The sequence below is a fragment of the Magnolia sinica genome, chromosome 10, assembly GCF_029962835.1.
Source record: "Magnolia sinica isolate HGM2019 chromosome 10, MsV1, whole genome shotgun sequence".
In the NCBI taxonomy this organism is placed as follows: domain Eukaryota; kingdom Viridiplantae; phylum Streptophyta; class Magnoliopsida; order Magnoliales; family Magnoliaceae; genus Magnolia; species Magnolia sinica.
The window spans coordinates 50,469,067-50,613,245 of record NC_080582.1 but is presented as its reverse complement, the minus strand read 5'-3'; the positions used below and the strand labels follow the sequence as shown (position 1 = coordinate 50,613,245).

At 40.1% G+C, this 144,179-nt stretch overlaps 1 protein-coding gene across 2 annotated transcripts; it reads right to left on the bottom strand.

Annotated features, from left to right (window-relative positions):
- Positions 1-29,739: 29,739 nt before the first annotated feature.
- Positions 29,740-115,980, bottom strand: LOC131258377 (synaptotagmin-5). 2 transcript variants are annotated; one of them, XM_058259661.1, is made up of 13 exons: positions 115,435-115,979; positions 91,239-91,341; positions 91,095-91,147; positions 90,799-90,919; positions 75,731-75,852; positions 44,351-44,452; positions 44,164-44,238; positions 37,455-37,534; positions 36,572-36,722; positions 36,255-36,485; positions 31,582-31,881; positions 31,249-31,362; positions 29,740-30,104 (listed from the first exon to the last, which is right to left on the bottom strand). In XM_058259661.1, exons 1-13 carry the CDS (start codon positions 115,537-115,539, stop codon positions 29,958-29,960), a joined length of 1,704 nt encoding a protein of 567 aa, XP_058115644.1. In that variant the 5' UTR covers positions 115,540-115,979; the 3' UTR covers positions 29,740-29,957. The 2 variants fall into 2 exon arrangements, with proteins under 2 accessions (XP_058115644.1, XP_058115645.1); XM_058259662.1 differs by lacking the exon at positions 36,255-36,485 and having other exon boundaries at positions 115,435-115,980.
- Positions 115,981-144,179: the final 28,199 nt, after the last annotated feature.

Genomic DNA, 144,179 nt, shown 5'->3' with positions numbered 1-144,179 from the left:
TACACTTGGGGTTGTGAACAAGTTTTTGGCACCGTTGCCGGGGACTACGGCTATGTTTTTCTAGAATTAATTGGTATTAGAATTAAGTTAAGATTAGGATATATTTTTCTGCTATGTTTTTAGGTTAGGATTTTTTCTGAAATTATTTGTAAAAACTAACATTGTTTTCTGTTTTGTAGGATTCCTAACATAGCAACTCTTATTCGATAATTTTGTGCCAACCCTCTCTCTTATTTGTTTATTTTTAAATCTCTTATTCGTTTTAGTTTTTCTAGTTTTCTTTTTAGGTTTAATTGTTTAGTTACTTAAGGGTTGTGCGTGTTTCATGCCCAAGTGGGTTCGTGAGAATACTCAACATCTCTTGAGTGAAGGAGGATTAGTCGAAGGGTTGCCTGTCCATCAAAGGATTAGACACCACTTGAGATCCACTCAGTTAATTGAAGTGATGGCTACAAATCAACCTCAACCTCAACCTCAACCACTAGTTGAGGAAGTTCAACATGAAAACGAGGTGCGTAATGCACCCCCGCCTCGTACTCTACACGATTATTTACAACCGGCGAGGGTGAGTACACCTTCTTGCGTGGTCTTTCCACTTAATGCTGAAAATATGGATATCAAACCTGGAGTGATACAACTCCTTCCTAAGTTTCATGGACTAGATTCAGAAAGTCTATATTTGCACATCAAGGAGTTTGATGAGATATTTGTTACATTACACTTTCAAAACGTGTCTAAGAACACGGTGCGACTTAAATTGTTTCCTTTTTCATTGAAAGAGAAGGTTAAGACGTGGATGCACTCCTTAAAGCCAAGATTTATCGGCACATGGGCCGAGATGACCCGAGAATTTCTCAAAAAGTTTTTTCCATTTCATAAAACTAACACTTTAAGGAAGGCAATTATGAACTTTGCCCAAAAAGAGGAAGAGACCTTCTTCTAATGCTGGGAAAGGTTCAAAGATATCACGAATTCCTGTCCACATCATGGCTATGAAGTATGGCGAACAATAAGCTTTTTCTATAACGGATTAACTTCACCAATGCGTCAGTTCGTAGAGATGATGTGTAATGGTGAATTCATGAACAAAGAGGCCAATGATGCATAGGATTACCTTGATCAATTGGCAGAAAGTGCACAATCATGGGATACCTCTCCAAGACTCACCACTTCTAAGCCCACTCAATTAAAGGAAATGGGAGGAATTTATGTTCTAAAATAGGAAGATGATATGAGTGCAAGATTGCCCGATCTCACAAGAAAAGTCGAGGCCATGAAACTTAAGAAGGCAAAACCTATCAAATCTGATAAAGATGGGGAAGTTATTTGTGGTATTTGTGCTTATAACATACATACAACTGAGACTTGTCTAACAATTCCTACTTTTTAAGAGATATTGAATGAGTAATTGAATGCCGTGAACAACTACTAAAGACCTTTTAGAGGACCCACCTCAAATACATACAATTCTAACTAGAGAAACCATCCAAATTTCAGTTGGAGGAATGAACAAACGGCTAACCCACAAGAGGCCCTTACTCAATTTTTAAATTAGAAGAAACCTCAAGAAGATACAGTTCAAAAATTCATGCAAAACCAAGAGCTATTTAACCAGAATACGGTACAAGCTTCTAGGATGTTAAAACAACAATGGGGATTTTGCATCATCCATTCAAAGGATTAAGTCACACTTAGCAGTGGGGAGAAAGGGATGCTTCCAGCCTAAGCTCTCCCCAATCCAAAGCCACAATGTGATATTAGTGACCCAAGCTCTTCAAATCAAATAGAGTAAGCCAAGTCTATCCCCATTCATAGGAGTGGAAAGACAATTGACAAATCTATTCCGGTAAGGGCTAAAAAGCCTAAGGACCCTGAAGAAGATAAGAATGATAGACCTAGTATTACTCCACGTGTGTTAGAATCAGAACCTCAAAATAAGCCGATTGTGTCATTCCCTCAACGGTTGATTGCACCAAAACCTCTATCCAATTCTCAGGATGTTCTAGAGGTGCTTAAACAAGTGAATGTCAACATCCCTCTACTAGATGTCGTTAAACAAATCCCTTCATATGCTAAAATTTTGAAAGATCTATGCACTACCAAAAGACAACAAAACATACAAAAGAAAATCTTTTTGACAGAAAAAATGAGTCTCATCCTCAAGCAAGATGTGCCACAAAAATACAAAGATCCCGGTAGCCCAACCATCACTTGTGTAATTGGGAACTATCGGATTGAGCACGCACTTCTTGAATTGGGGGCGAGTGTGAACTTGATCCGTTACTCGATTTATAAACAATTGAGTATGGGTGAATTAAAACTCACCCGGACCACATTACAACTTGTTGATCGCTCAGTTCATGTACCGAGAGGGATGATTGAGGATGTGTTAGTCCAAGTTGATAAATTTTACTATCCGATAGATTTTATTGTCCTATATACTCAAGCCATTATAGATGTGAGCACTCAAATTCCTGTCATTCTTAGTCATCCATTCCTTGTACATCAAAATGCAAACAGTCAGAGGATGTTGATGATATCCACGACATTAACTTAATAGATTCTTTCGTGGAAGATAGAGCAATTTTGAATCTATACTCTGACACTCTAGAGATATGTTTGGCTCACTCCCCTTATTTGGATGATGACATGATTGGAGAGATGGATGCCATGCTTGATGTTACACTGGTACTTGAAGTTAATCGGTGGAGGCCACAATTTGAAGAATTACCCCAAACTAATGTAGTGCCTTTACTATCTAGACTCAAAGTGCTGAAGCTTGACCTAAAACATTTGCCCTCTAATCTTAAATATGTCTATTTAGGTCAAGATGAGACATACTCGGTGGTGATTTCTTCCTACGTTGAACAAGAACAGGAGAGTATGCTTATCTCTACTCTCATTGAGTATAAAGGGGCCCTTGGATGGTCAATTGCGGACATCAAGGGAATTGACCTTTTAATTTGTACTCACCGCATTCATCTTGAGGATAATGCGAAGACCTCCCGACAACTACAACGCCGATTAAATCCAAACATGAAGGAAGTGTTTATGGCTGAGGTACTTAAGTTGTTGGATGTGGGTATCATATACCTCATATTCGATGGTGAGTCCAACTCATGTGGTTCCTAAGAAGTTTGGAATCACCATTGTAGCCAATGCTGACAATGAACTCGTGCCAACTAGAGTTACTACTGGTTGGAGAATGTGCATTGACTACAAAAAGTTGAATACCTTCATGAGGAAGGACCACTTTCCTTTGCCCTTCATTAATCAAATCTTAGAAAGGCTAGCTGGTCACTCTTACTATTGCTTCCTTGACGGAGATTCGGGTTACAATTAGATAGAGATAGTCCTTAAAGATTAAGAAAAGACCACATTCACATAACCATCTGGTACCTTTGCTTACCGAAGGATGCCATTCGGACTGTGTAATGCCCCCACCACTTTTCAGCGATGCATGTTGAGTATATTTTTTAACATGGTGGGGGCAATATTTAGAGGTCTTCATGGATGACTTCTCTGTCTTTAGTCCATCCTTCAGCGAGTGTTTGGGAAATCTGAAAAATTTGCTGAAGCGATGTGAGGAAAAGAATTTGGTACTAAATTGAGAGAAGTGTTATTTCATGGTTCGTAAGGGAATTGTTCTTGGACATATCATCTCGTCCAAGGGAATTGAGGTAGATAAGGCTAAAATTGATCTTATCTCTAACTTACCTCCACCCAAGAGCATACGAGACATGTGATCCTTCTTAGGACATGCCGAATTTTATAGATAATTTATAAAGGAATTTAGTCACCTCTCTCGTCCTTTATGCAATCTACTTCAAAAGTATGTACCATACGAGTGGACTGAGCAATGCCAGGAAGCTTTCACTAAGCTCAAGGGCATATTGACTACTGCACCTATCATGCAGCCACCTTGAAATTACGATAATGACCACTCTAGTAGAAGTAGGAATAGGTTAAAGTGTCCTAGAGAGGGGTGAATAGGACTTTATAAAATTTTATGACTATTTAAAATCCTATTACCAGTATCTTGATCTAATATAATAATTTATCAAGATATCTTCAACTTAACTCTAATAGCTTCCAAGCCAAATAGAGGATCCAATCACAAGACTATTCAATATCTAAATAGTATATAAATTTAGTCTATGATGGATGCACTGAGTGACTGTGTGTGAGATGTGATACTTATCAGTTCTAAACAATCATGCATCATGTGATCATTCAAACATAATAAGAGAATATGTAAATAACAATCTCAAGCACAGTCATTTTATAGTGGTTCGGTTAATATACCTACTCCACTCCCTGCGGACGCACTCAACCCTTGAGTGTACCGGATTTCACTAACGAAGGTTTCAAATCAGGTTTACTTCAAACCAATACAACCTATACAAGGCTGACTCTAGGACCTACATAAGGTACCTAACATGTCTCCACGAGACACAAGTTTATGCCCCACACAGGAGCAAGGGTCAACACACAACACCCAGGTTTTATGCCCTATACAAGAGCAAAGGATCCACACAAGGAACCTAGGGTTTTAGGCCACACAAGCCAAGGATCCACACAAGGACACTAGAGTTTATGCCCTATACAAGAGCAAAGGTCAAACACAATACCTAAGTTTTGTGCCCTACACAAGAGCAAAGGATCCACACAATGAACCTAGGGTTTTAGGCCACACATGTCAAGCCCCGAACTCGGAAACCGGGCTCACAAAATTCCCGATCGCCGAATCCGGCGCCGACAGCCTCCGTAGAACCCCATTTTCGGATCCCGGCACCCATTCACCAGGTTCCGATCCTGGAATACTACAAGGAGGATTTCAAGTCATCAGTCTGATTCATAATGAGCATAACAAAAGCATAACCCACAAACAATAACCACAAGAACACCACCACAAAATCCACTATGATCAAAAACTTTTGAGTACAATGCGGCAGAAAGGGGAAAATACAAGATAATGCAAAAGATAGAAACTCCAAAGCTCGTCTGCACGCTCCTGCTGCCGACTATGGCTGCGACTGCGTCCTGGCGTCACCTGCACGCATCAATCGTGCATAAGCTTATAGAAAGCTTAGAGGGTGGTGTAAGTGTGTGCGCAATATAAACGTGCTCAAAATGCAAGGTCAGAGTGATGCGGAATCATGGTGATGAGCACATGAATGCAATCAGCCGTACCAAGGCTATGCGGTGCAAGATATGAATGCTATCGGCCATACACAGCCATGCGATGCGAGATGCAACTCAAGCATGCCAATTCTCAACATGTATCAGTACAGTTTTCATTCTGGATAATCACCGGGGTTCAATACACTCCAAATGGCACTGTCGCTCTCCTAGCCGCACAGTCCAAATGAGCGTAAGAAACCTCACTATCCGCCTGACCAATAGTCTGCCAATACCTATCCGGCACGTCGATAGCGGACCCATTCACGAGCTGGTCAAACTCAGCCTAGTATTGCCCCCTACCCTCGGGCAAGTAAGGCCACACTCCTTTCCAACCGACCACGACACAGTGGGAGACGCGGCCTCCTGGTATTCGGCCCTCATGCGTTCGTATATCCACTCGGTCTCGACGTTGGAGTCATCCTCCTGGTACCATCGGGTTTAGGGATTTTCACCCAGGGACGTCTATGGCGCCCGTATGCTGAAACCAAATATTTTCGGTTTCAATCCTGCCATCCACGATGTATCTGGGAAGCTATGGCCCCGATGTCGCTAGGGCATACAAGAACTACAATCACACAAATGCAAGTGCATGAATCATACTATCACCATGCAATAGTCCTGCGTAACCCATGCGCTCATACTGGGCAACTCCGCCTATGTAAACAATCTGCCTCAAGGCATATGCTATGATCAATCACTCCTCATACACCATACATATGATGCGTATGATGATAAATCATGGATCTATACTAAACATGCATATAGGGATGGGCTCTGCGTATCACGGAAATGGGCCTAGACGGCCTGCAGAGTATAAGTATGAACCTATCAGTGGCCTTAAGGAGTGTGACAATGCGGACATTTAACCAACATCGTCCTTACAATGTGGACGTCAAACCAACATTGTTCCCAAGGCTTAGCCCGCCATAAAGCACCATTACACAAACCATAGGAAATCACACATTGCAATGGACTAATATACATCTCATTGGGCCTCGACCCATAGTGCTCAGATACATCAAATGGGCCATCTCATATGGGCCTTATATAAGTCAAGTGGGCCGCATTAGTGGGCCTTATGTACATTGCAATGGGCCATAACCCATGGGCCTTTAAATACGTTAAATGGGTCGAATCACATGGGCCTTATGTATATACCAAGGTGGGCCTCAATAATGGCCACAAATACACATCCAGGTGGGCCTCAACAACGGCCATATGGTTGAACAACTTGGATGCAACACATGCATTATGGTGGGGCCCATATAGGCCCACCATCATATATATATATATATATATTATATAATATTTATATATGTAAATATATACAATATTATATATAATAATAATAATATTATATATATATACACATATATATGTATATATATATATATAGATATGTATGCATGTATATCCACACACACACTCACACACGTGCACACACACCCACATGCATACACACATGCACACACACCCACATGCATACACACATGCACACACACCCACATGCATACACACGTGCACACACGTGCACATTCACGTGCAGCAGGGAAGGGTCCCACCGTCCAGGACTGTGCGGACGAACACATACATCAAGTAGGCCCCACCGTCCGTCTGGACGGTGGGCATGCAACACATGCACCACTGTGGGTCCCATGCGGAGCCCACCATAGTGTTTATCTTCCATCCGATCCGTTCATAAGGTCACACGGGCCAGGGAGGAGGGGAACAACAATTTTCAGCTTGATCTGGAACTTCTGTGGACCCAGAAAGGGTTTCAATGGTAGAGTTCAATTCACACTGTTTCTTGTGATGTGGGCCGCCCGAGCGCTGGATTGGCGATTTTTGAAGGGGGTCCATGTCAAATAGTGGCCCACCAAATGGGCGGTGTGGATACAAAATATACATCATGGTGGGGCCCACGGATGGAGCCGTGGGTCCCTGCCTCTTGGCCGCCCGCCCGTCAGTAAAACAATTTTTTATTTTTTTATTTTTTATTTTTTGTTTTGGGGCCCACCGAGATGTGATTCACAATCCAGCCCGTCCATTATGTGTATCCCACTGTTCTACCCGTCCAGAACTAGTTTCACCTGTATCCAAACTTCAGGTGAGTCCCACCGATTACCTTTTTATGATCTGACATATCTTCACATAGTTTTAGATGGTATGGCCCGTCTGAGTTCCGTTTTCAGCTAAGCTTCTGGATGGACGGCTAGTCCGTAGGGACCCATCAAATACACGGTTTGGATGGTCGAAAGGCATCAACGTGGGGCCCACAATTGGGCCGTGAGGGCCTGCTCGGTCCGTCCGCCCGTCCTCTGACAGCGGCAGCACAGCTGCTGCCTCTGATTGCATTTTTATTTTTATTTTTGAAAATCGAGATTTGGTGGTTTTTGATAAATGGGGCCCACTACAGACGAATCCATCCCCATTGGTCCCTGTAGCTCGATACAAACCCATAGAGTCCAATATTGGGTTATTTTTATATACAAGAGCATTAGGGAGTAAATCAAAGGTAGGAAACTCATTTCTATGCTATGGCCCACCATAAATTCGGATTGATTCATTTTTCTACTCAACGCCTAAAATGATCCGAGAAATAGGGTGGTCTGCTTGGATTGCATGAAAGTATCAAGGTGGGGCTTGCATGAGTGGCCCACCTCTCCCTACCTTTTTTTTTTTTTTTTTTTTGAGACACAAAGGGGTCGCCCGACCAGCGGCCCGTGACGCTGGACGGTGCGGATGGGTCCCACATGGACGTGGCCCACCGATATATATATATATATATATATATATATATATATATATATATATATATATATATATATATATATATATATATATACATACATATAATATATATATCATATTATATATATAATACATATTAAGTTATATATACTATATATACTATATAAAATATAACATATATATATATATAAGTATATATATACTATATATACTATATAAAATATAACATATATATATAAGTATATATATACAAAAAAAAGTGCATTGGGCCCATCCAAACAGTGGATGGTGTGGATCATCACCTATAATAGAATGGGCCACACCATCTGATGTAGATGGACGGGAGAGATGTAACACATATTGGTGGGATCCACACCCTTGCAAAGAAAGAAAGAGAGAGAGATAGAGAGAGATACACGATGAGATAGAGGAACCCCACCACTATGGGCCCTCTTGATTAAATCACATACATCCAAATGGGTCCCACCAACAAGTGGGCCCTAAAATTTAAAATAATGGATAATCACCCACCTTATCTTTCTTCTCCTTGCTCCCTAGGACTCCTTAGCTGCTTACCTTCACTTTTAATGGAGGTTGATGAAAGATGAATGGTTGAGATTGGAGATGAGAGGGTGGGCCACACTTGAAGTTGAGAGAGTGTGTGTTGGATGTGTGAAACTTCTCATGGGATTTGGAAAAGTTGTTAGAGAATGAGAGGGAGAGATAGAAATAATGGGTGGAGGGATGGGTGGAGTGATGGTTGTAAGAAAGAAGTGATGAGGGGTATGGTTTAGTTTGAAATTGGTGGAGAAGAGGGATGGTTGAGGTTGAAAATGAGAAAAAGAGGAATGGTGAGGTGGAAAGATGGTGGACTTTTGGAAAAAGAGGGAATGGGTGAAGTACTTTGAGGTATGGTTGCATTTATGGTTAATTAGTGGGACTAATTGTGTAGAGATTCCCTCGAAATCCGCAACGCGCGGTGTTTCTTCGGAATAAACGCTGATCGGCATCTTCTTACCTGGGTATCGGTTCGGTGCGCAAGTCACGGCGTTGGAACCGCGGCGACGACGCGATCGCCAAGACATAAGTTTCGGATCGAGCCGACGTCGGTGCCCGGGACCTGGCTTAGGATCGTGCGCAAATACCGAATACGATGCAAAGGTTGCCGGAATTTGACCGGAAGGACCGCGGAAGCTAACGGAACAGTACGGATTAGGACACGGGTCTTACAACACAGGCCAGGATCCACATAAGGACCCTAGAGTTTATGCCCTACACAAGAGTAAAGGTCATCACATAACACCTTAGTTTTATACCCTACACAAGAGTAAAGGATCCGCACAAGGAACCTAACTTTTAGGCCACACAGGCCAAGGACCTACAGTAAGGACTTAAGTTTATGCCCTACACAAGAGCAAGGGTCAACACAACACCCACACGTACTCTCCCGTCAGAGGCCTCCTATGAGGACTTGAAAGGGGTGAGAAGCACTTTTGACCCAAACCTACAAAAGGAATGATCAAAAGGGTCTCTGGACTTTAATGACTTACAGATAAGTAGGTGAGCCCTATTAGGCACGTTGATGAAGATCTCCTCCTTGATGATGAAGATTCTTCAACTCCCTTAATCCGCAACACTTGATGATGTACCAATAAAGGTCACAGGTTGGGTCAAGGTTATCTAGGAATTACTCCAATAAATATTACCTATTAAAGCAATGGAGAGATTCAAGGTCTTAGGCATTCAAGGGATCCCAGCTCAAAGATTTGCCATTAAGGTGGTAGCTAGATGATCCTTGAATGCGAAAGTTCATTTCCCAATCCACTCTATTGAGTATCAATGATAAGGGTGAATTGAAGGATGAACTCCCATGAGAAAAAGGGCTTAGGGGAGATGATATATAGTTACTCTCTTAAAGCTCTCTCTCTTTTTCTCAATACTGCAACCAAGAACAAGCTCTCATTAAATAGATAAAAAGTTCCAATGGTAATAAAGATGTCAGATTCTGACTGAGTTCGATATCATCGGGCCTGCTTTGATGTCATCAAACGTATACTTTCGATGTCATTGAAGCAAGGTTCGATGATACAAACTCCACTAAAGTATATACCTGAAACTTTGTGCCTGAGGGTCGATGCCATCGAGCATGCGTCGATGTCATCAGAGTTTGAATTACGATTTCATCAATAATCTGTTCGATACATCGATCATTTCCATATGATATTCAAAAGAGCTTGCTGGACAATCTTTAATCAATTTCGATGATATCGACCATATATCGATTTCATTGATATTTGAATTATGATCATAACGAGACATCATCGATTCCTCGGTCATTTCCAGAGGATTTTCCTATTGAGTTCGCTGGACTAGTTTGGTCCGAATTCGATAACATTGAAGATCCCTCGATATCATCGAAATTTGAGTTCCGATGGAATCGAGGCATGCTTCGAGTCATCAATAAATATGAGATTTGCCTTACAGCACACTGGACATAAACTAGATAGAATTCAATTATATCGAGTTGTCTCGATGTTATCAAAATTTAAATTCCGATGATATCGAATCTTTCATCGATTCATCAAGAATTTTGTCCAAAGATCAAGTTGGTTGCTGGACACAAGAGGTCCTCAATTCGATGATATCGAGTACTTTCTGAGGACATCGATACCAGGTGTTCGATCACATCGATGTGATATTGATATATCAAGAAAGGCTGAAAACTTAGAAATTTTCCTGTTTTGCAAAATAAGTTTTCATACTAAAACACCTATGTTGTTCTTTTCATTTCAAGGATTTATATCCCTGGTTGTTTTGGGACATGGGATGTGAGGCTATGTTTACCTTTGATGAGTTCGGAGCACACATCTAGTTGAGACAGATGCTTGATGATCTTCATATGGGGCCCACTTGTCTTACCGACTCATCTCTCACACTAATTGACAAACTAGGGCACTTTCACACCTGATTGGAGCATTCCTTTTAAGATTATGTGTGATGCATCTGACTATGCTATTGGGGCAGTGTTAGGCTAAAGAAAAGAAAAGAAGCTCTACATTATTCACTATGCAAGTAAAACTTTAAATCCTACCCAAGTGAACTACTCTACTACGGAGAAGGAACTCTTAGCTGTAGTATTTGCTTTAGACAAATTTAGGTCCTACTTGATTGGATTTAAGATCATCATCTACACTGATCATGCAGCGTTGAAGTACCTTCTCTTTAAGAATGATGCTAAGCCCCACTTGATAAGATGGATCCTTCCATGAATTTGATTCGGAAATGCAGGACAAAAAGGGAGTAGAGAACGTAGTGGCTGACCATCTTTCGAGACTTGATCTCCCTAATTCCCTTGAAACACCACCTATTAACGATATGTTCCTAACAAAAAATTATTTAAATTGTCCCAATTACCTTAGTTTGCTAACATTGTTAATTATCTTGCCACAGGTTTCACGACGACTCATTAGAATGTGCAAGATAAGAAAAAATTCTTCGTCGAGGTTCGTAAGTTCTTTTGGGATGACCCGTATTTATTTAAACATTTCCTAGACCAAATTCTAAGGAGATGTGTGCCAAACAATGAACACCAAAGTGTCATCTCCTTCTGTCATTCGCAGGCCTGTGGTGGTCACTTTTTTGCTAAAAAAGGCCATTGCCAAAATTCTGCAGCGTGGGTTTTATTGGCCCACTATGTTCAAGGACACTCATGAGTTTTGCAATGCTTATGAGCGCTCGTAGAAATTGGGTGCATTGTCCTATTAAAATATGATACTTCTGAACCCCATTCTTATCATTGAAGCATTTAATTATTGGGGCATCGATTTCATGGAGCCATTCCCCCAATCCTTTGGGAATTTATACATTTTACGAGTAGCAGACTATGTCACTAAGTGGGGTTAAAGCGATCCCATGCCAGAACAATGACTATCGTACAATCATTTGATTTTTAAAAGAAAATATCCTTTACCAGTTCGGAACACCTTGGGCCATCATTAGTGATGGAGGTTCACACTTCTGTAATAGGCCATTTAAAAACTTAATGAAGAAATATGGCATCTCTCGTAAGGTGAGCACTCCATACCACCCGTAGATAAGTGGGCAAGATGAGATTTTTAACAGGGAAATTAAACACATTCTAGAGAAAACAGTTAACCCTGACCATAAAGATTGGTCAATCCGTTTGACCGATGCTTTATGGGCATACCATACAACTTTTAAGACCCCCATTGGAATGTCTCCCTTTAGACTCATCTATGGGAAAGCTTGCCACTTGCCTGTAGAGTTGGAACATAGAACCTACTGGGCTATTAAAAATCTGAACTTCAATTTGGACAACGATGGTTCACTGCACAAACTACAGTTGAATGAACATGAGAAAATTCGAAATGACGCATACGAAAACTCGAGAATTTACAAGGACAGGATGAAGGTGTTTCATGACAGGAACATCTTTCGAAAATCATTCATAACCGGTCAAAAAGTCCTATACAATTCTCGATTACACCTTTTTCCGGGTAAACTACGATCTCGATGGACTGGCCCTTTCACTATTACTAATGTTTATCCACATAGAGCCATTGAGATAAAGAATCCAACGAATGGCCATGTTTTTAAAGTGAATGAACATCGTTTAAAGTCATTTGTTGAGAAATTTGACTCAGAGGACATATCCATGCCTCTGACTGATCCTGTGTACCAGGATTGATTTCCTAGTCTGATGGAGGTGTAGTTAGCTTTACTGCTTTCGTAGAATTAAGGATTCTGATAGTTTGCTTTCAGTTTGTTTGAGTCTTTATATTAACCCATCTTCACATTGAGAATCTTGGAAAAGCTTCAATCTCCTTTCTTCAGGTACTACCTTTCCATCACTTCTCATTTCTTTTCATTGTCTCATATGCATTGCATGCTTATATATATTTTTTTACATTAAGGATAATGTAGATTTTAGGTTGGGGGGTGTGGATTAGGTAAACTAATCAATGTTTTCTTAGTTCCGAGCAAAATTTTTTTGAAATTTTCAATGTTTCAAGTTGAAATCTATTTGGAAAATGATAAATTGTGTATGTAAAGAATGTTTTGAGTATGATGATAAGACTGTGATTGAATTTTGAATTGTTAGAGTTTGATCAACTAAATAGTTTATCACCTATAGTTCTTGCACTCAATTGATTTAAGAGGAAGTTTGAATATCATGTTAATCTAAGTCACAAGACATGTTCAAGTTGCTTTCTGTGAATTATGCTAGAATTTCTGATTGTTAGTATGTGAAGCATTGATAGATGATTGTGAATTAAGTTTGAAGAATTTTATCCACCTTAAAAGATGAAAAGAACCAGTTAAAAAAATAGTGAGATCGACAAAAAGGCCATATATGATGAAAAGACTAGAAAAGAATGAAAAGACTATAAAAGAATAAAAAAGAATGAAAAGTCTAAAATGAATAAATAAAAAGAGACCATCGATATAAAATCAAAAACTAAAAAAAGAAGAAAAAGGGGATAAGTTAGGAATTAGTACTTAATTATTCAATTAATCTTTAGGTGATGATCATGGCTAATTGCAAGACCCGACCCGAGTTCCTGTGTGTGCATGTGTGTGTAGGTATGCATTTCGTTTCTCTTGGTCTTGCAGTCTTACCGGTCGAATCCCGACGACTGGCGACCCTCGGATTGTGTTTGCGGTCATCCTTAAGTCTGGTCATGTTGAGCCGACTCGGATCTGCCCGAAACCTATGCCATCTTGTTCGCATCGTCGTTGCGGTTCCGGTGACATGTCTTGTGCATCCATCCAATGTATGGATCATAATTATGTACGTTTCATTGTATGACCCTTGATCAAGTGGCCCACTTAGGTGTAGTGCATGTGGACCACCACTCCTTTTACACAAGTTCCAACACACACTACAGCTAAATTTTCATAGCTTACACTACCCACCTCACACACACCACCCAAACCTATCCTACCCTACAACTTTGGTTTCTCCTCTCTAAGGTAATCATTTCTTTTTCTTACAAACAAATCATTGCTCTCTCTCTCTCTCTCTCCTTCTCATTCTCTCCATGCTAGCAACTCCTCTCCCCAATGTCCCATATTCCTCCATTTCTCCAGCCCCTTGAAGCTCCAAAATCCTTCAATCTCACCCTCAGAATCTCATTCTAGCCATTAAACCTTCTTCCTTGGTCCAAGTTCTACCTCGTGTGCCTATAACTTGTTGATTTCTTTTCTATCTCTTGATCCTCTTATTTCTTCATGAATGGAACATGTGGGACCCACCAATCCATGGTGGGGATCCCATTTGATCCCTTGGATGTGGCCCTTGGCCCATCCTACATGCATGCATTGTTCCATGATGGGGCCATTCTCTATGGACCCCATCATGATGTATCTCATGATCTAAACCATTCTAAGGTCATCTAGACCTTAACATCATGTTGGGATGGCATCCCAATCATCCATTGTGATTATAGGTCATACATGTGTTAGATTTATGTTGTAATGACAAACCAATGAAGATGTATGGGTGTGATTGTTCTTGGGAGGGCACCAATGATTGTTCTTGGAAGGGCTCATCAGTGGTGGAGCCCTTTCCCTATAGCCGGATTGATCTCCTACCTTCCCTTTTCTCTTATTTTCTCTGATGGTATGTGTGGCCCACTTAGTGGGCCTAGGACGTTCAGAAAATCTAGCAATGGTGGGATGCCCCTACCACCCATTTCATGATTTTGGGTGTCCCATTTACTACCTTATTTGATGCATTTAAGTGTTTTAGCTTGAGGCCTTGATCTGCACATTTGTAGGGCCCACTAAGGAAGGCCACACCACTCTTTATTTGCTGTATTTATCTAGTTATGGGCTGGTATGTCCAGCCATATGTGGCTGTCCAAAATTTCTAGATTATTTGTATGGACCATTGTAGTTGATGTTTGGCATGGGATTAGTCCATGATTTTCACTCTTTTTCTTCTTGTCGTGGGATGCCTTTTGAGGGAGTGGACCCCACCTTGAAGTGTGATGGACCACATCTCTATCTATCCATCCAAAACCACCCAAAAGGGCAGGCCCATAGGGGGTGGACGGTCCACCTTGCTGGACCATCCAGCCCTATAAAATGAAGGGAAAACACAAATTTCAAATTGATTTTCTGAGGGGTGGGCCACTTTTTGTGGACCCCACTTTGCTGTATTTTATGGAAAAAATATCAACCATTCATCCCTCCCCTCCTAGGCAAAGTTTGGGCCCACCTTGTTGGGTTAACACTATTTGGACAGCAACATTTTATGCAGCAGATTTTTAATTTCCTACCTTGTTATTTATGAAATTCATTCATGTTTTGCTTGGGTTTGTGGCTTCCCTAATAGCCCATCATGTTGGGACCCATCTTGGGGGTGTGGGCCACCACTTTCATCTTAAAAAAAGGAGGTATGGCTACTAGAATGGCAACCCATAGCTGGACATTCCAGCAGGGCCGGCCGTCCACCCTCCTAAGGCCCACTATGATGAATGTTTTATCCATGTCATCCTCCACATTGTAGACCCCATGTGTGTGGCCCATCTCCCATGTGGAATGTCCACATGTGGGACCCACTTTGATGTGTTTAAGGGGGAGCCATCCCAGCCCCTTGGACTGTCCACCAAGGATGCCCAGTCTATGGGCTACTGCTGGACGTCCAGTCCAGCAGCTGACCCACCTGATTTATGTGTTTTATCCACTCCTTTCATCTAGTGGGACCCTCTGTGACATGTGTGAGTCACCAGGGATTAAAATGATTGTATAAATTAATCATTATTGAATTGCCAGTAAGCCCAGATAGTGGGTGGGCTGGAATTTTAGTAATAGGCCCAAAGTTGCTGCCCATAAATGCATGTTTTGGGCAGCATGGCCCACCAGATTTTGGGGATATTATTATGCATATCTTGCCCTATTTCCAATCAGGTTTTGGACTTAATTAGTGCACATTTGAGGCCCATCCCAGTTGGATTTTATTGGGTCCATATTTCTAGTTAATTGTTGGACTATTTAGCCCTTTTTGGGCTGGAACTTTTTAGATAGGCCCATTGGACCTTTGGACCTATATTTAATATGCTATAGTAATAGGTTTTATGGGGTAAAATACTCAAGTAATTGGGCCCTTGGTTGTCCATTAAATTAACTTCATACTTGGGCCAAGATGTGAGGCCCAATTCATTTGTTTCAAATATAAGAATTGCCCATATGGTTGGAATATCGGGCTGCCCATTAAGCCCACCACAATGTATGGGTTGTAATCTTTATGGTTGGGCCCGACCCTTGCTTAGGGGCCCACTATGTTGCCTACTAAATTGGTCCATGTGTATTGCCCTTAGGCCCATAGATTGCTTAGACCTTGGGCCTTGTTTCATATTTGTATAGTGGCGGGCTACCTTTTGGGACCCATTTGAGGTTGGATGTCCTCCTTGGTGGCCCTAAGGTAGGCCCATAGGGTTGTTATAGGTGGTTGAAGGCCCACCTTAGACCCTTGTTAGGACCGCTTCTTCCTTGGGCTTTATGACCATTTTAGCTTGTGGGCTACCCCAAAGTATTGGGGCCCCACTAGAGGATTTCTCCTTAGAGTACTTGTCTATGTATCTAGACCTTGTCCATCCTTAAGAAGGAGGAGTATGTTCCATGTCATCATCGCCAAGTAGCGTACTTACACACTTATAACTCATATGCATCATTTACGTGAATGAATTGCATTGTGTGGTCATTAAGTTGATATGATAGAGGGATGGAGTTTCTTCCCTTGTGCACATCGAGTGCTTAGAGCTAGTGCATGATCTAATATATGACTCATGCATTGGCATCGTATTTCATGACAATACCGCCCTTTCTTCATCAGGGTCTTGCCTCCACAGGGACATTCGTGGATGGCCATATGTGTGGACACCGGAAATGTTACTTGAGCATATAGGGTGCATAGGATGCCCATAGGAGAAATTTTCAAAACTTCCATGGTACCAAGGATCTGCCCCAATGCCGTGACCGAGTGAAAACTATGAGCGCACGAGGGCCTTATACCATTAGGCCGCGACTCCCACTGTCGTTTAATCGGTTGAGTAGGGGTGTGGCCTTGCCCGCCTGATGTAAGAAGGTATTGCTAGGCTGAGTCTGACCAGCTCGTAAATGGATCTGTTGTTATCGAGCCTTGTTAGTGATTGACTGTCCATAGGCGGGTAGTGAGGTCTCTTACGCTCGTTTGACTGTGCAGGTCTAGAGAGCGGCAGTCATCCAGCAGTATAATTGACCCCGGTGATTTTCTTATGATGGAAATGTATTTGATATGTGGATTAGATATGAGGACTGACATCACTTCACATTGCATTCGCATCAGCTCTATAAGCCCCTTTATGCATCGCCTTGGTAGGGCGCCCAGTACTCATTTGTATTCATGACAAGCCTCGGTAAGGCTAGTGATATTGTCATTAATCATGTTTCCTTTCTTGTACCTCATATTATTCTTCTGTGCACCATTGTCACACACTTCCACCATCCTCTAAGCTTCTATAAGCTTATGCACGATTGGTGTGTGCAGGAGATCCTACGTCGGTATCGTAGCAGCTGATCTTGGATAGGTGTTGAGCCGAGGACCCCCATTGTTGCTGATCTTCTTCCTTCTCATTTTATTATCAGATGTATTTCCTTTCAGCTATGTACTTCTAAAGTTTAAATTTATATTGGATTTTGTAATGTGTCCCTTTGTTATTTTTGAGATTTACTTGTTGTGATCTTGGGTATGCTCGCATTGGAAATGAATATACAGTTATGAAAATCCTCCTTGTAGGATCCTAGGACCGGAACCTGCCTTAGGAGCCGAGAATGGGGTACTATGGAAGCTGTTGCGGCCAAAACCGGCTATCGGGTTCCATGTGAATCTAGTTACCGAGTTTGGGACATGACACTAATATTATGTAATGATAGTATATTTTTATGAAAAGTAAGTTGGAATTCACTAAGCGCATTAGAAAAACTTGATATATGAACTTATGCTCTAATTTAATCGATAAAGAACCTATTTTATGGATTTCTTATATGATTTGGCTCTAGGTTTTTAAAATCTCACTTTCTTGTCTTAATTCTACTCATCCATACTTGATTGCACAAAGAATTGATTTCTTAAAAAGGGTTTGAACATTGAAAATTGAGAATTACTTCATGCATGCTTTGCTTGGTACTAGAAAAATGTTGGTTGGGGGTGTGTTAAGTGTAAAATATTGCATATTTCTCCCTATTTATACCTTGATTTTATAAACATGATTGTACTTAATCAATTTAATAATGCATGTTTTCATATGTGAGGTGATCTCGAGAGCTTAAGGTGAAATTGACGCCAAAGGAAGATTTACACTCAAAAGATTACTAAATGAAGATTTATTGATTTAAAAGTCATTAATGAAGAAATCACATGCCAAAGATCCAAGAAAACCATGTAAGGAATGAAGAGAATCAAAATTTTAAAGTTAAGAAAATGAATCCTGAAATTGTCCCAAAAACAAACATGTTCCTGAAATTATCCTAAAAAGCATATTCTGAAACTCCGAGTATATTTTGGAAAACTGCGCAGAGTGCTAAATTTGAGGTGGTTTAAACACCAAGTCTATTTTGAAAAACTGCACAGACTGCATAAATTTGAGGCGGTTTCTAGATTTTTCCAACTCGGTGCGAAAGTTGGAGTTCCATAACTATAAATAGGACTCCCTAGGATGCTCTAAAGCATCTTCTAGGGTTTGAAAAGGTCTCAAGGAGCATAGCACAAGGGTGGAGCAACCACTAAAGAGTTTTTCTTCTTCCTTAGTTTATTTTTCATGCTTTATTTAAGAGATTTGGTTTCAATCATGTTTATGGTTGGCTAAACCTCTTAGCTAAGGCTTAGAGGTGAAGTTTGTAGCGTGTTTGGATGTGTATTTTTCTTTGATTCTTGTTCTTATTGAACTTCATTAATTTCTAGTTTGATATTAAAGGAATATTTTCGGTTTTCTATGATTTATTGCGACTCAAATTACAATAGATGATGTGATAGCTTTGGATATCTTCTTTTTCTGTTTTGAGATAGTGAGATTGGTAAATCTCCTTGTTCACCATTGTCTCCTGGGCATGGTAGGGTGATGGAATCCCTTCTAATTTTCACAATTCTCCTCCATTGAGAATAAGGTCAATAAAAAGTTCAGATTTGATTTAAATTGTTTTATCTTCCAATTGGATAGGATAGGACTCCAATTTTAATTGTGTTTATTGAATCAAGCAAGGTAGCATCTTAATAGCTACAAGTGGATCCTTGGCACTCTAGTTTCCACCTTTAATTGATAGTTTAAACATTATTCATAATTACTTTCTTTTATTCCAGAATTCAAATTTAGATCTTCTTCTAGTTCTCGTTGTTGTTCTTTTCAGAATACATACAAGTTTAGTCCTTGTGGATTCGACCTCATTCTCACAAGTTATTACTACATCGCGACCCTGCACTTGGGGTTTTGAACTGAAAACTTAGAGGAGAGGTCAATACAGTTTGATCCATACAAAATATCATCTACATATATTTGTATAATCAATATATCTTCATTATATTTTTTAATAAATAAAGTTTTATCAACACTCCCCATTTTAAACTTTTGACTAAGTAGAAATTTAGTCAGTTTTTCATACCATGATCTTGGGACTTGTTTTAAATCATATAGAGCCTTTTTAATATGGTAAACATTATTAGGAAGTTTGGGATATTCAAAGCCCTTAGGTTGTTCAACATATACTTCCTCGTTTAAGTCACCATTTGAGAAGGCACTTTTAACACCATTTGATATATTTTGAAATTTTTATGGCATGTAATGGAAATAAATAATCTGATAGATTTAAGATGAGCAATTGGTGCAAAGGTCTCATTATAGTCAATCCCTTCAATTTGAGTGTAACCTTGTACAACCAATCGTGCCTTATTTCTTATAATATTACCTAATTCATCAGATTTATTTTTGAAAATCCATTTAGTTCCAATCACATGTTTGTCAGAAGGTCTAGGAACCAGATACTAGATATCATTTCTAACAAACTGATTTAATTCTTCTTGCATAGGCAAAACCCAACTTTCATAAGATAGGGCTTCATTTACATTAGTCGGTTCTATCTGGGAAGTGAAGAAAACATGATTACATCAGTTTTCTAACTGTCTTCTGGTTTGAACACCAGTGTAAGGGTTACCAAGTATTTGATTAATCAAATGATCCTTGACTAATCTTATCTCAGTTAAATCTGATTTTGAAGATGGTTTAGATTGATTGACTATAGTAATTAATTTCATCATCTTGATCAAGTTTGAGTGTGATAGTTTGATCATCGATAACAACATTTATAGATTCTTGTATCACCCCAGTGCTTTTGTTTAGGATACGAAATGCTCTACTGTTTAAAGTGTATCCTAAAAATATACCCTCATCGCTTTTAGCTTTAAACTTTCCTAAATGTTCCCGGTCTTATAAAATGAAGCACTTACTTCCGAATGTACGAAAATATTTCACAGAGGATTTTTTTATTAAACCAAAGTTCATAAGTTGTTTTAGTTTTACCTATTCTTATATACACATGATTAATAATGTAGCAGGCGGTATTAATAGCTTCAGCCCATAAATATTTAGCTAATTTTAAGCAATTTAGCATAACACTGGTCATTTCTTGTAGAACTCTGTTTTTTTTCTCAGCAACCCCATTTTGTTGAAGGGTTTTAGGAGCATAAAATTCATGTAATATTCCATAGTCATTACAGTACTTCTCAAAATTACTACTTTCAAATTCAGTACTATGGCCACTTCTTATTCTGATTACAGACAGTTTTTTTTTTCAATCAAGATGCGTTTAATTAACTTTTTGACTTCGTCAAAAGCATCCGACTTTTCTTAAGAAGTCTACCCATGAGTATCTAGTGTAGTCATCTACTACAACTAGAAAATATTTCTTTCCGCTTCTGTTCTCCATTCAAGTTAGTCCAACTAAGTTCATGTGAATTAGTTCAAGAGGTCTTGTAGTGGCTAAGGAGTTCATCTTTTTATGACTACTCCTGATTTGTTTGCCAATTTGACAATCACCACATACTTTATTTTCTACCTTTTTTAGTTTGGGTAGACCACGAAGATGCTCTCTTTTACTCAATTTATATAAGTCTTTGTAGTTTATGTGTTTAAGACGTTAATGCCAAAGTTCGGTTTTATCTGTTTGGACCATGTAACATGAATGATTTGTCGAGCAAGAGTCATCAATGATATAGCAATTTTCAGAGGTCATGCAACCATTTAATATTATATGACCTTGATTGTTAATTATCTCATATCCATGATCTAAAAATTTTACATTATGATCATTATCACATATTTGAAATATGCTTAGCAGATTATGTTTTAATCCTTCAACATATAACACATTTTAAAAAAAAAGTAGATTAGGAAGTTTTACATTACCTCTTCTGATGATCTTGCAGTTGGTACCATCTCCGAATGTAACTGAGCCGCCATCGATTTGATTAATGTCTGATAAAATCTCCTTATCACCTGTCATGTGTCTAAAGCATCCACTATCCAGGTACCATCTTAAATGACTACTAGCTTTGAAAGCTATGTGGATGACAAGACACTTAACCTTTGGAACTCATTTCATTATGGTTCTAGGTTTAGGAAGATCTCTTACCATTCATTGTGTTTAGGAGTAAAAGTTTTTCTTGTTTCTACTTACTCCGTTATTTCTATAATTGGATTTCAAGAGCTCTTTAAGCAAATCCACTATCTTATCTTCTAGAGGAGGATAATTATTTCTCCTTTGGTATTTGTGGTAGTTGGCATCAGTTTTTATGTTATAAGTTTTTTTTTAAAAAAAAAAAAATTTACATTTTGTTTACTTCTTTTGGAGCTTCTCCTTTAGACTTTGAAGATTCTCCTTTTACAAATATAGGAGCGGACTTTTTAGATTTTTCTGTTCAACTTTTGATATAACCCAAGCTAGATTTGTCACCACTTCGGTGAGATGTAATTAATAACTTTTCAAGTTTCTGGTTTCTTTGGGTATATATCCAAGTATCTTTTGAAGTCTTAAGGGAAGAAACTTCTATTTTTAGATTCTCATTTTCAGATTTGAGATTTCGTATTTCAGAAATTTTTAAGTTTAAATCTAATTTTGTTTTCTCAAAGTAATCAAAAAAAATGAGATTTTTCCAAAATGGCTTTTTCAAGTTCTAATTGAAGCTTAGCACATTTTTCTTTTTAAATTTTTAGTTTAGCCGCAATCTTACAACTTTCTTTATACATGACATCATATGCTACTTGAAGATCATCTTCATTTTTTTGAATCACTTTCAGGAGTTTCATAATCAAAAGTTTCGCATTCATCTGGTAAAACGATTTTGGGGATAGTCATAAAACTTTTTGATCTTTCACAGTTTCTTGGTCTAATTCATCAATTTCTGAATTAGATTCTGATGATTCATCCCAAGTAGCAATCTTGCCTCTTCTTCTAGATTTATCCTTCTTATGACATTTTGAAGATAGACGCCCAATTCTAGAACAGTTGAAACATTGGGTGTCTTTATATTTAGATTCCCAAAATTTTGAATTTTCTTTTCTTTTGTCAAAAGGTTTTTGAAAATCTGCTCTATTTTTATTTTTGAAAATTCTATAAAATGTTTTAGCCAATATTGTTATATCATCATCATTATTAGAATTTACATTTGTATATTTAGAATTAGATTTAGAGGATTTAAGAGCTATGGATTTATTTTTAGGAGCTTTGAAATTCAGTTCGCAGGTTTGTAGAGATCCAACTAATTCCTCAACCTTCATAACATATGTATCTTTCAATTCCTATGTATCAGTGACTTTGGAATTGAACCTGTTAGGAAGTGATCGCAGTATCTTTGCGCAAACTTTGTTTTCAGGGACTTTTTCTCCAAGACCCTACATAGAATTAATAATGTCGTTTAGTTTCGTATAGAAGTCCATGAATGACTCACTTTCTTCCATACAAATTTTCTCAAATTTAATTGTGGGGATTTGAATTTTAGACTTTTTTACAATGTTAGTTCATTCATGTGTTATTTTGAGAATATCCCATGCTTGTTTTGATGTATCACAGGAAATGATTCTTTTGAATTCATCTGGTGATAGAACACATGTTATTGCATTTACACTACTATCACTTTTTTGAATAGTTGTTCAAAAAATATAAGCGGCTTCTTTCATGGACGTGGTTCCATCCTCAGCCAATACTTCTAACATTGTAGGGGTCCATTTAGTTAAAGTGGCTTGCCACACACTTTCATCAATAGACTTAAGGAAAATTCTCATTATGGCTTTCCAATAAGAGTAATTTGAGCCATCAAAGGGAGGTGGCCTGGTAATGGACAAACTATCAAAATTTGACATTCTAACAGCTCTGGATCTTGCTCTAGGAGGCTAATCCCAAAAGGAGCAACCTCTCTCTGATACTACTTGAAAGGACAAGTTATAGATGTCCTAGAGGGGTGGTGAATAGGACAATACAAAATATTCTGATATAATGTGGAATAATAATACTTTTAATTGCTTAGAGTATCGAAATCTTAATTCCAAATAGTTCGTAGGACAACCTTCACCTAAAAGATTTAGGCAAGACAACCTTATTTCACGACGTCTTTGAGATTAAAATACCAAACTTATCAAGAGATAGTCAATCATGAGGAAAGTAATAAATAAATAAACATTCACCACCACTACTCAAGAAGTTATAGTGGTTCGATGCTTAACCCCACACTTATTCTACTTCCAAAATTACTACCCTTGTAATTTTGGCTTTCACTATTTCAAGGCTTTCACAGGTTCACATTAACAACTTAATACAGTTCTGGTAATTTTCACGGGCTATCACAACAAAACCCACTTTGTAATTTTCACGGGCTCACCACAAAACAACTTACTGAGATTTTCAGGTTATCTCAGAAAAATTCAAAAGACAATAAATGAAAGTACAATACTTATCTTCTGATGTCGAGTCGAAGATATAATTGTAGTGTGATTTTAGCGATCTTCTTTCTTGGAATATTGATAAAGTCGTATATATGTTTAACCCAAGAAGAATATAGAGATATAATGTATTTTCAATAAACAAAACCCTAATGTTACAAATTCAATTCTCTGATTCTCAAGTAGAGTATAGATTACTCTATTAAAAATGATTAAAACTAACTTGAGAAAAGAGAATACAATAAGCTAAATTAATATAAGATTTACCGCACAAATAGCTTAAGATGGCCCTGACTTTCTCTCCTTGCTTGAGTATATTGCTCACAAATTTTCGTTGCTGAAATGAATGAGAGAATTCCTCTATTTATAGTCAAAGGTCTTGGAAATTCGGCTGGCCTAATTTTCAGTTCGGCTAGCCGAAATTTAACGATATCATTCCAATGACACTCAAATTTTGCGGGATAAGATTTTTTGAAAATTCGGCTAGCCAAACCTCCAGTTTGGTTGGCCAAATATAGGATTCGGCTGGCCGAATCTCCCTGAAATCTGAAAATCAAATGTTGATAGAAACTTGACCAAACACTACAAGTTGGCCGAACTGACAGGTTGGGCTGGCCAACCTTGATGCAGAAAATCCTTATCTTGTCGTATACTTGCCTGAAATGTGTTGGGTTACCCGAAGGTAGTTAGGTTGGCCGATCCAGAAGTCGGGTTGGCCTAACTTCAGTATATTTTACTTAAAATTATGTTCATTATGATACCATGTGAAATACACCTAACCTAGGGTCATTCTAAGGTTATACCACCTGATGGTTGACACATACAGATGCTTCAAACTTCGAACCAAGAAAATTTAAAGCTTGTGATGATGAGTCTTCCTTAAGATGTTGATCTAGTTTTTATGTAGTCTTCATGAGTAGTCGAAGAACATCTTCATGAGTGCTTGTGATCCATTCAGGACTACGAAATTTAACAATCATAACTGTGCTTTAAGTATAAGCACTTACATCTACAATGGTTCGATTTACGTAGTCCACCGAGGATTTCCTTTAAAAAATGAGAAAAAACTATCCTCTTACAAATCGTCTGACCCTTAAAAGAAGGGGGGGGGGGGGGACAGGGTGAAGCTCACCAGAGAAGAAAGCTTCTAGAGTCGTCGGAAATCACCTCAGTCAGAGAGAAGTAGCGAAGTAAATAACCCTTGCCTAATTAAGGTTCCCCTCTTTTTATAGAAGACCAAGGCAGCCAAAACGACTCTTCGATGCCTGCGCTCAGACACATGGAGCCCTCCCATTCGCTGGATAGCCCAACTCTTCAGAAGATGACATGTGTCAACACACTATAAGCCCAAAGCCGAGTAGGCGTGCTACTAGCGCACGTGATCTCGAGCGGCGCGATTGTCTCTAACACGTTGTACCATGATTACAGATACGCCCCGATCCTCACACCGCTCTTGTCCAGCATTAACGACAAGTAAACCCGACACCCTAAGCGCGAGATAGTTCGGCCTGACCTAGATCAACTTACTTCTCGAGCCCGTTATGCAAGTTTGGAAGTAAGGAGCTTACTGTTATGGGAAAAATGGATCGACTAATAAGATAAGGTCAGGTCGGAACTCTGTGCACTTCGCCAAGTCGATCAATGATGAATACGATTAAAAGACTCAACATCTGGCTCCAGACCAAGTAGGAAATGAAGTCGAACTCGGTCTCTCGTCACTTCTCGAGAGCAGGTCGGAGGACCCATTGATTTGTCCGATGACAAAAGGAACTTGACTACTACTCAAAGGAATTAGATCGGCATAAACCCAAGTCGGCATAAACCCAGGTCGGCACGACCTCTCTTCTACTAATTCCAACCTAGCCGCGACAATATCTGCTCGAAATCCCAACCAAGGATCTAGGAAGGTGATCACTACATGGATCTGCTCGAGATCTCAGCCGAGGATCTTGGAAGATCCTCACGATATGAATAGGATCTGAATCCCTATACAATACGTCCTTGCTAAACAGGGAGACTACCTCCTACGCCACCCCCTCTCCTCACCTATAAATAGGAGCATCCCTAATGACGAAAGGGACGCACAATCTTAACCCCAAAAACTTTGTTTATGACCAGACCCAAAATTCCTATCTAACTTAGGCATCGGAGGGTCCCCTATTGCAGCGAGGGTCTCCTTTGTTCGTTCTTTATGCAGGTATTCAAAGGTCCAGGGAAGGCTAACCAAATTTCTGCATCAACAGGCCATATCAGCATGTGTCTGGTGATATGTGGATATGATGACACAAATTAATAAGCAATTCAGTTATTGTTATTATTATTTTATTTTTTAAAGTTGATTTAAAGGCCAAAGGAAGGCTTTCAATGAATCACACATTCCGTTCATTCGGGATATTTCTTAGTATGAGGTTTCTAGTCCAACAAATCATTAAAGAGACATAACTCCTTCCATTTCAATTGGTTGGATGTAGTTATGCAATACATCATGTTGAGCAATTGTCCTATGTGACTTGAGTCGCCTACCCTTTTTGGAGGTGTTGTAGGAACCTCCCCTCCCCTCCCTCCACGCTCAGGAAGCACTTCTCTTTTGGAATGCTTCTTAACATAACTCTCGACACAAGGATGAGATCTATTCAATGACATTTTCTAATCCTAAACTCCTACTCCCAACCTATAACAAAGATGAAAGAAGAAAATGTTATACGTACCGTACATATCAATGGCATAGATTGGGAGATTTATCTCTTAAATTCAAGAATACAGAAGAGAAAGGAGGAAGATAAAACTAAGTTCATCTGAAGGGGTAATGACCTTGTAAGGGACTAAAATATTTATTTCTCATGAAAATAGAATCTACATCAATTTATACATCTCCACACCACCTCTGATCTCCAATCAAAGATTTCCATATTAACAATAACCAATGAAATCAAAGAATATCAATAATAACCAATTAAGAGAAAGACCTAACCTATGACTCCAAGGCACCTCATCATTTACTATGGAGGCACCTCATCATTTACCATGGACGAGGTCTACCCAATGTGCTATCACTATCCATTGGGCCATATCATCCCCTCCCTCATCACAAGATCCATTGGGAAACAGTTTCTGTAAGGGTGCCTTACCATTTGATATTGATGTAGAGCGGGTTGCGGGCAATTTCACAGCCAAGATGGACTAAAAAGGACCCGGTCAGCGCCAAAAGTGATCCGGACTGTCAGAACCTTAAAAAGTACGCATTTCACAAATCAGAATGAGTTATCCGATGTGCCATATATGATTTTGGGGTAGGACGAGCTACTTTAGCCACCCAACCCAACGCACGCCGAATTTGCAAGATTACATCAGATTGACGGTTGAATTTTCATTTTATTTTCATTTTTACTATTTATAATTAGCTTTAGTTTGATTATAACTCTTCATTCGTTAGGCTTTCGGAGTTGTGTCCGACATGAAACGTGCTTAGAAAAATTAGGAGAATAACATGGTTAAGCAAAATAAAACACTTACTATAAATAGTAAATTTACTATGTATAGTAAGTTACAAATTTTAGGGAGTTTTGAGTGGGAGTTTGATGTTGAACTTTCTTCCAGGGTTTGGTATCACTGTTTAAAGGGTTGTAAATTCATTTTTATTATCTACTAATGGATTTTCAAATTTTTTTGAATTTATTTCTATTTTCCTCATGGATTCGAGGCATCTCTGTGAGGAGTCCAAAGAAGCTCCGTGGATTTGTAGTTATCCCCTTGAGGAAGACGATGATCGACCTCATCATGCCCATCCCTATACTTATTTTGCCTTAGAATGCATATCTCGGATCAATCCCACTTTGCTCGCAAACTGCAACTTAGAATCAGCACCGTTAGCTCGCTTGCCATTCTTATACATGCATCCAAGCACGGTTGAAGCCCAACACTAGCTCATATTGTCTAAGGTGTCAATGTGTTGGGTCTGAGCTTGGCTTTGACCCAGCTTTTGAATGGTCTGAGCCAGGCCAGTCGGTATTCAAATTTTTTAGTTTCCCCGGCCGAGGCCCTACCTACTTGACAATCCTAACAGCGCCTGATGGGTAAATGGTAAATGCAAATATGACTCCAGATGCAGGTAGATCAATGCAGACTACAAGTACTCCCCCTCAAAACATGGACCAGGCAATAATGAGTTTCCTGTAGCATGGGGGAGCAGCTGATGTTAATGTACCAGTATCGAACAGAACATGTTCCAAATGCCCCCAACATATCACGGTCCCATTCTTAAACATGGGATCAGCTTACTGTTTAACCGTTTGATAGATGGTTGTGATGGTTTTCAATGTTTTTTTTTTTTTTTGGTTACCCGCTGATACACAACAGGGCAATGATTAGATTGAAGCACAAACATGCCTCATGCTGCTGAATGCTTTATTACTGCTCCCTTAGTTGTGGCCCTAGTTAGCAAAACTCCCTTACTTTTTAAGGGGGGGAAAAAAAAAAAAAAAAACAAAACAAAACAAAACATAATTTATCGTACTGCTAAAACTCCTTATGCTAGAGAAGATAATACCTTCTTCTTTTTTTTTGGGTTGGGGGGGGGGAGCCAAATTAAGCACATTTTCTTTTTTCAATAAAACACATTTTATTAAAATAAAAATAAAAATCAGAGCAATCTAAAAACCAGAGATTGGTGGTCACCACCCATTGATGAGATTTGAGTGGAAGGTGAAAATTTTTAATCGAGACAATTAATTTATATAAGGATTACTTGCAAAAGATTTGAGAGGCAAAGAACACCATTCGGCTATGCATATGCATTATTTTTCATACTTGTAGACATTCTAATTTTTTTTAATTAAGGTTTTCTATGTTATCCTTTTATATATAATACACACACGTGCACATTTGTAGCCATTGTTCATTGTTTTTTTTAGTTCAAACTGTATTAAACCCGAACACTTGGTTCTCCGAATTTTTGGCGTTTCTGGTTTTTACCTTTTTTTTTTTTAATGGTAATCAGGAACAGTTTATGCACCTTTTTTTGCCGTTCGTCATTATGCTAAGTATGGTTGTGGCAAACACCTCAGTAAAGTGAGATATCAGGTAACGAGGACAAGCAAAAACCAAAAGAAGGGCAATGGTGTCAGATGATTAGATTACCAAATGATATCGGACGAGCAATGGTAAAGCAGGATATCAGGCAACGGTATCAGATGATCAGTTGCCTTCTGGAGATGATATAGCAGTTTCTGTCAAGCCTGGCAAACTCACACCATATCTGATATAATCTCAATTAATCAGCCCCTATGTCTTCTAATCCTCTTCTCCAATCCATCCACTCATTCTACAACATCAAATGGGTTTTGCCCATGCTTACATGTCCTCAAATTCAGCTAATCCAAGCACCATAAAGCTAGTTAGGTCCACAACACATTTCATGTGCTAATATGAAAAATTCACACCAATCAGATGATTCTAACTATTAGATCAATTGCCCACAAAATGGATGGTTGGTATCATTTATTGAAAACAGATCCCATCAACAATTCGATTCATGAATTTGTAGGGGAGTATAATGGATCACTTGCAGTTCTAAAGAATCAGTTTTATCAAACCTACCAAAAACGGACCAGATGGATTGCATCATCTAATTACTGTTGAATCTTCAATGGTAGCCAATGAAACATGTGCTGGACATGACGGACAGTCCCAACTGATAGATCGGACCATCCATGAAATGTATGCAAGTACTCTACCTTGGTCTCTTTGAGATTTTACCTACTCAGTTTCAGGCTTTTGACTTTCAAAAAGAGGAGAAAAACACACTAGAGTTACAACATAGAGAATAAGCAGTGACCTGAAAGATTTATTTATTTTTTCCAGATCTTTGAAAGGTGGGTGATGGGGTGCATGCACCCAAGTTGGCTATGCAAAAAAACTAGAATACATGAGTAAAATTCACTAGCATACCTGCTTCTTTATAATAGGTAAGGTATGCCAGGAAACCATACTATCCTCTACTGCCATGAGAGAGGTTGGCTTTGGTCCGTTTGTTAATCAGGAGTCCCTGTATATTGGCTGTGGGTTCCACTTGAGGTGCAAATTCAGCCGTCCAGATTTGCAACCATCCAGTGGGATACTGTCCTTGTACTCGCCTTCCAATAAAACCCTCGTGAGCGTCAAGATGCATCTACCCATGTAATCCTGAAGAGATGAATAAGACCATTACTATGAGCTTAAAAAGTGGATGATACAGCAAGTATCTGACTTGGCTGACTCAACGATTTGGCAAGAGAGTTGCTGAATCCGACAGTTTATTTCATATGGCCACCAGTCCAATCATCAAAGGCCCACCCCAGATGCAATGTGCATACTAACAGCGACAATTTTTTATTGGAAATATTGCATATCGTTCGGGGTGGAAGTTCTTACAGTGCCCTTCACGGTTACAGTTTGTACAAATTTATGCCATGACTAAGTGATCCGAACTGTCAATATTATGTGGCCCACTGTGAATGATTCGCACACCAAAATCCCCCAGATTAAAAAAAAATCCTAGCCGTTCAACAAATAGATGGTGTGATCGTTGTCATAATTATCATAGCCTTGTCTGAGGCGGGAAAAAAAAAAGACAGCTAAGCAATAAAATACAAAATTGATTCATGTTCAACCACCAAAAAAGGTCAAATATTCTATGCTAGGATCTTCCAGTCTGGGGGAATTTTGGTGCACAGGGCATCCACAGGGATGCCCATCGTATCAACAGTTTGAAACACTAATCATTGGACCCATTTGAACAGAATGAAAACCGCTAACACACTGTACAAACTCTGCAATCCAGAATTGTATAATAGTTCTTTAAATTATGAACGGAAAGCTGCTACTATGAGTGCACATCGTGGAAGTGTATGAAATGAAATGTGACCAAGGCCATTGGTTTGGTGGACCATCATGTGCGTAGGTTCTAGCTAAAAAATCAAGGAGATCAACAATGTTAACCATCAGATCTGTGACTTGTCAGCACAATATTGAGCAAAGAATTGCGTGCTCCATATTTAATTGACAAATAGTGCAACAATTGGAAGTCTGTGACCATCCAATGGAAGTACTGTTTTTGGCCATGGCCCATCCACATGGTGACCCACCAGATCAACTCCATGTGTACGATGGGGACCATGCTTTATGCAACTGGGGAGACAGCATCACAATAGTATTTGGCCTTATGATTAATGCTTGATAGAGGTTACATAAAAAGAAAATATATACAAATTAAACAGGTTCCGCAACATGTTAACCTATCATTAATATCAAAGACAACTGCAGTTGGAGGAGACTGTTAGCCTGTTACCTTCCCAAATGTGTCATGATCCCAAACTTCCAATATTAGCATGTCATGTAACCCATCCTCCACAACAAAGTCAAAAGTCTGATTCCATGCTGGATTTAGACTGTCATTCACAACCTGAAAGGACCATCACATAAAGTTATAATTTGGCAAGAAAATAATCAAGATAGCCACCATTTATATCCCACCCATTTTTTTATCTTTACTCTCCCATTTTCTCTGCACTAGTTCAATTCCCAAAATGAAAATCAAATGATTGAAAATCAAATGGAAAGGGTGTAAATATCATCTATGTACAGAAAAAAGATTTGGAGCTTTTTGAGACACTAAACTTACTCTTGTTTTGTTTTTGGTTTCTGTTTTCTTCATGCGGAGCACCACAAATGGGTCAGCCTTTCCCATCAGATCCATGGCAGGCAGGTCTTCTGCAGACAACACTGTCACTGATAGAACTCCTCTCACAATTACATCCCGTTTCCTGTGTGTAGATGTTCTCTCAAGCTCAGAAACCTCTGCTCCGTCCGTCCCGCTTTTTAGGGCCTTCTCCAAGGAGGTCATCGAGAACTTTGGATTGGCAAAAGGGTTAGAAAATCCATTCTCCATTCCATAAGGACAGTACAGAAGCTCCAGGTGCACCTGAGCCAGAAAAGTGTAAGGCAAGGTGTAGAACTATAAATATATATATATATATATATATATATATATATATATATATTTGGAGAGTTCACATTCATGTATGAATAGAAAGAAGTTCTGAGAAAAGTGTAGAAAAAGAGCAATTAGAATTGGTTCAGAATAAAAGATTTCGAAATAAGTTTTGGATGAGTCAATAAGTTTAGGACAAGTCAACAAATTATCATGTAATTCTTTGAGAACCTGATATTGTATGTGAGATGTACTTTGGGTGATTAAATAATGGTGATGATGATTAGCAGCAGTACTCGCAATAGTAATAATAAAGAGATCACTTTGCAGATGCCACGGGGGATTGGGGTTGCTCTTTTAACTTTTCTTATTTTATTTTGGGATTCTGTTACAGAGAGAAACATATATGGAATCACAGCACCAACACCATTGAAAAAAAAAAAAAAACAGTCATCATAACTGAATTTGCTAAAAGGGGATCTCTAAATTCAATGCGTTGGAACCATGTTTGGTCATAGCATGTTGCTTTATATGCCTAAATGAAGAGCAATATGGTTTTTGCATTCTAGATTGGGTATGGTCTTAATTCAAAGAAGTTCCATTCTAGATTGGGCTGTTGTTTCAAAGAGCTTCAAGGATCAGAGCCCAGTGGAAATCTGGAAAGATTTGGAGTCAATGGTATTGGACGTGCATATTCCTGGAGCTCCGGTTGTTTGGATGGCTCCCCTGATCGGATCATGGAAACTCAATTTTCATGGTTGTCTTTTCCTTTTCTTTTTTCAATTTCGGGCCCAACCTCCTGCTATCATCCTTTCAAGCTGAGGCCAAAGTGCTGCAACAAGCGCTTCATCTCATTGATGAAAGTCAGGCTTCCTGCATTTATCATGGAAGAGCAATCTGCATTGTTCCAGCGATAGGTTATGTCAGGGAATGAACCATTGGGCCTCCAGCCCATTTTCAACGACACTAGGACTCTGCTATCTAGATTAAACCATTCATTTAATCTATAGTATTGAAGGGGAATGTTGATGCCCAGTCTTTAGCAGTTGAGGACGCTGCCTGTTCTCCTTTTGTATCAGGAATTCTTTCCCCTCTTTGTAATTTAATTTGCGTTTTTTGTTGCTCAAGAAAAGTATGGTCTCTGCATTTCTTCCAGTATGAATACATCTTGATGTAATCCCACTCTATTTGAAGTGACTGAAGCTAGATTCTCTATTCTCCATATTTTGTCGGTATAAATTTACATGTAAAACAGAAGAATCACAAGAGCAATATGGTTTTTTCATCTTACTTCCAGCATGAATGCATCTTGATGTAATCTCACTCTTTTCAAATTAACTGAAACTAGGTTCCAGCATGAATGCATCTTGATGTAATCTCACTCTTTTCAAATTAACTGAAACTAGGTTCCAGCATGAATGCATCTTGATGTAATCTCACTCTTTTCAAATTAACTGAAACTAGGTTCTTTCATATATATATATATATATATATATATATATATATATATATATATATATATATATATATATATATATATATATATAGATATATATATATACACACACACACGCACATCTTGATGTAATCCCACTCTATTTGAAGTGACTGAAGCTAGATTCTCTATTCTCCATATTTTGTCAGTATAAATTTACATGTAAAACAGAAGAATCACAAGAGCAATATGGTTTTTTCATCTTACTTCCAGCATGAATGCATCTTGATGTAATCTCACTCTTTTCAAATTAACTGCAACTAGGTTCTTTCTCCATATATATATATATATATATATATATATATATATATATATATATATATATGGAGAGAGAGAGAGAGAGAGAGTAACAGTCTCTTGTGCACCAGACTAACGTGCTTGGACAGGTAGGCTGGGGGTGGGTCCTATGGTGATGCATTTGTGAAATCCACTCTGACCATTAGGTTCGTGACTGCAATTCAGCAATAGGGCTAAGGACCAAGAGGATTCACGATTGAGGTGGGCCACACCAATGGAAACAGTGGGAGAGGGGGGATGCCTACCATTGAATATTTATAGGGCCCACCATGATGTTTATATGAAATCCACTCCAACCATTAGCTGCCTCATAACAATACATGAATGGGGACCAAAACTTTAGGCCTATACATGATTTATGTGGACCATATCAAGTAAAATAGTGATGGTGGGCATCCCCTGCACTATTTCCTCTCATATGGCCCACTTGGATTATGGATGCAAGTGATTTTTTAGCCGTGTGGATTTATTCTTGTCACTCACCTTATGACTGGAGTGGATTTCACATACACATCAAGGTGGGCCCACCCTCAGCCCACCCCTATTGGCACGTTGGGGCAGAACTGGCAAGACGTGTATTGCATGCTAACGCTGCCAGTAGCGAGCTTGCAAATGGTCGATAGCCATGGGTCAGACCATGATGTATGCATTTTGTCCAAGCTGTCCATCCATTTTATGGCATGATTTAAAAAATGAGGCAGATCCAAATCTAAGGTGGGCCGCACCACAAAAAACATTGGTGATTGAACACCCACCATAAAAGCTTCCTAGTGTCTATTGTACTGTTTATTTGCCATCCAATCTGTTGATTAGGTCATATAGATCTTGATGAAGGGAAAACACAAATATCAGCTTGATCCAAAACTTTTGTGGCCCCCAAGAAATTTTTAATGGTGGGCATTCAATCACCACTTTTTCTTGTGGTGAGGTCAGCTTGAGACTTGGATCTACCTCATTTTTGGGCTCATGCCATAAAATGATCTAGCAAAATGGATGGACAACATAAGTAAAACACGCATCATGGTGAGGCCCATAGAGCACTTCTAGCACAGACCAACACCGAGGTCGTTGCTGGTAGGCTCAGCATGCATAACGTCCAGCAGATGGGCCAGCAAACCGAGGGAGGGTTGGGCTGGGATGGGCTCCACCGTGACGTGTATGTGAAATCCACTCTGACCATAGGGTGTGTAATGAAACTTTAGCCACAGGGCTAAAAAATCAACCCGCATCCAAAATCCAAGTGGGCCATATGAGCGGAAACAATGCAGGGGACACCCACCATCCAAACTGTTTCACTTGGTATGGCCCATATAAATCACTTATGGACCTAAAGTTTGGTCCTCATGCATGTATTGTTATGAGGCAGTTAATGGTTGGAGTGGATTATACAAACATCATGGTGGGTTCTATAAAAATTTCTTGGTATGGCCCACCTGAATCACGACTCCTCATGGTCCTCTACTCCTACGACTGAATTACCATCACGGACCTAATGGTCGGAGTAGATTCCATGAGCGCATTACCGTAGGACCCACCCCCAACCCACCCATCCAAGCATGCTAGTCTGGTGCGATAGAGAGAGAGAGAGAGAGAGAGAGAGAGAGAGAGAGAGAGAAATGCTGACCTGCGCACTAGTTCTCATGAGTTCTCATTAGAACTTTTTGAGAACTCATCTCCCATGATATGAGCCCAAAATTTAAAAGGTCCACGTGATGCAGCACCCCATGAAACCCCCAGGGCCCAACTTTTACCTAATCCAAAACTTTGGTGAGCCATGGCAAAAGAGAGGCAAATCAAGGGAGGAAACTATTTCCTTTTACCGTGGCCCACCAAAGTTTTGGATCAGGGTAAAAGTTAGGCCCTAGGGGTTCAATGGGGTGTTGCAGCACGTGGACCATTCAAACTTTGGGCTCATATCACCTGAGATGAGTTCTCAAAAAGTTTTCACAAGGTGCCAGGTGAGCATTTCACTATATATAAATCTCTCTCTCTCTCTCTCTCTCTCTCTCTCTCTCTCTCTCTCTCTCTCATCGTGATGTGTGACAAACATCCATCCCATTAATCAAATGCACCCTTCCACAGTGGGTAATGGGCCTAAAAATCAGGCCAATCCATGACTTAGGTGGGCCACACCACAAACAATAGTTGAGAGTAGATACCTGTCCATTGAAACATTCCCGATTTTATATAGGGCCCAGTGAGATGTGGTTTTGACATCCAGCCCATCCATTGTGCATACCACTTGGATGAGGGATCACACCAAATTTTAGATCATTCCAAATTTTAGGCGGACCTCACCAAGTGCTTTTAGATGTTTTAGGTATGGTTTCCCATGGTTTAGATGGTGTGGCCTACTTGAGTTCCGGATATGGCTGATTTTTAGCATATCCCATAACCTAGAGGGAACCTACCAAATGCATGGCGTGGATGTCCATCACACATCATGGTGGGGCCTATAGAGCTCGACCTCATGGGAAGCTCCCATGAGGTCAACCTCATAATACCATTTCCACACACACACATAAAGGGGAGTCGCAGAAAATCGGCATAATTCTGCACATGATATTCTCACCTGACCCCTGTTTTTCTTATCTCTTTGGATTTCCAAATCCTTGACCAGTTTCAACCATACATCCTTCACTTTCCCTGGCTCAAGATCTTTCAATGGCACCTGAGCACAGCCAATGAGTTCAGAAGCCTGAAGCCCTTCATCATCATATATCTTCACTACCAAATGTTGGGTAGATTCATCTTCAACCACAAATTCAAAGTGTTCATTCCAGACAGGATTTAATTGGTTGTTCTGAAAAAAAACAGACATGATCATCTTCAAATTGACGAGAAACAGAACCTAAAAAGAAGAAGAAGAAGAAGAGCACAGGCACTTACAATTGTTTTGCTGGTCTTCATTCTATCTCGTAGCGGGCGTATGTACAAAATAGCATAGGGATCGGATTTCCCTATCACATCCTTATTTGTCAGCTCCTTTGCTTGCACAAGCTTCACTTCCAATGTTCCGACAGCTTTCAACTCTAGGTTGCTAAGAAACAGCAAAGGACAGTCAATAGAAATGCATATCTTAGCATTTAACTGTTCATTGAACATTCAAGCATTGGAATTCTCAAGGCTAACCCTGGATGCTAACAGGACATGACAAAAATTGGTGGCCATGCTCAACAATCTGAACCAGCCAATCAATAAGTCATCTCTTCAGTTGGCCACCCCAAATCAGATCAAGCATATGATCTTAAATGTCCAACTAATCACCTATCATCATCATCATAGCCCTGACACAACTTATCTCCTATAAAGACCAATTGAACTGTCAATCCACAGTGCATTGAATGGACAGTTCAGAACATCTGATTGATGCAATTTTTAGTATATCCTATCCAAGTGGTGGCCCATCTATTTGGGGGTCCTCATCAATGAGAAATGTGTTGACTGTAGGATGATATCACGGTCCATTTCACCACTAAAGTGTAAGGTGCATGCAAGAGTATGAGACTTGCCTGGACCTTTAAGATACTTCTTTTCTTTTTTTTTTTCCTTTTTCCTTTTTTTTTTTTCCATCAGTGAACCTTTAAGATAATTTTGATCAATGACTTCTAGAATATGGTGTATCCAGGAAAGATTCATTGCTTGGATGGCTTAGATTGATGATCACATTCACATCATTGTATCAATTTTGTGTTAAAAATAAGCCCGTCAACATACATTGTTAACTTTAAGAAATCCCTTCAAAGTTTGATGGTTGCTAACACAAGGGTACCTATAATCCCCAGGCAAAATAGGAATAACTTTCCGTACTGGCCATGTCATTGAATCTTCAATAGCATCTCGAATTGTTTCCTGTATAATCAAGTGACTGAAATTTAATTAAATTGAAGAGACCTATATAAATTTAGTAAGCTCCAAACACTGTCAGCAAATACAACATTGAAAACAAAATAGAGAAATGCTCCAGTGCTCTCAGAGCACTATAAGTTACAGTGCTCCTAGTTGTGTCGGTTCCCTTGGACAGTCCGTTCAATCAATCTAAACTGTCCCATTAAGTCCAGAAAACATTTTTATAGGCTATCATCAAAAAGTCATACTGATTAGATGAACCAACCCATCTTTGACTTGGCCTTATTTTCAAAGCCATGGACAAAATGGTTACACTTACCTAACAAAAGTGATTCTTTAAAATCATAAGGAATCCATGATAGGCCCTAACAAATAGACAGATCACCTTGTTGATTGGACCTATTTTTGTTATCATGACAGTCAACATTAAAGACCATTGGTTGAATGTTTTATATTTGTCAGATCTGCATGATGCATGCATGGTAGCCCATGAAATGTGCCCTGAACCTAATGAACAGTCTCGATCAATGGATTGGACTGGCTAATTGTCCCAATTCAACTAGGAGCACTATAATTTATAGTGCTCTGAGATCACTGGAGCATCTCTCAACAAAATATATGCCACAACTGATACTAGAGCAATATAAAAAATTCTTACATAAGAAAGAGGAAGCACATGATATGCAAGATTCATAAAAATGTATCACATCACAGACAACAATAACAAAATATTACATGAAGTTGCTCATGTTTATAGTAATTGGTAACTTACCAACTACTGTTACGACAAAGAATCAAGTACCTCCAAGACATCCAAATAATCACTTATACGATTTTTTTGCCAATATTCCAGCTCACTTATTTACTCAAGTTACTTTGAACTGGCCATTTCTGAATAATATGCAAGCATGTCATATCTTGAAACAAATCCCATAGGAGTGTTGTAACTAGTAAATATGTAAAAAGAAACCTATCATCCTAATTCATGGATGAAAAATCTTTGGAGCCGAGAAAAATACTGCACTTCTTATCATTAAAAGGTACAGGATTTCTGGCCTGCAGATGCATATCAACCTAAAACAAACTGTCATCGATTTGTTCCCTATGATTCTCCATACTGCATATTGTTGAGGAGAAAAATCCACCATAGAAAGTTTAAATTACTATACATGATAAATAAACTGGAAAGAAAATCCAAATATGTGCCTAGGTTTGCTGAGCAAAGAGGTGATGTAAACCATGGCATTTATAGTTTAAGGCCTCATTTCTGCAGGCTTCTTCAGGCACATGATACCCACATATGGACAATGATATGGTCATAGATATGGGAATGAGGATATGCCTCTCCATTTCTCAGAAGTTCAGCATACAGAAACAAGCATCCATCATAACATGCTCTTCGTGTTTAGTTTTGTTAACACGAGAATATTGTGCTAAGACATATCTTGCGTATTTCAGTGAGAATGACCGGAATATATAGAAGTGGGAGATCGATAGAGATTTGTAGAAGATATTAATGGATACACATAAATCCATGCATATAGCTATCCATAATATGTACCGTTGTACATGTACACAAGTACGGGTGTATAAATGCATCATATAATACTTCCTCCTCAAGCCAGAGCTTGGATATCAATCATGCCTAGCTTGGAACATACACAAAGAAGATGATGACAATCAACATATGCCACCACTCCCCCCCACACAGTGTTTCGACAAGATCTTCAAGTGCTGCTTGTCAGTAGACTAAGCTTCATTGTCTGTTGAATCTTCTATTCAAATAGTATGCCATCCAGACTCAAGAACCATCTAGCCACCAAATGACCATTCACATGCAAAAAATCCTCTCAATATATATATATATATATATATAGCACTGCACAACAAGTGAGTGAACTACACCCACAATGGTTGAGAAGGGGATTATACAATGGCATGTAAAGGCAAATGTGCAACATTGCACAAAATGTGAATAAACTACACCTGCAACTAATAGCAATTGCCGAATAAGAAAGAACTGATCAACAGAAAAGGAAAGCTCAAGTGCTATCTCGGAACACTAAAATGAAGGTGATACTGTAGAGATGGTGCTAGATGACAGATAGAAGATAGCAAACATTTACAAAACGAACGTTCACCCATAGTTCAGTGCACTCACAAAAGATGCAATTGAAAAGGTTGGAGATGAGGGACAAAAGAACGATAGTTCAGATGCAGCCCAACAAGAGTAACATTGGGTAACAATCCACTTTAGTGCATTCTCAAAGCACCATAACAAGGGAAAGGAAAAAATAAAAAGGGATACGGTCAGATGCCCCTTCTCTTCAATGAGTTACCAGATCTGGAATGAGATTGGGGTTTCAAAATGGGCCCAAAAGATGTGTTCTAAATGGCTAGCGCAGCGATAGTGGAAGTGGAGGTGAGCGGGCATATGGGTAACAGTGCAAGGATGACCAGCAAGGTAGCGATTTCAATTGGCTACCTAAATCAATGCCGGGTGGAGATCTAGCTTCAGATGGGCTCGAGAATCAATGGATTCAGTCAAATTCGGTGATGGATGAAGAGTTCGGGAAACGGGTTGATATGTGGACAGATGCAATCGAAGAGCAGCAAAGGGCTCTGGAGGAGAGGCAACGAGTGGCAATTAATAGTACTGTTATGGACAGAGGCAACGGAAGAGAAGCACCGAAAGAGAAAATATGCAGACTAGCAGGTCTACTGCTAGCAACAAGGCGGAATAGTGTTGGAGACCTGGTGGAGGTGCAATTGTAGCGTTCGAGATGAAGATGGTATGGGGCATTAGTTTTGCACTGGTTTAAGTTGGTGGTGCTGCGCACATAGCCGACAGAAATGAAGATGGGGTTGGGAGGTTGTTTCAAGATTCCTGGTTTGTGAGGCAGATCTGAGTAGCAATAGCAGAGGTTGTCACCGGATATGAGGAAGATTGGTTCTGGCAAGGCTGCATGATCAAGGTCGCCAAAGAAAATGAGGGTTGAAGACGGTTTTCCGGTGATGCATGCAGCAATGAGGTGGTGCAGTCAAGGTATTCCTGTAACGGCCATTATGCCTCTTTCTTTTTCTTTTCTTTTACTGAAAAAAAAAACAACAACTATTTACAGGTCATTTTTTCCATAATAGACGTTATGACCCTGTAACGCTAATGGTTACCACCGTTGACATAAAGTTACGATCGTTACATAATTGTTTTGGGATACCTTGGGTGGAGGTTCGGCAAACAATGGTAATTAGTGATGCAAGGGAGCAATAGCAGGTGACAGTTGAAGACGAGCGGGAGCAACAACTCAAGCTACATGTGGGGATGACGGGTTACGGACTTAGAGCAACAGGTGATGGTGGTGACAGCCAAGCTATTGCGGATTTGATCGGGATTGGACAGGCTGATGTGCAGATCCAGCAATGGTAGAAAATAAGGATAGTGGTGTTTTGATGGTGGGCTGCAGTAGATTTGGAGGGTGAGGAGAACATATAGCAAACTCCGACAATGACTACCGGCAGGGATGAATGAAGACACCCAGATCCAACAACCTGAATTCATCCAACAACGGAAATACAAAGGTCACAATGAAATTGCAGAGAATGTGGAGATAGAGGAAGATGGACCGACCAGATCAGTGTTAGATCATGGCTCTGATACCATGTTAACACAACAGACTACATTGCATGCACGTATTCTAGTTTGGTCAATGGCTCGCCCAAAAGGTTTCAATGGATGAGGGGTCTTCGACAAAGTGACCTCTTATCCCCATTTTTGTGTGTGGTTATGGATAAGGTGTTCAGTAGGATGGTGGAGAAAGTGAGCTTGGTTAACGGGTTTAAGGTTAGAAACACAGGCCCCATAATTCTCACATTCAGTTTGTAGATAAGCGATTTTATTCTGTGATGTTGAGGATGTCCAAGTTGATAATCTAAGGAAAGTTATCAGGTGCTTCGAAGTTGTCTCAGACCTAAAAGTGAAAATTTGGTTATCAAGTTGGCTTCCATGGAAGTCAAAAGATCTAGCTGGGGTGTTTGGTTGCAAGGGTGGTAGTCTTCCATCGTGTATAGGGAAGCTGACTAAACATTTACAAGATAAGGTGTTGCAACTTGCAAAGAATTAAGAGGAAACTCTCAAGTTGAAAGGACAAGCATCTATCGCTAGGAGGAATAATCACACTTATTATACTAGTCGTGTCCAAATATGCCTTTGTATTTCATGTACCTTTTCCAATTTCCATCCAATGTGCTAGTCCCCTGGAAAACATTTGAAGGAGATTCCGTTAAAGGTTTGGAAGATACCACAAAATCATCTCGTGAAATGTGCAAGTCTGCCAATGAGGATGGTGCCAAAGTTAGGGACTTGAAAATAAAATGGACCTTGCTTTACTAGGGATATAGTGTGAAGATTTGGGGGCAAAGAAAGACAATCAATGGAAATGGGTAATTGCTAGAAAATATAGGGTGGAAGAAGGGGGCCAGTTCATAAATATTCTTCTTGATATAGACCATCGAGAACTTGGAAGGCTATCTTTAAAATCATCAATCGCTTCAAGAAGTAAATTGTGTTTATGGTGGGTAATAGCTATCAAGTTCACCTTTGGGAGCATCCTTGGTTTGGTGATTCTCCATTTTGTTGGGTTTGGTGTTTTAAGTATCGACCATATCGGCCGATATATCCCACGATATATCTTAAATCCCACCTGTGCGATACAAAACACACGAGTAGTGGGATATATCCCACATGTTCGATCCAGTAGCATTTTCTATTTCAATCATTTTTTTTTTATTTTTTTTTGTAAATCATGTTAAATTAGTGTCAAATCGTTACAAATCCATGAAAAAACATGGATTGGGAGCTTCAATTTTGAGATTTGGAGATGGGCCGAGTTACGGAAAATTGAAAAAAAAAAAAAATTCCAAATTTCTTGCAAATCGGTTGCAATCTTTGTGTCCAAACATAAAATCAAACGTGTGTAACCTGATCTAGTGATTCTTCTTTTGCTTTTGAATGTATTGCTTGTGTTTCCATATGGCTTCTTACATTTATAAATTATATGAATAGACTTTAAATGTACATGCATCAATTCAGTTTAGACAACACATATATTAGGACCCCGTACAAAGAAAATATGTTATGTGCACTTATTTTTTGTAATGTTTTGATTTATAAGTGTGTATTGATGTCTTTTTTAACAATCACTAAAGTTTCATTGAAAAATTCGACCAATTCCCAATATTACCCCATGTTTCCAACAACAACGATACAATACGCGATACAACCAATATATCCCATGCGACAACCGATACGTATCCGTATCCCATGGGTGCGATACGTAATGCAATACCGATATTTCAAACACTGGTTGGGCTTTTCCTAGAACGGCATGGTTTCTGCTGAGAAGGAGATGACCATCCCCACACTATTTCTTGATCTTGGAAAGCTGAGTGGTTTGGGATAAAGGTAAACGGACCTGATACAGGTCATTTTTTTTTTCTATAATGGCAGTTACGGCCGTTTCAGCCCCTGTAATGCGTAATGGTTACCGCCATTACCATTATGTAACCATTTTGGCATACCATGTTTGGGATCCTCGACACAGAAACTTACTTGAGGATGAAATGGAAGACATGGTGAGACTTCTTGATCTGTTGTAGAACAAGGCCCCATCTATGGCTAATGGAGATGTTTTGACATGGAAGTCAGAGAGGTCAGGGATCTTTTCGATTACGTTCTACACATGATTGTGCTCTTCATTGCCCCCAGGTCTCTCACGATCCAATGAAGCTTGGATCATATTTTGTCGTATAGGTGCCCACAAAGTCATTCATGTGGTCAGTATGCAAAAATAAAGTTCTTACAAATTTACAGTTGATAACCTGCGAAATAGACAAATGGTTCTTCCTCATCCATGGATCACATGCCTATGGGATGTCAAGTCAATGAAGCACTTATTTTGCATTGTAGCTTTGCGAGAGCAGTGTGGAAAAGAATATTTGATCTTTTCCATTGCTTTGGTTTGATTGACTCAATTCTTCTTTGGGTTCAGCAACAAAAGGAACATCCTGTGGAGGCTCTTTCTTGTGTGTCTATGGTCTATCACAATGGGAGCATAACAATAGGCTCTTCCAAATTTGCTCCAGTAGCCCCAATGAAGTGTTCAAAGGGGTCAAAGTAGTTCTGTTCTCCTGTGTTTGAATCCTTACACAGCTTGTTAACTGTCCTCTTGAGAGATATACAACTTTTTTACCAATAGAAACAAAGAACTCCAAAATTCATCTTCGATGAGAATCAGGTATCCCTAGCATGAAGCTAAAATCCTGAACATAAAAAATTGTATCAAGGATGAAATAACAACTAAAACCCATTGCAAGATACTTTACATCAATCCGGGCCACAGGCTAATGTGCAACCCGCTTGATGAGTGGATTGGCCTGAGGTTTACACTTGTGACCAGGTTGACCTTATGCGGGCCAGATATCCTACATAGACATGTTAACATGTGAGCTGGGTTGCAGGTAAAGTCACTTGATGAGCTTGAAGGTGATCATTTCTCTCTATTCAGATAAGCAGTTACTAGTGCACGTCTGATAAAAAAAACAACCCAAACAAGATAAAGAGAAGTTGCTTCAACCTCAATAGCAGTGGAAAGCCCTGGGATCGATGATATATCACCGCCAACAACTTTAAGCGTGAAATCCATCTTTTTCTGCAGTTAAACATCAAAGTTGTTATACAACAACAACAACAAAAATAATAATAATTGTCCTATCAACTAATACATTTGCCTGCTACTGGGACCTGGTAAAGAAATTCCACACCTTTTCTCTCAAAGAGTAACAGACTGCTCCAAAACATGGAAATGCATCCACTAGAGGCCTAAACATCAACCTGAAAACCCCAGTGAAAGCAATATTCTTGACCTAGATAAGAAAATTACAAACCAAGAAGCATTTAGAGAATTCATCAGACATTAGCATCATAGAAATGTTCTATTGGTTCATGAACTAAATACTACTTTTCAAACTTCAACAGCATGTGGCAATGCATTAAAAAGATGAGGGAATCATTTCCTAGTATGCAGGTATCTGTGGAAGGAAACATAACATTTTTTTACTGATCATAATGATAATGATAAATAAAGAAAATTACAAACCAAAAGAACAAAAAAAAGAAAAAAGAAAAAAGAAGAAGAAGAAGAAGAAGAAGAAAACAATCAGAGACATCATCAGACACGCTGGCATCATAGAAACGTACCGCGGTGCATGAAGAAAATACTAGTTTTGAACTTCAGCCCCAAGTGGCAAAGCATAAAAATAAAAAGTAAACAAGGAAATCCTTTTCTAATAAATGGGTAGTCATAGAAGGAAACGTTAATCATGTTCACATGATAAATGATGCCGCTGATAGACAGATTTCTCACAAGCAATTATCTAGCACATGAAACAAACAGAACAAAAATTTCACTTTTGAGCCTCCTATAGTTTACATTAGTATAAAGCTACTAAGCAATCACATAGATGGCGGTTAAAGCTCAATAGTTGTGATCATAATAGGAGACAGGCATGCAGGCATCATGATTGCCCAAAACATAAACTGATGACAGCCTGATATGCTTCAGCGCGACTCCAATCATTTTCTACTTGCAGTCTAGGGCTGCCCTAGATTTAAGAAATAATATGAGAGCTATCCATTTGTTCCTTTTGTACGACATGGTGTTGCTCGATGAGACTAGGGAGGGGGGAAATGTTACATTAGAGGTTTGGAGGAAAGCTCTAGAGTCTAGAAGATTAAATACAAAACCAAGACAGTATTTGGAATGCAACTTTATTATGAATAGTTACAAATTCAGGGGGTTTAGTCAAGATCAATATTCAAGAGATTTCTCAAAGTGATTTGTTACAATACCTTGGTTCTATTATTCAAAAGGATGGAGAGGACTTCATAGTTTATGGGCCAGAGTGTTGGGCAATTAGAAGAAGCAGACTTGCAACAAGACTGAGTGAGAATATGAGAGAGCACAAGAGAACATCAAGAGAGTGAAAGGGGAAGCTTGTAACTGCACTAGATAAAAGATTACAACTCTTTGAGGAATGACGACCAAGTGAGGAGCTCTCCTCTAGAAGCTCACATCAATGGGCATCCAATAGTTAGGGATTCTCTAGAAAGCTTCTAAATAATTCCACAAGCATCTGCAAGAGAATTCTAGTATGTACTAAGATTCTCTACATGACTCAAGACCACTCTAGTTGTCTCTAAACAAGACGTACGAGCAAGCCTCATATGTACAAAGTGAGCCCAAAATGATAACAAAGAAAGAATGGGAGAATAATCATCATCACATGTTTTATTGATTTAAGGTTCACTTACATCCTCATATGTCCCTTGATTCCGATACAAAGCATATCAGGTGGACAAAATAACATTGAATATAGAAATAATCATAATGATAATTTCGGCAGCATTCTGGCTTGCGATATGTTCTTCTTGATAGAAGAAGTGTTGTGCGGATTTAAGAATCCTTCGAAGATCATTCCTTTCTCTCTTGACTTGTCTGACATGACAGTCTTGAAGGAGATGATGAATCGCTTTTAACAGAAGACCATGTATATATGCATAATCTTCGTATGTATGAAACATCAGAAATCAGTCTTGCGCACATTCAAAGTGTTGCGCGGTGTGCAATGTTTCTCATTGCACGCCACTCGCGCAATAGGGGATTGCCCTGTTGTTCTTCATCTTCCCCTTCTTCTTCTACTTCTCCTTCGGGATACCTAAGGTCCTTTAGGTGGAATCCCAGATTTTCTTCAGAATCCTCTGGAGTTCTGAACTTGTGAATGCCTCAAATGAGGGGGGTGGAGGGGTATTTATAGGCATTCGCACATGTGAAGCCTCAATTACTGTGCTGCATGGCCCACTACACACAACAAACTGGTTGTTGCGTGCCGCAAAATGGGTCACGTGTCGACCTCTGTTGCGCGCGCGCAACACCTCTCTTCTGCTGAAAAATCACTCTCTTTCCTACTTGGATCTCTATACTTTCATGACTTTTTCTTTACTGATTTTTGTGCTCCAACAGTCAACAAAATCATGTGGCACTTATTAACGTGAAGTTTGTGGCTCTGATACCAAGTTGATTTGTGAGGTTTTGAAGGAGAAGGAGAAATGAGAAGAAAGTGATGGAAGGAAGGAGAGAGAAGATAGTTTGGAAAGAGGCAATGTGTGGTTTAGAGTTACAAACCCTAACACACCCTTTGATATATTACTAAAGAGCATTGTTACATACTCCTAAGGAACATAAAATGACAGGTACACAACACGCCCACACACTAACATTATAAAGTACATTGCATTACATCATCTTTCCTATAGTTTCTTGGGGTTCTTTTCATCCCAATTTACAATGATTCTTTTAAGGCCAGCAATAAGGTATTTGAGATTTGTTTCTCTTTTTTTAAAATTATCAAAATTTGTTGATATCTAATGAATTTAGCCGTACAATCCCCTTCTCCTCTTTGGTGGTTTGATTTGGAGGTACGAATATTGGAGCCTTTCTTTTGTTTTTTCTTTTCTTTTTTTTTTTTTGGGTCTTTTTTTAGACTACCGCAAGCTATAGTTGGTTATAACAGTTTTTGGGTATTAATTGGTGTGAAGTCTTAATATTTAGTACCCTTTTAATTGTTTGAGATTAAATATGGTTTCATTATCGACATCCGATACAATTGATCCCATTGCGTCCGAGCTAGAGACGTTGATTGTTCATTCTGAGAATCCTATAACCCATAAGCTTAAGTCCAGCAATTATCTTCAATGGTCAAAAGCTATTGAAATGTTTGTTGGAGGAAAACAAAAGTTGGGATATATAGATGGCAATATATAGGAACTTTTTATCCTCTGACTGATCCTTCTTATGGAAAGTGAAAAACAAATAATTTGTAATTTATGTCCTGACTTTTAAATTCTATAGAACCAGATGTTGGTGAAGGACTTTTTTAATTGTCCACTGCGCATGAGATTTGGTTGACCGATTATGAATTATATGTTGATTATAATAACATGGCTCAAATTTATAATATTTACCATGCTCAGTGTTTTCAACATTGATGATATCGGTCGATATATCCCACGATATATCATGTATCCCACTTGGGCGATACGAAACCCCAAGGTAGTATCTGAACTTATTCATATTTTAGAAGATATCACAAAATATCATGAGATATCACGACCAATCCCTTTTATAAAATTCATGATATCGACAATATCAGTTGACATTGACCAATATTGAACATAAATGTAGGAAGTCCATGACTTTCTTCAGAAAAATTTTCAAAAATATATTCTAAATCTCTTTTTCTTGATTCTTCTCCACTTCTAACTACATCTATTGTGGATTTCGACCCTTCTTCTTGAATCCCTTCGAAGAAAAACACAAATTTTGAGTCAAAATCAAGATCCAAGCCAAATTTGGGCTGTTTTTTATCAAGCCCATTTTAGAGTTTTTTTTTTTTCAAAATTCCACTCTTAATGTATGTGCAACTCTGTGAGTCTAAGCCACAGCCATACACATCATTCATAGGAATATTTTTTGTTTTCTACTTCTTTTGCTTTTGAGTGTATTGCTTCAGTTTCCATACATCTTCTTACATTAGTAAATTCAGTGTTTTAAGTATCGACGATATCAGCCAATGTATCCCGCAATATATCTTGTATCCCACTTGTGCGATACGAAATGCACAAGTAGTGGGATATATCCCACACGTTCGATCCAGTGAGCATTTTTTTTTTTCGATCCTTTTTTCTATAAATCATATTAAATCAATGTCAAATTGTTACAAATCCATGATTTTTTATGTTTTGCATGAAAAATCATGGATTGGGAGCTTCGATTTTGAGATTTGGAGGAGATGGGCCAAGTTGAAAAAAATTGAAAAAAAAATAATCAAAATCTCTTAATTTCTTATAAATCGGTTGCAATCTTTGTGTTCAAATATAAAATCAAACATGTATGTAATCTGATCTATTGATTCTTTTGCTTTTGAATGTCTTGCTAGTATTTCTGCACGTCTTCTTACATTTATTAATTACATGAACAGAGTTTGAATATTCTTACATCAATTCAATTAAACAACACATAGATTAGGACCCCATAAACCTATTATGTGCATGTGTTTTTTGTCATGTTTTGATTTATGAGTGTGCATTGATGTCTTTTTTAAACATCACTGAAGTTTCATTGAAAAATTCAACCAATTTCCTAATGTTTCTAACAACAGTGATACATTATGTGATACAACTGATGGATCCCGTGCAATAATTGATACGTATCCTTATCTTAAGGGTGCAATATGTAACGCGACGATACCAATATTTCGAATGCTGAGTAAATTATATGAATAGACTTTGAATATACTTGCATCAGTTCAGTCAAACAGCTCATAGATTAGGACCCAATACAAAGAAAACCAATTGTGTGCATTTATTTTTTGTGATATTTGATTTCTAAGGGTATAAATGTCTTTTTTAATAATCATGAAGTTTCATTGAAAAATTCGACCAATTTCCCAATGTTTCCCCATGTCTCCCAACAACAACGATGAATTACATGACACAACCGATATATCCCATGTGATAATCGATATATATATATATATATATATATATATATATATATATATATATATATATATATATATATATATATATATATATATATATATATCTGTATCCCAAGGGTGTGATACATTATGCGATAACAATACGGAAAACTTTGAATAGGATATTGGTCATTTGAGACGAGCAGAAATCAATGTATGACTATTATGCTAAGATGCATGGTTTGTGGCAAAAATTAACTTTCTTGGATGATCTTCAATTTGTTTGTTCCACAAATGCAGACGCATATAAAAGAACTATTGAAAAGAAAATGGCATTGGAATTGTTAGTAGGTCTTAATTCTGAGTTTGAGCATATTCAAGCTCAGATTCTTGGTTCTCCTACTTTAATTTCACTTAACAATGTATATGCTTTGTTTTACAAGATGATAAGTGTCGAACAGCTATAAAATTAATTGTGGTTGAAAAATCTGCCCTAGTGATAGAATTTAGGAATTGTAATAATGTTCTTGCCAACCAGGGTAGAGGTACAAGAAGAGGTCATGATGGTAGCCAAGGTCGTGGTTGCGGCATAGATCGCATGTACATTCATTTTGGTAGATATGGGCATATTGTTGATTATTGTTGGGTCCTTCATGGGCGACCTCAAGGCCGAGCTGCTAATTCTGCACTTACAAATGGTAAGGATTTTCAAGATACTGTTGGATACATTGTACACTTGGCAAATTTACTTGTCGTTCCATAAGTTGGTGATGTGGTGCATCTCTCAAAAAGTGAGTATGATGCCTTATGAAAGGATGACACTCAGAATAAGGTCTCTTCATTTATATCTTTGGCTCAGGCAGGTAATACTTTCACCGCCTTTCACACTACTTCTGTGTCAAATTCTTCGGTAATTGATTTGCGGGCTATACTGGTCATATGAAAGGTACATCCATTTCTTTTTCTTCATTTACCGCCCTAATTTAGATCATGTGAAATTAATAAATAGTACCCTAACACCAATTGATGAAAGGGTACTATTTCCATTTCACCATTATTTTCCTTGACCTCTATTTTATTACTTTTTAATATTGCTTCTAATTTGTTATCTATTAGTAGTGTGCCATTTTTTCTTGATCATTGTGTCTTTTAGAATCTGAAAACAAAGAAGCTGCTTGGTGGTGGACTTGAGAATGATGAATTATTCTTCGCTGGAATTCTTCAAGTCGATTTAACGAGTGTAATAGTGTCAAAAATGACTTTACATTTGGCATTATCAGTTTAGTCATCTTTCTAGTTAATTTTTACAGTCTTTGTTGCCTTGATCAGTTGAGTCTAGTGATCTCAATAATTTACAATGTGATACTTGCGTTTTACCCAAACATCATAGACCTATTTATACTCCTGTGGCAATTTTTATTTTTTTTCCTTTGGTTCATTTTAACATATGGGATCCAATTCCCATTACTTCCAATGGATTTAAGTAATTTATCTCTTTTATCGATGATGATCCTCACATGATTTGAGATTTATTTGATGAAAAATATATATAAGGTTGGCTCCATCTTTAAAGTGTTTCATAGTTTTATATATATATATATATATATATATATATATATATAAATCAATTTAATACGAATACTGGCACTCTTCGTACAGATAACATAAAGGAATATCTTTCTCATTCCATGATTTCTTATATTCAAGAGCATGGCATTATTAATTGGCAAGCCACTTGTGTATACCCTGCATCAGAATAGAATTGTTGAAAGAAAGAATATACGTCTCCTAAAAATTGCTCGTGCTCTTCTCATCAGCATGTTTGTTCCTAAATCCTTTTGGTCAAATGTTGTCCTTACTACATGTTATTTGATTAATTGTTTGCCTACTAAAGTTCTTTATAATCAGTCTCCTATTCAATATTTTTTGGTGTTCTATCCTATCCCTGAAATCCCATTGTAGGTATTTGGGTGTGTTTGTTATGTCCAAAATTTTTAGTATCTTGTGATATCACCAATATATCCCACAATATATCTTACGATATGTCTTTTATCTCAGCTAGGCGATACAAATCTGATGCAGACTGATCTGGGCCACGATCCATGGGCCAAACCCAGGCCCATTAAATCCAAGTCCAATAGTTGGCCCGTCAGTGAGGAGGCCCAAGCCTCCTATTTAGGTAGCTACCCTACTTAGGTAGTTAGCTAGCGAAATCACTCAGCTAACTAAGAATAATCCAGTAGTCAAACGTTTTTAATGCATTCTTATCTCTTTAATTTCTTTTCCATATTTGTAATAAGTCATTAGATGTCAATGACATTATGTCTTTACTTGTATATACTTCTTAAAAGCCTATATAAGGGCCTAAGACGAGTAGAATGGAAGCATCTTGAAATTGAAACAAATCTCTTCAGTTGATTTCTTATATTTGTTTGTATTCTTGTGCTTAAGATTGAAGGTACGTTTGGGCGGATCCTTCCCATTAGCCGGTTGCGCCAGTTTGGTATCAGAACAGGTTCCAACGGCTGGGTTGAAGTCCTAGAGCAACAAAAATCTCACTATTATTATTTCCAGGTTCTTTGATCATAAAATTCTGCCTAATCTCCTTTATTTACTTCATTGCATCCATTTCTCCTACCCCCATTCACCTTTTTTTCTTTCTTTTACAAAACCCAAAAGTCCAATTTACAAGGGGAGACTGCTAAATTATTTTTTTCAGCCATCAACCCCCAAAATCACCACCATTCCAACCCAGTAAAACCCCAAAACCAGCCCTAGCCCAACCCATTAAAACCCCAAAAATCAGCCCTAGTTCACCCATAAAAAAAAAAAAAAAAAAAAAAAAAAAAAAAAAAAAAAAAAAAAATCCTAAAAATCAGCCATATTCAAGCCCATTAAAACCCCCCAAAATCAGCCCATTCCATCCCATTGAAACCCCAAAAACAAAAACAAAGAAAGGAAAAGAGGGAAAAAAAAGATAGAGAAAAGAAGAAGAAATTAGTCATATCTTGTCCATTACTTTCCGGCGTCACAATGTCTACTCATAGTTGGTAACATCTATCGAGGGAGACCTACCAATCAACAATGAGACAATTGCATCACCCAGCTATTCGCAAGGGTAGCAAGTCTGGAAACCGTTGTTGACCAACTACGTGGAGAACAACATGATGAGCAACCTAATCATATTGAAGATCCTAATGGTAGTCTAAATCTACAACAAGGGCTCCAACCAGAACCTTCGGTGAATCAAAATGGTACGGGTCCTCAAGAGTCTGTTTATGACTTCATGCAACGGCTCTTTGCAGAAAGAGCTCATGACACTGCAATAAAGGCGCCCAAGAAAGTACAAGTTGAAGTTCCGGACTTCCCTGGTCATCTTGATGCAAAGGCTTTTTTGTCAGTTGGATTACAACGCTGGAAGATTATTTTGCATGGTACAACATAGATGATGCCCAACGAATGGCCTTTGTCAAGGTCAAGTTGAAGGGCCCAACAAGAATCTGGTGGTGAAGCATTGACGACAACAATCTCATCATGGGTCGTTTTGCTATCACCGGGTGGGCTAACATGAGGAAGAAGCTGGAAAGTAAGTATTTGCCTTCACATTACATGGATACTCTTCTCTAAGAGCTCCTTGCGTTCAAACAGGGAACTTTATCAGTGGATGGCTACATCGAAAAGTTCAATGAGCTTTATGTCTGTTGTAAGCTTGTAGAGATAGATCGTGTAACAGCCAACCATTATAAAGCAGGGTTACGCCAAGAGATCCAGTGTGAGATGGCCATATATGATTTTGAGTCAGTTAATGATGTTCATCGGAATGCTTGATGAGTTGAACAACAGCTGCAATAGCATACTCTCCAACGTTTTGATTCTCTAGTTGGGGAACCCTCTATGAGATGGTGTCCAGATCTGCATCTTAACCGAACTCCACCACAAGGATATTGACCACCTCCTCACCCTTTTCAACCACTCCAACAGATGCAAGCTCCTCTTATAAGGTAACCTCAACTTTTACAATGCCCTCCACTACAAAATTCATGCCAAACGCAATCAGCAGTACAAGGACATGACACCAGGGGACGAGGTCTTAATCTTAATCCTTCCCTCAGAAGAGAGAGGCGGGGTGTCGATTGTTATCATTGTGGACAGATGAGGCACTTTTCTAATAAATGTCTGCAAGCCAGGAACCTCCATCACTGCGGTTATGAGGATCTCTACTACTCAGACGACCATGAGTATTACGATGAGCATATCAAGATGGAACAACCTTATGTAGAACCTGCATCACAGCCAAAGGACCCTTCTATTAAAACTGCAGTTGAAGCTGAGAATGAAGGCCCTACTTTTATCATACGCCGCCTTCTTACCACCACCGAGGAAGAGGAAGACTGGCCACGGACCACTGTTTTCTATATGCGGGTAAATTGCTAGGGCAGGTTACGTAATACGACCATTGATGGCGCCAATGCGAACATCGTATTTCAAATGATTGATAAGCTCAAGTTGCCAACTGAAAGGCATCCAAAACCATATAAGGTTGCATGGGTCGACGACACTGTCATTCCCGTGACTCGAAGGTGTTTGGTATCATTTAAAATTGACATATATGAGGATGATATTTGGTGTGAAATAACTCTGATGAATGTCGCCCACATACTTCTCGGTTGACCTTGGCTCTTTGATCGAAAGGTATAAAGCGACCGTGTAGCTAACACGCGTACTTTCCTATGGTGAGGTCATCGTATCCCTCTTTGCCCGTTGCAACCTACGTCACCTCCTTCATCTACACCTTCATCATTAATATTGGTAGCTCTTTCAAACTCTCATTGTCTCACTATGCAGAAGTTCGAAGAAGAGAGCAAGGAAGAAGGCGTAATGTTCGCTCTAGTTACAAAACAGGTGCAACAGCCTGTTATTGACTAGGATGAGCCTATTCCTGATGAAGTCAAATCTATGTTGCATGACGTCCAAGATTTGATTCCCAATGATCTGCCTGAGGAGTTGCCTCTATTGTGAGATATTTAGCACACCATAGATTTGGTTCCTAGAGTGTCCTTACCCAACCTACTAGCATACTGGATGAGTCCTACCGAGCACACCGAGTTGAAGCGTGAGGTTGATGAGTTTTTTAAAAAGTGCTACATTCGAGAGAGCCTAAGCACATGCACGGTGCCATCCCTCCTTACTCCCAAGAAGGATGGAAGTTGGCAGATGAGTGTAGACAGCCGAGTTATTAATAAAATGACAGTGAAGTACCGTTTTCCCATTCCTCAGCCTGATGATATGCTAGTCTCAATGCCAGGTGCTAGCGTCTTTTCCAAAATTGATCTTCGCAATGGATACCACCAAATTCGCATCCGACCTAGTGATGAATGGAAGACGACATTTAAGACAAAAGACGGCCTCTAGAGTGGCTAGTTATGCCATTCGATCTCACAAATGCACCTAGCACTTTCGTGTGCATCATGACATAGTTGTTGTGCCCCTTTATTGGTAAGTTTGTCGTTGTCTGTTTCGACGACATTCTTATCTACAGTACGTCAAGAAACGAGCACCTCAATCACCTACGTCTTATCTTCAGAGTCCTTCGTCGCAAGAGCTTTTGCATCAACTTTTAAAAAGTGTACCTTAATGAGTGCATCGGAGGTTTTCTTAGGGTACATTGTCTCGTCGCAAGGTGTAGAGGTGGACCCCGCCAAGGTGAAAGCCATAGTTGATTGGCCGACACCTACCATTATTTCCGAAGTTTGCAGTTTTCATGGCCTCGCTACATTTTACAATCGTTTTATGTGGAACTTTAGCAGCATCATGGCCCCAATCACTGATCGTATGAAACAAATGGAGTTTCAACAGACAATTGCAGCAACACGAGCATTTCATAGGATCAAACGTAAGATGACCGAAGCTCTAGTCTTGCGCCTTCCAGACTTTGAGAAGGTATTTGAGGTGAGTTGTGACGCATCTAATGTCGCCATTGGTGAATCCAATAGCTTTTTTCAACGTAAAGCTCTCTGATGCGAAGCAACGATTCTCCACTTATGACTTGGAGTTTTATGTCATTGTTCAGACTTTACAGCATTGGAATTTTATGTCCTATACTCTAATCATGAAGCACTCAAGTACTTAAATTCCCAGCAGAAGATGAATGCCTGTCGTTGCAAGTGGAGCGCCTACCTTTAGAACTTTTCTTTTGTCATTCATCACAAGGCTAGCAAGGACAATCAGGTTGCTAATGCATTAAGTTGTCGCGCACATCTATTGTCATCGATGGTAGTCACTATTCCGGGATTCGAAGAGATACAGCGTGAGTATGCTAATGACAAGATTTTCGGGCATATTTATACTGACATTCTTAGTGGAGAGCATGTCAGACACCCACATTTCAGCATTCATGATGGTTATTTGTTCTGGGGAACGCAACTTTGCCAACCCAGTACATCCATCTATGATTATGTTGTGAGAGAATTACATGTCGGTGGGTGTAAAGGACACTTGGGTCGTGATAAGACCCTAACTCTTATTGGAGATAGATACTTTTGGCAATGTATAAAATCGGATGTTGATTTGCCAGTTCTACAGGGTTTGCCAACTCGTTAAGGGTCAAAAGCAAAATAGTGGATTGTATCAACCATTGTCGATCCCACATGCTCCATGGGAAGATCTCAGCATGGACTTCATCCTGGGTTTGCCAAAGACCACTCGGAAAGTTGATTCAATATTTGTGGTAGTTGATTGATTTTCAAAGATGGCTTATTTCATACCTTGCTCGAAAACAGCAGATGCTCTCAAGATCGCAAAATTATTCTTTCGAGACGTAGTTCGTCTTCATGGGCTTCCAAAGACAATTGTGTCTGATCGTGATACTAAGTTCATGAGTTATTTCTAGAAAACTCTTTAGGCAGTGACGAAACCAAGCTTCAGTTCTCTAGTGCCTACTAGCCTCAGACCAATGGTCAGACAGAAGTGGTCAACCGTAGCTTGGACAAATTAGTACGGTGTCTTGTCCGCAATCATATAGGTACTTGTAGTGTTCGAATTATCTCCAATATTATCGAAATATCTCCAATATTATCTTTATCTCCAGCTCCGCAATACCGATAACACTGGTAGTGATATCGATAATGCTAGTAGTATCAGAAATTTCAAGTATTAGCAATGTATCGCTAAGTAACACCAGCGTATCAATATCACAAATGTAATCGCCAATAATTTCAACTATGTAAATTCTAGGTGTCGCTTGTATTGCCAATGCATCAATATCGCCAATATTTTTGGCTATGTAAATTTTAGGTAATGCTTGAATCATAGGTGTATCAACGATATTTCAATAATATCGGCAACGTATTGATATCATCAAAATTTTGTTTATTAGAAAAAATTTTATTTCAATTTTTTTCATGGGCACATGGTTATTTGCAGTGTTCAATTTGTCATTGATAATATTGATAATATTCGATATTATCGACATCGCAACATGCACAATATTGAGACCATAATCTTTCGTTTCTTTTCCAATTGTTGATGATTTCTTAATGAAATATCATGTGTTGTTGATATTTTGCAATATCAATGGATGTTTGGATGGAAGGTTGGGTGGTGAAATAGGCTGGATGGGATGGTTGGATTGATTTCTTACAACATCACATCCTTTAAGGCCTCATTAAATGGGAATTTCATATATGCATTCTTTTTGCAATTTTTTTTTTTAATTTCTAAATATGTACATTTTAACATCTCTTGAAGTTTCGCTGAAAATTCCACCGTTTTTCCCATGTTTCCCCGCATCTCAAGTTATCAACGATATTCTCAACGATATTGATATTGTTTTCATATTCCTAGCCGGCGAAACTTGTAGCGATACTAATACTTCGAACACTAGGTACATGGAACCTAGTAATACCAATGACTGAATTTGCTTATAATAACTCAGTCAACAGGTCAACAAGAATATCACCTTTTGAGGCAATAACAGGTACACAACCGCGTCTCCCAATCAATTTAGCTTCTTCACCCATAGAGTCAAGACCAAGCGCAGAAGCTAATGACTTCATCCGCCATATGCAGTAAGTGCATGACAAAGTTCAACGCAATATCACCACAAGTAATGAGAGTTACAAGTAGCATGCAGATACGAGACGTCGTTTTGTTGAATTTGAGGAAGGCGAGATGGCTATGGCCTGTATTCATCCTGAACGGTTGCCTCCCGGCACGAGGAAGCTCCATCCTCGCAATGCAGGACCATTCAAAATCATAAAGAAGATCAGTGCCAATGCTTATGTTTTAGATCTCCCACCAGATTTACCAATCAGGTCCTACTTTCAATGTGGAAGATCTTTCCATCTATCATGGGCACCATACTGACGATGGTAGTGAAGAACAAGCCATGACACATCCGACTATTTTGCCACCTACAGATAAGATCGTTGATGTTCTCGATGACTAGATTACCTCCACGCGCCAAGGTAGTTACCAGAAGTTCTCGTCCATTGGCAATGACGACCTCTCTCCAATGTTACATGGATCACAGCTACCGACTTCCAGCGTCTGAATCCTGGTCTCTATGAGCAATATCAAGTCATTAACTCGCCGGAGTCGATTTATTTAAAGCAGGGGAGGACTGATGCAAACTAATCTGGGCTACGATCCATGGGTCAGGCCCAAGCCTATTAAATTCAAGCCCAATAGTTGGCCCATCAATAAGGAGGCGCAAGTAATGCAGGGGCATTTTCACACCGGGCTCGAGTGGGGTGGCCTGTGGGATGTAGGGGCACACTCGGGGGGGTGTGTCAGGCGGGTGGCTCATGTGAGGTGGTACCCATGTGATGTAAGGCCCATGAGGGGGGTTCAGCCGAGATCCTAACCCATGGGATGTGGGGCCTGAGCAATGAGATAAAGGGATTAATTCGCCATGCTCTATTAGTTCAAGCGTTTAGAGCAAGTGATTAATTGTCCTGCATCACCAAGCCTCCTATTTAGGTAGTTGCTAGCGAAATCAATCAGCTAGATAAGAATAATCCAATGGTCAATCATTTTCAATGCATTCTTATCTCTTTAATATATTTTTCATATTTGTAAATAAGTCATTGGTTGTCAATGTGATGCAGGACCGATGCATGAACTAAGTAACATATGAGATCAAATAACCGAATTAAGATATTTAACAAAAAGCACAAACATCGCTATATTCATCACAAATATCATGAAAATCAAAAGAAAATCATGCACAATCCTGACCTAAGCTACCAACATCGTAACACAAGATCATTAAATAAAAAGAAACCAGGATCTAATGGATACAGGGATGTCCAATTAGCATAGGGTATAGTCTATTTCAAAATAGGAAACCTAACACAACCTAGGGTGAAAATTAGGGTTTGGCTAATTTGGGAAAGTAGGTAAATTAGGAATTTTAGGTTTAAGGTTAAGGTTTTGGGGATGGAAGAAAGGAGTTTTGATATAATGATGGTGGGAAACCAAAAGGGGCAGGTGGGATTCACACGTGTGGCGTGGGAGGATGAGTTTAGGTCAGGGTTTGGATTGTGGATGGGTATGGGAAAGTAGGGTTTGGGATAAAACGAAGATTTGAGATGGAGAGAAGGAAGAACCTGAAGAAAATACATGGATGGGGAAGAAATGAGGCGATGGTGCAGCGATAGATGGAGACCTCGTACCTCCGTTGATGAAGATTAGCCTTGCACCAATCTTCCTTCCAAATCGCATGGAAGTATCTTCAAATCATATGAAGATGGGAGAAGAAAGCAAAAGTTTTTTTTTTTTTCCACAAAATCCAATGGGAGAGGTCACACGCCACACACACCCCCCCCCCCCCCCTCTTATAGATCCAAGAAGTTTCAAAAATTACAATAATCCCCATCTTGTGAATTTTAACGAAAATAACCCCAGTCTAAATAAAATCAACTAAAACACTATAATGTATCTAAATATAAAATAATCAAAAACTAAATCCTAAAATATGATAAAGTTTAAAACCGATGTGGACGATCAATGACTTGATCATGTGATCCATGCGATCCGATTGCCCGATCGTCACATCCCTCCAATCCAACGGTTAAATCACTCCATAAAGCAGCCCATGTGCATCTTCCCAGTGTGGGGTCTTCCAGATGCTCGCACATGCACACGGGGTCTTCAACACGATCACGGGTACTCGTCTAGCCATAGGAAAATCGATGTGACTCGCCTCCTCTGATACGTACGTAAGAGTGTACGTGACGTGATGTCCTCATCACAATGCCATTATGTTTTTCCATGTATGTACGCCTTAAAAGCCTGTATAAGGGCATGAGACGAGTAGTATAGATGCATCTTGAAATTGAAACAAATCTCTTGAGTTGTTTTCTTTTATTTGTTTGTGTTTTTGTGCTTAAGATTGAAGGTGCCTACGTTTAGGCGGATCTTTCCCATCACCCGGTTGCACCAAAATCTTAGATTTAATATCCGAGGTGCTTTTGAGCAGGAGAGGCTTCAAGACAATCCTTTTGCATCCATATAGAAACGAACACGTATTCGAGTGACCGAACAGTGTTGCATCCCTATCATACAACCAAAGCCTGCCCAAAATGATGTGGCCTATATCCATAGGCAAAACATCACACCACAACGTGTTTGCATAGGAACCAAACTGGATGGGAATGAGACAACGCTAAGAAACCGGAATCAAAGATGCATCAACCCATGAGACTCGATAGGCCCGAGGGTGAGGAACGACTATCATACCTAAGCGGTCCACAGTGCGAGCAGATACCACATTAATGCAACTACCACTATCAATGATCACCTTGCAGTTTTTGCCACCACACTTAGCATAAGTGTGGAAAATTGAATTCCTACACTAATCATCACTTTCTACAATTTGGCTTAAGGCGCGGCTAATAATTGTAAGTGGCACAGTCTCAACTCCTTCAATTTGATTCATGGCTTGTGATTGGACATCTTCCCGAGTGTCGAGGTTCGCCTAAAGGGAGGCTTCAAGCTGATTGATACACGCATTGGTCACGGTTAATTGAGTTGCGGTGGTCTTATTGTGCGCTTCAATAGTCATCAGACGATTGTTGGTAGCGTTAAGGGCCTCAGCAATCTGTTTTAGATTCATAGTGGAATGTAGGCCAAAACCATGTCTTGAACAAGTGGGCATAAGGAGAGAATGATTTGATGATAATAATGTGAAAAAAAGAGGAGAAGATTGAGAGAGGAGGAGAGTTTGGGAAAGATGTTGTGTTAGGCTTGCTTGCCCTAACACACAATATTTTATTATAATAGAGCCTATAGTACACCGCAGGAGGAGAAAAGTGTGCACATGCACTTACACATACAGGGCTACTAACCACATACACAATACACTAGCATTCTCTATACTCCCCCTCAAGTTGGAGCATAGATGTTGATCATGCCCAACTTGCCACGAACACGATAAAGAGCATCTTGACTCAAGGACTTTGTAAGAACATCAGCAAGTTGATCCCCAAATCGAACAAAAGGAGTGACAATTTCCTTAGAAGCTACTTTCTCCCAAATAAAGTGACAGTTGACCTCAATATGCTTGGTTCGCTCGTGGAAAACCGGGTTATGAGCAATATGGATGGCCGCTTGGTTGTCACAGTGAAGAGGAACAGGATCCAAAGGAGGATAGCCAAGTTCTTCAAGAACGTTGCGAAGCCACACGAGCTCACACATCGCATGAGCCAGAGCATAATATTCTGCTTCAGCTGAGGATCGGGCAACAACCGGTTGCTTTTTGCTGTTCCATGTTATAAGATTGCCACCTAGGAAGGTACAGAAGCCGAATGTAGAGCGGCGATCATAAGTATTACCTGCAAAATTAGCATCGGAATAGCCAGAAAGATGAGATGACCATGTAACTGAAAGTGGAGGCCAAGACACGTGGCTGATTTTAGATACCGAAGTATGCAGTAAACAGCCGTGAGATGGGAAGTACGGGGAGTTTGCATGAATTGGCTAACAATGCCCACCGCAAATGAGAGATCTAGGCGAAATGCATTCTTAACATCAAGTTCCTCTGCAAGGTCCCCATAGAGAAATGCATTCTTAACATCAAGTTGAAACAAGGGCCACGATAAATTAACAGCTAAGGAGATCACAACGCGAATCGAACTAAGCTTAGTCAACGAAGAGAATGTCTCGAAGTAATCCACACCATGAGTCTGTGTGTAACCCTTAGCAACAAGACGGGTTTTATAGCGATCAATGGAGCCGTCTGGAAGAAACTTGATCGTATAAACTCATCGACATCCAACAAGTTTATAACCTAAAAGAAGTGGCACAAGGTCCCAAGTATTATTCTTCTCAAGAGCAGACATTTCTTTTATCATCACCTTCGTCCAGTTAGGACTGCAAAGAGCATGTGAGAGAGACCGAGGAATAGTGTGTGATGAAAGGGAAGCTGCAAACGACTGAAAAGACGGTGAAAGATAATCATATGAAACGAAATTACTAATGGGGTGTTGAGTACAAGATCTGATCATTTGCGCAAGGCAATAGGGAGATCTAAACTCGAGATAGGAGAGTCACCTGAGCCAACATCCAAAGTGAGCGGAAGGGTGGATGGCTAAGCGTGTGAAGATTTATCTCAACGATGATACACCTGCAGTCTTAGGCTTACCCAAATCACTAACAGGATGCTTAATGGAGGGGAGAGGAGTTTCCCCATGATCACTAATGGAAAGAGGAAGAGGATAAGAGTCATACTCCCCCTAACTCGCAAGAGGATCACATAGGGATCGGCCTAGAGCTGAGAAAAAAGAAATATCTTCAAAGAAGGCTACATATTTCTTGCGAGTCAATGGGTCAAAACATTTATACCCTTTTCTGACTTCGAGTATACCCTAGAAAGACACATTTAATTGCCCTGGGGTTAAGTTTATCATTACTTCCATCCAAAATTTGAACAAAGCATGTGCAACTAAAAACTTTAGGTGGTAGAGGAAATGGATTATCATGAGGATACAATATAGTAAATGAAAATTTGTAAGACAGGATACGTGAGGGTATACGATTAATAAGAAAAGCAGCAGTTAGAATAGCATCACCCCAAAAATATTTAGGTAGATGCATACCAAGCAGAAGGGTGTAAGCAACTTCAAGAAGGTGACGATTCTTTCGTTCTGCGATACCATTTTGTTAAGGTGTGCGAGCACACTACATCCTAGACAAAATACCATGTTCTTGCAAGAAAGACAGAAAGGCAGTAGACATGTATTCCCCAGAATGAATGGTTTTAATGGAATATTGAAATTGAGTGCACACTTCATGATAAAACACTTTAAACGCATCAAATACTTCACTTTTAGATTTCAAAAGATAAATTCAAGTCATGCGTAAATAATCATCAATAAAGGTAATAAAGTATCTAAATCCAAAAGTGGAGGTAACCGGAGCTGGTCCCCAGAAATCTGAGTGAACCAGAACAAAAGGTTGAGATTTCCTCCCAGAAGAGCTAGGAGGAAACGTAGTACGATGATGTTTAGACAATTCACAAATATCACAGTATAACGGTTTAGTGATAGATAAGGAGGGAAACAAAATTCTCAATCTAACTATTGATGGGTGGCCTAAGCGGCAGTGCCACCGAGTCATGGACTCTCGATCCAGATAAAGGGTACTAGAAGCGGCTATAGGTATATTATCGAAAAGATAAACGCATCCCCACTCATGCCCCCCACCAATCACTCTCTTCGTCTGTAGGTCCTGAAACAAACAATAAGAATGAAAGAAGGTAATGGAACAATTTAATGATTTAGTAAGAGAGCTAACAGACAATAAGTTTAATGGAAAATGAAGCACATGCAAGACTGAGGACAGAGACAAGAAAGAAGAAAAAGGGATGGAACTAATCCCAGAGATGAGAGTTTAGGTTCCATCTACGACTATGACATACTGAGTGAGAGGAGAAGAATAAGAGGAAAAGAATTAAGACTTACTAGTCATATGAGATGAAGCTCCAGAGTCTATGACCCAAGAGGTAGGAGAGGATGACGCAAGAAGAGCAATACCTGAATGGGCCGAAGCTGCGTGAGATGGCTCAGGAATATTAAGAATGTGAAGCCGCATAAGGGCATCATATGCAACCCAAGAAATTATAAGAGACTCCCTTGAAGTAGACTGCTCAGCTATCGGGGTGGAAGACTGTCTCAAGAGCAACCGTGGATGCAACAGAAGCAGCATACGTAGGGCGACCATGTATTGCTAGCAATAATCAACGGTGTGATTAGTTCCACCGCAATGTGAACAAATGTGGGAACCATCACGTCCTCGTCCACGTCCACCACAACCATGAAGACTACGACCGCCACGACTGTGATCTCCCTCGTGGCCTCTACCACGACCACCAAAACCAAAAATGCGCCCTGAACTCAAGGATGGTACCCGAAGGCCAAGAGAGGACTGATCGCCAGTAAGATGTGTCAAAGGCTCGGGTGGCACAAATGAATGAGAAGGAAGAGTAAAGACAGCAGCAGGTTGACACATGGCATAGATTATCATCAATGGGGGAAGAGGATCCTGCATAACAACTTGATCTCGAACATGAAGATAATCAGAATTCAACCTAGCTAGAAACTGCATGATACGAGTATCATCCCGCTACATATGACCATGTTCATGATCCTCTTTACATTTGGAAGGAAAAGGTTGATACATCTAACTCATCCCACATACCCTGAAGCGTCGAATAGTAATCTTTTAATGATCTTGAGTTTTGTTGGAACCGACCAATTTCTCGAATAAGCTGGAATACCCGTGAAAAATTCTAAGATTCCGAGAACATATCATGAAGCTTAATCCAAATGCCTTTAGCCGAGGATAAAAACATCACTGAGTGGCTAATCGAGGAATTCATACTATTCAACAACCATGTAATAACTTGATAATTCTCCTTTGTCCAAAACTTGTAGGTAACATCTGTAAAGCTTGGAGGATCATCCAAAATATACAACTACTTCTCACGGGCTCCTAAGAACACTTTTATAGATTGTGCCCATTGAAGATAGTTGTCAAAATTCAACTTAGTGGAGGTAATCTGCAAGGGGTTGGATTCAAGAGACCCTATGCCAAGAGATGAGGGCCCTTTGTCAGCCTTAGGAGAGTCTAAGAAAGATAAACCTATGCCAAGAGAGGCCCTACACTAAGAAGGATTGATTCAAACAACTCTATCTCACTCAATTCTTCAAGATAATAAGAGATAAACCTCAAACAAATAGCAATCATCAAAAATAACATGAAACTCAGTCAAAAACAGTCCAACCGAGTGAAAAACGGCCCAGTCGCACGTCCGTTTGAGGTTAAAACCCTCTCAAACATTGATCTTAAGTAAAAAAAAAAAAATCCTCCATGGGTAGCTTGGGAGGAAGATTTCAGTACATCTTGAGCAAAGAAACCAAAGAAAAAATTACCAATTTGAAGTAGATCGAAGAAAAACGGAAGATGGGCCCGATTTTCGAATTTCTCTATTTCGCCCAAAATACCATAAAAGGAGGTCCAAAAAATTCTGAAAAAAATCATGATAAATCTTCTAAAATCAAGATCTATCAAACCCCTAAACTTTTAACTCAAACAGAGTCCATGTGTCCGTACAACGCTAACATCAACAAGGTGACGTGTCGCCTCTCAATCTGTTGGATGCGGAATGCTTGGATCTATATTTTAGTACTAAGTAGAGAATGATTTGATGATAATAATGTAAAGAAAAGAGGAGAAGATTGAGAGAGGAGGAGAGTTTGGGAAAGATGTTGTGTTAGGTTTGCTTGCCCTGACACACAATATTTTATTATAGTAGAGCATATAGTACACCACAGGATAAGAGGAAAGTGTGCACATGCACTTATACTAAAAGGGCCACTAACCACATACACAATACACTAGCATTATCTATGGCATACACAAGGACACTCTAAAGGAAACCCTAGGTCCTGGGACAATGTGATGACAATGATAGTACCAACCTGGAGATCATGCTAGACACACTAACCAAAAAAATCCAGCAAGTCGCTATCCTCAAATCTTATATTGAAAATTCAACAAGATAGTAATCCGAGGGTGCCAAACTGAAAATTCAGCACGGGTGTAATTCGAAAATTACAAGCTGAAAATTCACCAATATGACAATCTGGAATTACTATGCCGAAATTTCAGCAATGGTATAAGTGGGGACGCGAACTGAAATTTCAGCAATAAGATACTCCAACAAAAATTCAGCAATATGATCCTATATGCAATCCATACTCTACTAACCCTAGACATGACTCTAACTTAGATGCAACACAAAAATCTTATGCTAAACCTATGGTCTCTGATACCAAATTTGATGCATGACACATGATTTAATGATAGCATGCAACGTGGAGATTATGAAAGAGTCCATAAAGTAATTCAATTAACAAAAGATACTAACCTACCAAGTAATTAAGAGTAAACAATAGGAAATAAAATCTGATTTCACATGCCAGCATGCTAACAAATCACATAAATCAATTAAAACTAGGACCGATGTAAGGATAGAACTTCCAATTTAGCATAGGCACGTTCCACACTCAAGGGACAATTTTGTAGGTTTTATGATTAGTGTTAGGATGGGAAAAATTTGAAATTTGAAGAATTAGGGTTCATTGGAATTGAGAACTTTGGAATTAGTTTTTTTTTTCTAGAAATTGGGGAAAATCTAGGAAAGTTAGGGATTTTAGGTTTAGGGTTAGAGTTTTGGAAATGAAAGAAAGAAGTTTTGATATAAGGATGATGGAAAGCCAAAAGGAGCTAGGTGGGATTTACACGTTTGGCCGTACGGTTACATGTGTTGCGTGGGGTGGATGGGTATATAAGTCAGTTAAGGTTTGGTTTGTGGATGGGTATGAAAAAGTTGGGTTTGGGAGAAGATGAAGATCTGGGATGGGGAGAATAAAGAACCTGAAGAAAATACCTGGATTGAGGAGAAAAGAGAAGATGGTGTGGGGATAGATGGAGACTTCGCACCTCCGTTGATGAAGATTAGCCTTGCACCAATCTCCTTCCAAATCGCATGTATCTTCAAATCGCACGAAGATGGGGAAAAAAAAAAAAAAAAAGCAAGAGCTTTTCTCTTCTTTTTTTTATCACAAAATCCAATAGGGTTGGAACTCCACCCCCCATATGCTTTTATTATTAAAAATTCGGAATTAAAAATTCAGCATAATTACAGCTATGCCACTCACTTAAGTGAAGTGGTCTATCATCCAAAATACGAAAACTAAAACATATATTATCAATCTCAACCATCAAATAACTACTAAAAATAACAAAAAACATAAAGAAAGCAAGATCGTAGTCCGAGGGACCCAAATCTAAAAGATCTAGTGGCTTGATGGCCTGATTGACAAGATCCAACGATCGGATCAACACGAAATAGAAATCCTATTACTAAAATGATTTCCTAAGCAGCCCACATGCATCATCCCAAAGTGGGCTCTTCCTGATGCACGTCCAATGCATGTGGGGTCTTTAAAATGGCCCGACAGGCCCCATTTGGAACTCGTCTCCCATCCACAAAGAAAGCTGCGCTGACGTGGGTGGTCGTCTCTGTCTTCGGTACACCTGTGTAGGTCCTCTGATGTCCCCATCATATTGATACCAAGTGCAATATCGAAAGGGGTAAAATGAAACTAGCATTGTTTTGTCTGAAAAATCCTCAAAAGTTAACAAAAATATTTTCTTTTTTTTTCGCAAAAAAATAATAATAATAATTTCTTCCTAGTACATCGTAAAGTGATTTCAACCAGTCCACTCTAGTTTGTTGGAAGAAAATCTTCGAAATTTCTCCAAAATTGCGATTAGAAGCTTCTTGAGTTCAGATTCTAAAAGGAGTGTATTTTTTTAATATTGGTTCTTTTTTTCATTTTTTATATGTTGAAAACAGTGTCAAATGATAAGAAATCCATAATTCATGTTTTGCATGAAAAATAATGGATTTCGAGCTTCAATTTCAAGATTTGTGGAAGATAGACCAAGTAGCGGAAAATTGGAGAAATCGTAATTTCCCCAATTTTCCCAAATTGGTTATAATCTTAGTGTTCAAACATGAAATCAAACATTTATGTAACCTGATCTACACATTCTTGGCAATTTGGAAATTTTTTAGTAGAAAAAAATAATTTTTAATTAAAAATGTTAAAAAATATTTTTTTTTCAAAATCCACAAGTATATTTCTAGTTTTCTACTTCTTCTTTTGCTTTTAAATGTAATGTTTGTGTTTCCATATATGTTTACTTACAATTATAAATTTTATGAATTGACTTTGAATATAGTTGCATCAGTTCTGCCAAATAGCACATAGATTAGGACCCTATACAAAAGGAACCTATTATGTGAACTTTTTTTTTTTTGTGATTTTTTATTTCTAAGTGTGTATTCATGTCTTTTTTAACAATCCCTAAAGTTCCATTAAAAAATTCCCCATGTTTCCCAACAACAACGATAAATTACACGATACAATTGACATATCCCATGTGATAACTGATATGTATTTGTATCCCAAGGGTGCATTACATTTTTTTTATGACAACGGGGTGTCTCCGCCCCTTTTTAAGGAAGGTGTGATACATTACGCGATAATGATACCGAAAACATTGGTTATGTCTATAATACCGATCATCATTAAAAAAAAAAAATTTAAATGTCAAATCGAGCTGTCAAATGTATTTTTTATGGTATTCATCTTCACAAAAGGGGCATAAGTGTTTTGATCCGGTAACTAAAAGGTGTTAATGTCTCCATGGATGTTAAGTTTTTTTTTTTTTTTAACATTCCATACTTACTTTTCTATAGGTCAAGCACAATTATGTGGTTCTTATTGTTCCTATTCTTAAGTCTGGTCTGATTCTTTCTGTTCCTTTTAAACCTAATAGTCTTAAACATAAGGTTGGTTCTAATTCACAACCGACTAAACATGACTTGAAAGTGTATGAAAGAATGAATTTCCGTACTCTAGTTCTTCGTCATCTCACCATGAAGCATCCACCTTTGACGACAGGTACAAATTGTCTCCATGGATGTTAAGTTTTTTTTTTTTTTTAACATTCCATACTTACTTTTCTATAGGTCAAGCACAATTATGTGGTTCTTATTGTTCCTATTCTCAAGTCTGGTCCAATTCTTTCTGTTCCTTTTAGACCTAATAGTGTTAAACATAAGGTTGGTTCTAATTCACAACTGACTAAACACGACTTGAAAGTGTATGAAAGAATGAATTTTCATACTCTAGTTCTTCCTCATCTCACCACGAAGCATCCACCTTTGACGACAGGTACAAATTGTGTTCTTACTAGCTTGCCTATTTATATTTAGCCATAATTGACTCATCCTTAAATTTGCTTATTGCTATCAATAAGGCCAAAGGACAGTGTACTTCTCATCCTATTGAACATTTTGTTTCTGATCATTCTGTATCCAGTTCACAGCTCCTTTGTTTCTTCCCTTGTGTGTTTTTTTAAACAATGATGATATAATATAAAAAGGCCGATGCCAGAAACTACAAATATACAAATATACAAAAGTACAACCCCCAAATAAAATCCCCTCAAAAGCCAAAATTGAAGATTGAAATATCTAAGCTGCACCCCAATCCTTCATATTAAGAATTGCCATATTGAACACTTTCATTGGTCCACTCATTTTGTTGTTGAAGCAACGCTAATTTCTTTCCCACTATATTGCCCAAAGGGACGCTAAAACGCTTAACCGACACTCCCTTTTCCCTTTTTTCTCTATTCCCCCGTCCTGCCAAGCCAAAAGTTCCTTCTTCGACTTCGGGAACACCCATAGAACCCCGAAAGATTGGAGGAGCAAACCCCACACCTCTCTTGCAAATACGCAGCGAATGAATAAGTGAACCGCAAACGTTTGGGAGATACATGTTTTGCTTCCCAAGATTGTCTATCGTTAGCACTTTGTTCCTGCCTACTAGCCAACCGAAAGCCACCACCTTCAAAGGAGCACTATAGTGCCATGGGAAAGTCGTTGCCGCCACCTCTGCATTTTCGACCGATGCACTTAGGAGACGATAGAATGAACTGAGAAAGAACCAGTCTTAGACTTGAATCATCTCAAGGAGTCTGCTTCTGTAAGAAGAGGAGACAACTTTGATAACAACTCAAGCATAAGCACCAACTCTTCAAATTCCCCATCCAAAAGATTTCTTTTAATACTCGACATCCATGTGACATCCTCTCCACATTTTGAATAACAATTGCTCATCATCTCCCCCTCTTTCCTAGCTAGACTTGCTAAAGATGGAAATCTCTCACACAACAGCCCCTCTCCCACCCATCTATCAACCCAAAATCTAATTATCTTACCATCCCCCAAATGAAGGCCTATACCCTCCCACACCCTCTTTCAAGGACGCCACCCACTTCCACAAATAAGAACATCAATACAAGGATGAAGCCATCGTCCACCACCCCCCTTACTCTACCCCATATTTTTTCACTATTACCTCCCTCCACCCAGCCTCTCCCTCCGACCCAAACCTCCATACCCATTTCCCCAATAGAGCTAGGTTCATCTCCTTGAACCTTGAACCGTTGGTTTACAAACTTCATCCCATTTCATTAGATGGAACTTCTGCTTCCCCCCGACCATTCCCATAAAAAAAAATCCCTTCTTCGTGTCTCCAATGCATTCATAATGGATTTTGGGTACTTGTAAAGAGACATAAAATAGACTGGAAGATTCGACATATATGATTTAATTATGACCAACCTCCCAGCCATAGATAAGTACCTCGAGTGTCATTTAAAGATCTTTCTTTCACACCTTTCAATTACTCCGCCCCACATGTGCTTTGCTGGCCTTCCTATACATAACAGTAGCCCTAAATACGTTGTTGGAAAGGAAGCTTCCCTGCACCCGAGAACTTCTGCAAAAGCACGCACCCTCTCTCTGGAAATGCCTACCTCTAAAATCTCACTTTTGGATATATTAACTTTCAAACCTAAAACCACCTCAAAGCTTACAATAATCTAGCAGAGATCTTTTACAAAAAAAAAACCATCCGCTTGACACAATAAGAGTGTGTCATCCGCATATTGTATATGAGAAATCTAAAAATTTGCATTATCCACCCCAAAACCTTTTACCAATCCCACATGAATCCCTTTATCTAACATTTTATTGATGGCCTCCATCATTATGACAAAAAGGAAAGCGATAAAAGATCGTCTTGTCGCAATCCACAGGAAGCAGCAAAGAAACCTTTTGGCGAGCCATTCACCAATATAGAGAACTTTGCCAAACTTACATATGTCTGAATCCAAAATTGCCATTTTGGGCCGCATCCTAACCTGCCCAACATATAATCTAGGAATGACCAATCCACATGGTCGTAAACTTTTTCCACATCAAGCTTGCACACCATCCCTTCCTCCCCTCCCCTATAGCAAGAGTCAACACATTCATTGGCCAAGAGAGAGCAATCTACAATTTGTCTCCTATCCACAAAGGCCCCTTGCAATTCTGAGATGACATTACCCAGCACTTTCCTGAATCTAGAAGCCAACACATTTGCTAGAATCTTTTATGGACCCCCCAATAGACTAACAGGAAGAAAGTCTTTCAAACATTCTGCTCCTTCCTTTTTCAGAATCAATGCTATAAAAGTAGCTCCGAATTGTGTTGTGACTTGTGATTAAGCCCTTTGTGAAAAATTCTTGCATGAAACCAATGATATCACCTTTCACACATTCCCAAAATTTCTAATAAAATGCTATCAGGAAACCATCTAGCCCAGGAGCCTTATCGCTACCCAAATTTGCCACTGCTTGCTTGATTTCATCTTCAGAAAATGGTAGTTCCAACGAGTTTTCCTCATCAGTAGAAATAGCTTCAAACTGCAAATTGTCGAGCATCGGCCTAATTCCGTCGTCCTTAACAGTAGGTCTTTATAAAACTGGACTGCAAAATTTCTACCCTGGTGTGTTCTTTCATTATTCCTAAAAATATTAAAGAGGCTCTTAATTCTCCTTTATGGCAACAAGATATGGTGGAGGAGATGGTTGCCCTTGAGAAGAATCATACATGGGAGATGATTGATTTAGCAGTTGAGAAGAATCTGATGGATTGCCACTCAATGTCTGCTCTTAAGTATAACAATGATGGTAGTATAGCTCACATTGTAGCCATTGTTCGAAGTATTCCCGATATTATCGAAATATCCCTGATATTATCTGTATCTCCAGCTTGGCGATACCGATAACACTGGCAGTGATACTAGTAGTAATGGTGGTGTAAAAAATTCAAGGTATCGGTGAGGTATCGTATTGTCGATGTATCAATATCGCCAATATTTTTTACTGTGTAAATTTCGGGTGTCGCTTGTATTGCCAATGTATCGATATCACCAATGTATCGCCAATATTTTCGACCGTGTAAATTTTAGTTGTCGCTTGTATCACCAGTGTATCAACGATATTTCGATAATATCGTCATGAATCTATTTATTGAAAAAAAAAATCCATTTCAATTTTTCTTATGGGCGCATGATTGTATGCAATGTTCAATTTTGTTGACGTTAATATCGCGATATTATCGTTATCGCAACATGGGGCGAGACCATAATCTTTCATTTCCTTTCCAGTTGTCGACGATTTCTTGGCAAAATGTCGTGTTGTCGATATTCTGAAATATCCATGGATGTTTGGATGGAAGGTTAGATGGGATGGTTAGATTGATTTCTTATGACAGCACATGCTTTTAGGCCCCCATTAAATAGAAACTTATTATGTATGCATTCTTGTTACAAATTTTTTATTCCTAATATGCAAATATGTGTATTTTAGTATCTCCTGAAGTTTCACTAAAAAATTCCACTGATTTCCCCATGTTTTCCTGCATTTCTAGTTATCGACAATATTATTGGTGATATCAATATTATTTCAATATCCTCGACAAACAAAACTTAGAGATCGTGTGTTGGAAGGGATGGTTGGACTAATTTCTCGAGACTTCGAACATTGTCGACGATTTCTCGATGAAATATCATATTGTCGATATTCTAAAATATTGATGGATGTTTGGATGGAAGTTGGATGGATGGTTGGATGGGATGGCTGGACTAATTTCTTACGACAGCATGTGCTTTTAGGCCCCCATTGAATGAAAACTTATGATGTATGCATTCTTTCTTACAACTTTTTTATTTCTAATATGCAAATTTGTGTATTTTACCATCTCCTGAAGTTTCACTGAAAAATTCCACTGTTTTCTGGCATTTCCAGTTATTGACGATATTATCGGCGATATCGATACTATCTCAATATCCCCCGCCCTACGAAACTTGTAGCGATATCGATACTTCGAACACCTTGTAGCAAAAGAATTTACACAAGCATATGGTGAGGATTATTCTAAGAATTTTTCTCATGTTGCTAAGATGGAGTTGATATACTTGATAATTTCTGCTAATTTGGATTAGCCGTTACACCAATTTGATGTTAAGAGTTTTTTTTTTTTTTATGGTAATCTGACCAAAAGATATTTATATAGTTTTCCCTCTTGGTTTTTTTTTTTTTTTTTTTGGTTGGGGGGGGGGGGTTTGGGGAGACAAAAGGTATGTCATCTTAAAAAGGCAAGTTTAGTGGTGCTTTAAATCATATCCGATTTACTCGCATTCATTTTGACAATTTTGAGTTTGTTAAGCGGTGTGTACAGGGCATCATTATTATAAGTGTGTATGTGGATGATATCATTGTTACGGGTGATGATGTTATTGTAATTTCTTAATTGAAACTCTAAGCACGGTTTTTGACATCAAAGATTTGGGTTCGCTAAAATACTTTCTTGGAATTAAGGTCTCTCGTTCTAAGAAGGGCATCATTTTATCCCAACAAAAATATGCCTTTGATTTATTGACTTCAACTGGTAATCTTGGTGTCTAACCGATTGATTCACCGTTAAAGGTTAATAAGAAACTTTGAGCTTATGATGGAGAGCTTCTTGATGATCCACACATGTAACAATGTTTAGTTGGTCAGTTGATATATTTGATTATTCCTCTCCCACATCTCTCTCATGTACTGAGTTTGGTTAGTCAATTCATGCATGCTCTTCAATCCAATCAGCTTGAGGCAGTTCATCGCATCTTATGCTACATTAATTCTCTAGTATGTGGCATCTTGTTAGTTATCAGTTATCACAATAATCTTAATATTGAAGACTATTCTAAAGTAAATTAGGTAGGTTCACCAGATTATCAATGCTCTGCAATAGGATACTGTACTTTTTCGGAGGCAATCTCGTTAACTAGAAAAATAAAAAGTAGACAATTCTTGCACGATCAGATGTTGAGCTTGAGTATCGTGCTATAGCGAAAACTGCATGTGAAATTTTGTGGTTAAAAAGTTTTGTTGCTAAATTGGGATTTCTAATGAAGATTCCTCTACCTATGTATTGTGGCAATCAAGCTACAATTTATATAGCTTATAAATGTACTTCATGAGCAGACAAAACACATTAAAGCTTATTGTCTATTTATTAGTGAGAAGGTTGTTGCTGGCATTATTTATACTCCCTTTATTATCTTACTAAGGCTCTTACCATTGAAATTGGTCAATGTATTCTTTTTTTTGTAAGGTTAAGTTGGTCGACTTATTGTTGGTAGGTTGGGCATAATTGATATCCATACCTTAAGGAAAGTAGATATTTCTGGACCATGGCCCTTCTCTCCCTAGACCCTAGACCATTCGTTACTCTCATATTACATTTCTTTTTCTTTATTTTTTTACCTCTTTTGCCCTTAGTTCCAAGGGTATTTTATTTAACTTGGGGCATCACTTAATATAAAAAAGAAGGGGGTTGGACATCCAGCCCAAGTTAGAGTTTTTTTTCCTCCCTCCAATAGGCTTTTCTCTCTGGCATGATATAAATACATTTAATTGCATCATTTATGACCAATAGTGCATGGTATTCCCTAAACAATAGAAAAATATTGTGCATAGTTCTTCTATAATCTTTTGAGCCCTAACTGTTTTGTCTTTTAATATCTCCTGAAGTTGCACTAAAAATTCCACCATTTTCTCGATGTTCCCAATGGCTCTCTCAACTAGAGAAACATTCCTGGTATCTCCGATGCTATCGACAATATCAATACATACTTCCACATCCACGCATATGATACACCATACATAACAATAATGATACATAAAACACAAAGACTCTATTTCTTTAACTTACTTGTCCTGCAACAGTTTTAGTATCAAAACACATTTGATCTCCTAGGATAGATTTGAGGTCGGCACACACTCTCAAGGGGGTGATTTATTTAGGACTAAGCATCTGATATAGAGGAAGGCCATTTAGAGGTAATCGGTGGAGAAAGTGGTGAGCATTTACCTCTAAGTAGCCAAAGAAAATATCAAAGTTGGGACATTCCCCTAAGTATGAAGCACCTAAATCGCTAATCCCCTTACATTTTTTGTTTGGCGCAATCTGGATCATGAGTCACTTAAGATCTGGATAGCTATTTTTACCAACTCAATTATGGTTACACTTGTTACTATTGACCGAGTTGTAATTTAAATTTAAACTTAGAATGTCTAGAATTGTACTTTTATCTATGTAATATCAAGAATATACAATAAAATACTGATCATGCATAAAATAAAAAATATTCACCATCTAGTATATAAATTAAATCAAATTATGGAAATATAATTCTACTATGTATACTTGGTAGTATGTAGTAGAGATACACATGATCCTAACCCTGGTCTACCATGTATTTAAGAAAGTAGAACACTGCATACTTGTTCCCATACCACATACTAGAACTCAGGATCTAGGTAACCTTGATGTGAAGAGCACCCAATTCGATGATAGATTTTAAAGTATTCTTTTGTAGAAAAGTATTTCAAAGATGCAGTGTTGTCAGTCTGATGGGCCATGGACATTATTATTCTGGCTAAAGCATGGATGGACACAAGATCAAACGACGTCCAAGAATTGAAGAGGAATACTTATTCAAGGTAGCCATCAAGAAGTTTGTCAAGAAGCCATTCATTCAGAAGATAATAAGTTCCATGACATCTCCAAAAGAATATATACAAGAGGATTGAGGAACAAACCCAAGAAAGAATCAACTGAAATCTGGAGTTCATGGAAAATAAAAAGGAAGTCCATGCTTCCTGATGAGAGAGCTGCTCCTACTATTTTTAATTTTTTTATGCATTTTCAGCAAACTAAAAGCTTATTGACTTCAACTAAGGAACATAAACAATCCATCTATTGTGAATAGTTGAATAAAGGATTTGCATGTCATCTGGCATCAATACAGATTTGAATTGCACTCAACACTGATTATTTTATTGGATCTACTCATCAATCAAGGATTTGCATATGTTTTCTCTGATAAAAATATTTAGTTTTGACAAAAAATGTTTAAAAGAAACTTTTTCTTTGCTTCTTATTTATTTAGAGAAACCATTTAAAAAAGCCTTTTTGCAAAACCAAAAAATAAAATAAAATCTAGCAGAACTATTTTTTGTTACTTTTTATTGCGCAAGTAAACCTCTAGCGTTGAGCACATAGAACAATTTATGGATCACCTGTATTGGTAGTGCTACACCAACTCTTGTTTTTATATCAAGTACGATGCTTGGATTCCCATCCCACTGCACCTCCAACTCCATTGTGATCCCCTCACTTCCATCTTCGAGAATTGTCACTCCTAAAGAACACCACCAATAGTTCATCAACAAAATACCAAGTGCATGTTCCGAAAAACAAAACAATAAAATAAAATAACACCTTAGATCCACATGTAATACTGTGCTTCATTCTCCTATGTCAAAATATAAAAATGATATCTAATAATTGTTACAATATCATCCCTAGTTATTGGAAGAAAAGAACTTTCAGTTACAGGGAAATATCTAGAAAACAAGGAACCAGACGCACCAAATAAAAGTGCAAGCATAGTCAAAAGGAATAACAAGAATTTCTTTTTCTTTTTCTCTTTTGGTAAGAATCCCAAGAAAACAGACAATGAGGTCATGCCTAGAAAATGTCTGCAGAAAACTCTACACGACGACAATAGAGCAGAATATATGCCTGTAGAATTCTACACATACCTGCAAAATAGTGATAATAAGCTAAAAACTACATGTTCCTATGCTCGGCAAAATGGAATAGTAGAAGCAAAATACTTAGTCTACTTGAAGTAGCTCGTGTTCTTCTAATAGAAATAAAGTTTCCAAAATTTCTGGTCAAAATCTGTTATTACTGCATGTTATTTAATTAACCATCTGCTGACTAGAGTCTTGGATGAGGGAGTCCCATTGACAGATTTGGTTCCAAAAGTTATGTTTCAAATATCCTTCTTAAAGTTTGGATGCATCTATTTTGTCGACAACTTTGATCCAAAAGAAATAAATACTCTCCAACTTCCATCAGATGCGTGTTTGTGGGATATGATCACTCTTAAAAAGGCTATAAGCATGTGCATCCCATAATTAGAAAAAAGGTAAGTAACTATGAATATCACCTTCGTTAAAGAAATTCGCTATTATGCAAAAAGGACTGACTTTACTATTTACAACCAAGGGAAGATTGATGGTTTGGTTTTGACCATTACTTTTGATCATCTGGCCATGGTCCAACCATCACAATGGATTCTCCTATTCCAACTGATCATGGTAAAGAGGTGTTGACGTATGAAAGGAGAGACATGAGATAACTACCCACTAACAATTCAGGTTCTAATAAATCAAAACCCAGTTGCTTTCTCATCTTCCTAATGCGTTATGAAGATCGGGAGTGTGTAGTTGTACAGCTCACTCCATTGCTCTGTTTTGGGTCCTATCAAAAACTGCCTCCATCAAGGTTGTTCCATAATGGTAAAACGGTGGCTGTAATGGCCACCACCATTACCATTATGATACAGGCCGTAACAGCCATTACAGCCCCTGTAACGGCCGTTAAGGCCCTTCTTTTTTCTTTTTCTTTTTTGAGAAAAAAAAAAAAATTGTTCCTGGGCCATTACGGGACGTTACAGGGCCGTTATGGCTGGTTTTTCCGTAACAGCCGTTATGACCGTCTCAGCCCTATAACGCGTAACGGATGCGACCATTACCATTATGTAATGGCCATTACAAACGTTACATAACCGATTTTAAACACCTGTCCTGCAGGTCATTTCTTGCCTCTCTAACCTGTCCCTATTCCCACGATGGTTGGTATGGCTCTCTCAAATATCCGTTCGGTAGACAAACCATGGAAGAAGAAATGGCAACATGGGAAAACAAAATCAGAAGTGGGAAATTACTGCATTACATGTAGGAAAGCTTCCTATTTGCTGCAAACAATGTTCTTTATCAAACATCATCATGAGGAGGGTATCACTGGCTGCAAAGCTAGGTTATTAGCTAAAGGCTACACCCAAACCTATGGAATTGACTACTTGGAAACATTTGCTCCAGTTGCAAAGCTCAACTCTATTTGCATCCTCATTTCTCCTGTTGAAAACTTAAATTGGCTTCTCTACCAACTTGCTTTCAAACATATCTCTTTGAAGAAGTCTATACTATATATGCATCCTCTGAGATTTATATGAAAGGGGAAGACTCACCACGTCTGTTGCATTAAGGGCCCGTTTGGCCAGTTGGATTGGAAGGGATTGGATGGTATTGGAAGGGATTGGATGTTAAATCCCGGGATTGGCCTGGCGTGCCAAACAGAGCCGGTGATCTGATACCAATCCCATGGATCTTAAGACAATCCACTGACAACGCCATTATTACCTTTAAATCCCATCCAATCCACCCTAATACTTTCAAATTTGCCAGGGACGTGTTTGGTTAGAGGGATTGGAAGGGATGGGAAGGTTTAATCCGGTATTGGCTGGGCGTGCCAAACAGACTGGATATAGCAGTCCAGGGATGGAGCAATCCCATGGATCTCAAGACAATCCACTGACAACATCATTATTACCTAGAAATCCATGCCATCCATCCCAATACCATCCAATCCCTTCCAATCCACCCGGCCAAACGGGCCCTAAAAGAGCTACTTATGGGTTGAAACAATCATTCAGAGCCTATTTTGAAATATTCAGCAACGCTCTTCTTAACTTCAGGTTTTCTCGATGTAGTTTTGATCATTCAAGTGTGTTAAACGTCACGATGGGTGGCAATGAGCAGGGTAGGGTTCGGGTCAGGTAGAGGTGTACCCCATACCCATACCCGCCAACGAGTATTGCACCCATATCCATACACACCAACGAGTATTGCACCCATACTCATACCCGAGTCAAGCTTGGAATGGACACCCACACCCATAAAGGAGTAGGTTACCCATTAGGGGGTTTTTTTTTTTTTTTTTTTGGAGAGAGAACAAATATATATATATATATATATATATATATATAAAAGGGGCCCGCAAAAGCGAGCCTAAGCATAAACAAGCAAACTCAACATAAACCCTTTAATATATCTAATGGCCTCATCCACCCCCATGCTTTCATTTCAAAAGCACCTATGAAATTTCTAGCCCCCCCAAATGACCCAAAAAACCACCATAAGAGTCAACCTCCACCTAACTTTACGTGCTTTCCCACACCTCCCCCATGCCAAGCCCTCAAGAGATCTTCAACAGTTTCCGGCATAACCCAGTCGACATGAAGCAAGCCCAAAAAGTGGGCCTAAACTTTAGAAGAAAAGGCACAATGCACAAATAGACGATCAATTGATTTCACAATTTACATGCGCATTAAGTAGATATTGGGAAGAATAAGAGCTCTCCTTTGAAGATTATCCACAGCAAGAACCTTGTGACCCACCAACTAAACAAACACATCAATCCTAGGAGGAGCTCTGTAGAACCAACTATGGAAATGATGGGGCAGAGAACATAAACCGTGGGGTTTTCCCATACTTCGCACAAGAAACCAAACAAAGAACTCACACGATGAATGACTCTTCCAAACCATCGAGTTTGTTTGAGAAGGGCAAGGAAAAACACTCTTGAGGAGGAGCCCGACGAACTCCCCAAACTCCTCATCAAGCAAATTTCTTTGGCTAGGGGGACTCCAAGCCACTGAGTCACCGCTCACGAAGAAGCAGTCCACCATGGAAATGAAATGATCAGGAGCAAGCCGTGCGACAATGGGGAATAGGTCTTGGAGAGCGTAGTCTCCACACCATATATCCGCCCAAAAACAAATGTGATGTCCATGACCCAACAAGAATGCAATACTACTACAAACGAGATGATATGACACCACAATCGCTTTGCAAATGTGAGAGGCTCTATATAGCAAGGACCTCTTCACAAACCATCCACCCTCCTGAACCTCATACTTTTTTTCCAATTATTTCCCTTTGAAGCCTCCCTCTGTACCAAATCTCCTCATCCATTTCCCTAAGAGAGCTAAATTAATGTCTCCCAAACATTTGATTCTGACTCCCCCCTCCGCAATCAGCTTACACAACTCAGAAGGTAGAACTTTCTACTGTCTAAAGCTCCTTTCCAAAAGAAGTATCTTCTCAGTTTATTAAGTCTATTCAGAACCTCTTTGGGACATTTGAATAAAGACATTAAATACATAGGCATAATGGAGAAGGTTGTCCTGCTAAGCGTCAACTGGCCTCCCAACGAGAGATATTGAGACTTCCAAGAAGCAAGCTTTCTTTCAATCCTCTCAATCACCCTATCCCAAAGATGTTTAGCCGGTTTAGCAATACCCAACAGAAGCCCAAGATACGTCGAAGGAAAAGACCTAGGCTTGATTACCCATTAGGGTATCAAGAGACCATTTATGATTTGACATTTTTAAAAAAGCAAAAAGAAAAGGTATGCCGGGCGCCCATACCATAACCATGCATACTGATAACAGTATGAAAAATGATCACGTCAATGGTCACCCACACGCAATATATAGGTGAATCAATCTGTGATGAAAAAATGGGCCATAATGGCCAACACGAGCAAATATGCCACATAGTGGCACCATTATAAGGCCTATACAGCTATAAATAGCCCATTTTGAAAAATTTTGTTTTCAATTTTTCTCTCATTTTTCAACTCCCTTCCTCAATTCAATAATAAAGGACACTTAGGAACTAATTTTCAACTGGATCTAGTCCTATTTTGAGGATCAAAATATTGAAAACACAAATTTTGACTATGATTCTATGAATCGTAGTGATGTGAACAATTTTAGGAAATATTGGAAGAAGAGGTAAACCATCACTTTTTGTCATTTTCTCCATTTTCTTTATATTGTATTTATATGTAATAGGCCCTAATACACCAAATTGCTTGAATTGTGTTCAGTTAGGGCTTATTTGGATGACTTTTAGCATATCAAGCTGACACTGCCTGATGCAGAGAGGACTTGTTCCTTCCAATCCAGAATGTAGATAGGTTGCTCAACATACAATGCATCCTCTATGACCTCCAGCTCCTGTCAATCTATGACATGCGAAGGGTTCTACTCATACTTAGCATCGAAACGTGAAACACGTTACGAATGTCAGATAGCTGAGATGGTAGAGCAAGTCAATATGCTACAACGCCAACCCTCTCAACGATCTCGAATGGCCCAATAAAACGTAGGGCCAACTTCCCTTTTTCCCAAACCACATCACATCTTTCATCAACAAGACCTACAGAAATACATGATCGCCCATAACAAACTCGAGGTCTCTCCAACAGCGATCTGCGTAACTCTTCTACCAACTCTCTACGGCGTGGATCCAATCCCTAAAAGCAACTTTATCAGTCGTCTCCTACATAATCTCCGATCTTAACAGGCTTCTCTCACCAACCTTTGCCCAGCAGCTCAGGGATCTACACGGTCTGCCATATAGCGCCTCATAGGGTCTCATGCCACCAAGTGAAGGCAGAGCATTAAAGGTCATCTAGGATGCTCCAGCCACTAAAGATCGCCAACAAGTGGGAGCACGTGACTATGGATTTTGTGGTAGGATTGTCGCAGACTTCCGGTAAGCATGATGTCGTTTGGGTCATTGCCAAGCAATTGATTTTTAAATCTACACGTTTCCTAATGCCTTGATTTTTTATATACATGCTTGGAGTTAGAGATTTACTATTCATGTGTACTTTCCACACATGTGCACCTACCCACACAACCCCTCACACGTGCACTACCCCACATGTGCATACTCTCACACATGTACATTGCACATACACACAAAAACCCTTACATGTTGAATAGTTTACCAAAGTATTTGACCTTTTGACCATTGACCTTGGAACAGTCCCCACATTCCACCTCACCACTCACTTTACACATCAACAAGAGAGGGAACCTCTATACACACCCTCTCGTACCTAGCCGAGGTTTCCCCCTTCTCTCTCTCTCTCTCTCTCTCTCTCTCTCTCTCCCCTCTTCCATACCTCCTCCCATACTCACCCATACCTCTCACCACTCTCCCTCTCTCATCCACCACAACAAACACAAACCCCTCTCTCACTCACTCCCTCTCACACTCCCAATCTCTAGCAAGAGAGAAAAGAAGGAAAGAAAGAACGAAGGAAAGAAAAGAAAAGAGAGAGAGGTCTTACACACCTTAGGTGGGTCCATCTTGGAGCCTGTTTGCCGACCATGTGTGGCCGCATTCGCCGGATTAGAAGCCCCCCCAAACCGAGCTCCAAAGACTGTTAAAACATCAGGGTATGAGGCCAAGGTGAGGGCCTTAGTCATGCAAAATATGACACTTGGATTAGTGTTTTGACCCTACATGTTTGAAGATTGGATTGGTAGGTTAACCATGTAAGAATGAGGCTTAATTCAATGATCAAATCACATAATAGTGATGCCTAGACTAGCCTACTCGAATGCACATTACCCAAGGGTGAGATCGGTCTGCTTGAACATAGCCAATGATGCTTAAAGTTGATGCTTGAACATGTGAGGAACAAGCCTATAAAAATATAGATGTACGCTAGAGTTGTGTGCAAGGAACTCACGTTCAAGAACACTCTTAAGACAGTAGTAGACTAATGAAATGTGCACATGAAGACTAATGTTCGAGTATATCAGTATTGCTCATTTAACTAATGGGATGCATACCGGTATGGTGTATAAGTAGCCTCAATCAAGTACTCTAGTATAATCCTTGCATAACACACAAATAAACCATTGTGTTAAAGAGGTCTAGTGCAGTGTAATGACTTCATTAGTAGAGCTGAAGTTTATGGATACGGTCTAGTGCGGTATAATGACTTCATGAGGAGAACTTAAGTGTATGAATACAGATATACATAGACATTTGAATCATGATATTGTGTATTTATATTAGCCATGTATTACAAATCCAAATATGTTGTGCCTTGACTTTAACCAATATTGATTGTGAAAGCATATGAAGACTTACCATACATTGAATGCATCTCAACCCTTGCATCAAGATGACTCATACATGTGCATCATAAGTACAGTGGAGGGTGGTGGATTTATAGGGGTTTTACGTTGGGACCTTGTGATAGGTCGTGGATATTTATACCCCTGCATATTGGGACCTTCATTGTTAGGCTGAGTCGGGTGAGCATGCTGGTTGTGCAAGAGCCCTGCTGTTGAGGTCAGATGGAGAAGAGGTTTGATGAGCCACCTAGCATCAGGCCAGGTCAAGTGAACACATTTTGTAGAGCGGGGTCCCCGACTGCCAAGATCGGTTGGGGTTATTTATGAATGCGTCCCTTTATCGTCAGGCCGAGTATGATAGATATGTGGATGCCATGGGAGTCCTACTGCTGAGGTTGGATGGAATAGAGGTGTAACAAGCCTATCGTGTGTACCTTTTCTAAAATGAGAATTACCGTTGGGCCTAGTGGGTGAGTGCCTTGAGTGCATAGATACCCCATTGTTGAGGTCGGGCAGTGGTTAAAGAGTTAGGCCACTTGAGAGGGGATGGCCCCATTATTCACTCAGATTGACAGTATTGAGATATGGTGGTGATGTCCTTTATGCGCATTGCATTCATGGCCCCATCACATTGATGACTCATATCATGACTCATGTATTACATTCTCATTCATCCTAATTATTATGTTTATTGTGTTTCCGTTATTAGTCATGATTGAGATATACCCACTAGGCTTTTGAAGCACATCCCAGTTGTTGTTTTACCTTTCAAGGGACCCTAGCCAGCCAAGGTAGCTGGGCTAGAAGAAGATTATATTTCCATTTTGATTAGTGTTAAATTTTAGGAATGTAATAATGTACTTAAAACGGATGTATATTTTGGATGTTGATATATCATATTTTGAACATGGGTAATATCTCGTTTTGGATGTTATCATATCATTGTTAAGGGGGATCTTACCGAATCAACTGTACCCAAAAAAAAAAAATCCCCTCAATCGTACCTCAAGAGGAGAGTTAGGGGCCCGGGCACCGTTTTCAATGCATGACGCATCTTGGGGCAACTAAATGTATGCCTCAATACATCAAAGGATTACCAAAACATGGGATCCTCCTCCCAAACCATGGCCAATTACAAATCACAAATTTGATATAAATTGGGTAGGAAGTCTAATTTTTCCTTTTTTAGAGATAACTTAAATTTTATTAAGAAACTCGCCAAAAGGTGGGGAAAGAATACAACACGATACCAAAAAAAAAGAAGAAGAAGAAGTAGAAGAAAGATTAGCAAATTTTGGTGCCTTTGCATAAGAAGCTCATTCCTAAACAGCAATTTTTACAAACAGATGACCTCCTCAACAGAAGATCCCTTGTTTTGAAAACATCGACGGTTCCAAGCCTTCCAAATAACCCAAAAAAAAAAAAAAAAATCCCAAAGCGACAAACCTCCAAACTGCTTTCTGGGATTTACCCACTGCACCTCCATGTCAAGCCCACAAAAGATGATCAACTAACTTCGGCATCACATAGGAGAAACCCTACGACCGAGGGGGCAATGGATGAAAAGATGGTCTATCGACTCCGCATCTCCCATGCACATCAAGCAAATGTTGGGAAAAATAAGGGATTTCCTTTGAAGATTGTCGATTATTAACACTCCCCTCCTCCTTACAAGCCACACAAAAGCTGCAATCCTTGGAGGGGCTCCATAAGACCACCGGTGGAATGGAAGAGGTGTAGACGGCTTAGATCAAACCATAGAATGAGCACATCGAAAAAAAAAAAACCCTGAACTGTGGCTTGTCCAAACCATTGAATCTTCTTCGTAAGGTGAAGGCATGAAAAGCTTCAAATAGTAAAGCAAGGTAAGGAGCTCCTAAAATTCCTCGTCCGATAAATTCCGATGACATGGAGAACTAGACAACAAACACACCGCCTATAGAATAACAACAATCCACAAGAGTGGACAGGTCCGAGGCAAGACTAGCGAATCTCAGAAAGGCTCAAAACTCTCTCTCTCTCTCTCTCTCTCTCTCTCTCTCTCTCTCTCTCATGTCAAATGGCTCATTAAGTTCTAACATGTCAGGCATACGAACCATAATGCAAGGGCATTTTCACACCGGGCTCAAGTGGGGTAGCCCATGGGATGCGGGGACACACTCAGGGTGGGTGACCCATGTGATTTAGGGCCAACGGGGGAGGTCTCGTGTTCAAGACTCCTCACCAGGGGTGATTAATGCAGGGGCATTTCACATCAGGCTCGAGTGGGGTAGCCCGTGGGATGCAGGGACACACTCGGGTGGGCGGCCCATGTGATTTGGGGCCCACGAGCCCACAAGGGGGGTTCAGCCGAGGTCCTAACCCATGAGATGTGGGGCTTGGGCTACGAGATAAAGGGATTAATTCGTCATACTCTAACAGTTTGAGCTTTTAGAGCAAGTGGTTAATTGTCCTGCATCAAACCAACTCATGCCTCCTTCAAAAGCAAGTAATTGGGAAACAGGATTTTCCCAATTTCAACAGGAATGATTTACAAAATGCAACTTCTACACATCTCTTCATGCTACTGAGGCACAAGGGGAGTGATCAGGTGGGCTGTATCATGGCTATTCCTCACACAGAGAATGGGTTGCTCCAATCTTCAGGTGCACCACACAAGTATAGAGAATGCTAGTGTATTGTATTTATTGTGTGTCCTTTTAGTGTAAGTGCATGAGCACACTTCCCTATTCCCCTGCAGTGTACTATATGCTTTTTCATAATAAAATATTATGTGTTAGGGCATGTAAGCCGAACACATCATCTCTCCCAAACTCTCCTCCTCCTTCTCTCTCAATATTCTCATCTCTTCTTCACATTATCCTCATCAAATCTTTTTCTACTTGGTATCAGAGCAAGTTCAAGGCATTCCGCATCCAACAGGTTGAGAGGCGACACGTCACCTTGCTGACGTCAACAGCCGTACGGCTGACATCAGCGTTGTACGGACGCATGGGCTCTGTTTGAGCTAAAAGTTTAGGGGTTTGATAGATCTTGATTTTAGAAGATTTGTCATGATTTTTTCAGAATTTATTGGACCTCATTTCATGGTATTTTGGGCGAAATAGAGAAATTCGAAAATCAGTTCCAGATTCCGTTTTTCTTCGATCTACCTCAAATCGGTAAGCTTTTCTTCGGTTTCTTTGCTCAAGATGGACCGAAATCTTCCTCCCAAGCTATCCATGGTGGATTTTTTACTTAAGATCAATGTTTGAGAGGTTTTTAACCTCAAATGGGCGTGCGGCTGGGCTGTTTTTCACTCGGTCAGGCCCTATTTGACTGCGTTTCATGGTATTTTGGATGATTGATATTTGTTTGAGGTTTATCTCTTGTTATGTTGAAGGATTGAGTGAGATAGAGTTGTTTGAATCAATCTTTCTTGGCATAGGGGGTCTCTTGGCATAGGTTTATTTCTCTTGGACTCTATTATGGCTGACAAAGGGCCCTCATCTCTTGGCATAGGGTCTCTTGAATCTAACCCCTTGCAGATTACCTCCATTAAGTTGAATGGTGACAACTATCTTCAATGGGCACAATCTGTAAAAGTATTTTTAGGAGCCCGTGACAAGTTGTCGTATATTTTGGATGATTCCCTGAGCTCTACAGATGTTACCTACAAGTCTTGGACAAAGGAGAATTATCAAGTTATTGCATGGTTGTTGAATAGCATAGATTCCTCGATTAGCCACTCAGTGATGTTTTTATCCTCAGCTAAAGGCATTTGGGATACGCTTCATGATATGTTCTCGGAATCTCAGAATTTTTCACGGGTATTCCAGCTTATTCAAGAAATTGGTCGGTTTCAACAAAACTCCAAATCCTTAAAAGACTACTATTCGATGCTTCGGGGTATGTGGGATGAGTTGGATATGTATCAGCCTCTTCCTTCCAAATGTAAAGAGGATCATGAACATGCTCATAAGCAACGGGATGATACTCGTATCATGCAGTTCCTCGCTAGGTTGAGTTCTGATTATCTTCACGTTCGCGATCAGGTTGTTATGCAGGATCCTCTTCCCTCATTGACGATAGTCTATGCCATGTGTCAGCGTGCTATGATCTCTACTCTTCCTTCTTATTCATTTGTGCCACCCGAGCGTTCAGCACATCTTGTTGGCAATCAGTCCTCCCTTGGTCTTCGGGTACCATCCTTGAGCTCAGAGCGCATTTCTGGTTTTGGTGGTCGTGGTAGAGGCCGCGATTTAGATCGCAGTCGCGGCGGCCGTAGTCTTCGTGGTCGTGGTGGACGTGGACGAGGACGTGATGGTTCCCGCATTTGTTCACATTGCGGTGGAACTAATCACACTATTGATTATTGCTGGCAGCTACATGGTCGTCCTACGTATGTCGCTGCTTCTATTGCTTCCACTGTTGTTTCTGAGAAACAATCTTCCACCCCGACAGCTGAGCAGTCTACTTCAGGGGAGTCTCTTATTATTTCTCGGGAGGCATATGATGCCCTTATGCGGCTTCACATTCGGGATATTCCTGAGCCTTCTCACGCAGCTTCGGCCCAGTCAGGTACCGCCCTTCTTGCGTTATCCTCTCCTACCTCCTGGGTCATTGACTCTGGAGCTTCCTCCCATATGACTGGTAAGTTGCAATTATTTTCTTCTTATTCTTCTTCTTCTCCCACTCAGTATGTCACAGTTGCAGATGGAACCCAATCTCCCATCTCTGGGATTGGTTCCATCCCTCTCTCTTCTTCCTTGTCTTTGTCCTCCGTATTGCATGTGCCTCGTTTTCCATTAAACTTATTGTCTGTTAGCTCTCTTACTAAATCACTCAATTGTTCCATCACCTTCTTTCCTTCTTATTGTTTGTTTCAGGACCTACAGACGAAGAGAGTGATTGGTGGGGGGCATAAGCGAGGAGGCGTTTATCTTCTCGATGATACACCTGTTGCTGCTTCTAATACCCTTTCTCTAGATCAAGAGTCCATGACTCGGTGGCATTGCCGCTTAGGCCACCCATCCATTGCTAGATTGAGACTTTTATTTCCCTCCTTACCTGTCACTAAACCATTATGCTGTGATATTTGTGAATTGTCTAAACATCATCGTGCTACGTTTCCTCTTAGCTCTTCTGGGAGGAAATCTCAACCTTTTCTTCTGGTTCACTCGGATGTTTGGGGACCAGCTCCGGTTACCTCGACTTTTGGATTTAGATATTTTGTTACCTTTATTGATGATTATTCCCGCATGACTTGGATTTATCTTTTGAAATCTAAAAGTGAAGTGTTTGATGCGTTTAAAGTGTTTTATCATGAAGTGTGCACTCAATTTCATTGTTCCATCAAATCCCTCCATTCTGATAATGGGGGAGAATACATGTCTACTGCCTTTCTGTCCTTCTTGCAGGAACGTGGTATTTTATCTAGGACGTCATGTGCTCGCACTCCTCAACAAAATGGTATTGCAGAACAAAAGAATCGTCATCTTCTTGAAGTTGCTCGCACCCTTCTACTTGGCATGCATCTACCCAAACATTTTTGGGGTGATGCTCTTTTAACTGCTACTTTTCTTATTAATCGTATACCCTCACGTATTCTGTCTTATAAATCTTCATTTACTATTTTGTATCCTCATGATAATCCATTTCCTCTACCACCTAAAGTTTTTGGTTGTACATGCTTTGTTCAAATTTTGGATGGGAGTAATGATAAACTTAGTCCCAGGGTGATTAAATGTGTCTTTATAGGGTATACTCGGAGTCAGAAAGGTTATAAATGCTTTGACCCATTGACTCGCAAGAAATATGTCTCTGCCGATGTCACCTTCTTTGAGGATCTTTCTTTTTTCTCTTCTCCAGGCCGATCCCTCTGTGATCCTCTTGCGCGTCAGGGGGAGTATAACTCTTATCCTCTTTCCACTAGTGATCATGGGAAAACTCCTCTCCCCTCTATTCAGCATCCTGTTGGTGATATGGGTGAGCCTAAGCCTCTGCGGGTGTATCAGCGTCGAGATAAATCTTCACAAGCTCAGTCATCTACCCTTCCGCTTACTTTGGATGTTGGTTCAAGTGACTCTCCTAACTCGAGTTTAGATCTTCTCATTGCCTTGCGCAAAGGGTCACGATCTTGTACTCAACAACCCATTAGTAATTTCATTTCAAATGATCATCTTTCACCATCTTTTCAGTCGTTTGCAGCTTCCCTTTCATCACAGACTATTCCTAGATCTCTCTCACATGCTCTTCAGAGTCCTGATTGGACAAAGGCGATGATGGAAGAAATGTCTGCTCTTAAGAAGAATCATACCTGGGATCTTGTGCCACTTCCTGTAGGCCATAAGCCTGTTGGCTGTCGATGGGTTTATACAATCAAGTTTCTTCCAGATGGCTTAATTGATCGCTATAAAGCCCGTCTTGTTGCTAAAGGTTACACCCAGACTCATGGTGTGGATTACTTCGAGACATTTTCTCCAGTGGCTAAGCTTAATTCAATTCGTGTTGTGCTCTCCTTGGCCGTTAATTTATCATGGCCCTTGTTTCAGCTTGATGTTAAGAATGCATTTCTCCATGCGGATCTTACAGAGGAAGTTTACATGCATCAACCTCCTGGCTTTGTTGCTTCTCACAACCCTGCACTTGTATGTCAGTTGAAGAAGGCTCTTTATGGACTCAAACAATCTCCACATGCATGGTTCGAAAATTTTAGTCAGGCTCTCTTGGAGTTTGGCTTTGTTCGTAGTCATACTGATCATTCTCTCTTTATATGTCGTCGATCGACGGGCATCATGGTTCTCATTGTCTATTTGGATGATATTGTTTTGTCCGATAGTGATTCTGCTGGAATGAGAGAGGTCAAAGATTTTTTGAAGACCAAGTTTGAAATCAAGGATCTTGGTCCTCTTCGCTACTTCCTCGGAATTGAAGTTGCTCGCTCATCATCCAAATTGGTCTTGTCACAACGAAAATATGCGCTCGATCTTCTCATGGAGACCGGCATGTTAGGGTGCAAGCCTGCTACCACTCCCATGGATACTTCACAGAAGCTTCGACCAGATGATGGTCCTCTCCTTACTGATCCCAACATGTATCGACGACTTGTAGGCCGGCTTATTTACCTGACTATTACTCGCCCAGATCTCTCATTTGCAGTGGGGGTTGTTAGCCAATTCATGCAAGCTCCCTGTACTTCTCATCTCACGGCTGTCTACCGCATACTTCGGTATTTAAAATCAGCCCCGGGTCTTGGCCTCTACTTTCAGTTGCATGGTCATCTTCATCTTTCTGGCTATTCCGATGCTGATTGTGCAGGTAGTACTTTTGATCGCCGCTCTACATCCGGCTTCTGTACCTTCCTAGGTGGCAATCTTATAACCTGGAAGACCAAAAAGCAGCCAGTTGTTGCCCGGTCCTCGGCTGAAGCTGAATATCGTGCTATGGCTCATGCGACATGTGAACTTGTGTGGCTTCGCAATCTTCTTGAAGAACTTGGCTATCCTCCTTCGGGTCCTATTCCTCTTCACTGTGACAATCAAGCGGCCATCCATATTGCTCGTAACCCAGTTTTCCCCGAGCGAACCAAGCATATTGAGGTTGACTGTCACTTTATTCGGGAGAAAGTCGCTTCTAAGGAAATTGTCACTCCTTTTGTTCGATCTGGGGATCAACTTGCTGATGTTCTTACAAAATCCTTGAGTCGAGATGCTCTTTATCGTGTTCATGACAAGTTGGGCATGATCAACATCTATGCTCCAACTTGAGGGGGAGTATAGAGAATGCTAGTGTATTGTATTTATTGTGTGTCCTTTTAGTGTAAGTGCATGAGCACACTTCCCTATTCCCCTGCAGTGTACTATACGCTTTTTCATAATAAAATATTATGTGTTAGGGCATGCAAGCCGAACAAATCATCTCTCCCAAACTCTCCTCCTCCTTCTCTCTCAATATTCTCATCTCTTCTTCACATTATCCTCATCAAATCTTTTTCTACTACAAGTACCCTCAAACCTTGGCTGTTGGTTAATTTTCAGGGCTTAGTAAAATTCAGCATCCACAGACCTGACAAAACAGTTCACTTTCTGAGTCATTTCAACAGTAATAATTTGTGTCTGTCACCCAAAAGGGCCCTTAGATTATACCCACAAGTTACTGTAGCAATTTAGAAATCCTGATAGCTTCTACAACCAAAACTACATCAAAATCCAACAAATAGGGCTAATTCAAACAGTTAAAGAAACAAGCTTAGTTAAGCAAACGTAATAGCAATCTTCCTCAAGTAATTCCACAACTTCTCTAACTAACCTGTAAATTGGGGAGCAACAGTTCCAAGAGTCAGCTTCGAAAATTTGAGAGAAGATAAGATGACTGGTCTATATTGTTCTAGAACTGGTTCGACAGAAGTTTTAATCAGCTCAGATGCTGCCTGCATCATCATTATATGAAGAACATGAGTTATTTGAGATCATTATGTTTTTCCATCCCAATATCGCCGTTACATGCAAAATATTCAGAGCTGGAGCATCAAAAGAAGCAACATAAAAACTGCTGAATTGTCCAATAACATGAAAAATAGCATGACACAACTAGCAAAAGCCTACCTCATTGACATATGGCCAGATTTTTGTGAGTTCAAGATTAAGCCAATTCAACTGCAATACAAAAGAAAATAATATCAACATCTACGGAAATAAAAGTAGAACATGGAAGAAATACAACCCACAAAAAGAACATTTAACTCAACTTTTGGCGCTGTGAGAAAACAACCCAAGAAGGGTAAAATTCAGCTGGAAGAATTTTCCTTGTGTCCTCCACAGTCATCCTTGCAAAAGATGCCACGGTCGCAGCCTGGAAGAAACATAGAATTTGTTTTCTTAGTTCTGAAGCAAAACTGCAGAAATATAAATAAAATCCTAGTTCATGCACTGTCCATTCCATGTCAGCTTATCACCTTTATGACATGAATCCATACGTCTCTTAAGGTACCCACTTCATATGTGAAACAATGCGGGTAAAACTATGGGGTCCATATTATGGCCCAATCGTACATGAATATTTATGTTAAAATTAATTAAACTATAAAATTATATTTAAATAAACCTAGGATTGGTCCGATTCGCAAAACAACAGCATGTCATCTGCAAATTGAAGCCGGTTTACTTGTAGATCGAGATTTTCCACCCCAAGACCTTTATTAACCCTAGGAGCTTTATCCATGTCTAAGTTGCATATTATTTAAGATCTTCCTTGTCTATGTATGCCATCAATGCATTCATGAGCAACGAAAAAAAGTCTGTCTAGATTTTCTTTCCGCAGACAAAGGCCACCTATCATCTAGGTATCACTCAGCCTAGAACAAACTGTAGTCTCAAAGCCAGTTTCTGAGAATTTTTGTAGTAAGCAAATAGGTATTGCATCTTTTAGAGATTCAGCCCCTACTTTCAAAGGTATAAACACAATCAATGACACCCCTAAGTCTTTTGATAGCCTTCCACTTTCATAAATTTATGAAATGTAATAGAGAAGTCCTTTCTTCATCTCAAAATACCAGAAAGAATCCAATGAGAAAACCATCCAGACCTGGGGCTTTATCTCTATCCAGACTGGGCGCCGTCAATTCCACTCCTTGTTAATGGGCCCTTCCAACGAAGTTGCTTCCTCTTTAGATGGATGGTTGAACGCATGTGATCAAGATTCATAGAACCAAGCCTTGCTCATGAGAAGATTTGAATAAAAGTTGACAATCACCTCAATAATCTTTAGACCGCACTTCAATCCTTTCCCCCTCATTATAGGTCTATAATTTTGGTTGCATCTCCTTCTAAGATTAGCAATTCCCAGGAAAATTTCTATATTCTTGTCCCCTTCTTTCAGCCACACTGCCTAAGAACTTCACTTAATTTCCTCTACCTTTTTACTTGAATTCAGTATTTAACTCAATTTAGACTCTCTTCCTCTAAAAGGGGAGCCAATTCTCCCTTCCTACCAAAATCCTAGATTTCTACTCTTCCACAACCTCAATATTTTTCCCAATTCCGTCATTTTGTCTTTTCAATCAACATCTTGAGTTTCATTATTGTTGATGCTAAGATCTGGTCGTCCTCGCTGGACCATCGTGTATCTGCAAAACCAAATAACAATAGGGACCCTGGCTTTAACAGGGGACCCTCCAAAGCCAAAGTTAGATCAGGCACTCTGGGTCTAGTAGGACTAGGGTTTTTGTGCATACCTTTCACCGTAGGTGAGGTCTTTATTTATAGTTATTTGGTGCTAGTTACGTATGTGGAAACGCAATTGTCATGTAGTTGCGTATCGTGCGAGGGATTGTCTCCAGAATCCAAGACATTATCCTCGGCATGATTCTCGGCGAGGATACCGGGGGATTTGATCTTCTCGGCATTTGAAGGAAACCTTCCAGAGGTCTGCTTCCGAGGAGATCGTGACGGACGACCAAGGCCGACCTCCGAGACAAGTTGGCCAAGGTACTATAAACCGGGTCAAACTGTCGATCGTGGCCGAGGCCCTCTTTGGAGCGGGTCGGATCAATACTTATGGTCGTTCATTGGCCGCGACAACAAGACGCTGACCATAGCTTAGCCCACTGTTGGTAGTCGATGTTGGGTTGTGGATGTCGTGTTTGTTCATCTGGGCTGAGCTCTTATCCGACCTCTATTGCTCGCGCTTCAGATTCTTCTTTGTTCGGGCTGCCTTGGTCAATCCATTTTTACCCATAACAATTGCCCCCCACTTTCGAGCGTTCTACAGAAAGCTCAGGAAGTGAGTCAATGCAGACCGACTCCTGTACTATGCCTTGCGCGGGAGAGGTCGGGAACTCGGATCTACATGTCATGTTGGCCAGGATCCGACAAGCCGAGCTGAACTGTCAATCACGGTTGAGGCTAAGCTTCTGCATCAAGCTGGAACTAGAAATTCTATTAGTGACGATGAGTTACTACAAGTGGTTTGATGCACGAGCAGTCCACGGAAGTGGTGTTCGGTAGTAGAGACCGAGCTTGCTTCCTTGTCTATGCTTTGTATTCTCTCTCAATCGGGTTACTCCAGTCCAGTTTTACATTAGACTGGTGTTTGGAAACGAGGTCTTACACGCAGTAGCTCAGACATACTTGTCATTATGGTGAGAAAGGAAAACGCGACAAGTGCGGAATTCGAGGAGGCAAGCACGAGAATTGAGGGGATCTTCTAATGATTGGGACGTGTGGTAGCTCTAGAGACGAACCTGTTGAGGGCGGCAACTCTGCCCGTGAGGCATTGGATTTCCTTTGTAGTTCTGGGCGAGCTCATATTCATCAATTCTTGGATCTTGTCGGGATTTGCCTCAATCCCTCTCTGGTTGACCAGAAAGCCGAGGAACTTTCCCGAGCTTACCCCGAAGGCACATTTGCTCGGATTTAGCTTCATCTGGTATTTCCTCAAGATGGTAACATTTCTTCCAGGTCGGCCACATGGTCTGCAGCTCTAATGCTTTTGACCAACATGTCATCGATATATACATCCATGGAATGCCCAATCGGCTTGGTAAACATCTTGTTGATGAGTCGCTGGTACGTTGCTCCGGCATTCTTTAACCCAAAAGGCATGACTTTTTAGTAGTAGAGCCCTTTGCTAGTGACAAAGGTCATCTTCTGCTTGTCATGTGGATGCATCGCAATCTGATTATATCTTGAATAGGCGTCCATAAAGCTAAGGAGCTCATGCCCTACAGTATTATCCTTGGAAGAGGGAAACTGTCTTTGGGGCAAGCTTTACTCAGGTTTGTGTAGTTGACGCACACCCGCCATTTTCCATTAGACTTCTTAACAAGCACGACGTTGGTGATCCAGTCGGGGTAGTAAATTTCTTTAATGAAGTCGGCTTCGAGAAGCTTACTGACTTCTTCTCCAATGATGGCATACCATTCTAGTTCAAATGATCATCGCTTCTGCCTCACTGGTCAATGGTCGGGGCCAACATTCAGTCTGTGAACCATCACTTCGGGTTTGATGCCGGGCATGTCTTGGTGGGACTATGCGAAGACATCCGCATGTCGCTTTAGCAGATTGACGATCTCCTCTTGCTGACCAGGTGCCAACAACGAACCAACCTAAACCATGCGGAACGGGTCAGTTTCGCAAAGAGGTACGGCCACCAGGTCTTCCATCGGAGACCCTCTCTCAGTTGATTCTTCTCAGGGGTCGAGGGAGCTGACAACCATCATGTGTTGTCGCGTTCCTGCCCTCAAGACCGTTAAATAACATTGTCGGCCCACATGTTGATCACCTTTGACTTGGCCGACCCCGTGATCGGTCGGGAACTTCATCCAGAGGTGATAGGTCGACACCACTGCTCGCATGATGTTGACGGACGGTCGTCCTAAAATGATGTTGTAGACAGAAGGACAGTCGACTATAAGGAAGTCGATCATCACAATAGTCTAGTTGTGAGACATTCTCCCGCGGTCACAGGCAGTAGTATACTTCCCTCGGAGGTAACCCTCTCTCCCTTGAACCCGAGCAAGGGAGTTCGGACGGGACGCAATCAGGATCTCCCAATCCCCAAATTGTCGAATGCAACGGCAAAGAGAATATCGGCCGAACAGCCCGTGTCCACTAGTATATGGTGCACCTTATGATTAGCCACCATCATAGTGACTACCAGGGCGTCGTCATGTGGGTGGTGGATTCCTCAAGCGTCCTCCTCAGTAAAGGTCAAACTGCAAGGGAGCATCCTCTGTTCCTTTGCAGCCTTACATGCGAAGTTGACATGATGCTCTGAGCTACTGCCGTTGATGCTCTAAGCATGAGCGCCACGAGCTCTGTTCGAGTCTCCTCCTGTGAGTCCTCTGAATATTGTGCAGATCACGCCCGTCACCTCATTGTCATTCCTGTTGCCTTGTTGCTCGTTTCTCTGGTCTAATCGTTCATCCCTCTTCTTGTAGACATACCCTTAAATGTTTGTTACGAATGAGGGACTCAATCTCTTCCTTGAGATCGAAGCAGTCAGCGGTGGTATGGCCATGGTCGCGATAGAAGTGCCAGTATTTCTGCTTGTCCCATTTGTCGGCGTCGGCTTTCATCCTGTTTAGCCACTTCAAGATCCTCTTGTCGAGAACTTCCATAAGGACCCGCTTGCTACTGAACGGAACTTGTTCTCTAGTCGGCGATTCGGGCGCTGACTTCTGCCCGGGTCGTCATCCTTTCTTTTCTTGCTACTGACCAGGAGTGGTGGTTGCTCCTCTTTGCACTTCTGGTCCTTAGCTGAGCTCCCCGCACTCCTTGTAGCCTTCCGTGAGTTGGAGAGCTCTTCTGCGTTGGAGTATTTCTGTGCTTGGCTAAGGTAGTCAAAGGGTTCTTGCCGATGGAGAAGAGAATTTTGCCCTCCCTGAGACCGGATATCATGGCGGCCAAGGATATCTAATCTGAATAGCCATCCACCTATATTGCTTCCACATTGAAGCGAATAATGTAATCTTTTAACAACTCGTCCTCTTTGGGTAATAGTGAGGAGGTGGGTCGTTGGTTTCCGCCTATCTTTTCCGCCGATGAACTGTGTGAAGGTCTCACTAAGCTGTGCGAAGGAACTGATAGACCTCAACTTCAGCTGCCTGTACTACTTTTCGTGTTGTCCCTAATAAGGTCAGGGAGAATGCTAGGCACATCACCGCACTAGTCATACCGTGTAACTCCATCTAAGCTCTGTAAGATTCCAGATGCTCGGCTGGATCTCCGATCCCAAAATAGGGAGTGATCTGCGACATTCGGAATCTTGGCGAAAGTGGGGATCCCATGATGTCATCGGTAAAGGGTGGCTCTGTCTCCTACAACATGGCCTCAACTGAGGTGGAGACCCGGGCACAGTAAGCTTGTCGGATGTCACCAATCTGCCCTCGTATCTCCATGAGCTTTGCCTCCCAGGGGACCGCATTCTCTGCCATCACCTCGGGAGCCTTCCCGCGCCTTCACTTCTCCAACATGTGGCATAGGTCGGATTCGGCTAGCGAGGTAGTTCCCGTGGTGTGGGTGTGTACCTGACTATGCGGCCCGGGCTGTTGGTTGGCTCTGTGTAAATCAATCGACGCCTAAGGAGGTCGAGAGAGTTCGGTCGCCGCAGGCACTTCCCCTCCATGACCAATAGGTGGAATTTGCCTTTCCAATATCTACATTAGTCGATTCATATTGCCGGTTAAGGCTTCGACCTAATTCTCCAAGGAAACAAGCCGGCCACCCCTATTACGGGACCTCTGCATGGGTGCCACAGGGGTGGAATCGGCTTGGTGTTGTGAGGGTGGATTTTGAGGGCTTGCAGACTAGTCGAGCTCGGCTAGTGCTGGAGAAGTTGCGGCGATGGCGTCTAAAGCCCTCTTTCTTCCTTTCGCCATCGTAAAGTCACTTAAGGTGATAGGTGAATTGGGAATGGCTACGATGTCGTTCCCACAAACGGCGCCAAACTGTTGATGCTAAGATCCGGCCATCCTCGCTAGACCGCCATGTACCTGCAGAACCAAATAACAATGGGGACCCTGGCTATGACAAGGGACCCTCCGATGCCAAAGTTAGATCAAGCACTCTGGGTCTAGTAGGACTAAGGTTTTTGTGCATACCTTTCACCGTAGGTGAGGTCCTTATTTATAATTGTTTGGTGCTAGTTACATATGTGGAAACGAAATTGTCATGTAGTTGCGTATTGTGCGAGGGATTGTCTCCAGAATCCAAGACGTTATCCTCGGCATGATTCTCGGCGAGGATACCAGGGGATGGATCTTCCCGACATTTGAAGGAAACCTTTCGAAGGTCAACTTCCGAGGAGATCGCAATGGATGGTCGAGGCCGACCTCTGAGTCAGGTTGGCCAAGGTCATACAGACCGGGTCGAATTGTCAATTGTGGCCGAGGCCCTCTTTGGGGCAGGTTGGATCAATACTTATGGTCGTTCACTGGCCGCGACAGCAAGACGCTGACCATAGCCTAGCCCATTGTTGGTAGTCAATGTTGGGTTGTGGAGGTCATGTTCGTTCATCTAGGCCGAGCTCTTATCTGACCTCTATTGCTCGTGCTTCGGATTCTTCTTCGTTCTAGTTGCCATGGTCAATCCATTTTTACCCATAACAATTATTAACCTATATCTAGCCCAACCTACTACAATGGAAGATCCCAACCAATCTTTTACCTTCAAATAAAACCTTCTTCAAAACACATTATCTCCAATCAAACAGGCCTAGAACACCAAGATTCATAGCATGATTCCAGGAAAATGGAGCAATGATCAAACACCTAGGGGATAAAACCCAGTCAATACCAGGGAACATATCCCAATCTACCAATAACAAAAGTATATTAATTTTGAACATTGATGGATACTATTTATGATTTGGCCAAGTGAAGTTTACTCCTCTAAATGGAAGATCAATCAGCTCATGCTTGTCAACCTAGCTTGAGAAGACCCACACATTTCTTGTGATCTGCTACTTGCTACCATTATTGTTGTGCAGGATGCCTTTCATTCTACTTTTAAATTTGTTGCAGGAGCAGTTCAGTTGATCAAGAAATTCGGGGGTCAACCAAACCACGTTGTGATGTTCCAGTCAACCAAAGATTGTTTCGTTTGACCGAGAGTTTCTGTTGATAGCTCGGTCGACCGACAATTTGCGCGTTTTTGCACAAGTAAAGGGTATTTAAGCCTAATTTCGAATTAGGGCTTGTATCGACGAGTGTTTTCTTTCGAGGGGCAAGGGTTTTACTAAGCAAGGGGGTTTCTACACTTGAAAGGGCTTGGGAAGGGATTTTCTCAAGGGATCTAGGATTTCCTAGATGTGCGCATCGCAAGGAAAGATCCAGGTTTCGTCTATAATCGAAGAAGGTGGGTGGTGTAATCTCCAAGCTTTGATTATAATGTATCTCTATTGCTTTGTGCCATGTTTTTTTTCCCACAAGGGTTTTCCACATAAATATCAGTGTGTTCTATAGTTGATTGCTTTATTGTTTGGTTATTCTGCTTTATTTGATTGTTCTATCTTCGTTGTACGTGCTTTCGCAAAGCGTGCAGATTGACGATGGTATTAGATCCGAATTCCTAATACTTGGGGTTTGATCCGGGTTTGTTGTGGCTTAGGTTTACATCATTGTGGTGTTATAAGAAGCCGGTTTATTCCAACAAAGTGGTATCAAAGCATCAGGTTAAACGTTCAGGATTCAGCGAAGATGTCAAGATCAAAATTCGATATACAAAAATTTGATAAGAAGAACAATTTTAGTTTGCGGCAGCGAAAGGTCAAGGATATTCTGGTTCCACAAGGATTGAGCAATGCATTGTTGGAAACAAAACCTAAGAAGATGTCGGAGGATGACTAGAGTGATCTCGGGGAGAAAGCTATAAGCACCATCCATTTATGTCTATCGGATGAGATTATATACAACGTCTTGGATGAGGAATCTCCCCTGGAGATGTGGAATAAGCTAAAAGACCTATACATGTCGAAGTCCCCAACAACTAAGTTATTTGTGAAGAAACAACTTTTCGAGCTAAAATTGAAGGATCGGATCTCTTGGGACACATGAACACGTTTACAAAGGTGTGTAGCGAGTTTGTAAGGATCAAATAAACGATCAAGGAAGAAGACAAAGCAGTGCTACTTATAACATTGCTTGCTACTTATAACATTGCTTCTCGCATCATACGACCATCTCATCACTACTTTGTTATATGGGAAGAATACAATGAAGCTAGAGGAGATCACTGCGGCTCTTGTTTCTAACGAGATGAGGAAGAAGTCAAGTGATGAGGAATCTTAAGCGGAAGGGCTGGTCGAGAAAGGGGGTCAGGGACGCAGGCGATCTATGGAGGGATCTCGATCTGACAGGAAGAAAAAGTTTACATCGAAATCGAAGGCAAGGGACAGATGCTTCTATTGCGACATAAAGAAGCACTTCAAAAGAGACTGCCAAAAACAAAAGGATAACCTGAAAACCAAAGTAATAGGAAAGACAAGTGAATCAGCCAGGGTAGCAAAAGAGAACTCAAAAGGAGACTACCACTCAGTTTCTTCAGGTACGAGTCGTATCTTGGACACTTGGATTCTAGATTCAGGATATTCGTATCATGTGCCCAGATAGAACTTAGTTCGATTCTTACAAGTCATATGATGGTGGAAGTGTTCTAATAGGCAATGACGCAGCATGCAAGGCCATCGGAATAAGGACCATCAAGGTAAGGATGTTTGACGGAGTCACATGGACTCTAGGTGATGCCAGTCTAGGTGATGCCAGGCATGTCCCAGAGCTAAAGAAAAACTTAATATCCTTAGTGGTTTTAGATATGAATGATTGCACGTTCACCGCATCTGGCGGTGCATTAATGTTCACCAGAGGTTCAATGGTGTTGATAAAGAGACACAAGATTGGAAACTTGTACAAGTTGGTCGGGAGCACAGTTATGGGTGAGGCCACTACCACCACACAAGCAGAATCCAGAGCAGATGATACAAATTTGTGGCATATGCGGTTAGGGCATATGAGTGAGAGGGGCATGATGGAACTCCACAACCGGAAACTATTAAAGAGAGTTAAGGCATGCAAGGTGGATTTCTGTGGACATTCCATCCTAAGAAAGCATTGCAAGGTAAGGTTTAAGACTGTTGCTCACACTAGCGCAGGGTGCTTGACTATATTCATTCCGATGTTTGGGGGCTAGTGACAGTACTGTTTAAGAGAGGGGCACGATACTTCGTGACCTTCATAGACAACTACTCGATGAAGGTTTGGGTCTACTTCATGAAGCACAAGTCTGAGGTGCTCGCCAGGTTCAAGTAATAGAAGTCGGAAGTAGAGAAGCAAACAGGGAGATAGGTTAAGTGTTTCAGGTCAGATAATGGTACGAAGTACAGAGAGGCGGGATTCATGGAATTTTACAAGGAACGGGGTATCCAAGGCACTTCTTAATTCCAAAAACCCCACAGCATAATGGGGTGGCATAGAGAATGAATAGAACTCTGTTGGAGAGCAGAAAAGTATGTGGTTGCATGCGGGGCTACTAAAAAGCTTCTGAGCTGAAGCGGTGAATATAGCATGCTATATAGTAAATCAGTCACCATTTACAGTGCTAGACTCTAAGGTTGCAGAGGAAGTCTGGACTGACAAGGACATTGATTACTTAGGATTGAGAATCTTTAAGTCTCCAGCATATGTTCACGTGCAGAGTGACAGAAGTCGAAGTTGGATTCAAAGTATAGGAACCGCATCTTTATCAGGAATGAAACAAGCGTCAAGGGCTACAAGCTTTGAGTTTCAGTTTCAGAAAAGGTGGTTATTAGCAAAGATGTCATCTTCGATGAAGTGTCAATGCTGAAGACCAACAAGGACGTTGCAGCAAGGCAGTTAAATACACATGGTGAGACCGAGAGATTGTCAGTGCAGGTGGAGCCGGTTGAGCAGGTGACTGAAGGTGAAAATCAACAAGAGCAAGAGATTGAGCAAAATAATCAACACGACGCTCGGAAGAGTATAGCCAAGAACTGGGAGAAAAGAACCATTGAGCCCCGGTTCGGTACGGGATCGAGGACATGATTTTTTTGCATCGTTCACAGGGAATGGAGACCCATCCACCTTTCAAGAGGCAAAATCTGAAAAGGATGGCGATGAATGGATGTCGGCCATGGCAGAGGAGATAGAATCTCTACATATGAATCAGAAAAGGGAGTTGGTGGAACTTCCTAAAGGTCAGCGGGCTATAAGGTGTAAATAGGTCTATAGGAAGAAAGAGGCATTAACAGAAAAGGAGTGTATAAGGCAAGGCTTGTAGTGAAGGGGTACTCATAGAGGGAATGAGTGGATTACAATGAAGTTTTCTCTCCGGTCATGAAACATACCTCAATCAAGGTGCTACTAACGATGGTAGAGGAATCTAATTTGGAATTGGAGCAGCTCGATGTGAAGGCGACATTCCTTTATGGGAACTTGGATGAACTCATCTACATGAGGCATCCTGAGCTTGGTAAGGAGGGCCACGTGTGTAACTTGAAGAAGTCATTGTATGGGTTAAAGCAATCTCCAAGGCAGTGGTACAAGCAATTCGATTCATACATCATGGAGATTGGGTATAACAGGTGTGAGTACAATTGTTGCATTTACTTAAGGAGGGTACTTGAGGATGGGTCCTACATTCTACTTATGCTTTATATAGATGATGTGTTGATCGTTGCAAAGGATAAGACGGAGATACACTTAAGTCTGTTAAGCAATAAGTTTGACATGAAGGATTTGGGTGCTGCGAGGAAGATCCTAGGCATGGAGATACATAGGGACGGAGAGTCTAGGAAGTTGTGGCTTTCTCAGAAGGGTTATGTGTAGAAGGTTGCTGAAGAGGTTCTATATGGAAAGTGTTAAACCAGTTAGCACACCTCTAGCAGGTCAGTTGTCAATCAGGTAGTGTCTAAGTACAAAAGAGGAGATTTAGAAATGTCACGAGTATCGTACGCGAGTGCAATGGGAAGTCTCATATATGGAATAATTTGCACGAGGATGGATATCTCACAGGTAGCCAGTGCGGTTAGCAGGTATATGGTGAATCTAGAAAAAGAGCATTGGAAAGTTGTTAAGTGGATTCCCAGGTGTCTCAGGAGCACAGTCGGTATTGGAATCATGTTTGGGGGACCCGGAGCATCAAGTGGAGTTGTAGACTACGTGGATTCAGATTATGCAGATGATCTGAACAACAGGTCCACTACGAGATATGTTTTCAAATTAGTAGGCGAACCAGTATGTTAGAGATCTACACTACAGTCTATGATAGCGTTGTCTACAACTGAGGCGAAATGCATGGCTACGATAGAGGCGTCAAAGGAGGCATTGTAGTTGAAAGGTCTAATAGGAAAACTCAGGTTGAAGCAAGAGGCGGTTCAATTGCACTACGATAGTCAGAGTGTTATCCATCTGGTGATGAATCGACGTGAGGTTCCACAAGGTACGGGAGCTCATTACTTCAGAAGAGATTCTGTTTCAAAAGATTCATACGAACGAGAATGTCACGGACATGTTGACAAAACTAGTGACCACAGAAAAGTTCAAGCACTCCTTGGGCTTGATCAATCTCACTAGCCATTGATGAGATTGGGCACCCTTGCACAGGGGTGTGGACCATGGAATGCCAAATCGGTTACGTATCGGCCGTATCGGCCGATACGTAACGGTAACGGTGCGAACCGTTACCCGTTTCGGGGCCGAAACGGCCGATTCGATTTTTTGTACCCGTATCGGCCGATACGGGACCGATACGGGCGTAACGGGCCGTTACGGGCCCGTAACGGGCCCGAAACGGTAACTTTTTTTTTTAGCTCTGTTTTTACCCTTTTTTTGAAACCTCTTGCTTCCAAACTGTTTCTAAGTCCTTCTACTACTAATTTCGACCAACCTTAGCTAGGTATTTAATAGAAAAACACATTATATTATAGATTTTTTTGAATCAAAGCTCGGTGGGCCATTTTTCAGAAATTCATCAAAAATAGGTATTTATACTTTTTTTAATATATTTTGCTGTTTTAATCATGTCATATGATGTGTTAATCATAGTAGAACATGTTAATGTGCATTTTACAGAAATTCATCAAAAATAGGTATTTATACTTTTTTTAATATATTTTGCTGTTTTAATCATGTCATATGATGTGTTAATCATAGTAGAACATGTTAATGTGCATCTTACAGATTTGGGGTGCCATTTAATAATTTTTTTAATATTTTTTTCTATTTACGCATGAATTTTGGCCCCTTTTTTTAAAATTCGAAAAATCAGTTTTTAATGGTTGTTTTGTTGTTTTAATCATGCCATTTGATGTATTAATCATAGTAGAACATGTTAATGTGCATTTTACAGATTTGGGGTGCCATTTTATATTTTTTTAATATTTTTTTCTATTTACGCATTTATTTTGGCCCTTTTTTTGAAAATTCGAAAAACCATTTTTAAATGATTCTTTTGCTGTTTTAATGATGTCATATGATGTGTTAATCATAGTAGAACATGTTAATGTGCATTTTACAGATTTGGGGTTCCATTTTATATATTTTTTATATTTTTTTCTATTTACGCATTTATTTTGGCCCTTTTTTTGAAAATTCGAAAAATCATTTTTTAATGATTCTTTTGCTGTTTTAATGATGCCATATGATGTGTTAATCATAGTAGAACATGTTAATATGCATTTTACAGATTTGGGGTTCCATTTTAATATATTTTTTTTTCTATTTACGCATTTATTTTGGCCCTTTTTTGAAAATTCGAAAAATCATTTTTTAACGATTCTTTTGCTGTTTTAATGATGCCATATGATGTGTTAATCATAGTAGAACATGTTAATGTGTATTTTACATATTTGGGGTGCCATTTTATATATATTTTTTATTTTTTTCTATTTACGCATTTTTTGCGGCCCTTTTTTTGAAAATTCGAAAAATCATTTTTTAATGATTCTTTTGCTGTTTTAATGATGCCATATGATGTGTTAATCATAGTAGAACATGTTAATGTGCATTTTACATATTTGGGGTGCCATTTTATATTTTTTTCTATTTACGCATGAATTTTGGCCCTCAAAAATAATTGCAAACACCTAAATGTAAGATATTTTCATATTACATTCATTCTAATATATCTATCATTGATAGTAGATAGTTAGAAAATTAAATATATGAATTTTGTAGTCAAATTCAGGTTATCTGGTTCATAAATTCATCAGACAGTCCGATACAACTTCTCACTAAAGAGTGGACCGTTACACCACCATAAACATGTTCCAATTTATAAATGAATGCATATTTGGAATGCTTAGAATATTCCAGATTTAATCCATATTTTTTCATATTTTTTTGGCAAAAAAAAAAAATTGCGCCGTTACGGGCCGTTACGCCCCCGTATCACCGTTACGCCCCCGTATCCGTATCGGTTTTGGAGGTCACCGTTACGCCAACCGATACCGATACGGGACACCTTGGTGTGGACAGAGCTGCATTCCAGGTGGAGAATGCAACGGTCTACGCTCGAGGTGGAGGTTGCACAAAAGGTCTGCAAAGTGACTTAGCAGTATGTAAATCAAGGTAGAAATTGTTGTGCGGGATGCCTTACATTCTACCTTTAAATCTGTTGCAGGTGCAGTTTGGTCGACCGAGAAATTTGGGGGTCGACTGAACCACGTTGTGATGTTCCCGATCGATTAAAGATCGTTTCGGTTGACCAAGAGTTTCTGTTGATAGCTCGATCGACCAAAGGTGTAACCGACAGTTTGCGCGCTTTTGCATAAGTAAAGGGTATTTAAGCCTAATTCCGAATTAGGACTTGTACCGACGAGTGTTTTCTATCAAGGGGTAAGGGTTTTACTAAGAGAGAAGGTTTCTACACTTGTAAGGGCTTAAGAAATGATTTTCTCAAGGGCTCTAGGGTTTCCTAGAGGTGCGCATCGCAAGGAGAGATCTGAATTTCGTCTATAATTGAAAAAGGTGGAGTGGTGTAATCTCTAAGGCTTAGTGGATCTCTGTTTCTTTGTGCCGTGGTTTTTCCTGCAAGGGTTTTCCACGTAAATATCGTTGTGTTCTGTGGTTGATTGCTTTATTGTTTGGCTATTCTACTCCATTTGATTTTCTATCTTCATTGTACATGCTTCTGCAAAGCACGCAAATTAATGGCAGTATTAGATCTGAAGTTTTAATACCTAGGGTTTGTTGTGGCTAGGGTTTACATCGTTACAGTGTGATAAGGAGCCGGTTTACTCCAACAATTACTCTTCTGTAAGGAGAACCAGATCACGATGAAATTACCAACACACCAAGGCTCTCCCCATCTCCTGCGCATACTATCAAGTCCTACCTAGAAAGTTCCTAAATAGTCAAGGTCATTTGGGCCGTAAACTATTGTTAACATCCACCTTAGACTGTACCCCAAACCTATTTTAATAAAAATTACTAAACCATAAAGGCACTTAAGTCCAACTGGCATAGAAAATTACGATTAATTAACGTTAATAAATGCCAAGGTAGAGAAGGGAATGGGGTTGCCATCTTGGGTGGACCCCATCGTGGTGTTCATGTGAAATCCACCCTGACCACCATGTGTGTCACTCTATATTAAGCCCAGGACCCAAAAATCAGCCTCATCTATGAATCCGTGATTAAGGTGGACCACACAATTAGAAACAGTGTACAAGGCCAAGCTCAGCCTTCTAAACTATTTCCCTTGGTTTGGCCCACCTAAATCACTAATGGGCCTGATTGTTTGGTCCCATGACTAAATTTTAATGTGGAATCTAATTGTTGGAGTGGATTCAATATAATTATTATGGTGGGCCCTGTAAAAATCAAGGGTGGATGTCTCTCTCACAATTGTTTCCATTATTGTGGGCCACTTGAATCACCAGACGGACTAATTGTTTCGATATGGACCTAGAATGGGATTACACGGCTAATGGTCAAAATGGGCCTCACATACCCATCACAATGGACCCCTTCAAAAATCAAGGGTGAGTATTCGAAGTGAGGTGAAATAACTCCTCTGCTTGGACATCACTTCCCAAAGTGGGAGAAAATTAGGTATCTTAGGCATTAACCGGGTAACACCGTAATAGGTGCTTCCCTAACCATGGTGCCCACATATGTGTTGTATATCCACGCTATCCATCAATTTTTATAGCTTAGGACGGTCCCAACAATGAAGCAAATCCAAATCTCAAGTGGACTGCACCATAGGAGCTAGTGGCCTTTGAATCACCGTTGTTTTTAACGATGGGCTTTCAATCACTATTGTTTCCTATGGTGTGCTCCACATGAGATTTGGATCTACCTCATTTTTGGGCTCATGACCTAAAATGAGCTGGAAAAATGGATGGAGGCATGGATAAAACACATACATCATGGTGGGGCCCACAGATCTTTTCGAGCACAACACAATATAGACGTTTGTGTTGTGTGTTATGCTACGCAATCCCAGTCCTTTTTTTAACAGCTAGTTGATGGAAGGGCACCCTTGATTTTTAAGGGAACCATCGTGATGTGTGTGAAATTCACTCTAACCATTTGTTGTGCAATCACACATTATGCCTAGGGCCAAAAATCAAACCTCTAATTCAAGTGGGTTACACCAAAGGAAACAATTCGGAGAGAGAAATCCACCCTTGATTTTTATAGGGCCCACCGCAATGATTATATGAAATCCACTCCAACCATTAGATGCCACACCAAAATATGGGCTTGGAGCCCAAAACTCAAGCCCATCTGTGATTTAAGTGGGCCACACTTAGGGTTACAGTTTGGAGGGTGACCGGATGAGAGTTACCCTGTCCACTCTTTCCAATCATGTGGTCCACCTAAATCATAGATGAGGCTGATTTTTTGGCCTTAGGCCTAACATGGGTTGACTCACACGATGGATAGGGTAGATTTCACAACAACGTGGTGGGGCCTACTTGAGCCGCTCACCCGTTCTCCCTTCTATTCCTTTATTTATTATCTCATCTAAAACCAACAATAATATTAATTAATCACCGGTTATTGAAGTGGTTGCACGGTCCAACCAATTGGACTTGAGAGTTTCTCATACATACAAACATGTGTGCGTAACAAACAGCGTTATCTCTCTGCCTCACCAGACAATCCCATGCCTAGTAAAGGAGGAGGGTTGATGTCAAGTGGGGAGCCAGTAGTTAACCCTAAAAATTATAAGAAGTTGACCCCAAATAGTTTAAAGAAGGCAACGGTGATGTCAATATAGTTGTGAACAGTACCCTAAGATTTTGGTCAAGCAGATCCAACATCTAGATCCATAACTTCGACCGAAACTCATGCCTATCCCCAAGTAACATAGCTTATGAGAATTGTCTCGACTCTGCTGGTGAGATTTTACCCGCCCATTGCCAGTCCTCTGCCCAAATATAGGAGGATCGCATCAAGTTGGCAACCAGCATCACACTTCCGCGACAGCTTTTATCATAAATCCCGACAATCTGACATTTCAAGCTCATGATAGGTTGTTACTAGTAAGCGACACACTGCACCGGCACTCAGCTACTGTGAGAAATGAACCAACCCTAATTAATTGGGATAAGCTTAGATGACGATGATGACCTGTCTAGACTCAAACATCATTGAACACTAAGAAATCAAGTTCATATTCATTTCCAAACGTGATTTCTGTTAAATGGCATTTCCTTCGGAAGGATTGATGTGGTTCCATTTCTTGGTTGCATGAAGAGAAGCAGGTTGCCTATTTTGGAAAAGCTAGAAGTTCAAAGCATCTAGAAATCGCTAATACCACGCACATAGGGAAATCTTAGTGCTCCCCACCTTCATCGAGATGTTGGCAACATCCCCAAAGCCTTTTAGTGTCAAGTGGCTTGACCAATCACCATTCCAGACAATCCATTAATCATAACATTGGCGGCAAGCATTGGTGCAAAAATCACACTAATCATGTGATCCTAACCATTTGATCGTTCGCATGAAAATTGGAAAGCGAAGATTGAGCTGAGAAAAAAAAAAAAGGTCCAATCATCATCTTCAAACATCGAGTAAATATGTCCGGCCATGGATTGCTTATGATTCAAAGATGTGCTTTCGTTTGATGATGCTAATGATCTCATATATGGCTCACAAAATGTGGACGGTTGTGACAAAATGTCCCACATTCACATGGTTGGGTTCATCCAATCGGTGTGATTTTCACACTATGGCTTGCCCCCCAGTGAATTGTCATGTGGTATTAAAATATATGTATTAAATTACATTAAAATATGCACATATATATATAGTAAGAATATATTGTATCCAAGGTATTCCATAATGATAATGATGGTCGTAACGGCCACCACCATTATCGTTACAATACAGACCGTAATGACCATTACGGTCTTCTTTTCTTTTCTTTTTTGAAAAAAGAACTTGTATCAGCCCAATAACAGCCTATTACAATGCCGTTATGGGTAATTTTTTCCGTAACGGCCATTACGACCCCATAGTAGAAGGTGATTTGATGATTATGGTGTGGAGAAAAGAGGAGAGAGAGAAGAAGAGGAAAGATGAGAGTTTGACGAAATGTTGTGTATTAGGCAACATGCCCTAACACACAATGTTTTATTAGAATAGAGCATATAGTACACTGCAGGAGAATAGGAAAGAGTGCATATGCACTTACATTAAAAGAGCCACTAACCACACACATTATACACTAACACTCAATAAACTCTCCCTCAATTTGGAGCATAGATGTTGATCATGCCCAATTTATCACTAACACGATGCAGAGCATCTCGACTCAAAGACTTTGTAAGAACATCAGCAAGCTGATCCTCGGATCGAACAGAAGGGGTGATGAGTTCCTTAAAGGCAACTTTCTCCCGAATAAAGTGACAATTGACCTCAATATGCTTGGTGCGCTCGTGGAAAACCAGGTTACGAGCAACATGGATGGCCGCTTGGTTGTCGTAATGAAGAGGAATAGGAACCGAAGGAGGATATTTAATGTAGGACAACTAACCACTTGCTCTAAAAGCTCGAACTGATAGAGCGTGGTGAATTAATTCATTTATCTCATAGCCCAGGCCCCATGCCCCATGGGTTAGGACTTCGCCCGAACCCCCCTCGTGGGCCCCACTTCACATGTGTTCCGCTTCACACAAGCCACCCGCCTCACACGGGTGGGGCCCGCCTCACACAAGTCGCCTACCACGAGTGTGTCCTCGCATCCCATAGGCTACCCCACTTAAGCCCGGTGTGAAAATGTCCCTGCATTAATCACCCCCGATGAGGAATCTCGAACACGAGACCTCCCGCTTTGATACCACTTTGATGTATAAGACAACTAACCACTTGTTCTAAAAGCTAAAACTGATAGAGCATGGCAAATTAATCCCTTTATCTCATTGCCCAAGCCCCACATTGCATGGGTTAGGACTTAGGACCTTGGCCGAACCCCCCTCATGGGCCCCACTTCACACGAGCCACCCGCCTCACACGGGTTGCCCAGCACAAGTGTGTCCCCGCATCCCACAGGCTACCCCGCTCGAGCCCGGTGTGAAAATGCTCATGCATAATAGCCAAGTTCTTTAAGAAGGGTGCAAAGCCATGTGAGCTTACATGTCACATGAGCCATAGCACGATATTCTACTTCAACCGAGGACCGAGTAACAACTAATTGCTTCTTGCTCTTCCATATGATAAGAATACCACCTAAGAAGGTATAGAAGCCGGATGTAAAGCGACGATCATAAGTACTACCTGCGCAATCGGCATCAGAATAGCCAGAAAGATAAAGATGACCATGCAACTGAAAGCGGAGGCCAAGACCCGAGGCTGATTTTAGATACCAAAATATGTCGTATACAACTGTGAGATGTGAAGAACGAAGAGCTTGCACGAATTGGCTAACAACGCCCATCGCAAAGGAGAGATCTACGTGAGTAAGAGTCAAGTAAATTAGATGGCCTACAAGTCATTGATACATCCCGGGATCATAAATGAGAGCACCATCATCTGGCCGAAGCTTCTGCAAAGTATCTATGGGGGTGGTAGCAGGTTTGCATCTTAATATGCCGGTCTCTATAATAAGATCAAACGCATATTTTTGTTGTGACAAGACCACCCCGGATAAGGAGCGACCAACTTCAATTCCTAGGAAGTAGCGAAGAGGACCAAGATCCTTGTTCACAAACTTGGTCTTCATAAATTCTTTGACCTCCCACAATCTAACCGAATCACTACCGAACAGAACAATATCATCCACATACACAATGAGAACCATGATGCCCGTCGATCGACGACATATAAAGAGGGAATGAACAACATGACTACAAACAAAGTCGGACTCCATGAGAGCCTGACTAAATTTTTCAAACCATGCACATCGGGATTGTTTGAGTCTATAAAAAGCCTTATTCAACCGACATACAAGCGCAAGGTTGTGGGAAGTAACAAAGCCAAGAAGTTGATGCATGTATACTTCCTCTACAAGGTCTCCATGGAGAAATGCATTCTTAACATCAAGTTGAAACAAGGGCTAGGATAAATTTACGACCAAGGAGATCACAAAACGAATAGAATTAAGCTTAGCCACTTGAAAGAATGTCTCGAAGTAATCCACACCATGAGTCTGCGTGTAGCCCCTAGTAACAAGACGGGCTTTATGCGATCAATGGAGCCATCCGGAAGGAACTTGACCATGTAAACCCATCGACATCCAATAGGTTTATGCCCTAAAGGGAGTGGTACAAGCTCCCAAATATGATTCTTCTCAAGAGCAGACATTTCTTCTATTATCACCTTCGCCCAATCAGGACTTTGAATAGCATGTGAGAGAGACCGAGGAATAGTACGTGATGAAAGAGAAGCTGCAAACGACTAAAGGGACAGTGAAAGATGATCATATGAAACGAAATTACTAATGAAGTGCTGAGTACAAGATCGTAACCCTTTGCGCAAGGCAATGGGGAGATCCAGACTTAAGATAGTAGAGTCACCTAAGCCAACAAACAAAGTGAGTGGAAGGCTAGATGGTTGAGCGTGTGAAGATTTATCTCGACAGTGATACACCCGCAAAGGCTTAAGGTCACCCAAATCACCAGCATGATGTTGATCGAAGGGAAGAGGAGTTTTCCCGTGATCACTAGTGGAAAGAGGAAAAGGATAAGAGTCATACTCCCCCTGACTCGCAAGAGGATCACAGAGGGATCGACCTTGAGCTGGAAAAAAGAAAAGAAACATCCTCAAAGAAGGTTACATCGGTAGATACATATTTCTTGCGAGTCGATGGGTCATAACATTTATACTGTTTCTGACTCCGAGTGTACCCTCAGAAGACATTTAATTGCCCTGGGACTAAGTTTATCATTACTTCCATTCAAAATTTGAACAAAGCATGTGCAACCAAAAACTTTAGGTGGTAGAGGAAAGCGATTGTCATGAGAATACAGTATAGTAAATGAAGATTTGTAAGACAATATACGTAAGGGTATATGATTAATAAGAAATGTAGCAGTTAGAAGAGTATCACCCCAAAAAATGTTTAAGCAGGTGCATACCAAGGAGAAGGGTGCGAGCAACTACAAGCAGATAACAATTCTTTTGTTCTACGATACCATTTTGTTGAGGTGTGCGAGCACATGACATCCGCGACAAAATACCATGCTCCTATGAGTGTGACATGCTGAGTGTGTGGAGAAGGAGAATAAGAGGAAAAGAGTTGTGACTTACCAATCATATGAGGGGATGATTAGAGTCTATGACCTACGAGGTAGGAGATGATGACGAGAAGAGCAGTACCTGACTGGGCCGAAGTTGCGTGAGAAGGCTTAAGGATATCATGAACATGAAGCTGCATTAGGGCATTATATGCAGCCCGAGAAATAATAAGAGACTCCCCTAAAAACTGATAACTATTAGGTGGAAGACTCCCTTAGGAGCAACTGTGGAAGCAACAGAAGCAGTGGCACACGTAGGACGACCATGAAGCTGCCAGCAATAATCAACAATATGATTGGTTCCACCGTAATGCGAACAAATGCAGGAACCATCACGTCCTCATCTACGTCCACCACAACTATGAAGATTACGACCGCCATAACTGCGATTTCCCTCACGGCTTCCACCACAACCACCATAACCAAAAGTGCGCCCTGAACTCAAGGATAGTACCCAAAGGCCAAGAGAAAGGGAAGATTGATTGCCAACAAGATGTGTCGAACACTCTGGTGGCATAAATGAATGAGAAGGGAGAGTGGGGACAGTAGCACGTTGGCACGTGGCATTGACTGTCGTCAACAGGAGAAGAGGATCCTGTACAATGACATGATCCCGAATATTAAGATAATCGGAGTTCAACCCAGCTAGGAACTACATAATACGAGTATCATCCCACTGCTTGAGGGCATTTTCATGATCATCTTTACATTTGGAAGGAAGAGGTTGATACAGGTCCAGCTCATCCCACATACCCCGAAGTGTCGAATAGTAATCTTTTAATGATTTTGAGTTTTGTTGGAACTGACCAATTTCTTGAATAAGTTGGAATACTTGTGAAAAAATCTAAGACTCCGAGAATATATCATAAAGCGTATCCCAAATGTCTTTAGCCGAGGATAAAAACATCATTGAGTGGCTAACCGGAGAATCTATACTATTCAACAACTATGCAATAACTTGATAGTTCTCCTTTATCCAAGACTTGTTGGTAGCATCTGTAGAGCTTGAAGAATCATCTAAAATATACGACAACTTCTCACGGGCTCACAAGAACACTTTTAAAGATTGCGCCCATTGAATATAGTTGTTACCATTCAACTAAATAGAGGTAATCTATAAGGGGTTGGATTCAAGAGAGCCCATGCCAAAAGATGAGGGCCATTTGTCATCCATAGGAGACTCCAAGTAAAAAGGATTGATTCAAACAACTTTCTCACTCAATCCTTTAAGGGAATGTGAGATAAACCCCAAACAATCAAATAATCCTCCAAAATAACATCAAATCCAATCAGATCTGACTCAAACGAGTGAAAAACGGCCTAGTCGCACGTCCATTTGGGGTTAAAACCCTCTCAAACATGAATCATAGCTAAAAAAATCCTCCATGATTACCTTGGAGGAAAGATTTTGGTCCATCTTGAGCAAAGAAACCAAATAAAAACTTACTGATTTGAGGCAGATCAAAGAAAATCTGATTAGGGACCCGATTTTCAAATTTCTCTATTTCGGCCAAAACACCTTGAAAGAAGGTCTAAAAAATTTTCAAAAAATCATGACAAATCTTCTAAAATCAAAATCTATCAAACCCCTAAACTTTTAGCTCAAATGGGGTCCATGCGTCCGTACAACGCTGACGTCAGTCGTACGGCTGCTAACGTCAGCAAGGTGACATGTTGCCTCTCAACTTGTTAGATACCCTAATCTATGCTCTAATACCAAGTAGAAGGTGATTTGATGATTATGGTGCAAAGAAAAGAGGAGGAGAGAGAAGAGAAGAGGAAGTAAGAGAGTTTAGGGAAATGTTGTGTATTATGCAACATGCCCTAACACAAAATATTTTATTACAATAGAGTATATATTACAATGCAAGAGAAGAGGAAAAAGTGCACATGCACTTACATTAAAAAAGCCACTAACCACACACACTATACACTAACACTCTAGACCCATAACGTGTAACATTTACCAACATTATGTAACGGCTGTTACAACACACCATGAGTACATCTTTCTTTATTAAAAGAAACTATTCTGTAGAAAGTTAAAGAGTTTTTTTTTTTTTTTTTTTTTTTTTTTTAATATTTTTAAACATATGATCGATCTTAAGATTCATGAAATCAAGGTTACATGAATTATTATCTTTTTCTATTGCAAAATGGTGACCCCCACATCCATATAGGAGATGCATAGCAATAAATCCCACCTAGAGAGAGATGAAAAGGAAAAAAGAAAAAAGAAAAAAGAAAAAAAAGGAAAGGAAAGAAAAAGGAAAAGAAAGAAAGGAAGCAAGAGAAATGCAGCTCCTATGAGTTGGAAAGAATGAATCTTAAAGGGAGAATCATGGTTCTACAAGAATGCAAATTGAAAGCGTAAATCGGAAGGAGGCGTGAATCTTAAAGGGAGAATCATGGTTCCTACAAGAATGCAAATTGAAAGCGTAAATCAGAAGGAGGCGTATGTTAAATGGAAGGATCATGCAACTATGTTCCCTTTCCTAGGCCTAAAATGACAAGTTGTCATATCTTGTATGAAATTTAACTAGTAAGGTGGAATCAATGGAACAAATCAGATGCCATTGGTCAGCAAGTTATTACAAAAATTTGGCAAAAGTCCAATTTGCACGTGCGAGCCAAGGGCATGCCATGAGGCTGGGTATCACCAACTATTGGGATATTCCACAAGCAGACATGAGAAAGCCTATGTAAGTTGGTTTTTTTTTTTTTTTTTTTTTTGCATGCTAATCATGCTGCATGCATTGTATTGTATATCCATGGATGCTCAGGATTTTCTCAAAAAGTTGAGAGAAAGCGTGCCACCAAATCTTAGTATTCGACTCTCAATGACCTAGTGATAAGCCCAAAAGATCACAGGAGAAAGACTCGATCGGTCATAGAGGCCTATTGGCCTTTCCACACATGTGAGTCCACACATACAAACAGTTATGGCACCTAGAAGCTTTCCAATTTTTTTACTTTTTTAACAAAGAAAGAGAAAGAAAATAAGCAATAGTAATGCATCAGTTGGATTACATTGAAGATTTAGACCATTGATAATACATGCAATGCTCAATGTAGAGGTCATATTCCCAGTTCAGGATTCTGTACAGATGAAGACCATCATTTCAAATTATCCAGGATGTTCATCTTGTAGGCCCCATCATGGATGATCGATGATGCAAGAACTCCTTTCATCAGATAATCCTAACCGTCAAATTGTTGCATTGTAAATAGATGGTTAAAAAGAAGATATAACTAAAGAGTCAATATGCAGCAGCAAAGAAGTCTAAATTCAGATGGTTGGGATTGTTCAATGAAGGAACTTTTTTCCCCACACCCATCTACAGTGGGACCCATCCAGATTCGTGGCCTAGATTATTGCAAGGATTGGCCCTAACTGCATTGAATGCTAGCCCGAACAAGAAAACCATTAATCCAAGCTGAGCGTTCGGTAATACATCTTTAGAGGGGGGGAGGAATGCTGTCATGGCCATGGACGCAAAGATATGAACGCAAAAAACGAGATATATAAATCAACATTAACATAACTGAGTAACAAATGATAGCATGATATGAAGATTTGGCTGCAAGAATTCACAGATTCATGCCAAACAAAAGAAATTGAAAATGAAATGATTGATTAACAGCTTGCATCAGCGCTTGGATCACGAATACAGTAAAGGACATAATAGAAAAGAATCGTCAACAACAGAAATTAAATTCCACAACTCCAAAATATCTTACCAGCTCGGACCGGCGCTTGGATCGTGAATTCTCGGAATTAACGAAAGCAATCACAAGCCCGACACCAAATGCGATCCCGAGAACGAGTCCCACGAAGAACGACATATCCGCGAGTACCCAAGAAACAAACAGATAGAAAGCTCCAAGATTGACCAGAAATTACCAAAAACAAAAGAATTGGAGATACCCAAATGCCAGAAAAAGGACCATCAGCAGCAGAGCTGCTTGGATTCAGAAATAGAAGAATGGAGAAGCATCCAAGCAGAAGATTATCGACAAAAGCTCCATCATTTCTCCTTCAACCCCATGAAATAAAACTCAAAAACCAGATGAGCCAAATGAGGGAATTCACGTGTTTTTCGAAACCAGATGAGAAAATGGATTTATTTTCAAAATCGGAAATGCAGGAAGGTGTGGATTGAATGAAGATGGTCTATCCGTGGAGAGAGAGAAATGTCTTATTTTCTTGGATTTGTTTCAGAGATGCTCAAGAAAGGAAGTGTTCTGGATGCTTGTCTTCCCTTCCTTGTTTCCTTGTTCAATCATCTCCGCCGGACACAAGCGTCTAAAAGCAGGATCCCGTATGGTAGGCTTTCACACGCGGCTTTGCAGCACGCGTGTGACAGATCTGGCCGTTCTTCAGATGGGGCGCACTTTGAGATTGACCTGATACTAAAAATCTAACCGGTTCATTGGTCAGGTAGTGATGGATGTGGACCGGATCCAGATGAGTGGACAGGCCTGGTTTCTGGGCCAGGGCATGATTGCAGTGTTCCCAACCAGATGAATGGCTCGGATGTGGTGTCATGTTGGCATGTGTGAGGCGAAGCCCACGTAGAATGAGAGGATTTGCGGCACGCGTGCGAATTAGCGTGATGAGTGGACAGGCCAGTCATCAGGTCAGGCTGGTTTCATCAACAGGTGGGGCACACGAATCCATGGACCATTGGTCATTTATTTTTTAACTGTGCATTTCCTCGTGCTCACGTGGACCAGCCTTACCTTTTCTCTCTCATTTTTTATTTATTTATTTATTTTCCTCCTTGATGGATATTGTTTGCACAATTAGATCAAACATCAGGCCACCATGTTAGCGAGGGCCTTACCATAGTGTAGACATGTCAACGCCATATTCAAATTTAAGTTTGATTGAACATTAGTGCCCCACACTAAGATGTACAGGTTAATAACTCATTTGATCAACCACCAATGATTACACTGGCAATGTGATTTTAGAAAGTCATGAGATTAGTTGAATGAATTCTTTTTACCTTGTGTTTGAGACTTTTATTTTATTAATGATTATAACTTTTATATTTCTTAATGAAACAAAGATGAATATATTTAAAACTAAATGAGCTATAAATGCAAATTTCATTAATATATATTTGATGCTTGGTACAATTGACAAACAATCGAGGCAGGTTGATCAGCAAGATATGATTGTGGTGTGATCTTTTAAGTAAAAACCCAGTTGATTAAGATCTAATAATAGAATGTCATGAATATTTATATTATTCCTAGACGCATTGCAGCAATGGTGTTAGGCAATAGTACTCTAAGTTAATCTAGACATGTGACATTCTGCAGCATAGCTAAACAAAAGTGGATAAACTAAAAACTAAGATAAAAATAATGTTGCACTGTGTAGATAGATTACGTTTGACGTAAGACTGGAGCTCTTCATTGCATACTACTTTTTATAGCTCTGGGAAGCGATGAAACATCCATAGGTTTTCTTGTTGATCTAAGATTCTCGACAATCACGATGCGCAATTGTCCTCTAATTATCACAGCTTAGCTAAAAAAATCTTCGAAGGTCAGAAATCATTTTCAGATTTCTTACAAGCGTGACCACGAAGATTCATAGATCTTATAAGATCAGACTCGTTAGACCCAAATTGATCACGAATCGATTGTTTCCCATTCATCATGATAATGAGCCACTCCTTGAATCTTTACAATCACTGCGAGAACACATATCATCTCTGGGAGGATCTTCCATTTTAGAAATATTACAAAAGATAACCTTGCCGAGTATATTCAGAATTGTGATAAAGTCCCTATCTCAACATGTCTTTTATAACCATTGTCTTGGGAGGATATCCTACCTCAAAAGGATTGTAAGAAACAACTTTGTCGAGCATATTCAGATTTTAGATAAGATCTATATCTTAGTAGGTCTTTTATGGGCTTGTCAAGCACGCGCTGCCTTAGTCACACGTGGATACATGTCATTCGTTGTTGCATCTTATTTACATACGTGCATATGGTTTTATGCCGCTTTGCTTTTGAAATGTGATGTGTCTCCGAATGAGGTGGTGCTGAATCTATCCTCTGAGTACAAGTAAGATTTCACCTTTACTAAGCATATAATGCTAACAGATGATGGCATCTTATTGGTCCATGCAGGTGTGCAAAAAATGGATGTAAAAAGATAGAACAACCTAATCCATGGACTATGTACGCTATTTTGCTAACCCCACTTAATGACTAGATTAGATCTCTTACACATGTCTATGAATTACTCATTAGTTTATTCTTTCTATCAGACCACAGGATAACACTTAGGGATGTGGATTGCTTTTGTAGGAACTTCCTACCACTGGAAGCTAGGTGGGGCTTACCATAATGTTTGTGAGAAATTTAAGTTTTGCCAAATCATGTTAAGACTGTAAGTTTAAAAACAATACAGGCCAACCATGATGGTTGGTAAGCTCATATCTACTGGAATGAATCGAAAACGGGCAAACAGTAGCTTGGTCTACTTACGATTGTTTCAAAGTTGGGCATCTAATCTTTATTGCTTTTTGTGCTACAGGCTACTTAAGTGTTAGGTCTGTCTCATTTTTTTGTCATGTCCTAATATAACCTGGTAAACCAGATGGACGGTTGGCCCACCTCACTTGCCGTCCAGTAAGTTGCTATAAAAGGGGTGGATTAGGTGTTACTCAGTGACACCCCTAAGCGTTGGACTCACCCTGATGATTTTTGGTTTATCCGCCCTTACCATCTATCTTTTCCGCCTGTTTTAAGACAAAGTCCCAAAAATTAAGCAGATCCAAATATCAAGTGACGGTGTCGATATAAAAAAAAAAATCATCAAGGTGGTCCCCACACGGTAAGGGTAACACCAATGAGGTGTTATCCGGGCAATGCCTAATCCGCTCCCTGAAGGCGATCTGCGTCCGACGCTCAGTTCCGTCATCCCGCGACACGGTACCATTTCATTGATCGGCCATCCGACAACTTTAAAAGTTGCTATCCCTTCTCTTGCAAGCATTTGCGGGCCAATGAAACAGGGAACGTCTTTGCCGACGGAACTTGTCGTTATCCATGCCTGACCTAATCCGCACCCCCAATGTCGAGTCCGTTGTCAGTATCCATCCGGGGGCGCTTGCTGAGCCAACACTTGTGTCTACGCAAGTGTGTTAATGCACAAGCCATCACATGCGCCACACGTACCAGCGTGATAGACGGGTGAAAAATCCAAGCCATTCATCAGGTAGACCTCCCATATAGATATTACCTTCCAAATAAAGGTGGTCCACTCAGTAAGCGTACCACGATATTCAAAACTCCAGTTGATTTTTCCACGACAATGCATCTGTTGATTTAGTTGTGGCCCACCTGAAAAGTTGATGGTCCTGATTCTTGGGATATGAAACCTACACAGTAGTACCATTCTGATGGATGGCTTGAGTATTTCACTTTTCTGCCACGCTGGCTGGCATACGTGGCGGCGTGTGCATTAGCCGACTTATACACACGTGTACGGCTTTGGAATTATCTTATCTGGTGATTCCTTGTTGCAATCATCTTGGCCCGGACCGAATATGGTAGAGCCATCTCTCAGCAACGTACCCAGCTTTGGCTGATGTGGCAATCGGGGTCGGTCCATATGAATGCACTATCATCAACGGTTTATATCTAAAAACTAACACCTATTGGACAATTCCATACAGCTGACCGTGGCCGTTGACTTTGTGGAAATCAAAAATAGTTAACGGTCAGACATGCTGTAGAGAAAGAATGTGTCATGGGTTCTATTTAAAACCTTAGGCCATCCGCTACGGTGCCATTGTACAGGTGAACCTGGTCGAAAAACATCACCCTGCCGCGTGTACTGTGATGAGATGGCACTACCATGCTCCCGTTCTTCTGCCTCCACTGTATCATCTCTCAGTTTGGTCCTGCCCCGCCCGACCGGAATCGGTCCAGACAGGGGCTGTGTGGGCCCACCATGATGTATGGGTTTTATCCACACAGTTCATCCATTTTTCCACGATCATTCTAGTATATGATACTAAAAATGAGGCTGATCTAAGGTTCAAGTGGACCACGCAGTTGGGATTGAACGCTTACCATTAAAAACTTCTTCGGGCCACGGAAGTTTTGGATCAAGCTACATTTATATTTATATTCATCCAGGTCCATGTGAATGTGAACCCCACGAAGGTTTGAACGGAGTTTGATGAGAAATAAACATCACGGTGGGCCCTATGGAAGGTTTCAACTGCGGCTGTCACTAGGTGTGGCCTACTTAGGCAATTGATCTGCCTCATTTTTGGGCCCATACCTTGGAATGATCTGAAACAATGGATGAACGGCGTGGATAAATCTCATACATCACGGTGGGCCCCACAAAGCCCCTGCCGGCTTCCGTTTATAATTGCCTTTCTTTCTTTTTCTTTTTTGAATTTCTAGAAACGACGCGTGGCATACACCGGTGGAAGTTCTACGTCATCCTGTCCCCGTCCGTGTGGCATACATCGGTGGAAGTTCTACGTCATCCTGTCCCCGTCCGTGTCCGATGGATGCATCTTCCTACGTGCTCACCAACCTAGTCACACGTGCCCAACAGTAAATAAACTACATTAACGACCCTGGGATCAGTATGGCCGTCCACACTCACTTATATGCTCCATCATTATAGCCGTAGGTCCCACTGTAAGTGCTATACATCCAAAATCCCAATGATTCAACGATCCTAACCTTTAACTGATGAACATCTATTTGTTGCATTTGAACAGTGGGATTTCTTATTTTAGCCGTCCACTTTCTTGGCTGCCAATTAGAAAGTTAAGATCATCCAGTTAGAAAAACTTCTGGACTGATACGTTATTGGTTATGGATGGCTTAGGTTGAGGCACTTTAATCACAAACTCACATTGGATGTTTGCATGAGTATGGATTTTCGTACCCTGCAGCATATCAAATGACTTCACTTTCAACTTTGAGAAATTTCCAACTGTACCAGTATATGGCCCACAACTTTGTTAAGCCCGTTTCTTTTTAGTTGCCAAGAATACTCCCCAGGCATACGAACACCCTTCACATTACGAACACGCCCCTGCTCTAAAACAGACTAAGAATTGCGAGATAAGGTTATAGCTACGGTTATAATCCGTAGCCATAGATAACCGTAGTCTTGCGATTCCCACGATTCCACCGCAAATCATTATCCCGATCGACGATCAATCGCAGATTTCGCGATTCCACCACCCGATCTATGGCTACGGATTATAACCGTAGCTATAACCGTATCCCTATCCAATTTTATTTTATTTTATTTTTTACATGGAGAATTTTATTATACCTACATTTTTCTCTAACACATGTTTATATAAATATGTATATATAAGCATATAAAAAAAAAATTATCTTTTTTTTTTTTTAAATTTCTTCCTTTATTCATATAACAAGAATATCTTCTAAATCAAAATTAGTTACTTGACGTACCATATATGATTTTAGGGCTAAAAGTTGGGCGGGCTCAACCCGACCAACCTGTGACCGACCCGACATTGGGTTGGGCTTGGGCAAGATGTATTGAGTTTGGTCTTAGGATTGGGCCATACAAACACCAACCCAATAAAACTTGGGTTGGGCTCGGGTTGAGGTCTCGGGTTGCCTGACCCAATACAAACCCGATTAATATATAAGTTCCTTATAAATTAATTATAATTGAGTGCAGATCATTTGTGTTGAAGGCAAAGGAAATTCCAATGCCTCCCCTCAAGCTAACAAGATATGCCGGATTTCCCTCTCTCAAATAAATTGCTTGATACAAAATACAACTTGTAATGGAGTAGTTGTCCTATATTTTAGCTCGTTTGTTTAGAAAAAAATGCATGGAAATGATTGTGAAGTGAAGGGAATTGACCTTGAAATGAAACGGAATCGTCGGAATTGACCGTGAAATGCATGGAAATGACCGTGAAGTGAAGGGAATTGACCGTGAAATGCATGGAAATGACCGTGAAATGAAACGGAATCACTGAAATTGACCGTGAAATGCATGGTAATGACCGTGAAGTGAAGCGAATTGACCGTGAAATGTATGGAAATGACCGTGAAGTGAAGAGAATTGACTGTGAAATGCATGAAAATGACCGTGAAATGAAACGAAATCGTCGGAATTGACCATGAAATGCATGGAAATGACCGTGAAGTGAAGGGAATTGACCGTGAAATGCATGGAAATGACTGTGAAGTAAAGGGAATTGACCATGAAATGCTTGGAAATGACCATGAATCAACACGGAATCGCCAGGAATGACCGTGAAATGCATGGAAATGACCATGAAGTGGAGCGAATTGACCGTGAAATGCATCATAATGACCATGAAGTGATGGGAATTGACCATGAAATGCATGGAAATGATCGTGAATCAACACGGAATCGCCGGGAATGACCGTGAAATGCATGGAAATGACCATGCAGTGAAGCGAATTGACCGTGAAATGCGTGGAAATGACTGTGAAGTGAAGGGAATTGACCGTGAAATGCTTGGAAATGACCGTGAATCAACACGGAATGGCCGGGAATGAGCGTGAAATGCATGGAAATGACCGTGAATTGGAGCGAATTGACCGTGAAATGTGTGGAAATGACCGTGAAGTGAAGGGAATTGACCGTGAAATGCATGGAAATGACCGTGATCAACACAGAATCGCGGGGAATGACCGTGAAATGCATGGAAATGACCGTACAGTGAAGTGAATTGACCGTGAAATCCGTGGAAATGACCGTGAAGTGAAGGAAATTGACCGTGAAATGCTTGGAAATGACCGTTAATCAACACAGAATGGTCGGGAATGACCGTGAAATGCATGGAAATGACCGTGAAGTGAAGCGAATTGACCATGAAATGCGTGGAAATGACCGTGAAATAACACGGAATCGCCGGGAATGACCATGAAGTGCATGGAAATGACGGCGAAGTGAAGCAAATTGACCGTGAAATGCGTGGAAATGACCATGAAGTGAAGGGAATTGATTGTGAAATGCTTGCAAAAGACCGTGAATCAACACGGAATGGCCGGGAATGACCGTGAAATGCATGGAAATGACCGTGAAGTGGAGCAAATTGACCGTGAAATGCGTGGAAATGACCATGAAGTGAAGGGAATTGACCGTGAAATGCATGGAAATGACCATGAATCAACACGGAATCTCCGGGAATGACCATGAAATGCATGGAAATGACCATGAAGTGAAGCGAATTGATTGTGAATGCGTGGAAATGACCGTGAAGTGAAGGGAATTGACCGTGAAATGCTTGGAAATGACCATGAATAAACACAAAGTCGCCGGGAATGACCGTGAAATGCGTGGAAATGACCGTGAAATGCTTGGAAATGACCGTGAATCAACACGGAATGGCTGGGGATGACCGTGAAATGCATGAAAATGACGGTGAAGTGAAGCAAATTGACCGTGAAATGCATGGAAATGACCGTGAAGTGAAGGGAATTGACCGTGAAATGCATGAAAATGATCGTGAATCAACATGGAATCGCCTAGAATGACCGTGAAATGCATGGAAATGACGGTGAAGTGAAGTGAATTGACCGTGAAATGCATGGAAATGACCGTGAAATGAAACGGAATCGCCGGGAATGACCGTGAAATCCATGGAAATGATTGTGAAGTGAAGTGGATTGACCGTGAAATGCATGGAAATGAAATTCACCGCTAACTGATTGAAATTGACCGCAAAGTGAATGAAATAAATGAAATAAATCGCGAACTGATTGAAATTGATCGCGAAGTGAATGAAATGGATTTTCGACCATCGACTTGATGGAATCTTGAAAAATAAGTAAGTTGGTTAGCTAAAGTGTCATCTCCTACCCGAAAATCCTTTATGGTATGTCAAGCAACTCATTCTGGTTTAAGAGATATGTTTATTAATGAATAAAGAAAGAAATGAATAAAAAAGAGAAAAAAAATTTATATGCTTATATATACATATTTATATAAATATGTATTAGAGAAAAATGTAGGAGAGAAAAAGTTCTCCTTGTAAAAAATTTAAAAAAAAGTACACAGGTGGGACAGCAAGTCGGGGTCGCCTGGGTCAAGATGGTTTTTTTTCCCTCTTGTAATCCTACCACTTTTTATGGGTCCCATTATGATGTATGTGTTATATCCAAATTGTCCATCTATTTGGCGAACTCATATTAAGGCTTGAGACGAAAAATAAGACAGATCTAGCTATCAAGTGGACCACACCATAAAAGGTAGTGGAGGATTGAACATCTACCATTGAAATCCTTTCAGGGGTCACAGAAGTTTTAGATCAATATGAAATTTATTTTTCCTCTTCATCCAGGTCTTTGTGACCTTATGAATAGATTGGATGGAAAATATATGTTATGGTGGGCCCTATGAAATTTTTAACAGTGAAAATCAAGTTTCCCACTGCTATTTGTGGTGTGGTCCAGTTGATCTTTGGATATGATTCTTTTTTTCCGATAATGCTCTGAAATGATCTCGAAATATGGATGAACTATGTGGATATAATAAATACATCATTGTGGGGCCCATGTCGAGGAGCGTCAGCGCTCGTCTTCGCACACCAACCAATTGGCTTCCGGAAGGAATGAATGACAGGGGTATTTTGGTCCCTTGAAAAGTACTCTTTATTTTCTTTACCTGATATCTTAACCCTTAGGTTGCTCCATATATATTTCTTCTTCTAAATCTCCATTTAGGAAAGCCGTCTTAACGTTCATCTGGTGTACCACCAATTTATATATAGAAGCTATTGCTATTAAGGCCCTGATAGTTGTAATCCTAGTTCTAAGGAAATATGTATCAAAGCAATATATTCATTCCTTTTATGTAAAGCTCTTTGCTACCAACCTAGCCTTAAACTTATCAATAGTATCATCTGATTTTAGTTTATTTCTAAACACTTATTTACAGCTTATTAGTTTTGTTTTCAAGCGGTAGTTTTACAAGTTTCCAAGTATTATTGGATGTAATAGATTCCAACTCATCATTTATTACTTCCTTCTAGAAGGTCGCATCTGGAGAGTTAATCGTTTTTGTATAAGTTATAGGATCATCTTATACTAAAAAGGTGAAAAAACCATCTCATAGGTTAGTTTCTCTTCTAACTCTAGTGCTTTTTCTTAGTTATATCTCTTTTACTACCTGCTTGTAAGCAATTTTACCGGTAGACACAATATCTAATCCATTAACTTCCTCTATTGCTATAGATTTAGATTTCATAAGGAATATGTTTTCAAAGAACTCTGATAAGAACTAGAAACCTGTAGACTGCACTGTTTTGTGCGTACCTTATAAATACACAGTCAATCATTTTAGGGCCTAGCTTCATTTTCTTAGTTTCATGAAATCCTACTTTTGTAAGATACCTCACACTTTAAGATATTTATAACTAGAAACATGGTTCTTCTAACGTTTGTATGGTGTTTGTTCAAAAGACTTGGAAATGAATCTTATTTAGAATATAACAAGCAGACATAATTGCTTCTCCCCCACATATTTGAAGGTAAGCCTAAACTATATAACATAGCATTCATCATCTCCTTAAGAGTTCTATTCTTATGCCCTGTTATTCCATTCTATTCTAGTGTGTAAAGAGCTGTAATTTCGTAAATTATCTCTGTCTTTTCATACAATTATCTAAATTGAGAAGATTTATACTCACCTCCTTTATCTATTCTAAGTCTTTTAATTTTTATATTCAATTGATTTTCAACCTTAGTTTTATACTTAGAGAAAGCTTCTAAACCTTCATCTTTGTTCCTTAAAAGATAGACTCTGGTAAATCTAAAGTAGTCATCTACAAAAGTTATACAATATCTTTTTCCACTTCTAGAGATGTGATTTCTGAAATCACATAAGTCATTGTGTATTACCTCTAATAGAATAGATGATCATTCTATTCGTTTAAATGGTTTTCTAATGAATTTTGATTCTACACATGTTTCACATTTATCGAATTCTTCATTTGCTATATTAGGTAATAAACCTAATCTTTTCATTTTCTTCAAAGATATTATGTTCATATGACCTAATCTATTATGCCATAGATAAAATGGTTCAACAATATAAACAGAATTGAATGTCTTCTTCTTATTATCACTGGATACATTTACAATAAATAGACTATCATTACAGTATCCCTTACCAATAAAAGTTTCATTCTTAAATCATTACAAGTTTGTCTGAATCAAATACTAACTTGACACAAGCCTGATTGAGAAGCAAACCAGAGACCAAGTTTCTTCTAATGTTAGGCACATGTAGGACATCATTTAATATCAGTCTTTCCAGAAGTGAGTTTAAGAAGTACTCTCCCTTTCCCTACAACTGGAGATGTTTTAGCATTACCCATGAACACTTGTTCGTCATCTCCTGATACTTTGTACGAAGTAAACTATAACACCCCGTACTTTTCAGTACTCGGGTATTACCATGGGAACCAACCGTAGATGCAATCTAACTCTTAGCGTCGGATCATCAATGACTCTGATCCTTAAATCATGACCTCGATATGAAACGAGTACTTTACACCATTGAAATCCAATCCTAACAGTGGGAAGTACGCCATAAAGCATTTTGAGCCTTTCACAGTGTATGTGTGCAAATCTGGCCATTAATCGTATGGATCATCTGTACATCTAGGCTTAAATATTCCAATAAGACGTCATGGGACACCTATAGTGCACTTTTTGAGACAATCTAGTTGTTGGGTTGCAAGGACGATCATCAAATGAGTGAGACTTGGGTTGATTGGAAATCTAGAGCATTTGACCCTTAAATCGACCATCAGGACCATCTAATGCGAGCCATGGAAGGCCTTTATCTTAGATCATCTTAGAATCAGGACCCAAATCATGAGGATCACCATTTATTCACTCCACACGAATCATAAATCAATGCACAACGAAACTACACTGATTCAATAACTAGCCTTTTAAAACTCAACTTTAAAACCCTATCTAGATAGTTACTAGGTCCCTATGACTCATAGAAGCATGTTGATCACGTTTGATAACAAGCCGACCATTAAATCGATAGAAATTGACATTCACAGAGTAAAAATTTTATCCATAGGAACCCCTGGATATTAGAGATGCTTGATCGCTGGACATATATCCTATCAGGAGTCTTTTGACCATTAATATTCCAATTCGAGATGATCCGACCAACAGATCAGTAGGAATCCATAATTAAAACTGAGAATCACTTGGTATGACCCACCTAAGCCTTGGATCCACCTTATCTTTAGCCAGGTGTCCTAATGTGACTTATAGACTCGGTTGGACGGAGTGGATTTATCACAAACGTCGCGGTGGTCCCCACACAGGGTGCGCGTGCACCACCCATCTCCGTGCACGAGACTGCGCTGCTGGTTTGACCAGCTTGGACCCGAAAAATTCTTAAAAAGAGAGGATCTCTCTCTCTCATTCTCTCGCCTACGGGCCATTTTAAATGGACACCATCCATACGCTCAGTTCACGGCCCACCATCATTGTCAGTACCATGATTTAGTCCGTCTATCTGGTATAGGGGTCACAAAAGACCCAAACCTCTTAGGTTTTATAAGGTTATGGGCCTGATCACACGCACGACAATGATTCTCAAGAGGACTGACGTACAATGGAGATTGTGTTTCCAGCTGCACCTAAACCAGACCATGGAGACCTACATGGGACACCTTGATGATCTGAACCATCCATCGGATAGAGGACTTTCGTTCGTTCCAAGCCACGCTGTCGGTACGCACCCATGCACACGTGCATGAACACCACGGAAGGTGCTAGGGGCATGCGTGTGGTTGGTGTATTATGAGAACGGAAACTTTCTTCCATTTCTCCTTGCCACGAGGGCAATCCGCGTGCGTCCCCTCCTTTTCATCTCGGCCGTCCGTTGAGAGCGCATCTCAGTGCTTCTCTCGGTGCCAAAAATGGGCAGACAACCTGCTGAGGGGTGGAAGGGACAGTCAGGCGTTCCCTTTTGGGAAACCCATCTAGCATGATCCAGACCCTCCACGAAGCCACGTGGAGAGATCCTCGTCGCTCCTATTATGGCAGCAGCGGCTTCCGAGAAGATCGCCAGCTCACACAAGAAGAGAGCCACGGTGGAGAAAATCTTGTAAGTTATTGCACTTAGATGAAATGGGGCTGGGAGTGGACCCCACGTCGATCAGTGACCCCATCCAGTCTGTCCATAGGGTGCAGATCGCTTTGATAGGCCGTGGATAAAAATCCACCATTGGAGGTGGCGTCATCTTCCCCATTAAATTGGAAAACCCACCTGGATGCAGTGGGCCCCATTTTCTGATCAAATACACTCATCCGGTGGGCCATGGTGGTGTGAGTCCATCCCACATGATGGATTAGCACCATGCGAATGATAACAGTGCGTGCAAGCTCCTTAACCTAACATGGTGGCATGAAATATCGGCCGTTGGATGCAATTCAAAAGCCAGCCCTAGGCCTATAAAAGGCAGCGCTTTCCTCGAGATTCCCACCATGAATCCAGAGGTATAGAAAAAGAGAAGAGAGGAAAGAGCTGGGTTGGGTTTTTGCTGAGCGTGTGCCACCAGGGCTGACTCGACCGAGTCTTGGTCCAAGCTGGGCAGGTTAAGGTCATCCAAGCCCTTCAGACCTTCTCAGAGAGCGTCCTGCGTATGGGTTGAGGTCCCAACTCTGTCAACAATAGCATTTTTATAAGCAAGTTAGGGGCTTTTGTTGAGTCAGGACCGGATCAAGGTGAGTGGTGGTTCGTGTTGGGTTTTGCTGGGTGAGTCTACTTAGGTTTAGAGGGGGTGTACAGCAGCTGCATGAGGAGAGAAAGAGGGTGAAGTAATGGAAGCAGATAGAAGGAGAAAAAGAAAGGAAGAGAGAAGGTGAGGGAGAGTACACACCACACCTCACCGCTGCTGCGTTGGGTCTAGCTGGGCCCAAACTCTTCTGGTTCGGCAGAGAGAGGGAAAGAAAGTAAAAGAAGATGGGAAGGAAGGAATGAGAGAATGAGAGGGGGCGTGGGTTGCTGTGCCAACTCGACTCCATTGAGTCATTGGCGAATGAGTGGGTCTCAAGCCAAGTTTCGGTTGAAGCTTGTGCCTCGCAGTCGTCCAGAATGCTGCTGGACCCTACAACAGGAAAGAGAGAGAAGGAGAAGGATAGGAGGAAGAAGGAGAAGAGAGAAGGAGAAAGAGAAAGAGAGAGGGGCTGTGCAGCTAACCTAGCCAAATTGAGTCAACTTGGTCTAAGGCCGAGTTAGATTGCTGGCCCATTGGCTAGGTCGAATCCAGACCCTTGCTGGACCATTTGAGTCACACTGACTCACCAATTTAGATGGGTTTTGGTCTAGTCCAGCGACCCCCGCTGGCATGACCGTGATAGCTAAGAAGAGGAAAAGAAAGAAGAGGAGCGGGAGTTGATACATGCTACGGAGTCGACTTGGTTGAAACTTGTTGAGTTGAGCTGTTCGAGTTAGGAGAAGATCAAATTTGTGGGTCGAACCATGTCGACGTAGGTGAGTCAGCACCTTCTTCCTAGACCAAACTCATATTAATGTACTGTTATTATTGTTACTACCATTTTTATTAGGGTTATAAATATTAGATATAATTAGCCAACAATGGATTATTTATGCTAAAACTAGCTATCATAAACAAGATTGTAATTATTAAGTGGTGTTATTTTATTAATCACTCTTAAACATTAACATTAATAGTATATCATAATATCTGTCATCATAACGATTATTGGGGTCATGTTAGTTAATAATAATTATATATTGCTAGTATTAATGGCGATTTTGCGATTTATAATAACATTAGTATTGTACATCAATTAAAAATTCAATCTAAAAATCTAAACCTAGATATAAACTCTAGGATGAAATCCTAGACCTGAGTAGTCTAAACTCTAGGTCAATACCCTAAACGTAGATAGTGTGTTAAGTTTGGATCTAATTGTAGAATTTCATAATTCATGGTAGATCATAGTATCTATTATCATGATTATAGTCATTATAGATAGTTATAACTATTATCATTAGAAAACATTATCATTTTCCTTATGGGATTAGTATAATTCTTGTTAATATGATTATTAGTATTAGTCCTTATTATATTATTGTTAGTTAAATTTTTATTATTATTACTTGCATTATTTAAGAGATTATTAGTCATTATAAGAATAATAGATAATGTCGGTATATTTAAATATGAACTTATGAACCATCAGTATTAATATGTTAGCTAATATAAATTATAACACTAACGCTAATAGTTATCTTGTAATTATTAAGAATAAATTGTAACTAATACACCAACTAGAGTTCAAATCCTATAATCTAAGTTTAGGACTAAACCCTATGATGAAAATTCTAATTTTACATTAAAAACCCTAAGATAAATAATTCAAACCCTAGGCTATAATCTTAAACCTAAGTAGTGCGTAGAACTTAGATCTAACTGTACAAATTCATGATTTGTGGTAGGATTCAATTCTAAGGGCGCAAGCACTTAGCGACACTAGAAGGTGATTCGGTTCATCAGGAGATGACTTCTTCATCTTAAGCTTTCCATCTCTAAATTAGATAAAGGATAGCTTTTAAATTGATTATAAATGATGCCTCTGAGCTTGATTAATTATATAATTAGTTTACTTAGATATATGCTTAAGAATTGATCATGAATATCAAATGCATATGCTAGACATTAATTCATTCAATAGTTCTTGAATTGTATTTACACTTGTACTTAAGTTGTACTTTATTAGAATGGTATCTTAGTTCGATACTTGATCTCTATGCCATTTAGATATGCTATTGTACTGTTTGCGAGACACATATGAATCGAAATCTCTCTAGTTTGTGAGGTGAACCTCTATTTATGAAAGAGAGTCCGTACTTAGGTTGTAATGAGATTAATTTGCTAAGAATAGACCCTTAATATGAAGGTTATATTAGTGACAAAATTATTCATGAGACTTACCATCTATGGGGTAATTCTACCTATTTGACTATGGGATGAACCATTTGACATTTTTATCGTTATTGCTAATTTGTATTTAAGGCATGCATACCGACTCCTTTTAATCATTGTATTCAATAGTATCTTTGACATTCATTCCCACTAAACATACGATGGTAGCTTCTCATACATTGAGAGTTGATTGGCCATATGCTAATAGGTTCTATCAACATCTTAAGGCGGAAGACTCATGGGCCGGGGATGGTGGAAATGGGACACTATGCCCGAGCCGTCGGCCTACGGTGGGTGACGAGCTCCCCATAGTGACCTTAAACTTTATTAAACCGGCTGATTGTAATTGAATTAATAATGGTCTAGCTAATCATGTATACATGGCATATTGACGATGATGGGTGGATATTTTTGGATGTTGTAGCACGTGCCCTCCGGGTTATTGGGGGTATTATTTCCCTAGCTGTTAGAGCATCGACTATCGATTTATGTATGTGATGTACGATGGGCAGTTATTATGCGGTACGTGATGTACGCACGTGATGTGCTTCGCCAATGGCCAGCCGTTGCATGGGTGACGAGCCCAACTGCTAACTGGATGAGCATCCCTATGTTGATGATGCATTCACGCATCTATGCATATAATAAGACTGCATTTTGTTATGTTTTGTATGCTTTGTTGCTTCATGTTATACTTGTTTAAGGTGGTGGTATGTAATCTTGAGGGGAAATCACAATGAGTTGGCCACTCATCCATCAAATATATAACCGTATAGATAGCATAGGTGGCTTAAGCGATATTCAGGTTCAGACTGATAAGGAGCCAGGTATAATTGTCAAGGATGTATGGATGTACCTGCCGAGAGAAGCTGTGCAATCTTGTGGCTCAGGATTACGTGCATTTATCATTTCCCTTGTGTATATTATGTAATTTTTGTAATTACTATTATATGAGACATTGGTTTGTATAAGTCATTATGGGCAGCCGCTTGCATATTCCTTAAATGTAAATGCAGATTTCCTTTACGTTTGATTTATCTGTCTTTCGCTAAACTGCTAACTCTGAAAGATAGAGAAAGAAAAAAATATATGGTATTTGACTCTCTATACGTTAACACTCGAGTTTTTGGGAAACGAGTCATATACTCGGGTCCTGAAAACACGAGGCGTTAAATAAACATACTACGATCCTTGCACACGTGCCTAATTGCATCAGTGTCTAACGCCCACTCCAAATTGTTTACAAGAAAGAATTCTGACACCACAGCTACTACTATGTCATACTTATCTTTATTTTTCTTAAGCCTGTAGGTTTTAGTATGATGGTCAAGCTTTCCACAGTTATATCAGTTTCTTTTTTTTCTTAAATTAATTGTTTGCATTCTTTTTTTTTTAGCATGCATTCATTGGGATAATGTCCAGGCTTGCCACGGTTATGACATTTGCCCTTTTTCTTCTTATTATTTTTCCGACTTGATTCTACAGTATTCGCCTTTGAATCTACCTCAATTGCATTTTCTTTTTGGTTTTTGTTTGTAATGGCCTCCTCTATTCGTATTTGTATGATTGTAGTTTCCAACGAGACATTATGTTTCATTTTATTTTTATATTCTTTCCAAGAGGGTGATATCTTTTCTATCAACACTCCTGACAGAAACACTTCATTTAACTTAATTCCTTCCGACGATAATTCATGAACTAGATTTTGAAAATCATGAATTTGATTTGTGATAGATTTATCATCTATCATTTCATAGTGAAGGAAATTAGCGATTGCATATTTCTTAGTGCCTGCATCTTCTAGAACGTACTTCTTTTCTAAAGCAGTGCATATTTCCTTAGCAGACTCATAAGAAGCATATATATCATATAATTCGTTGGACAAAGTGTTCAAAATATAATTTTTATAATTATTTTCATCTACTACTTTAATTTGATTTGCTGGATCTATAGTAAATGATTGAGATAATATGTATGAAACTTTAAGGGTGGTTAATGCGAACATAAGTTTCTGTTTCCACCGTTTAAAGTATTGTCCAGCGAACGGTTCGATTTTATCCAACTCGGTAGAAGCATTAACTTTTACGGTAACCATAGTCTATTTAATTCAATAAAATTCGATTTCAAGATTGTTGGAATATTCGGTCGAATCAAATAGACTATTTAAAATTGAAAACCAAAAAGAAAATAAAGTTTGAGATAGAAGACTTATAGAGTTGAGTCGAGTGTGACATGAGTCACTCGGCTTGAAATAGAATTTGCTCCCCTTGGACAACTTTCCAAGTACAATAGGTTTTCAGAGCAAACGACCTCCATGATACAACAACTATAACCCGGTCCTAGCGGTGCACTCACTGTATGCGAGCTTGAACCACTTGCAGTTTAACCTGAAAGTGCTGAGTTAACTCAGCAATGAACTCATCAACCAAAACTCGTAAACCATAAAACAAAGGGAGTTTTTACAAGAGTAGAAAGGATTTTTGTTGTTTTGAAAATGGAATGGAAGTCCTTATATAGACTCCAAAGTGATGCATTAAGCACCCTTTCGAAAGGGTTTGGTCCATTGAATTTAAACCCAACAAGTGAGATCATCCGATCGGTCACATCTCTCTGGTTTAAAATAAAAAGGCACAAGTGCGAGTACACTCTCACATAAATAAAGTTCCGTGAGTGCCCATACACCCACACCATCACCCATACTCGCGATCCATCTCATCCTAACCTGTCCCATCGTGCACGTGCACGTGCACACGGACACGGACTCGGACTCTGCTTGGCTCGGCGCGCGTGCGCGTGTGTGGTCAATGACATAAATCAGAGCTATTGAATAGCCCTCCCATTGGACTAAATTCACATGCCTCCTAAATGGGGCTCGAGCCCCAAGGCAAAAAACCTATCATATATATTAACAAAATTTCTCAGGCAAATCCGATGTGTGATTAAACTCACAACTCAAAGTAATAGAAATTTCAAATTTGGAAGAAAACTAAAATATTTGAAATTCTAATTTTTAAATATAAATTTTGAAACAAAATACAACACTTTCTGGATAGAGAAATGAATCCAACATATGAGCGTAGACCTAAATTACCGCTAAGATTACCAACTACTTGATTGACGGTATGGATTACACTATGGAATGTAAACAGTAGGCGAAAAGGAAATGATTACACCAAGGAATGTAATTAACTAACAGAAAAGGTAAAGTGATTACACTAAGGAATGTAAATGACAGGTAATGAAAATGATAATTGAAAGATATATTGGGTTTGATTGGGTTGGTATGAGATAAATCTTTCTACTGAATTCCTCTGCTATTTATAGCCTTACTTCGGCATCTGGATACTTCTCATGTTCGTACGGTTATTGTAATCGTTTCACACATCTTAACCTTCTTTGCTTCTAATCTTGTCATATGTCCTAGTAACCGCTTGTACATGATCGTTCTTCAATCGACCACTTAGTGGATGACGTGGCGTTATTTGATGCACTCCAGCTGTATTATTATATAATCCTCTTCGTATATCCCTAAAGATCTCCTAATACACCACGCAAATCCATGCAAATCACATGTAACTCACTCTAATTGCCTTCTCAGGAATTGGCGACAATGGGGATGAACATTGCCCCTCACATCGTTTTGCCTTTAGAAAAAAGGTTAAAGCGACGTGTGACCCCTCATTAATGTAGTAGTCCTTTGGTACACGTGGTAGTGCCATAGTAACCGTCTTTGATCGATATGGGCCTACACGTCAGCTATAACCACCCTTTTTCAAAATAAGATCTAACCTCGTTGTGATGCATGTACTTGTGTCGTACAAAAATATAGTTAATGATGCCCTAATAAATGCTCCACCTCCTCGGTTGATATAAGCGCCGTTTCAACATTCTTTTCACTCCATGCTTTTTTCTTCATCATTATTCCCCAAAATTCTAATTCCTTCATTCTCTTTCTAACATTAACAATGGCTGCCTCATCGTCCTCTTCCCCATCTTTTCATCAAGACGACTTAATCACTGTAATGGACGCCCTTTTCAAGAAATACTCCAATGAAATAGTCTTCAAATCGCCGATTGGAGACTATTATTGTATTAGACCGGCATTCTTCTCTAGGATTGATACTGATGAAGTTAGAATGATGGATCCTCTGTTTCCTATTTGTCTGGGTGAAACTTTACTGATTCAATCTGAATCCGTCCTAGAACCATCCAACACTCTAAAGGACCCTCGATCCTAGCCAAAACCACTAGCATAATGGGATGTTTGGTTCACTCACATCTCTTCTCATTACGAAGTGACATGGAGAAACTCTGTCATTTATGAGTGCATCAAACTCTCCATATATGATTATCCATCGGAACCTACTCTTCTTAGAACGACACCGACATCCTAGAGCCCATCCACCAACACCTTCTTTGTCACGCCCCGAACTCAGAAACTGGGCTCGCAAAATTCCTAATCGTCGAATCCGGTGTCGACAGCCTCCGTAGTACCCCATTCTCGGCTTCCAACGTCCATACACCAGATTCCAATCTTGGGATCCTACAAGGGGGATTTTTAATGTACATTTGTTTCATAACAAGCATAACCATAAGTTTACCCAAATCACAAAGACAACATCATCATCACATATCTATTAATATAAACATTTGAATATAATGCAGAAGGGAAATACATATGTCGAAAATCAAAGCTTCAAAAGACCGCTGCACGCTCCAAGCTTAATGCTGTTGTAACCTAACACCACCTACATGTATCTATCGTGCATAAGCTTATACAAAGCTTAAAGGATGGTGAAAGTGTGTGCACAAGGTAAGTGCCAAGTATGTAATACAATGCCATAAATCATATGATATCAAGGTAAGCGGAAATATTGGCAATCCATAAATCGTACAATAACAGAGTAATGCGAAAACATACTGATAAGTCCATGAATGCTATCAGCCATATCAAAAATATGCGATGCAAAAACATAATAAGCCAATATCATATACTGAGGAAGCATTGTAGATCAGCTATACAAATGAGGAGTCATAAAGAGCCATATATCAGATATCAAGGATTCAATGCAATATGCAGTGCGAATGGAATGACCATGCTGGAGTGTGAAGTCAGGATGATAGTATGTAGTATCGCAAGCTACGAGATCTACCATAAGGGACTTCTATCCAAACTAGTCTCATACCTAAATTTGGATAGTCAAACTTAATGTGGTAAACTCCTGATCTCAGGTTAGCCCCAACCAAAATCCTGACCATTGCGAAGGTATATGTAACAAATAGTTACGCACCACCAGCTTGAGTGGATAGTGAATGGATGAGTGAATGAGTATGGAACTCCTGCTCAATAAGTCCACATATAAGTACTATACATCTCTGGAATCATCATCGGGGTCTAGTACACTCTACGCCACCTGCCGCCCCATCAAGTGCACAACTAGGTAAGTGGAAGAGACCTCACTATCTGCCTACCAATATCAGGCCCGGCTCGTCGATAGTGGACCCATTTAGGAGCTGGTCAGACTCAGCCTAGCTATGCCTACTCCCTCAGGTGGGTAAGGCCACACCCCCTCCCAACCGACCACGACACAGTGGGAGACGCGACCTACTGGTATACGGCCCTCATGCGCTCATATATATCCACTCGGTTTCGACGTTAGGGCGTCCTCTAGTGCCAAGAGAGTTTAGATATTTTCACCTAGGGCCATCTATGGCGACCTGATGCTAGTAACAGATTTTCAGTGTCCCATCTAGCCATCCATGACATGACTGTGGAGGCTACGGTCCTGATATCGCCAGGGCGTACAGTAATCACCATCACATAATGCGAGATGCATGAGTCATGTAGTTTAATCATGCATCAATCCTGTGCATACTGTGTGCTCATATGGGATAACTCCGCCTATCAGGGAGTCCCATAAACCATCTGTACTATGACATATGCAATGGTTAATTACATCTCATAATAAATATGCAGATGATGCATATGGATATGTATCATATTGTTATGCTGTCACATACTCATAATCGGTATCAATAACCGGCATCAACAACCAGCCTCGATAATGTGAACATTTAACCAACATTGCCCCTAAGTAATGGCTTAGATAAAGCCTAACATATAGTGGACCCATGGCCTCACACAAGGGCCTAATACACAACACCATGGGCCTCACTCAAGAGCTTACTATACATCACGATGGGCCTCTTATATGGGCCTAATATACACCACAATGGGTTCCATCACCTGATTCTCAAATGCACCACAATGGGCCTCATCACATAAGCCTCATATACATCACATTGGGCCTTGATGATCGGCCTTAGTAATCGGCCTCGATATCCAGCCTTGACAATCGGAATCAGCCACAACAATCAGAATCGGCCTCAATAATCGGAATCGGTGTTAATAATCAGAATCGACCTCGATGATCGGCCTCAACAATCGGAATCGGCCTCGACAATCAGAATCGGCCTTGATAACCATAATCGGCCTTGATAATCAGAATCAGCTTCAATAATCGGAATCGGCCTTGATGATCGGCCTCAATAAATGGAATCGGCCTCGATGATCAGCCTCAATAATCGGAATCGGCCTCAATAATCAGAATCGACCTTGTTGATCGGCCTCAACAATCGGAATCAGCCTCAACAATCAAAATTAGACTTAACAATCAGAATCGACTTCAATAATTGACCTCGACAATCAAAATCGGCCTCGATAATCGGAATCGTCCTGGGCAATCAGAATCGGCCTCGAAATCAGAATCGACCTCAACAATCAGCCTCAACAATCGAAATCGGCCTCGATAATCAGAATCGACCTCAACAATTGGAATCGGCCTCGATAATCGGAATCGACCTCGATAATCAAAATCGACCTCAATAATCGGCCTTAGCCTCGATAATCGGAATCAGCCTTGATAATCGAAATCAGCCTCGATAACCAGAATCGGCCTTGATAATCAGAATCGACCTCAATAATTAGAATCGGCCTCGATAAATGGAATCAGCCTTGATAATCAGAATCGGCCTAAAAAATTGGCCTCAATAATCCGAATCAGCCTCCATGATCAGCCTCAACAATCGAAATCGGCCTCGATAATCAAAATCAACCTCAACAATCGGCCTTGACAATCGAAATCAGCCTCGATAATCGGAATCAGCTTCGACAATCAGAATTGGCCTTGATAATCGGAATTGACCTCAACAATCAGCCTCGGCAATCGGAATCGGCCTTGATAATTGAAATCGGCCTCGACAATCGGAATCAGCCTCGATAATCGGAATCGACCTCAATAATCGGCTTCGACAATCAGAATCGGTCTCGATAATTAGAATTGGCCTTGACAATCAGAATTGGCCTCAATAATCAAAATCGGCCTTGACAATCGGCCGAACAAGGCCTAAGGAAAGGTCACGATGTGAACATTAAACCATCATTGCCCATCAATGTAGCCATTTAACCAATATTGCTCCCAAGGAGTGACCCACATAGAGCCAAACGTATAGTGGGCCCATGGCCTTACACAATGGCCTAATATACATCATGATGGGCCTCATTCAAGGGCCTAATACACATCATGACGGGTCGTATACACGAGCCTAATATACATAACAATGGGCCTCTGACACGGGCCTAATATACATCATAAAGGGGTCACATCCCATGGGCCTCAGATATATCACAATGGGCCTCAACCCATGGGCCCCAAATGCCTCTCAATGGGCCTCAACCCATGGGCCTCGAATATATCACAATGGGCCTTAACAAAGGGGCCGCAAATACATCATATTGGGCCTCTCAAATACAACAAGTGGGCCGCACCATCCACACCATTCATATATTTTTTAAAAAATCATTTTTAGAGTATTCTAAAAAAATGAATGATATTAAAAGATCATATGGACCATACCACAAATAACAGTGGAGATAATGATTTTTCCACTGTTAAAACCTCAATGGGCCCACCATAGCGTTTATTTTTCGTCCAGCCTGTTTATAAGGTCACAAGGAATTGGATTTAGAGGAAAAACAAATATCATATTGGTCCAAACTCTGTAACCTAAGGGTTTTAATGGTGGACATTCAAACCCACTATTTTCTGTAATGTGGTCCACCTGATAATTGGATCTGTCTTATTTTTAGTCTAAAGCCCTAAGACGAGCTCACCATATGAATGGACGGTTTGGATATAACGCATACATCATCAGTGGGTCCATCCAGATGGATGGCCATGATGAAACATGTACATCGTAGGTGGGCTCCACACAACACTTGCTGATGCTAACGCAGCATCCAACGGCTGGGACCCATGTCTAAGTGGACGGTGATGATGCAACCCATATACGGTGGGGTTCATAGGACTGGTGACGTCACTGCATAGCTGGTGGGTTCCTACGTCTAGATGGACGGTGGGATGAAACCCATCTACGGTGAGGGTCCATAGAACTGGTGACGTCAATGCACCAGCTATATGATATATAGCTGGTGTATGTACACCGTCCAACCTAACTACCATCAGGTAGGTCCCACGTGGGGCCCACAGATATATATATTGTATATATATATATATATATATATATAATAAAGGAGTTGCTGCCCTGATTCACCATCCAGATTCATCTGGACGGTACTGGTATACATGATAAAGGTGGGTCTCACTTGGGAGTAGCTCACCCAGATATATGTTATAATATATATATATATATATATATTATATTATATATATCATATATAAATTATATAATATACAACCAAGATCGGTCTAGCGTCCAGAGAGTCTGGACGCTGGATAGATGGTTTAGATTTCTCACATGCACTAGGGTGGGTACACGTGGTGTGGCCCACCAGGGATCTTGATCAATGACGTTTGTGTTTTGCCTAAGCAACACATATATATATGGTGGGGTCCACACCAAAGGGCCACTCTACTTATCAAGCTGATATATGAGTTTTTCCTTCAATCAAACCCGTCCAATGGACTGGTAGGTGGGCTCACTCGGTGGACGGCATGGATGAAATACTTACTTCATGGTGGGCCACACACACACACACACACCATCCATATAAGAGAGAGAAAGAGAGAAAGAGAGAGAGAGAGATGGTGAGATGGAGGGACCTCGCCACTATGGGCCCCTCTCTTATACAATGCATACATCAAGTGGGCCTTAAAAAAATTTAAAATTAACGGTGGATCACCCACGTTTGGCCTCCTTCTTTAGCTCCTTAGACTCCTATACTCCTTGCCTTCAATTTTGATGGAGGTTGATGGAGATTGGAAGGTTGAGATGGGAGATGAGAGAGTGGGAAAGTGGGCCACACTTGGCTTTAGGAGAGCTTGGAGAGCTTGGACGTTGGGTGCTTCTCTTAGGAGTTTGGAGAGTTGTTATTTAAAGAATGAGAGAGAGAGAGGAGTGATGGATGAAAAAAGATGGATGGAATGGGTGTTGTAAGGAATGAGGATGGGAAGGTATGAGTTTGATTGAAATTTGAGTAAAAGAGGAATGGGATGGGAGAGAGAGAGAGAGTTGACTTGGGGAAAAGAGGGTATGGGTGCTTGTACTTGTGATAGGGTGAGGTGGCATAGGGTATGGATGATGTACTTGACTTGATTGATGTGACGGATCGAAGAGATTCCCTCAAAATTCGTAACGCACAACGTTTCTTCCGAATGAACGTGGGCCCACATCTCCTGGCCTAGGTATCGTATCGCCGTGCGAGATGTGGCATTGGAACTGCGGCGATGATGCGGTCGCTAGGGTACAAGTTTCGGGTCGAGCCAACTCCAGTTTGCAGGACTCGTCTTAGGATCGTGCACGAATGTCGAATATAGGTCGAGGGTTGCCGGAATTCGACCGGGAGGACCATGGAAGCCTATGGAACGGTACGGTCTAAGATACAAGCCTTACATACTTCTTCGGATTTAACCCTATAAGTCAACAATTTTGAACATTGCAGCTTTGATCCAACTTCTTCCCTTTGGCGAGGCAATTTTCCCAAGCTTCACTCAAAAAGAAACAAGACGTTTGTAAATAAGGTTGGCAAGACCTATTCATACTTCATGCAAGTGTACCACAAATGTGAAGGCCCGATCGATTACAAAGAACATATGACCTTCCTGCTACTTTGGATCTAATGATATTTACTCTACGTGAATGCTCCTCAGATCACAAATGAGTATGTTCAACTAGCCAAGGTACTTATACAGGGTCAAAAACTTGCTTTGGCACCTTTTGTACTCGACCACTATACAGATGTATTTTTAAAATTACCACCAAAATTTCTGTATCTTATAGGAAGACCATTGTGGCTTTTTCAGATGTGGATCTATGAGTATTTCCATCCTTCCCTTGTACATGCCCCAATTCATTTTGATATTATTTATTCTTCCTATGGTCAGCACATCATCCATTCTCCCCAGGAGATCCATACATTTTCCGTTTATATAGGCTCATTATTTTTTTCTTTAAATAAAAGTAAAAAAAGTCAGTCGTTCACCCCTTTTCATGATAGAAAGTTCGGTTCATCCTTAGTTTACCGATCAATACGAAGATGAGGATAGCCAGGAAGCATCTCAGATGTATCCCGCTAGGGGGAGCTACTTCATCTATAGGGATCTCTATTATGGTGACACAATAGACACTGATAAGAATGCCAAGGCTGGAATTAATTAATACTGTCTGTTCAGCCTTGTCCAGTGCATTCCTTGTCCATTCATTCAGAAATCTTGTAACCAACCTCCCTTCACTCGGTCGATCGTCGATCAAATTGATCTTTATCATTTTCTTAATTCTACTTTTCAGTCGACCAATCTAATTCTCAATCTTCCCATCTATCTAATTTAGCCTCAGGTAATGGACACCTTTACCGATTGGTGGGAAAGTCACTATAAAAAGCTGAGTAATAAATCTTCTCATGTTGTCATAGCTCACCTCGAGGAAAGAAAAGAATAGTACCTCAATCGGTCACACCTTCTAGTCGAAAATCGAATAAGCCAAAGACCAAATCGGTCGCCACTATCATTTCACAAGCTCCCTCGACCGAGACATTTCCTTAACCAAAGCGCTAAAGAGTTATGGTGAAGGCACTTGTTACTCCAAAATCTTCACCAACTCGACCATCTCCATCAACCCCAAAGAGGATCCTTAACTTAGGAGCTCCTCTTGGCCCAGCCCTGCTACCACTTACTCTAGTCTTCTCATGCGCCGATCAACCTCCTCAACGAACCATGGTAAATCGGCCGCTGTCGACCTCAACCAAAGGACAATAACAATTAGGTACTTCCTCGGTTGAGGCTGTATCTTCATTTAAAAATTACTTCAAAACCAAATATAAGTTTGGGCTCTCCCTTGAAGACTATTCAAAGAAAATGAAGAAGGTCTAAAACGTCACTAAGAAGCTCACTATAATAAATGCTAGAAGAATGGTGGTAGGATAGGGAAAGATTAAAAACCTTAATCTTCCATTCGATGAGAAATACCTTACTCCATATCACCCACCATTCCCCACTTCTACTCGAGCAATGACAATGGTTGTAAAAAACTTTCAATTTGTGGACAAACGATTTATCACCCTCACCGTCCGTTCTGATTTAGGTGGAGACTATTTTCACTTGTATAATTGCTCTTGGTCCTTTGCCTCATCTTTTTCTTAATTCTATCATTTTTATAGTTACTTAAGAAATATCAGCCATAGAAAAGCAAATCATCATGGCACAATCGCTACAACAATGTCAACCAGCGACTGATATCCTTAAGATAGATAAAGTGAAAACTATCGACTTTGAAGGAACCATCAGTAATGAAGCTCCTCCTTCTCATACTTCTTCTAAGGCTACAATTGTTGTCATAGAGTCTGAATACATGGTCGATATCCCTCAGATACTAACCATTTTTATTGACCATGAAGATGAGAGTTACTCCTCAGAGCTCCAAAAGAGGATCGTCTCCTTAACCCATTCATCCATCCGTTAAGCACCTTCCTTCAACCATGGAGCCTCTTCCCTTAGAAATTGAAGAGCCTCTTCAACTAAGTACAACACACGAAGTAGTCATCTTCGATCAGGCAATGGAGGGGGTCCCTATGACCGATATCTCTCTACCTTGCTGGGCCCTAATTCCAACATCGACGCCGATGTTGACCGATGATGCCTCAGCTTCTGCTGCAACGACCGAAGGTTCACTCTCGGTTGAAGACATCATCTCTTCCCTCCGAAAGGCTCTTATCAATGATGTTGCTATGGCCGAGTCACCTACTCTTTCCACGAAGTTGCAATATTTTAAGGAAGAGCTCCAAACCCTCGTGCATTTAGGGTTGTCAGGGACTGTATCGGTCGAGATAATTGATAGGCTTACCAAGCTAATCGATCAATATCTAATCCTTTTATTGCTTATACGAGAACCTTTTGACCAAACTACCAACACTTAGGGATTTCTGGGAATACATAAGAGAAAAATATAAGTTCTGTACAATAATCAAATGCTTCGAAGCTGAGCACGTAAAAAGGGGATCCCAAGTGGTTATGGTCAGTGATTTACCTGTTCTTTTCTCCTTGATGCTTCATCTTCACTTGTGTCTTTGGTCTTCATCTTTCAAGGGCTCAACCAACTACTCGACATAAGGACTCACGTAATTGACAAATATGGTGATAAAATCAGTGTACTAACAATCTCCCCCTTTGTCAATTACGTGACAAAAACCTAACTTAGACATTGTCATGGTCCATACCAATGACATACCAAAACAATCCAAAATATTACAAATATAAATGATTTACAACTCAATACACTAAGTCATAACACTTGCATTGCTCCCCCATAATTGCTTCCCCTATCTTATCATCCCTGCAACAACAAACAAAGCCTGCAAGACATAATTCATTGTTTTGGTGGGACTTGATCTTTCTCCCCCTTTTTGTCAGTATTTGACAAAGTGTTAGTTCCAACAAATATACCAATGAAAACATATATGAAACAACTTTGTAGTTAATATATTTACCAATTATAAGGCACATACTAACATGGGTTAAAGGGTGTATATTATCATTAAAAAATGGAGAGTGCTAATTATGGTCATACAAAAGATCTCAATAAGAATTAGAATGACCAATGATAGTCTAAGCTAAAACATGTAATATTTAAAATTTAACAACTTTAAAGCTTAAATTATCAAGACAAGAGAGGATATAATCATCAAAATTTTAATTAGGCTTATAAATGAGGCTAAAATCCTCAGATTTATCAATTAAGCTTGAGATGAGGCTTGATCCTCTGATTTAAGTATTCAGCCTAAAGAGACCTTTCAAGGTCACCTTCTTGAGGTATTACGGTCTCCCAAATCTTTAGGCCGTTAAGACATGTAAGTGACTAAGGTCTTCCACACTAAAGGAGCCTTCTGAAGTGGATTCAGACTCCACCATATCATCCCATGTTGCGGCTATAGCCTTGCCTTTAGATCTTATTTTGTTAGGAAAA

Coding starts and splice junctions, on each gene's coding strand:
- LOC131258377 (XM_058259661.1), bottom strand. CDS start 115,539: ATGTCGTTCTTCGTGGGACTCGTTCTCGGGATCGCATTTGGTGTCGGG. Junction 37,535..44,163: donor GGCTTTCCACTGCTATTGAG/GTTGAAGCAACT, acceptor TTGATTATACAG/GAAACAATTCGAGATGCTAT. Junction 30,105..31,248: donor ATCATGACACATTTGGGAAG/GTAACAGGCTAA, acceptor TCATCTCTTCAG/GATTACATGGGTAGATGCAT.